Raw genomic sequence first — 144,179 nt, forward strand, 5'->3', positions numbered from 1 at the left:
GTAGCTTTGGTGCACCGCAGAAAGCCACGGGTAAGGCACGACCTGGTGCTGGAGGCTGCTCACACGGAGAAGACATCCCGGGTTCCTCCATGGGGCTCCGGGGGAGCCACTTGCAATGGAATCACGGAATCGTTAGGATTGGAAAAGACCTCCGAGATCATCTGGTCCAACCATCACCCTACCATCAATGTCACCCACTAAACCATGTCCCTAAGCACCACATCCAACCTTTCCTTGAACACCCCCAGGGACGGTGACTCCACCACCTCCCTGGGCAACCCATTCCAATGCCTGACTGCTCTTTCTGAGAAGAAATGTCTCCTCATTTCCAACTGAAACCTCCCCTAGTGCAACTTGAGGCTATTCCCTCTGGTCCTATCACTAGTCATCTGTGAGAAGAGGCTGACCCCCAGCTCCCCACACCTTCCTTTCAGGTAGTTACAGAGAGCCACCACCACCGCCACTGAGCTCTGATGCTGCAGGACAGCAGAAATCATCCATTTTTTCAACCTGCTTTTACAAGTGTAGCTGTTTAGACTACATCGAAACTGCCCCAAAACAACAACCCATAAAAGAAAAATGCTAAAGAGCAATTTCCGTAGCAGATTTTTTTAAAGGACACAAAGCCTCACTTGAAAATTTTCAGAGGTTCAAAATACTGAAGAGTTTGAAAATCGCACATCCAACCCATCTCTACAAAGCAAACCTCGTCCCCAGTTTGACACCTCTTTTACCCCCATCTTCTAACTTAAAAGGGTGAGCCTGTGTAACATCCTTTTCCACTGAATCCATTCTCAGGCAGTTTTGGTAATAATCCTTTTTGACCCTATGGATATTTTCCTGAATTACAGGTTGTCTAGTTCCAACCAAGAGGATAATGGAAATAATGTTTCTAGGAGAACATCTGCGTGGTCACTTGGCGATACCAGCTTGGAAACTCATCCAGCATCTGAAACTCACACCTGAAAATGCAATTACGATATATAAATACTTGCATATCTAAATGTGTATATTCATATGCACTCAGTATGTTTCAGTGTCCTGACTGTCAGCCCTGGGTTTTTCAATGTGTATCTTCATAGCGAGAACCAAAAATCACCTCACCCAGTCCTTACCATCTTTCAAAGCCAACATGTTCAACTTCCCTGCCCAGTTTAATTCCAGGAGCACAACTGTGCACAAAAACACCTTCTGAGCAGTCGTTGGAGCCTTCAGCTTTCCTTTCTTATTGCTGGAAAACTGTGCAAGATGCCCATCACATTCTATCATGTTAGCGCTGGGTTTGTGACAACACAAATTCAAGCTCACTTTAAGCGTTTTGCGGGATTTGGATGTAGAGACAACCCGGTATGTTGTTTCCTCATTCCACAATCTCTGTCTAGACCTAGAATCACTGAACAGCCATCCCTCTGACTTTCTCCTCCCAAGCAGCACGAATTGCCTTACAAATTTGTTTAGGACTTCAGGCCACTTCAAAATTACATGCAAATGTGCAACACCCTCAGAGCTCCAAGATGAATTGCAAATAAAGGTAGCTGACAGAGCCTTCAAAAGATTTATATTCTTTATCTGTTTTGTGGGCTATGTACGCTGCTGGCTAAATATTCTTCTCTCTGCCACTTTCCTTTATGCCTTATACATAAAGTAAATAAATCTGCTGATGCTGTGATTTTAGACTTACAGTGTCATTTCCTGGAGAACTTTCTGATCAGTCAAACAGAACTTTGTGCAGTGTAGCAACTCTCATTGGCTTCCCTTCAGATTTGTTCCCCCAAAATGCAAAGTCATTAAAAGATAGGAGTGGGCTCAGAAATCAGCTTTTTCTTCTAATCTATTCAAGCAGTGAATTCCACTACATCAAATTAGTATCACGACTAGACCTGAATGGGTTTACATTAATTTCCACATTTATTAACACTTCCCCTTCAAAAAACAAACAAATCAGAGAATGAGTACTTATAAAAACACATGCACATATATTTCTTTTGTAGAACAGGGCAGTATATTCTATGAAATATGTCATTTTGAGTTCACATACAGAATTGAGTAGGAGGAATAAATTGATGTCTTCCACTCTATCTAACCCCTCCCCATATTTTCCAGTTCAGAGACAATGAGCATCTTCACAGCCAATGGCCAAATTTCTTTGTAGTGTGGAAAAAGGTTTTGCACTTGCTTTAGTCTTAGAGGAATACTCTAACCACAAAGGCATTCCCAGGCTGTACTCATAACCAGGCTCCTGGGTCTGGCCTTGGTAAGTTACTAATACTCATTAGAGCAGGGAACAGATCTCAAGGGCTCCCTGCCCAGAAAATCAGCAGATTTCAAATCAGTTTTACTTCTCCTTTATGCCTGTATATGACACTGAATAGTAGATTATATTTCATTAACAGATGCAGCCTAAATAATTTGGTAATGGTGAAAAAACTTCATTCCCATATACATATATATCTGTATATAGACATATCCATTCTATATTTTGGCTAAAACAAATTGGTGAATGTGATTCAAATTTTCAGATATTTTTGACTTGCCTGAATATGTCCTCTTCAACAAGTCATGACTCACCAGCAAGTATGTAAATAAATGGTGCTAAAAAAGCTCCTCACGCTCACAGAGTTCTACTTACAAGACTTTAGCAACTGTGCTTTATTTCTGAGGCAAGATGAGAAGTCTGAGGCAATTATTTTCTTTTCTAAACCCAAAATAGAACCGGAAAGCTGTGTACAGTTTTTAAAGTATATTAGGAATAACAGAAAACCTAAAAACACCCTATGATGGAGATCAGATTTTTACATTATTAATACTGTTAATAATGATTTTGTGGAAACAATACTGTTATTAATGTTATTAAATAGCAATACTGTTAATAATGATTTTGTGGAAATACTCAGTAAATTCCTCTGGTTTATATTTGGACAGAACTAAGAGGGTGCGTGAAGAAGACTTTTCTAGCATACAACTAAGTGAGTAGGATGCTCATAACATGTAAGGGAGAAGCATGTTTGGAGTGAGATTGAATCACTAGCTGGTCTTTGATGAGTTCTTTCTTAGAAGAGTTATCTGCTAATACTCAGTTATATCACATTTTGGATTCTTGAAAAAATTCTGAAAGACTCATTACAGTATTAACACTGCACAGCTATTCAGTAAGAACAGCAATAGGACATGTATGTCCTAAAAGATCAAGACAAATAACGAAAAGCTGCCAAGAGTTTCAATGAATCAAGACATTAATGACAGGAATAGAACAGTCCCAATCAATTTTTAAAAGATTTCAGTCTTGATTACCAGGCAAATAGGTAGAGATAACTGAAGATGTAGGAAGCTTTTACAAAACCTCTTTGACAGCTGGCTGTATACACATATCATACCTGACAGCACTGGTCACTTGAAGGTAAGTCTGCCTTCAAGACAGGAGCTTCTAGTACCAAGCTCCAAATGCCTTGCACAACTCAGCTCGTCTGTCTCCTGGGTGTCTGAAAAACAGGGCTGAGAAATGGGACGTCATGGCTTCTGCAGTACTTTGAGAACGGTCTTAATACAAGGAAGGTCAACACAGATGTAAACACATATAGAAAGAATTTTTAAAAATCCAAACGTAGGAGTTACAGAGAGGGGAAAGGAAATAAAATCACCTTCAAGTTATGTATTCCAAGACTGACTCATTTACTGTGTCTCCACCTGTTAGATGACTCACCCATGCTACTGAAACTCAGCCCTGTCAGTTATTTAAGAGCTTACCATGCTTGCGGGGGCACGGAGTTGAACGTGCTATACGTGTAACAATTCCGGGCTGAGCCTTTTTATAGACCACAACTTGAATTTCATACAAAACGGATCTGACACATACATGGGGATACCTACACCAGTGGCAGTAGCTTATTACTGCCCCATTTCGGATCACAGCAACAGCCTTCTCCTGGGATGATGCTAGGTTTTGACCACTGAAGTCCTGAGCTGTCTCTGATAGATCACAGCTGTGCTGCCAAACACTCGTACAGAGAACCTGCCATGCAGCACTGTTTTGAGGGTACTCAGAACTGGCTGTCAGCTTTGTTAAAAAACAAACAACAAAAAAAAACAAAGTGGTGAGTCATCATCTAATGGAGTGTTCTTCCACAGGGAGCAGTATTTCAAGTCTGGGGTCTAATTTATTCAGTGGTTACATAAATATGAATCAAAAATGGTGAAATTTACAGATGGTGAAGGTCAGCAGAACAGGGAATAAGGATACAGTAGTGCTGGAAAGTGATTTAAATTACCTGGTAAGTCAAGCCTATTTAAATGAGCAATATTTCAGCACAGCAATTAGCGAATTACACTTCAGAACAAGAAATACAAAACACAGTTAGAGCAGTCTGGCAAATGGTATTGCTAGGAGCACACAGAGACCACAACAGGTGGGTAACTCACCTGCACTTTCCAGCACAGTGCTGTGGAACAGCTAATTTTATCTCTGAATGTTTCGACAGAAGCCCAGTGGTTGAGAAGAAGGATGCAGTTATACCATCGAGGTGATATTAGTGAGAGTGGTCCAGGACCACTGCCAGCAGAACTGACAGGCACATTGGAAACAAGGTGTTGAAAACCCGGAGACAAAGCCACAGAAGCGATGTGAGAAATAAAGGAAACATCTCGCTGAGAAGGACGTGATGTAACTTGGTTAGTTGATGAAAAATACAATCGAAAAGCAATTTGATAAGTGTGTTTATCACCCTCAAGGATAGAAAACCACAGCAAGAGCCAATGGCAAGAAGTTGCCTCTTTCCTGGGCCTGACAGTTACAGGCTTCAGTAGCTAAGGTTTACCAGTAGGCTAAAACTGACAGGGAGAGAGGCAGCAGCAATGGGACTGAGATTTGGAGACAATGGACTATAATAATAACTAATAACTATATAACATCTATCTAATAACTATAATATCTAATAACTATAATAATATCTAATAACTATAATAATAACTAATGCTATAGTTAGCAATAAATAGCTGTAGCCAACATGGAGATTTCACTGATACCATTTTTCAATATAAATGAATGTTAAAATTCTATAAATATATCACATTTTGCTTTTAAATCATCTTGAAACACTCAGCAGTTATTAATTACAAACCAGGTGAGGAAAATAAAATCTAACATTTACAAATATCGTACCTTACGGCAAGATGTGCTGTAGCATAATGTAAGCTACCTTACTCCTATCAGCAGCCAAAGGGAGTTTATTGTTGTGCAGTCCTAATCGTAACAGTTTCTTCTCTCTAAGTTTCCAAAAACCAAGCAGTTACTTCTCATCACTCTCACAGAAATCAATTATTTATCACAGCCCAGAGGACAGTACAAGCTGTTACTTCTCACAGCTGAACCTTACTTAAACCAAGCTGGACTTCCATGAAAAGATTAGGTTTTGAAAAATTTTGCTACCCTGCTTATTCCCCTTTGCTATCACTTTTAAGAGTTAAATCTGTCTCCTTGCTAAAGAGGATAAAGGAGACAACAGATTGTGTAAGGCTTTGTCAAGCCTTGTGAAGAGCCAAAAACTGTTCCCTGTATGTTGCTTCAATTTTTTTTCCTACTGCACAAACTGTTAGTTTTCAGAACTGCACATACTAATCTCCCACACTACATATGCGGGGGAAAAAAAAATCAGCGAATTCTTATTAAATAAAGGCCTACACCCTCAAAAATTTAATTACCTAACACCATTCTTGATAATGAACAAAAGATAAATGAGTTCATTTACTGGCGAGCGCCATGTTCGGTACTAAATACAAGAAAGGTTCTGCATATGAAAAGGTGTGGCGGTAGAGGGAGAATGCAAGCCTATTTGAGTCCTGCAGCAAAACACACCCGTGGTTTTTGAGTGCAAATTCCTGTGTTGAGAGAGGTCCAGTAAGCACATTTTTTCCAATGATTTTTTTTTAAAAAACACAAGTTGCATAGTTCTCTAGGAATTTGTTAAAGAAAGAGAATCCAAGTAATCATATGCTTAAAATAATCCAAAATATAACCTATCAATGGGTGTCAGAGAAAAATAGGGATCCCACTCATGAAAAACAAAACAAAACAAACAAAAACAAGACATACACTGGCCAAACCTAAAGAGATTGTATAAGTAATGTCACTGATGCTTTCTTTCATTACTCATAGAACTTTTTGAGGAATGGAATTTACATTACAACTTCAGTTGTCATCACAGATTTTTACTGCTGTGATTGAGCTCTCCAACAGTTGATGAGACAAGCTTTTACAAGTAACTTTACTGGAGTATTTAAGCAATTGGCTCATAGTCATACATAATGTGACAGCGTATGTACAGGCACAGACCAATGGGCTAAGAATCAATGAATAGAATCACGTATACAAGGAAAATCTGAAGCACTGAGAGCTCCTTGTATTTTTAGGCTAGGAGTTCAATACAGTAAGGCTAAGCATAGCTGCAGCTGCAGGATGAGAGTGGGAGTTGACAAAGGGGATAAAGGCAGTCTTTGAAACCGGATTAAAGAGGTTGCTTCCACCATGGAGATTTCAGGCTGGTAGTACATATGGATTCAGGAAGTCTTAGGTCTGTGCTAAAAACTGAACAATACTGGGTTTTCAACTTTCACTCACCTGCCACGGCTAAGTACTTTTGCTTTCTTTCAGAGGAAAGGGGAGAAAGGGAGAACACCATATTTCAGCAGGGATAGAGACAGAAGTAAAAGGTTACATGTTTTTTAGTAAAAGGTTCCACAGCACAACACCCAGAAGAGTAATCTGAAATACTCCTACACCTCAAGTATTATTTCAATCACTGTTTGAATATCATTAACATTTCTTTTTTTTTTTTGTTAGAAGCCTGATCTGATCTGCACTTCTATGGTTTTAACAACTTTACAGGATTACAGTGGACTGTATGTGAAGCAGCATCAAGATTCAGGTGGTCTCGAGCATGGAAAAAAACCTGCAAGCATCTCTAAAGAAGTTATAGAGTAAATGAAACGACATTTGAAATCTGAAAAGCATCAGACATTAAAATACAAGGTGCAAGATGTTTATAAGGCTTTAAGCCCTTTTTAAATGCTTCCACCGTTGTTTCCTGTGCAGCAGACATGTTTAGAGAGTAGATTCAACAATATTAGAAAACTGTTTCTACTACTAGTGCAACTCGAGTAGTAGATGTTAAGATACTGGTTTGTGAAAGCTATAGCTTAATTTGAAAATGCACTTGTCCCAGAAGTTGTGGCTACACTGAATAGGTCCAAGTATTCAAGTCCCTCAAAACACAAACCAGCAGAACTTACAAGATGCTCTGTTTCCATTTCTTATTGCTGTCTCTGTACAAGTTCTACCCGTAAACTATTTAGACGATAGAAGTAACGCTTCCTTTATAGAAGAGATCAACAAAGTAAAACACTATATCCTACGTGTTCTTCGCCAGTTTTGTATTCACATGAAAAGTATAATACACGTATCAAACCAAACCACATTTATTTCATCAGTCACAAGTGCAAATATAGCAACAAGTCAGTTCAGCAAATTACAACACAGAAAAGAATGTAATGTAAATGCTAAGTACACTGACAGAGTAACTTCAGAGAGCAGCAAAAACAGTTTGTTCAAATAAAAACTTCTATTCTTTTTATTTGTAATCTAAAAAAAAAAACAGTAAGTCTAGATCAGGAATGTCTGCTAACTCATGTCTTGATAGGTATTCTCATATATACAGTTCGCATTATCCAGTGTGCAAACGGCCTGTCCAAGCTTCTTATTAACAGATGTTTTGGTTTAAAGCAAATTGGACCCAATATTTAAATACAGTGATGATACCAGTTAACGTTCTATTTGATATTACAAATTTAAGTATCTATATTTTAAAAAATTAAGTTCAATTTTAGAGTATGTGTACAGTTCTACCTGGAACCAAAGTGGGAAACTTTAAAGATAAAACTGAATAATTTTTGCAAAAAAAACGGACAGACACGAGTCATCTCAGTTTTTTTGCATCTTCTTTAAATCTGTAGTTAAAATATATGCAGTACTTACATACAAAATAGAAAGCATTCCCATTAGGAAGATACTGCAATTTAATTAGCATTTTTTTCCCTACCACTTAGTAGCCAAGGAACATGATTTCTGCTTAATACCCGATCACTATTTTGCTTTAAAGAAAAGCAAAAGTTGACTACCAGTATTAGCATCAGAATTTTTACACTGGATTTTTAGTTAGCCTTCTTCGTCATGAGCTGCTGCTTCTTCTCTTTTTCTTTATAGGCAATGAATTGAGAGTCTGTGCCAAAGATTCTGTCCCACCACGTGAAGGTTGAAGCATAATTGCCGATAAAGTTCATGTGATGGAAATCATGAAAACGGGCCCCAGCATAGAAAGGCACCAAATGAAGAGGGTTCAGTGGAACATCATAGCCACTGTGGAGGGGAGAAAAAAAAAAAAAAAAAAAGGCAATTATAGTAAGGATTCTTCCCAGATATAAACCACATAATACAGACACTAACTTGTCCTTTGTAGGATATCAAAGAACTTTGCTTTAGGACTTCATAAAATAAATCACTTGAACACTAGCTCAACAGGAAAACAAAATCCCCTCCTATCTTAGGCAAATGCTTCTGTTAACTATCCCACAACAGCTTTGGCACTCAGTGACCTTTTTAGCTCAGCTTTCTAAGCAACACAAAAAATCTAAACCACGACACCTAGGATATCAGAGTGACTGACTTCCCACTGGCCTTAGTGGATTTAACTGGCTCAAGAGTGATGTTAGGAAAGCAGAACAAAAACCAAAATCTTAGTGACAGCAAGCTATAAACACCAATCTGCTCATCTGCTCATCAAACAGCAGCTCAAATCATCTACAGTTGTCATATTCCTGCTCTTAATCATTTTCTGCTTACTGCATGTTCTTCAAGTGTCTAAAACTCAAAATACAAAATTAAAATAATATTAAAACCAGAAGAGTTTGCTTTACAGGGATTTCAGGTCTTGCTTAGGAGCAATGGAAACACCTTACCACCACCTAGTGGGGAGAGCATGAGGCAATTTGTTATGAACACCCCATATGGACAACAAACCACCATTATAATTGTCAAAGACTGATACTCTGCACGAATTACTTTGGTATGTCACAACATACACTTCTCACTTTGCCCAACAGACTCCTAAATTGGCAATGATTTGTACAGTGAGCCAGTTATTAGCTCATGTTCCACAAAAACACTTGACACAGCTTACAATACGACACTATATGCTTCATAATGTATTTACAGGCACAAGGTCAAGTGTGATGCTAACATTTCAAAAGTGAACTCTTTCCCCTTGGACACAAAAAAGAAAAGGTCATTCATTTGCAGATTAACCCAACTAAGCCTTCTTGGATTTGCATTACCATTTTGGAGCCAAATTTGAAAGAAGTCAATTTTACTACACAGATGAGTAGTCTTGTCCTTCACATCTACCATAAAGAAATAAAAGGAGTTTTTTTTTACTTTTAAGATGGTCAGTTGTATAGCCTGAAGTTTCTCTTATCCAGCGACAAAGCACTAAAAAGCTCTTGGCTGGAGCATCATGTTCTGTAATTGATTTTTGACATTCTAATATGCCTAAGATCAACCGTACACCTAACATCTAGAGCCAGACAGCCTAATAAGACACCTAACTCCTGAAACCCTCCTCAGGATGATCTGACTAATGGTCTGTAGTACTCTTTTAATCAACAAGATTTGCAGACAATACTTACGTCAAAAATAGAAGACAGTATAACTGTTCAGACTGTTATTCTTTGTACGATGCATAAAGGCATTTCAGTACAAAACAAACAGTAAAGCTTAAAAGAGACACAGGGAAAAGTAAAACTATTAAAAAAGCAACGAGGATTTCACCTGTGTACATCAATGGTTTCCATCAAGCGGCATATTACCCATGCCCAGAGAAGAATCACATGGTTGCAGAAAACAACAATTCCAATGAAAAAGCCAGTTCCGAGGATAAGCGTTTCCAGAGGATGTGCATATTCTGCTTGCATTCCAAAAGGAGACTACAAAAAGATAACAGACAGGAAAACTGTCACCATTTTCAATGTTCTACACCCCCAAATCAGCATCACCATTCTGTGGTACTCTCCCCTTCCCCACAGGACTCCAGAAGGAAAAGCAGAATAATGCTGTGGGAAAAGGACGTGGTCTGATTGAGCACAGGCCTTAACCCAAGTGTTCAGCTCCCCCTTGGCAAACCAGGAGAGCAGTATTCCAAGTTCGTAATGACTTCGATTCCAACGGTAGCAATTCCAAGCACTTCACTATTAAAGTCAAAAGCTTTTGTTTAGGCTTATCACGACCCCAGGCCAAAGAGTTATTTCAGGAATATTGAAGTGTTTGGCAAGCTCCCATCAGCTTTGCTATACATCCAGTCTTGGAAGCAGAACAAAGCAGAAGGAAGCCAAAATACTCTCAGCATCTCAGCATCAGGATTCACTTGGAAGGTTATTTAAAATATAAATATTTAAAAAAAAAAAAAGATAATTTCTTTTAAATAAACTCTTATCATAGAAAATGTTATTATGAAATCTAAAAAACTTTTCTTGTATATACACCAGTCATTCCTATATTTGATTTACCAGGAAAGAAATTTCACTGAGTTTTCAACAGTGGAACTGTTATAGAAAGATAATTTAAAAAAAAAAAAAAAAGCGAAAGTTACACCTTCAACATTAGGCTATTGGAAGAAAAAAAATAAAGTCCACCAATTGGCTTAAGGATGGTTTAGAAGTAATCAGCTTTTATTGTCAGGGAAAGTTATTTAGTGAAACAGCCATTAGCCTACAGATCGCTTCTGTAGGAACTGTAGGATACACAAGAACACCAGCCAGAATCTGCTCCTGCTAGAAACCTGAGGGGCTGCCACGAGAAAGAGGAGAACAGTAGCTGCTGCAGCAGACGTACATACACGGATGCGTCTGCATGCGCAAATCCATACCAAATTTCTTTATTATGTGCAGCCTGTACAAAGCACCCCCGACACAGCAGCCTGCAGTTTACATCTAGCACGGTACAGCTTATGTGCTGCAACACAGCTCTAGGCAAACAGTAGCACTGAGCCCTGTGCTCCAGAAACAGTGCCACCGAACCAGACAGGTATTAACTAGGTATTACCTACACCGTGTAAGCTCAGCACAGTGCCACCTCCAGTCAAGCACGGCTCATTACCTTGTGCTCACTGTCAGCTTCAATGCCGATAAATGCAGAACCACCCAGACATCTCTGTACTGGGAGCACTGTGTTCCCAATGCAGTATCACACGATTACCTATACTGCTTCCAGAGCTACGATCCTCCCCCGAATCAAGTGCGCTGCCCAGGTGATGTGGGCACCCAGGCAGTGCAGGAGCAGCCTGTGTGGACAGCATTCTGAGGGTTGCTGCGCTCTGGATGATGCCCAAGGGGTGGAAAACTGACAAACAAAGCCAGAAACCTACCATTTCCTCTTCCCCTAACAAGCAGGCTTATAATAGGTTTTTAAAAGCTTGCTTTCCCCCAGCTCAACAGATAGGACTAAACTTCAGCAAGAACTGAGGGCACCCTATCGTTCTCATAAATGAAATAAAATTACAGGAGGTGATTTCAGAAACAAAATGGATGACTGTTTTGACAAATGGCTCAGGAAAAGACATCAATCTCCCTGTCAGAAGGATGTAAAACTCTTAAGTCTGCAACATAAACTCTTTAAACAAACTGTATGAGTCTGCATATACTAAAAACAATTAAAAAAAATCAAGGAATACATACTACAAACTCATGATGAACCTTATGGATGTACTTGTATATTCTCTTGTGATGCAGCAATCTATGCAGGAAGTAGTGCCAGGCATCCTCAATCACTGCACATCCGAAACACTGGGCAAGCAGAACGTACCTTTAAAAAAATAGAAAGAGGTATTAGCTGCAGAATACACTAGCAGATGCAGTCTTGAAACATGAAATAGTTTACACACTAATAGGGCTAAGAAATGTTTATGTATGTTTCTGACTGACTAACAGTGCATTGATGCTACCTTTTTACATAAAAATACACGTTAGTCCTCGTACCTATCAGCTCATCTGTTGGCATGCTGGAGCTAACACGCAGCATAGCAAGCTGCCATTTCAATATTACACATACGGTCAGTAACAAAAATCCACAGTGTGTGTAAGACCTAGATATAGAAACCATATCAGCTATCTAAACCAGATAGAAGATAACTCTAAGAAAGATGATCTTCTATTATAAAGAACTACTACTGGGGGGAAGGAGGGTATAACTTTTTTTTCTTTTCTTAAGTATCTCAACAGTTTAGGGCAAAAAAGGGGAATGTGGAACAGGTTCCTCTCCCTGGAAGGATACACTGCTGCTATGAAATAAAACAAGGTGGGGGGAAAGAAACACTTAGGAGGAACCACTGAGAATCAAAAAAAAAGTTAGATTATGAAAAAGTCGAACATTTACACCAAACCATTATAAACCTTCCTTTGCTTCCATAAACTCCCTCCTAATTTCCTTTCTTCTCCAAACACCAGAACAATTTGGGGCCACTTAAAAAAAAATCTACTAAGCTGTACAGCAGATAAGCCTGTGGAGTGATTAGCAAACACAGTCTGTTAGCCAAAAAAGTTATGTTAGCATCATCATCAACTTCATCACACAGTATTTGTTAAATATATAACTGTACTCCCCATTCAGCATGAACATAAGTGAAACATCTACCTACCATCTAGGCATTTGCTCCCATTCATATGGAATGTTAAAATACTCTGTGAAGTAATAGGTGCCACAAATTAGAGGAAGTTGAATGAAAAAGTGATTGAAGAGAAGCGTTTTGAAACACTTCCACTGTTTTTCCCACGTTTCTGGTTTATCCTAAGAAGAGAAAACAATCAGTTGTGTTAGGCACTTCTATTGCGCATAACTGACGTGCTGCAAAAATTATTTCAGAGGCAGTTTCATTTCACCTTAACAGGTGAGTAGCAGGTCCTTCATGACACACATTAACGCAGGTAATACAAATTACATGGGACTACATTCAGTTTCATTGAAGGCTCTCGTTTTTCTAAGCTAGCTTCTTGTAAAAAGTTTCTATTACCAGAAGCTGTCTTCGCCAGTCACCTCAAATTGTTTTTGTTAACCCACTATTTGTAATTAGGAAGAACATTTCAGATTCAACAATTTAACACAAATATACGTTAACTTTTCTTCTTCACGCCACACGAAGTATTTCCATAGCTTAAAGAATACAAAGATGAGTTGAAGATAAAAGCTTGTGAAGAAATACCCTGTCTTGAAAAAATAGTTTTTGCAGGGAGACATTTTACCAAGTATCACAGTAATTTCAGGAACGGGTACTATTTCCTTTCCAATTAATATTACAAAGAAGCTGGGGAAGACAATCACCTTTAGATGCCAGGTGCGCCTTTGCTTCTCATTAATAAGCAAAACCCAATTAAGAGCGTGCAGTCTGTTCTAGACTTTCTCCATCATTAAAATACTTCAAAATCATGAACATGTGCACTGACATATTTCAAAAGGAACACTTGCTAGCAAATAAGCACAACATACAATTCCTTCAAAATACTAAGGCTCATCTCTACCAACAGATATTGCAATCCCACTGTACCTTCCCCTGTTGAATTTACTTGGAGAAAATTTAACTTGGTAACCACACAGACTGACATACCTTGTTCTCTCTATACCACCACAATGGACCGATCACCCTCCCTAAAAAAAACTCCTTTGCTTCTCCAAATCTCCTTATGTTCATCTCCTCACAAACGGTGTAATTTTTCTCTCTCATTTCCAGGTTGCCCATAGTGATAGAGACAAATGCATTCATATAAACTGGAAGCTAACTGCAGCCCTATGTCCTACTTTACACGTTCCATGACAAATCAGGCAACATCAACATCACAACCCTATCTCACCTGTTGAATTTTATACTTTTGCATGTACGGTATAAACTGAAAGACAAATCCGGGTACGCATAGCAAGAAGTACGAAGCTTCATGAACTATAAGCGACCCCCAGGTCGCAATCTGGAACTTGGTGTAGTTGTCCAGCATGTAGTTCCAAGCATTTTTAAACGGCTGCTGCAGGGGGTTGTCAGGCAGGAAAGAGTCTATGTATTCCACCGCCAGATAGGCAGAGTTCAAGATGTTAACGCTGTCGTTCGTTGCCATTGCTCAGGCACAGACCATCACAGTCACCCTTCCTCCACAGCTCTCGGCGAGCAACCTGAAAATTTTGAGGAGAATGGAACAGATAGCAGTTAACCTTCGGAAAAATCGTTACCTCGGTTGTTGATCACCTTGAGGGTAAAAGCGGGGAGGGGAGGGGAAAGGCCGATGTTATTTCTAGAGAACGGTGTAAGTGAAGCAAGGTTGAGGTCGGTTTGGGAGGCGACTGTCCCTCAGACTTTGAGATTTGAGCAATGGATGAAGACACATTTTCGTTGTTGTCACCCATAATAAGACACAATTAATTAAATACTGTACTACAGCAGCAACGAGAGGTCCAGACGAGGCTCACAAATGACGTTATCCCGGGCAACCCCGGCATGGCGGCCGGCCCCAGGCTGCAGGCACGGGGCTCCCTGCCACCCACCCACCCCAGCGGGGTCCCCACATGCGGTGCCCGGCCCCCGGCCCCCTCCGCCGCCCACCCGAGGCCCCGGCTCAGACCCAGCCGCGGCCCCGCGCCGCGCTCCCCCGCAGCGGCCCCGCTCACCCGCAGCGGGACTCGAACGCGGGTCCCTCGCTCCCGCAGCCCCCTGGCCCCTCACCTCGGCGCCGCCGGCAGCAATAACAAGCGCCGCGCCCGCCGGCTCCTCAAGCGCGCCCGCCCATTGGCCGCGGGGTAACCCCCGGCGCGGCGCCCATTGGCTGGCCGGCGGCAGCGGCGGAGAGTCAGGCGTCAGGAGGGACGGGAGGCGGCCGCCGCGCGCGGGCAGCGATTGGCCGAAGGCGTGGAGTGAGGATAGTGAGACCGCGGCGCGCGGCCAATGAGACGGGCGGGACGGCGGGTGACGTCAACGACGTGATGGGGAGGGGACGGGGCCCGCTGCTGCGCAGAGGCGGGAGGGGCGGGGCGGGAGAAGCCACGCCCCTTTGTGTCAGGCCCCGCCCCCTCTGTAATGGCGCGTGGGGAGGCAGCGCCAGGGGAGGGCGAGGGGAGGCCGCCGGGCCCCTGCTGCCGCTGCGGGGAGGTCGCGGGGCACGGGCGGGGCTCGGAGCCTCCCCCACGCCCCGCAGAGCAATGGAGGGGTGGTGGCTACACCGCAAACCCCCGGGCGTAGGCGAGCAGCCGCTGAGCTCGTGGCCTCAACCATGGCTCAGCCATCAGGCTGCTGGCACTGCGCACGTAGTTCCTCCACAGGAACTTACACAGTCCCAAAAGTGGCACAAACACAGCTTTCAGCATCAAACAGCACCACACGTCCCAGCCCAAAGCCTTACCACTAATTCCCCTGAGGTGGTCTCTCCCCTGACCTCTCTTCGGTGATAGCAGAGTGGTTTTGAGGCTCGTGTCAACAAAGAAAGCTTTAAGCAAAGTGTTGGCATTAGGAAACAAAATACAAATTTTTATTTGAAGAAAATATCTCGGATATGACAATAACTTTGGTCATGTTAAAAGGAGGCCATCCAGGAACAAATCAAAGTCAGCTGCTCTAAAGAGCGTGGCCACATAACAGTATATGCACATATTAGGTAACAGAAGCTAAGGTTACACGCATAAATAGACCTTAGTACCATGCAAGTTTCAACTTAATTTCATACATTCATTATAAATTTTCAGTTATTTTCATGCCAAATTGCCTTTTGCATAAAAAGTTAAGAAAGAAGTTACATTTAAATGTGACCAAAATTGAACAGAAAAAAAATCGTAAGTACAGACGACATTTTTATTAAAAAGATCTTGAAATTACACCTGTTCAAGAATCGATATGCCATCTCTGATCTCCTTCAGTGGGAATTAGTAGTGTTAAGCATTGTTAAATATCAAAAAATACAACTCTGTTTTACAACATAGTACCGGCATATTCAAAGTACTCTGCCAAATTTTAAATAATAAAATCAGGTTTTGAAGAACTTCAATAGAAAGCAACTTATGCTCACACATACATAATGCACGTATTATAATTATGTAACAAAAGTTTTATAAAAGGAAACAAGTTTACCCCATGCCAGCTTGAATTACTGAGGTGGGATTCGATACCTACTATGAAGACTGACGGTTCATTTCTTTAAATACATTTATTAGTCTCTGGAAAAAATAAGACAAAAATTTACTTTCACCAGAATACACACCATTCTTCACTGACGATCTGTTTCTCAGTCATGACTGACACAAGTCAGTCCTTATGAAAGTGGCTTTTGTGTTTGAAGACCTTGCAATAAAAAAAAAAAAAAGAAATGGTCCACTAGACTTCGAAAAATTCAATCAGCTCCTGTTCAACCGCAGAATAATCCTACGCATTGCTTCTACCTAGAGTAATCTTCATCATCCGTCATCTGTAATTGTAGACAGTCACGTCTTCCACTGTGACTCAAGGTGCAGCTACAAGTAGAGAAGTGCTTAGATACTCAGTCACTTCAAATACACTTGTTGAAGACTGCTTCTAGTGCATAATCAAGTTGAAAATCCCTTTACTGATCATAATGGTTTGTCAATAACTGTAACACCTAGAGTGAGGAAAAAAAAGGCATAAATCTTTAGGTAGTATTTTCAAAAAAAAAAATTTAAGAATATCAAAGTCAATAATATACTGCAACTAGCATAGGATTGCAAAACAGCACATCAGCATCAAGTTTTCATATTTTCCATAATTTATCTGACAGAAAGTTGTCTGAATCAATGCAGTGTTTTTGAAAGTTTCTATGATTTGAAAAAAAAATCAGCCATTGCTCAACTCTACTTACCCTTACAGTTAATATATCTTTTACATAAACTTAACTCATTTGAGAGACTGCAGTTATTAAAGGAAAAGATGCCTGAAACAACTCTCATTTTCTAAATAGCAAATCCCCACAAAGAACTTCAGAATTGGACCCCCGCAGATTGAGACACAATTGCAAAGCTCTTGTTTTAAAAAAAAAAAAAAAAAAAAAAAAAAACTGGTCACACTACAATCTTCTTTCTGACTCATCACTTACATGCTAAATCCCTCTTGAATACAGCTTAATACCTTTTTCATTTTAGTGAATAGTTGTTTGAATTCATCATTCAAAGAACCAGCAGATTCTTCATACCCATTCTAGTATCTTAGGTTTTATTTTAGACAGTACTTGGTTTGAATATTTTGCCAAATATCGCAGCTACTCTTCAACATATTGTAAAAAGCCCGTTTAAAAAAAAATACATTACCTGCATAGCTTCTTCCTGTACTCATACAAGATGACACAACTGTCCATTTATCAGTTGTTGGATTATAATATTCCACTGTTGATAAATTACAGGAACCATCATCTCCTCCAACTACATACAAGAGACCATTTACAGCACAAACACCTAAAGAAGACAGGAAACCAATTGGGAAAATTAATATTTGGATTGTTCCCCTCATTAAATCATGATTTCTATGCTGTGACATCATCAAAGCAGCAGAAATCCATTTAAAGGAAAAGGAACATGCCATTTGCACCAAATGATACCACTGGTATTTTGAAGTAATTGCTGCGTATACCTGCATTCCTTCTGCACATGTTCATATCCGCAACCTGCTTCCATGTACTGGTGACAGGATCAAACACTTCCACGCTTTTTCTTACCAAAGGACCATCATGACCACCTACCGCATACAATAAATTGTTTAACACACCAACACCTGTGAATATATGAAAATACTCAAAATTAACTGGAGTATGGTTTGACTGATACAAAGAAACAACAAATACATCCACTAACATAAAACCTTCACCCAATGTTGGGAACTATTTCACAAGACATTTGAGTGAGGATACATTAAAGCAACTAAAGCAAGACACTGATAAAAATGTCCTGCATGCCCAATACAGTTGCAGCATACAATGACCAGAGCTGTTCTGCAACACAACATTAAGAAAACTTTGGACAAAAATAAATAAATTTGCAGGAAAACGAGGACTGTTGAAATTTAGGACTAATTAGAAATGACAGTAAATGACAAAGTATGCTCGGGCAGCATATGGCAATTTGACAATATGATAAAGCATAAGTGAATTTTTAGAAAATAAGAGCTATGCACTATGGAGGATAAAAACTGAATGCACAGACATTAAACAATAGGATTGTTTCCACTGAAGTGCTGGAATACCTTATAAACATATATGAAACATATGTGAACAATTATAGTGAGTACCTTCCTCCTCCAGATCTGGAAGACACCAAACTTCCTTGAACCAAGCTTCAATGATCAAAATACTCAAAAGTATATTTTATGTCTCCTTTACTTTACAATAAAAGGATTGGGGGTTTTTTGTTTAACCAATATACAAGCTTGGGATGAAGGAACAAATAAGGCTAGTCAAGATCTACTTGCCAGTTAGGCAGCACGTATGGACAAGATGGCAACGGGAAACAAAAAGGAAGGCCTGTTTATTTATTCCTCGCTTTATAATGCACTATTATAACCCAAGCATAACAGGCTGCAGAAGTGGAATATTTTGGCATTAAAACTGTGAGTGATGGACAACAAAGACAATTAAACATCACTACTATGAAAGTACGTTGGGAAATACTTGTCCATATTTAAGATTATGAAACTCAAAGCATGAGATACAGATTTGTGAATTATTTAATTAGTTCTTAAAGGGCTCTGTGGAAAGGGCACTGCTTAAAATCTCTATTGAAAAGTAAGGGAAACAGCAAATATGAATACAAAACATCAGTTTTGTACTTTCAGAGTACAAAGTTTTCAGACTTTCAGAGTAAAAAAAATGCTGGGTTAAAAAAAAAAAAAGCTCCCAGACCTTAAAAGCCAGCTGAAACATCTCTGAAAATGTATCACTTAGATTGTGTTTATGGGCCACTCCTATATGGGAAGAGAAATGACTCCTGATGAAATAATTAAATTATCTTACTAAAAGGACAGATTTCAATAACTAAAAGAAAAGGGGAAGTAAACATGGAAGAGTTAATTGGTACTACAAATCTGAAAAATAGCTTCTTAGTATGACACTGATTTATAAATCATGCTATCTAAAGCTTCATCAGTGACATTGAGTAGTGATATTTCCCTGTATCCATCCCAGTTAATTTAACTCCTCTGTGATTGCTATTATTTCTAGCTATCATGTCACAGAACAGTTTGACAGCTTTTCTTTCTCCCACTCTGATCTCACTTTATTCGACAGGATAATACAACATTCATCTTTTGTAGCATTAAACATTACAGAGATAGAAAGAGAGCTACGATTTTTAGTTTAAATGTGTGATGTGATATAAATCAAGTAGATAAGTAAAAGAATGTGCTTCATTGTTATTTTTCTTCCCCACCTGTTTTTTGTGGTTTTGTATGTGTTTTTTTTCCCCTGTATAATTACTGACCTTCCTATTTAGTGCATATAGTTTTCCTTCTGCTACATTGCCATTTTTTATTTGGCAGATCCTTATTTTTAGTAACATTCTTCATTTCTTGGTTTCTTCATTCTCCCTTAATCCGACACTCAGGTTCCAAGCCCTACCTTATTTCTTACTCCTTCCATCTGTATCTTCTTGTTGCTGTCTGAGTTCTCCTCTGTTCCTTTTCTTTCCTGCCCATTTTTTAGGGCCCTGCCTTATCTGTCTCATCCCTCCCAAATGGCCTATATCTGGATCTGAGGTTCCTCATCCCAACACGTTGCTAGAAACAGATCTGTCCCCGTACTGATCAACTGAGATGCAATTGGTACTAAAGAAGAGTAACTGAGGGTTAACCTCTGAAGTTGCTTTTGAAAGAAGATGGAGCAGTAGGAACAGAATAGATGGGTCTAAATTCCTGGAGATGACCAGAGATACATAGTTTTAACGCAGGAAACAAAATTATCTTTAGTTGGTACCTACTAGTCCAACACCAGGACTGCTGCCAGGTGAAACAGTCCTAGTGTTTTGAGGTATCTGGCGGCTACAGCCAAGCTCAGTCAACAGTCATGATTTTCACATTACCACCCCCTCCTCCCCCAAGTACAAATAAAATGTTCCATGTATTTAACAGAGTGGCACTCTGAATATTGATTCTTTTCCTCAATTATATGAACCTGAAATAACTGACTAGATTTACCTTTTTCCTCTCCATTTCTTTTTTAAACAGCAGCAGAGCTGAGTAAACAGCCACGGTCCTGAACTGTAGGGCAAGTGAATAGGGAAGAGCGGCAGAAAGATCCCTGTAGTTATTTTATCTAAGGCACTACATTTTAGGCTTGTAGAATTAACTCAACATCAAAAAAAAAAAAGTCAAATATCTAGTATAGGACCTTTTTTTCATTTTTTAAGAGAGAGAAAACAGGATTGCTGGCAGATTGCAAAATGAACCTTTGTCAGAACCAAACAACACTATTTGTCTTTACGATGATTCAAGTAATTTGCCCATTTTATGTAAACATTTTCCTCAAAACTTGCCAATATTAGACAACTGCCTTACTGCAGCTCTGGCTGTTTTTTAATCCAGCATTTATTAACAAGATACACAAACTGAACTAGAAGTTTCACAAGACAACCCTGTTTTATCAAGATGCACCATATCGTGCTTCCTTTATTAATGGGATGTTTTTCATTTAAAAACAATCAAAATGTTAATTTTTAGCAATAAGAGACCTATCAGCTTGCTGATTTTGTAAGGATGTTAACTGAAATATCACCAACTAAGTATTTTAATTTTAGTTACTGTCACGTAAAACCTACTGAAATAATTTGGACTGACTTTAAACATTATTGTGCATATTAAAAACTACTCAGAGTTGATAAATAAAGAATAATGAGAGGCATTATAATAATGTAAAGCTGGGATAGGTATCAGTCATGTACAGAGTGTCCTGGAAGTCCCTCCAGTTTTATTTGTAGCAACATCTCTTCCAATTTTGAAGCACGTTAACAATCCGGTGATATTTGACAGGTGTTGCTAAAAAGCACCACTGAGTACTTGGCAAAAAAGTAATCTAAACAACTGAAAAAAAATAAATGTAGAAAAATAATATCATGTAATCATGTAACATGACTTGAAAAAGTTCGTGTGAATGCATCTAGAGAAATAAATTCAGCAAGTTGAAAAAACCTGAAGTACCAAAAGACAAATAGAGGACAGCGAACAGTAAATAAGACTTGCATCCATAATAGATAATGAAAACGCTAACGTCGATTTGGAGCTCTGGAAATAACATTTCATTAAACAAGAGCAGAATACCACAGGCACTTTTGATGTCTCTGAAGAGAAATATGCATACTCAGAATCCCAAGAGGAAAAAAAATATATAAAAATACAGAAGGGATTTTTAAGATTATAAAAGAAGTAAATGGATATACCTTGGCTAAACGATAAGGAAGGATAACATGTAGTAGCCTATACATATCCAAAGGATGTAAACATCAGGTGATGAGAAGAATTACTGAAGATGAAACAAAGGGTACATAAGTGGAAGTAATAAGATGAAACCAGTAATACAAACTTAAGAATGAACAAGGACAAAATTTCCTGCAGTGAATCAGAATGCAAAACAAGTCGTTCAAGGAGCTGGAAATCTAGTCACAATTCACATGTAAAGTCCACCTGAAAACACTACTAGAAAAATCAGACCTATACTTGCAAAGAGACATCTTTGAAGACATAACATTTTCTCATCCTGAACATCTAGATTTTGATAATTCAGTATTTAGCAGATACTACATTGTTACAATCCATGCATATTCATTTATATGTTTACAACATCAGAAGGTATGGGAAGAAAAGGAATATTGAAAGTATGGGAAAGCAAGGAAAGATATCTACTATCAGCAAACTGAATCTTACTCTGTAGGAAGTTTTGTATTTATAACCTACAATATGTCAGCCATTTAAGGCTAGCACATTCCATTAAGCCTCAGACTTTAGCTTACCTTTTACATTTTCAGATAAATTTTAAAACCACAAATCTGTTTCACTTTTACTATGATCACTGAGTCTTGTTCACCCACCTGCTCCACTCCGTCTAGTGCTCATTTCTGCAACATAGCTCCACTCATTTGTATTGGCATCATAGCATTCGACTGAACTAAGGCACTGACGCGATGCCCCATCGTAGCCCCCAACAGCATACAGTTTACCTAGAAGGGTAACCAACAGAAATCTGCAAATTTCTGATGCACACAGACTGTACTGTCACACATGCAGAGGGGAAATCATTGTTTTCTGAATTTGCTACTACTCAGTACCTGTCATCAATCAGTTATAGTGAGATTGTATTTTTGTCAGTTGTTTAGGATAGTGCTCTATGGTTCTTGTCATTTTTAGAAGGCAAGAGGCAGACTGTACCTTGCAAAAGCAACGTGAGTCAAAAGATTTTGAATTGCCTAGCTGAAATACAAAGGTACTTCATTCTGTTTATAATTTAGGAATTGTCCAAAGGCAAACTAATTCAAGTACGTCCAACATTGGAAGTTCACCGATAGGCTTCCTAGAAACATCAAAAAATTTCCTATGAAAATTACCTGTACAGTTTGCATTTTCAGATGAGAAAGAGCAGTGGTTCCTATGCAGTTAAAAAAAAAAAAAAAAAACATGCCTAAAAACATTTCAGGAGCTATTAGCCAGCCCACGTCTGCATTGTGCAAGCAATATCCAAGCTATTCACCACCAAGTTGCCCTTGAAAGTCAGCAGTTTTCCTGGCACTGTCCTTGACATTGTTCTAGCATGTAACCAGCAAAGTCAGCCACAGATAACATAACTGACAACAGTGCAGTGCTACATCACTATCAGGCTCTCTAGCTTTGCTGACATGCATGCATGGTTAGCACACTTTTTGTCAGTTAGCCTCTGACACACCTGATGCACAGTTCAAGCTCTGGAAAAAGTTAAAGCACCTATGCTAAAAGCTTGACAAAACAAAGTAGAATGATTATGTATTTCTCCTACCATTTGAATGTCAAGGTTGAGTAGAAACCTAAATCTGAAGTACATTTTCTAAAACGGGGAAAGATAATAAGGTAAAGGATTGCATTTCTCTTCCTCCTTTTTAATATAATTTGTCAACTTACCTCCAACAACACCTACTCCAACACTACTTCTTCTTGTGTTCATTGGAGCTACATGAAACCACTCATTAGTCTTTAAGTTGTAAACTTCGACTGATGATAAACCTGTGAAAACAATATAACATTATTTGCTCCACAAATCTAGATGCAATGTACTGTCCACCTTCCAGAAAATTCATCATATCTGTAAATTCAAATTATTTTGATTTAAGAACTGTTAAAAACTATGCAAAAGGCATAACAGGTATCCTTTAGATAGTCAAATACAGTCATCATATTCCTGGTGTCTGAAAATGGGCAAGTTAGTAAAAGCTTTTGGGGTACTCTGAAAAAATTCTTTTTTTTTTTTTTTTTTAGATTTTTAACTAAGTCACAATGCTCTCTCATACATGCACATGCTCGTCAATAATAGTTATTAAGGAAAAGGGTCATCTCTGCACAAAAGGTTTTATGCATCTGTGAAGAGAATGGACTGTGTATGTACATCTTCCCACAGTTCAAAGAACACTGTTCATAATCCTATTTACACTACATGAAAATGCAGAATTATACTTCATATGCAAACAGGACAAAAAAGACCAGAAAATTTTTCTGCTCACATGTTCCTTGAGGTAGGAACTTGGACTACTGAAAGGGAACTTGTCAAAGATTCACCAGTCATGATGCCTAAAGTCTTAGATTGGAGAGAACAGCCCACTGTTCAGTACTGGGTGGAAGGATATGAGAACTAAAGCATGTTCTGCACCACAAGGTGCTAGGCTACCCTCATGCTTGGTTTTCTCACTGCTAAGAGTCATTCAAATTTGATACAATTATGTCAAGAGCAATGAAAAGTAATAGGCAGTGTATAAAGGCCAAAATACCTGTACTCCCATCAAATCCTCCCACAGCATAAAGAAGTCCATTTAATACGGCTGCTCCCAGGGTGCTTCTCCTGTCTTGCATATTAGCAACACTTGTCCACTGGTCCTTCACCGGATCATAGGAATCTACTGTGCGAACTCTCAAAGAACCATTGAAACCACCGACAGCATAAACCATGCCTCCCATGTACACCATTCCTAGAGAAGGAAAATGGTGAGGAAAGTTGAGCATCTTTTTTTCTCTTTGTCAATTATTTTATTCCGTACTATCTTAAACGTGCAGATACTTGACACAGTTTACAGTACTCACTACCCAGGCTTTTGACAGTGTCATAAAGCCACACTCCCTTCAGATTAAGTACTAGAAGTTCTGATGTGTTTTTTTTGTTACAAATGTCTCATACTCCTGAAAATCATGCTTGCAGAATTTCCTCTTGATTAGGTATCTCAGCTATTTTAAGATTTTCACATTTTTAGTATCAGGTGGTCACTTCTTCACATTCTTCATCTAATTTAATTTAATAATAAGGTATTTTAATAATAAAATTGCTCATTATTATAACACATTAATATTTTAGTACTTTTAGCCCCTGTATCTATGGCAGGTGAAGAAGTAGTTTATTCTACAGATTACAAAATGAAACACAAATTAAGATTAAGTAAACAAACCTGTATAGATCCGGACTAGCAAAACTGTCATTCGAATTTGAAAGACAACCACTGAAGTCAAGGCTTTGCCCTTCTCAGATGAGTATCTTAATTACTGTTCCAAGGAACATAGGATGCTTTATATTGACGCCTTAATTCTGAAGCATTACGTACCTGCTCTACATCTTCTGGAAGGCAACTCAGCCACCTGATGCCAGCGTTCTTCTTTAAAATCATAGCATTCGACACTGCGAATTGCCTTTGGTGCCTGTCCTCCAACTACCATCATCAACTGAAAGGGAGATAATATTTTTTAATTATTTCCATATGTATGAGAGCACCTGAAAGATCAAAAAAAGTTTTAAAAAATAAAGGATGGTTCTCCTAAATAAGCAAGTTGAGTCTTGTAAAGTAGGCAACTCATTTTTATTTTTTTTTTTTGAAAAATACAAGCAATTTGAAATTATTGTGTCTAGATGAAATATTTGAGGTAGAAAAGCAGGAAGCAATCTAGGCAGACCTCCCATGAATGAAGCAGATTCTGCTATATCTTCACATCCTAGTATGACTGCAGATATGAGAATTCACTATCTATGATATTCAAAGGAAATGTGAAAATCCATCACAAAACAGCCTTCTTTGGTTCCTTTGAGGTAAATGTGCTAAATCTGCTGAATGAAGTCTCCTAGTCCATTATTATAGTTGCCATAATACTACAACAAAACTTCTTGATCATTGGAAAGAAGACATTTGTTTTGTTTTCTTCTAAAATGAAGGAAAGATCATACTTAGCTAAAAAAATAAAATAAAATGCCACAACTCAGAAGCATCTGTGCATTTTTTTTTTTATTTTTATGTTTTTGTGACAAATAATTCCGATATGGAAATTTTTACTGGAATAAGTGATGGTAATGCTGTCATCAAATCTGTTAAAGTAGAGTTTAAAGAAATAAGTACATTGGAAAAAATAAGTGTCTTACTTTTGGAAGGCTAGCAGGCGTTCTCAATTTTGTTCGAGTGCTTTTCATCAATGCTCGTTGCTCAGTTGGCAGCAAGTGATACTTCATAGCTTCAATGAGGTAATCTTTACAAGCACTGCTGTTCTTAACCAATATTTCCTCTTCAACTCTCTGTTTGTTAATAGAAGTTTAACAAGGTCTGAGCATGTTAAGGAAGTAAAACACAAATCACAATCTGAAGTGTAATAAATCCTTTATCACAGGAACAAATGCATATCACTGAATTTTTAGAATGTAGTTTAACCACATTTAGACATAAATTTATGTGATGACAATATGCAGTCATTGATCAGGAGATGTAGACTCTCTTAATTAGTATGTGGAAGAAACAGTGTTAGACAACAGTGAGACTGCTCACAATCAGATGTTTCTTGACTTTTCAAATACAAGACTGTACAGAACACTTGCAGGTGGGGGTGGAGGGGAGATTTTAACAAACCACAACAACAACAAAAACAAAGTGGAAGAAATTCATATCACAAAGATAGATTTCTAAAACTAAACACCTACCAACCATTCAATGTTAATGGTGAGCTGATTTTTTTTTTAATCTTAAATATTTGATCTAACACCAAAATAGTCAAAATGACGTCACAGAACTTTAAAAATAAAAATAAATAACAATCTGAACCAGGTAAAGAAATGTGTACATTGTCATTTAAGTCCTAACCAACTTAATTAGATATAATTCTGAAATTTAAGTGTTGTATCAAACATCATGGTTGGACCAGATGATCCTGAAGGTCTTTTCCAACCTTAAAGATTCTATCCTATGATCATATTACAAATGAAATGTAACTTGACCTCAGCAAATTAGATCATTCAAATTACTAGTGTGCCATGACAAGGAGTCACCTGAACAAACAAATTACATGCATGTGGCTTCCCCTGTTTGGCAATCCCCCATTTGACTGTAAGAGTGCACGTGCACACACATGTAGTGGTGGTTTCTTGTTTATTTTTACCATCAGTAACACAATACATTACACTGTTTAAATTTAAAAATATTCACCTGGCATTAAAAAAAATATAAACAGAAATGTTCACATGCTCAAGAATCACTATTCCTTTTTGCTTACCTGAACTAAATATTCCCGGGAAAGCAAAGGCAGCCGAACATGCTCCATCAGGCGTGCCATTAGCTCCTGCCTTACATCTTTGTCATGGTTTACCCATGCTATCACCGCTTCAAATACCTTCCAGAAAACAAACAAATGCGAGTCCCTTGACTTACAGATTCATGACTATGAAAGTATCACTGTCTCCCCAAAAATAGCTTTTACTTTACTACAATTCCTAATGCAAGAAAAAAAAAACCCTAGCAGTTACAACTCTCATTATTTGCATATTTATCCAATAAAAAGTTCTTAAGATGCATTAGGCAGTCTCTTTCTACACCACATTTCTACTAGTGTTTCAAGGGTGGTTGACAAAATGCACACAATAATTAATACATTAGTACTGTAAATCCAATAAAAACTATGTAAACAAACAATAAAGCAGCAGAGATATTGTAACTCTCTTATTTTTCTTCCTGTCTTGGAGGATTGACATGCCACATCATCACTCAGATGACTGATCATCGAATCTTACTAGAAGAAGCAGTACCAAGCCTGGTTTCTCCTATATTGCACAACAACTTATCATATGCTTGAGCATTAAAACTTTAATTATACTCCACAGAAGTAGCATTGCTTGTATCAGTCCGGCCCTTCAGATTATTATGGGGACAGCAATGTGACTTCGCTAATTACAGGTTAGACAGATCATTCTTAGATTCAGAGTTTCTCCAATGTATAAAAAGAAGAGTTTAGCACAAAACACTATCTAGCCATCAAATCAGTATGCAAACATGCTTTTGAATACAGTTTAGGCTCATTTGAGCAGAGTTGGTACAGCTACATACTCCTTGGACAAAGGAAGACAATGTATTTTTAGCTGATAATATCTGGATTCAAAAGCTCAGAACAAATGCATCTACACAGAAAAATCATTAGAGATTCAAGGACATCTGCTGGCCTCACTGAAGATCAGTTTCACAAATGAAATGATGAGATCTAGCTAAAGGTGAGCCAAGCCATATTCAAACTTAAGTTTGGCTATACCAAGCTACTGAGCCATCTCCTTTGCAACACATATTGTTCAGTTAATCTAAACAGCCCCACATATACAAGTGCCCATTTTTAATTCCTTTGTGGGAGTGCTTACGTTGAAGTTAGTAGAGGGCATATACTTGTTCTTCAAACTACTATTTCTAAGTTATTTATCCCTTGGTATCCCAAGGGATAAGTTGGTTAAACCTGTGACTTATATCATGTGTTCTCTGTTCTGCTGAAGCTGAGAGAGAACTTCCATTCAACTGAGTTTCAGTTTTTTCAAGGAACAGAGGATTATGTGATTTAATACAGTTTTAGGATTGTTAAGAGTGGAAATTAATTTTCAGCATCAAACTGACAACACTTGGGGGAAATAAATCCTTTAAATAAACACAATACATGCTTAATTTCACCAAGGAAACAAAGAATGCATCCAAACGGTCTACAGAAACAGTAAGAACAAGCTCACTCTCTTATACAAAAGGATAAAAAGAATACTGTGGAACAGGTGGTCTTACCTTCTCTTCTGAGGCAATTGTAAGTTTGTCGCTAGATATCAAACTGCACACCTGCTCTACACCGAGATTGAGGTATTCTTCACTAAGTACAACATCAGAAAAGTGCTGTTCTGTTTGGAGGAAAAAGAATAGTACTCTTAACATACAGCACTATGTGTATACAAGAATGAACATTACAGCAGTAGAGGAAAAAGAGGGAAACAATTCAATACGCATGCTATTTTGTCACATTTAGATGCAATACCTTAATACATTTTATATAGGTTAAAGCTTGGTCTCGAACACAGCATTTATATTTAAATATAAACCCAGAAATCCCTGCCAAGCTCAGCCATTCTTGGATTCTGTGAAGGTACTTTAAGAATGCAGGATGCTTCCAGATCAAGAAGTCGAATTTTTCAGGGTACAACAGCTTTTTTGAACTTTAGTAAAGACTAGTGAGCATAAAAAGATAAATCTAATGCAGCATGGCAACTCCTGTCCTCTATCTAGTTCAGCATCCTGTTCCTTCAAACAAGCAACATAAATTGCTTCAGACAAAAGTCCAAGAACACATATGAGAAGTAAATATGCTAAGACCTCCTCTCATAATAATCTCAATATAATCATGAAAAAATAGAGACTGGTAGTCAGAATGATGATATTTTACCTTACCAGCACTTCACTAAACAATGAGTTTCAGTGAGATGCAATCCACCCCCATGAACCTTGTTAAATTCTTTACTTTAATACCTTTCTGCAGCAATAATCTGTTTCCTTGAACAAAACCCCACATCTAAACTTAACACACAGTTTGCCATTCATTAATCAGTCTTCAGTGAATATCACCATGTTCTACTGCTGAACACAATGACAGGAAAAGCCACAATCTGTCTACTCAAAATCATTCGTTATTCCTTTTATCCTTCATCTCTATTTTAATTAGATAGTCCTCGCCTTTTCTCTTATCCAATCAGCTTTTCCATTCATAAAGACATAATCTCCACAAGTCCCTCCAGTTCTGCAGCATTCTCTTATCATGATAGACAGGTAGTACTTTCTGCAGCATTTCAAGCTATGGGAGAGAAAGGATGAGAAGTACTATTGAGTTCCGTAACACTACCATTACTGTTCTACCCCTTACCAATCTTTATGTCCTTTATGTCCAACTCTGTTTTTCAGATAACAAATTTGCAGTTCATTGAGCTGAAGTAGAATTTTCTGAGATACACTTACTGAAATAAACATCTGCTGAATTTTACTGTTTGCACATTGCGAATAGAAATTGAAAACTGTAATTTGCATAAATTAAGCTTTATCATAAACTTCAAATTTTAAGTGACAGTCCCACAAAACAGCATATCTGACTGAACTCAGAAACTGAGTTAAGAGGGAAGCAAAAAGGGGAAGCAAAACACATCCAAATCTCAGAAGCTTTATTCATCTTCCCTTGAGAAAGCCAATCCAACACTGCATCATATCCAACAAGATATGGTTCATAAACTAGAAATGCGTGGATAACTTTATATATACAAAAGCCTTCTATTTCAAAAGGGGATTTAGATTTATGACATGCTCTAAAGAACAGGAAGAGATCCAGTCCCTAACAAAAAGAGGGAAAGTTGAGAATCTACATTTGTTGTATTACTTTGAAAAGCTGAATTCTGTCTTCATGCTAGGAAGAGAACTGTAGGAGAAGATAAATAAATCAAAAAAAAAAGTACTTGAACAAAAACTAAAGGATTGTTTTAATGGATGCCAGCCTCTGTGCTTCAAGCATGAAATAAGGCATATGGCCAACAGCTAAGAGGAGTGAAAAAAGGAGAAGCTAAAACAAACTACTCGGTCAATAGCTACATGCTCAGGTTTTCAAGCAATACCTCGAAACAAATTCTCAGCTGAATGAAATGAAAAAAAAAAAGGCGGGGGGGTTGGAATAGGAGAATAGGAGGGCAGACTGCTATATAAATTTTAGCCATCAAAAAAAAAGTGGGAGTGTAAGTTGAAATCATTTGCCTCTTAAGAACCAGATTTCTTGTTGCCAAGGAGACCATCTTAACTGACTGATAGATAACCTTTTGGCAGAAGCCAATTGAAATTACAGCTAAATGGATTATTCAAAAATAATAAGAAACAAAACAAGAATAAGGAAACTCAGAAACACCAATTAAATCTGCCAACAGCAATTTATCTAACACTTCAAGCACTGAAGACAAGAGGCAGTTTGTTTTTGTTTTTTTTTTTCATATATACATACATAAAAATAATTCTTATGAAATTCAAACCGTTCTACTTCCCTTTAACAAGACGGATATCAGCATCTTACTCTGAAATAATATGATTTGGTACTAGGAGTCAAAAAAACTTCATATTTTCTTTTCTAATCATTCTGAGAGAAAACCAGTATTGGGGATATGTTTTTGCCTTCTGGATTAGGATTTGTATTATCCCATCTTATTGCTAAAATTCTGAAAGATTAGATAATCTGAGATAATAACATCAAACTGAACATTTCATGCATCTAACCCCTGCAAAATCTCAAACTAGCTATGTTTTTTTATTTGTCGCAATGTACTACTTCATGAACATCCCCTAGATAAGCAGACAGAACTATCTGGCTGGAACTTTTCATAAGAGAAAGATACCTACTTCCCCCCGCCCCCAAACAAGAATTTTCCACACAGCGTGCAGCTTTGACAAATTCATGCTGGAATCCTGCCTGACTTCTTGCCACTTTAACCAGATATTGAAGCCAGCTGGCTTGAGAATCAGGCAGCCTGGTAACAAGCTGTCTTAGGAGCTGCAGGGTCTTGGCTTCCAAATTCCCACTTTCTGAGCAAGTACAATTCTAATTTTTTATCCTCAAAACTTAAATCTGCCTTAAAAAAAAAAAATCCCTTCCATTTTAGGAAGCTTCTAAAATATCTGTTCCAATAGCATATGAAAACCAGATTTTCACATTTTCACAACTGGTAGAGACAGTTTGTATCTGGATAGCTGACGATCTGTCCTTATCTGCCCTGTACCAGTAGGATGGGACTTCAGCTTCAGGGACACACTAAAAGGACAAAAAGGAAGTTCTTAAAAACATGAAAGGAGCTAGTAACAAAATGTTTGGAAATGCAATAAATGAAGATATTTTGCAGAGCAAAGGAAGATAAAAGGAGCTATAAAAGTACCACGTTTTGTTATTTTCCATCAGGAGTCTGGAGATGTGTATTCTACATAGACATAGCAGCAGTAAGTGCTTGACCTACCTCTTCTGTCCAAAACGTACGTGGTCTGGTCTTGGTAGTACTACAGATATTGTCACTGCCTCTGTATTTCTCAATTCCATAGGAAAAAATGCTATATCTGAAGTTTGCACTGGACATTTCATGCTACAAATGTTTGTGGATTAACTCACAAACACTACTTCTCTCATTTATATACCTACATAATATACCTGGCTTAACTGCCTTTACTAAAGGGAATAAATAAATAGAGATGCAAAAGTCTCTATTAAGTTCCTTCAGATGAAAAACCTTTCAGAGAATCTTGGTGGTAAAAAATAAAAGCCTGTAACCCATCTTCTACTTTGTTTTATGACAATGGCCTTTCTCAATGTTCGTCTCTGTGTTGAAAACTGCTCCATTTATTTTCCATCAGCAATGGGCTTCAGCCATTTACTAACATCTTTTTGATGTGTTCCAGCAGTTGATGACACTCCAGAAAACTTTTTAATATTTTGTTCACTTCCAGAAATCTTCTCCCAAAGATCTTCCCAAAGCTGCACTAACACACATGAAAAATGTGGCCAGAACTTATCAGTGTCATAGGCTGCAGCTAAAGGACAACAACCCTCACATTTCCTAGATCTCTGTATGACAGTGATCCGGTGTCTATTAGTTTGTGAAACAAAAGATCACAAACAAATATCTCAACTCTCATAAGCATCTTCTGTGTTTTAGGCCAACTGCTTCTACTCCACAAAATAGATTAATTTATTTATTAATAAACTAAAAAGAGTACTTGCATTTTTTTTCTGATGTGCTAGCACTACAAAAACAGTTGGAATGTTCCAGAAACATTGAGAAAAAATTATCAGTTCAGAAAGAAGCTTTTTTTTTTTAAAACAGAGATGCAAAGCGTGGAACTCGGAACTGAGCCTTATACTCACTTACAAGGACAATGATAATTTCTCAAGGAAATGAAACAAATAGTTTTTAAACTTTTTTTTTTTTTAGTTATTGCTTCAATTCCCAATGTCACATTGTTGGCTTGGGACAAAAGGTCTTTGCTAACAGCATAACATCAGGCAGTGGTCAAGAGTGCCTTATAACCAGCCTTATAGCAGAGGGATAGACACAAGCTCTGCCAACTTAACTGGCAGAAGCTAAATGCTGTAAAAAATTGGCTTCTGCAATCTGATTTACTTGTCAATTTTATGCTTAAATAACTGCCTTTTAGAACACCATGAAATTCATAGCAGCCAAGGTAACAGAAGCATAGCAACAGACGTTGCTACTCAGAATAGAATTGTAAGAAAGATTCTGCTAAATATGTCCTTTAAATCTCATGAGTACAAATGCACACCAGAATAGTCTGCAGAAGGCGCACGTACTTCCCAAATCCAGTCAGGGCTCAAAGTTTTAGCCAGAGCACCAGAACACAACATGCAGCATCCCACAGTTAAGTACAATACAGCAATCCATGCTTGTGCTAAGGTTCCCTAACAAAGGTTTCTGTGACCTCTCAGCGTGATGTTAAAAGCCAAGCAGCGTTGGTCACCAAGAGACATTTCTTCCACAGAGAATCCAACCTTTCCAAACCCAGTGCATTTATGCAATTAGTGAAATTACATTTATCATCTTTGCTTGCAACAAAGATGCATTTCAAGAGCTAAGCTCTGCATGAGAGCTCTAGTGCTGTGGTGCTACAGACCACATTTGTAGAACTTCACCAGATAAGTGGAATATATTCATAGGATTACTGGAAATCCACTTTATCTTTTCACAAGATTACAGAAGACCTCTTCTAGCTAAAAGCATAGTAATGAAACATTACAAAAAAGATAACAGAACAGAAATATTTTTAGCATCTAAGATGACAATAAGCATTTCTTCTGCTTCAGAATACCAGCTGGCTTGTGGGGCTGTCCCATTAGCCTTTTCAGTTTTATCCCTAAGTCTGGCATGACCTAGAGAGCCGTGGAGCTACATTTCCTCTCTCTTGTTAAAAATCGCTTGAAAAGACATTGAGATTGACCCCAGTCCAAGATGGCATAGCCCTTTTAACTCTATTCTCTTGTAGTTCTCTTTCTTTTTAACTGTGGATTAATCATGTTCTTCCCTTAAGATTTCCTATTTAGCACTCCTACTGCTTGTCTTACTTAAGAAATTCCTGGAATCAAACCACTTTCCTTGATTAAAAAGCCTTACCAATCTATCCTGAGGTTATAATTAACATTATGACAACTGTAAAACACACCACGGACAATTCTTAATTTGTGTGCATGCCCTAAGACTACCTAAGGTATATCACAGGCTAAAACTGCGAACAGATGCTTACTAACAGCATTCATGCCACATACTCTTAGTAGAAATCTTAGCAAAAGAAAGATCTCAGCTTGATCTATTGCCCACCTGTGGAAGAGGTGCAAGACCCAGAGTAGGACTGCACTAGGGAACATCACCAGAACAGTTGGCATCTCAGAAAGTTTAATTGTAAGAGAAGTCAACCCCAAGAAATTTGCCTCAAGTGCATACTATTTTCAGCTCTCTCAATAGGCATCAGATACATATAAATGGCTTCCCTAAATTATAGAAATCCAATAGTCTGCTACAGGAGGACCAGCCCCATCACAAGATTACGAAGCTCCAATTTTAATGGAAGTTGGGTTTTCACTCCCACTGGAAGGAAGTTCCAGAGTCTCAATAACTTCTTATCTATGTTTGCATCAATTTGTTTTTATGCCATCATTGTCTATTAGCAGTGTCTAACTGCCTCTTTTTCCTAAATATAAAATAGCAAGTAAAACAAAGAGTGGAAGAAGTCAAAGAGCCAGGTGCTTTTCATTTTCTCTATTTTCACTGTTCTTTCAATCAAATAGTCCTCTCTTCTGTACTCATTCTAGCTTCTGTAACCTGTAATCCTAAAATGTAGGCTCACAGGAGTTCAGCTGTCTGTGACACAAGGTCTGATACTGAAATGGCACAGCCACTTATCTTTGGCTCAAACTTCTGAGAAAACAAAAAAAAAATCTTTAAGTTGTGAGAAAGAGCCTTGACAAAGAGAGTTGCTCAAGAACAGAGGGAAAAAAAAAGACGGTATGATGGCTATGATGGCATTTAGATGCTTGAGAATTCAAGAGGGAAAACATTAACCTAAAAAGGGATAAAATTGTTCGTTGATAATTAAGGGTTACAAGTTGTACATAATTCCCGTACTCTCACACACATTCAACAAATATTGCACTCACGGTCTTGCCAATGTCTTTGTTTTTATATTTCTAGACAGTAATCTACATAAATATTAACTTCAACTATTAAATTGAACAAAGATAGTTTAAAAGTGAAGCAGTTTAGCATTTGTTAAGGCATAGTCAATGTAGAAGTTGGAAAAAAAATAAAATTAAAAATTAAGCCACTGTTACATGAAAATGCATTCCCTAAAACATTAACTACCTAAACTTTAGCTAATAAATGTAAGCCTGGATTGCTACTGCATAAAAGATCAAAAATATGACAGCCTTTTCGAGTTGATATGGTGTTACTCAAAGGCAGAAAAGATTTAATTAAAACCTTTTGCATAACAGTTTAAAATACAGTTACCACAGAAAGTACTGAGTTGCATCTACACTAGAACTTCTCCCCTAAGACATGCATCACAAAATTTAGTCCTTTTAAAAGCGACCTGAATAGCTCTTGAATTGAGTTTTGGGGTTTTTATTTTTAATTGATATATAAATAGTTTTAATACAATTTCACTTGGTTAAAATAATGAAATATTACTGAGCATGGCTGATTTGTATTCCTCAGTTTCACACTTCAGACAGCAACCAAGAATTCTCTCAATGGACACCTAATCATATGAGTTTACTGCATTTGTTTTTTCCTTAAATATCCATTCTTGACAGAGAAACTATAATCTTCTGAAAGTGAGGGAAAAAGATCTATATTGGAAAACAGATTTTCTTGAAATTACAGTAACTGAAAACATTCATCAAAATTTTTCTTTTTATGAGGTCTAAAATTACTCATGACAATAAAAAGGCTATTATTTGGACCTGGACATCTGAATTAAGCACTTAGTGCTCTATTCAAGGAAAATTGCCGTTTTTAACTCTGTACTAAGTTGTTAATTACGTTGATTTGTCATTGTATATTTTAGAAAAGCTATGAAAAGCAATATAGTTTTTTTTTCCCTCCCTGCAGCATTATCAGAATAATTTGTTTTTGTTTTTTATTTCTCTTTTCTGTACTGCTCTCATACTAAGTCTGACAGACTGCTAGGGATTAATGAAGGCAGGGCAGAAAGTGCCAGGCAATGAGGTATCTCACACCCTAAACATGCACAGTATATTATCTTAAGAGTAAGAACAGAATGCGCATTGCTTTAAAATTCACCACACAGATACTGCAAAAACACAGTAGGAGTGGAGCTGGCAGCTCATGGTATGGGCCAGCAGGACTCCAGGAATACGATGATAAAAAAGGAAACATATATGAGGAAAGTACTTTCTGGAGTAATCCGACAGAAATAGAAGGTGGTTTTATTATGGAGGAAAGAGAAAGAAAGGTTAGTTCCAAGCACAAAAGAAGTAGGAAAGAAATACAAGAGAGGTACAAGTGGGGGTAATTCTGCTGAATTGGAAAAGCCAAGGGTGAGAGGTTGGAATTTTATCCGGAGGGGTAGGGGGAAGGAATACTGCAAAAGTAATACAATTACCTTAGCAGACAGAGAGGAATTTGAGGCAGAGGTAGATTTACAATGTAACAAATGAGAAATTTGACATAGCACAGATTTGATGGGGAGGGAAGAAACAAAATAAAGGAATAAGTAACAGAGTAGTTGAGAGAAAATGGCAGGGGAGAGTTAAAGTTGTTAAGTTCACAAACCTGAATGACTAGGAGAACACTGAAGTCACCAGTGAGTGGAAGACAGGGGGAAGGGAAAGATATTTAGATGAAAAGCAATTCAATTTTGCTGAACCTGAAGTAGGAATGAAACATCCAAGAGACACTGAAAGACAGGAAAAGATCCGTGACTGGACAGATAGAGGCATACCTGAGACCAACTCTCAACCTCTGACAATCCATGATTTCTGAATTAGAAGCATATTCTAAAACAAATTTGTCCTATTCTTTGAATATTCACTTCTGCTGCTCTAATCAAAATATACTTCTTTGCTAGCTACCAAGTTTAATCCCTATAAAAGGGTGGGGTTTTTTTGTTCACCACAAAAAGTTTCCATTAAAAATTAATTCTTCAGTGTAATGTCTTCAGTCTTTACTTAAACATCAAAATCCCAAGGCATTCTACAATGCTACTTGAATAAATTGAAGCGTTAGTTTTAGTTACAGCGTTATGATAAAAATTCACTGCTTTGTGCAAAGCTTACACAATGGCTTTAAGGATTTGTTTATTTTTTTTAGTAATCTACATTATGCAACCTTTACCGGTGTCAAAAGCAGTTAAACAAGGGAATCCAGGTGTACTAGATTATGTTAACAATTACTGATTTGGTAATACTTTCCCTGTATTATCACTTTCCAACAGCAGAAAATGTATTTGGAAAGTAAAGAGGGGAAAAAAGGATTTTAGCCTTCACAGTCATACAAATGCAAGCTACAAAGCACTTCAGATCATCTAGATTTGCACACAGGTGTGATCTAGATCAACTTAAATCCGATGTTGGTCTAACCAGTTCTTTATAGCTGCCCAACAGCAGAGAGTTCATAACTTCCATAGACAGCTTGCCTGATCAGTGTTACTTTTACAGTAAGATTTTTCTTAATGCATGAAACTACTTTAAAAATACCTCACAAATGAAGCTTACTCATTCTCATCTCTTTACGTACAGGAAGATTTGTGTTCCTTCTCATACTCCTAGCCTTTTAGTTTCTTGACTGAATGGACCCTTTTCTCTCACAGTCTTTGTCATAGGTCAGTCTGTTTTCTTAATATGTTCTTGTTAGACTTCCTTGGATTCACTTCAGCTTGTTTGCATCTGTCTTAAAGGTTGGTTCAGCATTTTTCCACCTGAGGCCTCACGAGCATCAAGAAAAAGGGAATAATTATTCTCCCTTGTCCCTGCAACAACACTTCTGTTAGTTCACCAAAGAATCAGAATTGCTTTTTTATTAACAACGGCAAGCAAAATGAGAACTTAATTTTGAAAATGTGAAGACTTGACACGAACTAGTCCTCTTACAGATATGACAAACAGCCTTTAAGATGACAATGGCAATGTACTTTTAGTAATAAAATTAAGAATTCTATGAACATTTTTCAGCAAAGAATGAGAAACAATGACAAGTGTTCTTCAAAGGCAAGTAGAAATTAGACTAATAAAACATTTTGTTGGTTGAGCTATATTGGTACTTAGAAGACATACCTCTATCCACTTTGTGTCAAGACAGAAGAATAAGATTACAAGTACCCTTTATAGTAGGAAATTTAAAGTTTTGGGCTAGATATGTAGGATTCTCAGAAGACAAATTACTCAAGACACAATATTCAGATATGTTTCTTGTCAGTGTCTACTTTGCCAGTACAGTACAGGCGCTACAGATAGCCTCCCCCCATGCCCTCATCTTCTTTCTTCCCCCATGTTCTTCCAACAGTCCTGAAAATCATAGATGGAACTTTGGTTCTTGGCAATTGTTTCTCTAATGCCAGAATTTTAATTCTTTCCTGCTTTCTCCCCTAAACTCTCCCCTAAACTATGGCACAACATTTTAAACAAGATGGATTATTTCTGGTTTATAAATTGTATGGTCCTGATAGGCCACGAAAATCCTGCCCCTGTGTGCAGTTACTATAACCATGTTTCAGCCAGGAGACTTTCCTTCTCTGACAGACATTCATACTGGATACACTCTTCAGAAGATGTATACCTGGATAAAATTGAATTTCCTTTGGGTAAGTGTGGGTGGATTGGCATGGAACCCACATGTGTGTGTAACCCCCACACACAGACATCAAGCTAACTTCTATGACAACGATAACTTGCCTGCATATGTGTTGGCCTTGTTCAAGAGATCTGTGCATGCATGCATGTCAGCAAAAGCACGAATTCCCAAGCAGTTGACAGGATGAAGCTGGGATTCCAAAAATTCACAGCAAGTCCTTTTCACATCCTGCAGTTGCAAGAGACCAGCTGCTGGGAGCAGTACCTGAAAGAAGCAACAGGTGTTTAATATCCCAGTTCAGTTCTGACCTGATACAAGAGTACTGGTCAACATTAATAAAAATAAGTAAATAAATAAAACAAAGAGAGGAAAATTTCAGAACCACAAGACTCAAAAACTTAAAACCCAACATCAAAATTATTTATGTCTCTGCAAATGCCATTTAAGATTTAAAATCACAAACATCTTTGTCACCATGTTCACTGGGAAATCATTCCATAGATTACAATTCTCACACATCATGTAAACTCTCCCCAGTATTTATTCACAAGCTCCCTAGTTACTCTTCCCAACACTCCACACTTACACCTCACCTTCAACCCTTCAACATTGGAAGGGTTCACTTTCTTAAAATCAAAGTTTTCTAGACCATGATAATACACTTGTTTGCATGCAAGCACGGGACATTGTCCAAATTATTAATTTATTTAGCGTCAATAATAAGCATACTGATTCTAACAGGGACTCAATTCAGTTTCCAAAGAAGTCTGAAGAATGACCATTCAGGGATTTAAAAGCCTGAGAATATAAAACATTTCATAGGTCACTGAAAGTCCATACCAGTAAAGAACTAGTGTAAATGGTATATTTGTCCTTCCAACTTTCACACAGAAAGCGAAAAAGGCAGGAAGAATTTCCAGAACAGTATAACATGCATTTTATTTGACCAGTAAAATTTAAACATGAGGCTTAGGTGAAATATAAGTAAAATTCCCTACTGCTAACTACAATTTCTTCTTCATAATACTTTTATATTTGGTGCTTTTGACAGTTACTTTAATGTGATTTCTATTTTAGAACATTCAAATATGAAATTAATGTTAGTTTGCATCTTCAGTGGACGACAACAGGAGAGATTTGAACCCAAGTCTTGCAATTTTTTACTTACACACAGAGAAAACATATAGTCTAGGGCTGCATCAATAATAAGCCAGCAAAATATACACCAAAGAAAATGGCTGCACTACTCTTGTTAACTATTACTTTTTTTAAACAGTTCCCTGGGTAGAATTAAAAAGAGTCAGGCAAGAACAAAACTGGAAGATCAAGAAGAGAGCTGGAAGAGCTGGGTGAGGTGAAAAAAGACCTGTGTAACTCATACGAAATGCAAGCGGCAGAATATACATATAAATTATTGCTCTTGGCAACAAGTTTTAATTTTAGTAACTGTCTGCAGAATCAACTACTTGTCATCATCAAGGACTATGTGATACAATCTTGTAAAACTGAAATCTGTTTTAAACTTTTTTGCTGTTCCTCTCCCTTCAGCCTGCCACGCATGAAGCCTGCTTGAAAACCATCTTTCTGTTCCACAAGGTATTAATCCCTAACTCAGGGCAATAACCCACTATAGCCAAATGTGTAAAACAGGATATCAATGTAGACAGCAAAAAGGAAGGATATCTTTAATAAAGTTTGCTTCAGGTATCAACTGTTAATGAAAGAAATTAAGGCAAAAAAATGTGACTGCACTGATACACCACCAGAGGGTGGTGAGGCCTTGCAGAGAGATCCGGACAAATTAAGAGAGCTTGGGCAAAACCAACAGTATGAAGTTTAACATGATCAAGTGCTGGATTCTGCACCCGGGAAGGGACAGCCCTGGCTGTATGTACAGGCTGGGGGACAAGAGGATGGAAAGCAGCCCTGCAGAGAGGGATCTGGGGGTTTTGGTTGATAGCAAGCTGAATATGAGCCAGCAGCCTGCTCTGACAGCCAGGAGGGCCAACCGTATCCTGGGGTGCATCAAGCACAGCACTGCTAGTCAGTCAAGGGAAGGGACTGTCCCACTCTGCTCTGCGCTGGCGTTGCTTCAAGCACTGTGTGAGGTTTTGAGTGCCACAACATCAGATATAAAACTGTTAGAGAGTGTCAAAAGGAGGGCTACAGAGATAGTGAAGGGTCTGGAGGGGAAGACATATGAGGAGCTGCTGAAGTCCCTTGGTTTGTTCAGAGCAGAGCAGGCTGAGGGGAGGCCTCATGGCGGCCTGCAGCTCCCTCATGAGGGGAGCGGAGGGGCAGGCGCTGAGCTCTGCTCTCTGGGGACAGCGACAGGACCTGAGGGAATGGCATGGAGTTGGGACAGGGGAGGGTCAGGCTGGGTGTTAGGGAAAGGTTCTTCACGGAGAGGGTGGTTGGGCGTCCAAGAAGCATTTGGATAATGTTCTCAGACATATGGTCTGATTTTTGGCTGGTCCTATGTGGAGCCAGGAGCTGGACTCAGTGATTCTTGTTGGTCCCTTCCAACTCAGGATATTCTATGCTACTAAGCAAAACAACTGAAGACTAGTTTAAGTCTTAGATAGTACTTGAAAATATCAAAAAAGTCCAACAAAATAAATGGGGAAGATATGCATGAAGAATTAGGAACAAGTGTCAGAAAAAGTCACACAATTCAAAAACAAATTCAGTTAAGCTTGAAGTCTACAACTGACAAGGTTAAAACAGTCTAGCAAACTCATTTTATATTAGCATATATGTTTATGAAAAAGTGAGGATAATTCTGGCAATAGAAATTACATTACTGGAACTAGAGTATGATTAGTTAAAACAGTGTAGATAATTCATTGACAGAGAATTGTAGCATAAGATACAATCATTACATTATGTATCAAAAATCAGGCTAAAAATCTAACAGAAGTATTTATTTACACAAGCTGTCTCAATGAATCAAACATTTCACACCTGCTTACAAAAAATTCAGTAATCCAAACAGTCTCAGGTAATTTTAAGTGGGTTATCAGTATAGTTGAACAAATAACTCTGACATCAATTCCTGACTGTGTAAGTAGATTTAGTAGAAAAATATATAGAATAATCAAATCAGTTAAAGAAATGGAAAGATGAAATTTGAGAATGTTATGCAGAAAATAATTTAATATTTCTATGCATAAACAGTCACACTGAAAAGCTTGCTCACTAATAAAATCAGGAAACAAATGCTACAAGAACTAGAAAGTCTTTCTTAATTATATGAAACTCCGGTCAGCTCTTATATTATGGCAATTGAGTTTGTAAAGTTAGAGATTTGAATATATTTTAGCTATCAGATGATGACATATTTTAGTCTAAATACATGTATGTGCATTCCACTAGTAAAAAGGGAAAGACAGACAAGGTGCATCAAATTCAGCCCCATTGAAATTATACATTGAGCTTTAGTTACTAGGCAACAAGAGCTGTGATAACATCTAGCTATTTCCTTTGGTACTACAGAACCCCTCAGCCTGTACAACCACCTGCATTTAAAACAGCTGCACTGCAGGTACATTCACTCTGCTGAAGGCTACCAAGCTACCGGGGGGGGGGGGGGGGAACACTCCTCTAAAACCTACTAAAAATATATTAAAATTGCAGTATGGATTAAACTCAGCTGTTGCTCACTCTAAAGTAGTAGGTTATAGCTCAGCTTTATTTCCAAAAATAGCCAGTAGGGGGTACCCTAACTTTCCTCTAAAAGTCAAAAATACTTCAATATGCATACTGCTTCCTACTGCAAGAAATGCAGAGGGGAAAAAATCTTTTCCAGTGTTTTATTCTATGGAAAAAAAAAAATCTCATCACAGTAGTTGTTTTTATAATCAGAAAAACTGAACAGATTATTATTACAGATGGCAAATAAGAAATCATATATTCTCTTCTTTGTATCAAAGTAGTAGTGATGAATCTTGGAATGACTGCTAGATTTCCTACAGCATATCACTTAACCCTTACAGGCCTCTGACAACTATTTCCTGATTATCTTCTTCTGATTCTCCTTTCTGCAGAGACATTCCTGTTCCCAAAGCTATGTGTACCTGGCACAACAACCACCTTTCCAATTCCACTGAGATAACAAGAACTGTGACCAGGTACTGTGTGGTCACCTGTGTATTCAGGAGAGATCCACCTAAAGCCCTCAACTTTGGTCCCTATTTTCAGTGGAGTATTCATGTACTTCAAAGTAACTCATCTAGGTCATCAACCTGTTTTTGAGGCTGCTGCCCTCTCTCTTGGCCCTTCAGATACCTGCCAGGATTCTGATGAGGGCTGGAGTACACTGATGTTGCCTGCAGCAATTCTCCCTCCTCTTTTTCCAGTTCACCCTCATGTGGCTGGATGTACTTACCTCATGTGACCAAAATACACATCTATTGAGTTCTGAGATGAGGAGCAGCTCTTACAGGCAGGCACCCATCTAGTTATTTGTGACCTATCAATTCAGAAGGAACATATCTACAACGGTCTGGGAGATACAGCAGTGCCTGTGTGACTAGCCAACAAACCTCTACCATGGAAGAGGGCTCAGAGATGGATAAGGGCGATGAGTTCAGCAAAGAATGCAAGGAATGACCGCCCAGTGCTGTTAAGCAAACTGAACTTATCTCAGCACAAGGTGGGGGTAACCTTTGTTTTCAGAGTACAGCTGTACCAGTAGGTCATCAAGTCATGTAAACAGCCTTCCTTGAGACAATTAGTAGAGAGCAATGCCTTCCCCAGCTAGACAGCCCAGCAAAGCAGGAGAAGTATACATGTAACTCAGTCCAACTGGAATTATAAAAACTGAATAACCAAAAAAAAAAAAAAAAAGACCTCTGAAGAAAGCAATGGGCTCGAGCTGGCTTTAACCCACGTATTCCTTCCTAGTGACTGGGGCAACCCGTCATTCTGTGCATGAGCATTATATAGACCAGTAATGGGAATCACGTTTGTATAGTGATCCGACTGCATATTGCAGTTGCTATATTGTGCTTTTGTTCTGATTTCAGTATGCTGCTGTCTCTCTGCTAAATCAAGATGGAGCACGATGCAGCACCAAGTATCTTAAAGACCTTACATTAACCCTCCTCACGTGGACTACCTTAAAGAACCTGGTCAGAGCGTACTGAGCTGTGACAGCCTTCCACACAGCCTTGGCCTGCCTCCACACCAGGCAAGGGGGTTTGTCCTGCCTGAAAACTGCTGGATGACTTATTACAGGAATCTCTTCACAGCATTTCCACTTCATGACATTCAGGGCTATGCTCCACTTCATGCAGCCCCTAGCTCCCAAAGTAACAAGCGCAAGTAGGTACCGCTTTACACAACGGGTGCTTTTAGTATCTGTCCTGCTAGGTGACAATGGAGAAAAACTGGCTTACTGGAACAACTCCAGAAGAAGGGGCCGCCAAGACGAGCAGGGGACTGGAGCATGTGGTATTACAAAGAGAGGCTCTGAATTTGTTCAGCCATAAAAGAGAAGGTGAAGGGGGAGAGCTTTTTACAGTCCACAACTATTTAATGGGAGGGGAGAGAGAACAGAACCAGGCTGTTCTTGAAGCTGCACAGCAATTGCACAAAAAGCAATATACAAGTAAGAAGTTTGGAAAGTCTGATTAGAGAAAAGGAGTTAGGCTTTTTGTTTGTTAAGCCGTGAGGGTGATTAAGCTCTGGGACAGGTCACCCCAACAAGTTGCACAATTTCCATCCTTAGAGATACTCAAAATACAGTGGACAGGTCCCTCTGCAATCTGCTTCAACTGGACCTGCTTTAAAAATAACCAAGTTCAATGCAAGGTAAAATTTAAATTGATTAAAGTTTTTGGTTTTTTTTTCCCTCTGCTGGTTTAAATCAATTTGATACAATAATTGAGTAATTGGGCTTTTTTTTTTTTTTTTACCCAACCCATGCTCTTATCTTTGCATTCATCTTTCCACTACCAGATTCTCCTGATGTGTTGTGCTACCTGCAATACAAAGATGCTTAAGCCAATATTTTTATCTTACTATTTTGAGATTTCCTGGAATTTCTTTGAGATGTTATTTCATGAATCCTTGCCTAAATTCAAATCGATACCTGACAATGATGCATTGAAAGAACATATTGCAGGTTTTGGGAAGAAGATCATATTTTCTTCATAGAATAAACAAAAAAAAATTCCCCGAACATTGTTTTGCACACAAATAAGCCAATAAAAATCAAAGCAGCTTACAAGAGAAATGAACGGTGTTCTGTTTAAAATAGAAAAAAAAAAACATTTTTATAACACACAGAGGAAAAAAACACATCAGTAACATTAGGAAAGAGACTAACCTAGGAAAGCAAATGCCTGAGAATCCAGTCACAATACAAGCACTCAAGACAGCGAGTTACATCCTTGGTAATTATAGATATTCCATATTTCCACTTCTGACATTAAAATGAAATCAATTTCAAAGAGCAGCAGTTATGTTAATACAAGTCATAAAACAAATATTGAGGAGATATAGTAAAATGTAACATCTGTTTCTAGGGTTTAAATACCTATTTCAGATAGCTTAATTCCTGAACTTGCTGTTTGTGCCATGGTACAAGGAAGAATGAAATTAAGAGACTGGTCAGAGATCATCAAAATTAGCTGCTTTTTTATTATTATTATTCCTATCTAAATGCATCTGTAATATAATTAAAACTGTGGTTTGTAACAAATTAATTTAGTTAAATTTCTAGTGAAATAACTCTGTGCTGCACTGAAATTATGCTGCTCATGAGTATGTATATAAAACCACTAAAAGATACAAATATTTTAACACTTGCATCCGTGGGATAAAATGTAGAAGTTCCAATTTTAGGAAATTCAGCTCTGCTAGAATTTTTACAAGGACAAGATGTGCAAGTTAAATGTACTGTTCCAGTGTTAAAATACACACAAATCAGATGCTATACTGGATTTAAAAATGTCCATGAGCTGCAAGTTTAGAATATAATGCCATACATCTTATAAATATATATCTTTAGAGTCTTTGAGTTTATAGGCTATTGTGCAGTGAAGACTTGGATGTGCAAATTTATCCTTTATCTTAATGAGCCCAATCCAATTAAAAATACAGGTGTGGGTGGCAGTTTTATAGTATCAGAGGAAGGAATCAGACTCTTAATTGAGATACAGTCCTGTTCCTTCACATTCCCTTAGTACTAGCTACATTATTGGCAGAACACTTTCACTTGAAAACAAGCAAACAATCAAGATAATGGAGTATTTTGAATGACTGACATGATCTCTAAAAATACTAAGCAGCTCCTGACTTGGAAAGTAGTGTTAATTAAAATGGAATGTAAGGAAAAAGTAACTGTTTTACATACCTGCCATTTAACTAGCATCACTGTCTGTACTTAAGCATTCAAGACAATTACAACCACATGCAGTTTATAGGAAGTATCTGGTTTGCTGCAAAACTGTCTTTAGAAGAGAAACCACTTTAGAAGATTAGTCTGAATGAAATACTAATTATTATTTAAAACATTTGTGGGGGAGGTTTTTGTTTTGCTTTGTTTTTTGAGGGGTGTGGAAGTTTGGGGATGGATCTGGGAGGATGTTCTGGGTTGCAAAGCGCAGACACGATTCACAAAGCAAACAAAATGACAGAAGGGTCACTTTGATCAAGTAATGTACTATAATTAATGGTGCCCATCTGATCTACAAGGGAGAACCATGCTGTCATGTTTGCCTTGAGGATTTTCCTGCATCACTTTGATCAGAACCGTGCCCAAACCACCATGTAAAAGCATATTTTGGCTTAAGTCTCCACGCAAGAGATAGTTATGATGGTTATTTTTGTTAACAGTGATGAGCTTAGTCTTTCATATCATCTTCTGTTAAAGTTTCTCAAAATAGGATAGCAACTTTGTTCCACTTCAAGTGAAAAATTCTTGAACGTGAAATATTTTTAGTTAGTTTTAGATTTTTCTTTCAGTGAAAAAAAATCCTAGACATTTCAACTCAATAGAAATAGTTTTTGATTCTAAGTTTGGTCGCTGAATTTAAGTATATGTACAGTAAGTCGTCTAAAATGACAGCTCAGAATAATTCATCATGCTGTAATTCAGGACTTAAAATATGATAGAGTTGCATTAAAAATGTCTTCATATTTTCTTAGGGACGAGAAAATTTAACCAAGTCTAACTAGTGTCTGAACAAAGCCAGTTGCTGCTGATACTTCAGAAACTTCCATTCAGAAACTGCACAGTTTACTCTCTATGGGATCTGAAGTGCTAGCTAGTCAAATAATATACAAAGGATCTCTGTTGAAGGATTTAAAAAGTTGAAAATATTAAGCAGGCAGGACACCGTAACTCACCCTGTGTGGTCTTCCATCCTTCTGTAAAGGCTGACCCACATTAAGAATCGCTGTATCAGCTGATGCCTTTAGCTAGCATGCTTAACCTATAGGACTTGACCATAACATCTCACACCTTTAGTACTGGACCACCCTCAGTCTCAGACCCCACTGACAGATACACTGTGCTTGGTTATAAAGAAAAGATCATTATGACAAACATTAAAAAAAAAATCCCCTAATTACACACATTTTCTTTTTACATTACAGGCAGAGTGATTTGTAACACACAAGGCTTGTTCTCCTACCATAACTGAATATTTGCTGGCAACCTTGAAAGAGGAATCAAAACACCATTTCCAAACCCTAAAAAGCCTGCTCTGCAAATAAACAGCAATGTAACTGGGATAGTAGATTATGAGCCTCTGCTTTCTCTATCTTCTCGTTCTCTGGTACAGAAGATGTATCCATACCACTGATTTTTATATTAATAGAAAATTAGGGAACTAAGAGCAACAGAAATAGCACCAAGTAAAAATACTTTGTGTGCATGGTGGTTATCTTTAGTACAAAAATTGAGACAAGAATAACATCTAATGTGCAATAAATGGCCCTTTCAGTAGATTCAAAAGATATTTGATTGCACTGAACTTTTAGCATTAGTTATGTTTTTATATTTCGAGAACATCTTTTACTCATCACTTAGTTTCTTACAGCAGACTGTATTTATAATCTTCTAGAAATGTCACAGGGGAATACCTTCTCAAAAGGAGTGCTTCAGTGACAAAATTCATAATCACTTTAATCTGGATGTTGTGCTTCTAAGATTCATGTATTTAGGGGACAGAATTCTCCAAGCAAATGACATCTGTAGCCTCCCATGCAAACATTTTTTTTTTCATATGAAGGTTTTATGCATACGTTTCGTGATTTAAAGCATAATTAATTTCCAAAAACCCAAACATTTTCAAGGAAGTCTTTATTCCTGCCTCCACAGATTTCATCTTACATGTAGCAAGGCATTGTTGAACACACGTGCAAGTGAGAGAGGTCAAACATGCACTCTCTTCTTTAACTGGTTTCATTTACTCATAATAAGCACCTTGCATTTTGCAGGGAGGTAAATAGGCACACGTGCTTTCATTTGCATAGAACACTTTAAAGAATAAGCAAATGCCCTCTACTCTTCAAGTTGTCCACGGCTGTCTTTCAAGTTTTGCAGCAGGTAGCTTTATTGTCATCGTTGGAAATAGATACATAGGTGCCTATAGTAAAGGTCAGAGCTGAGATGAAAGAAGCTGCTTTTATTCAAGGTGGCAAAGAAGAACCTAACACAGCCTAGGAACATGATGATTTTGAAGATCATAGACGCAGAGAAGTTGCACAAGCTGTTCTGTCTAAGAAGACAGTTTACATACAGAAGTTCTTATTCATTAATACCTAGTTAAAGGGCAACCACATCAGAGAGGCAGAATGAAGGCACCAGGTTCCAGAATCAGAGAACTTGTGATCTCAGTACTGACTACTTCTGACCTACCTGGTTATCACATCTGTTTCCCTTCCACTCTGCAACACCCCCCACCTTTCTTCTTTTGGGCCACAGCAAACTTACAGCTTGTTGCTATAACACTTGTTATAACAGAATCCCAGTTCCAGCTGCCCACTGCTCATAAAACAGAGCTAAAATATTGTTCAGGCTGACCTAAAACTTCACAATTTTGCAGCTAAATGGATGTTCAAATGATGGATAAAATTCATGTCTTAAAAAGAAAAAGCAAGGCATCCCTTCCAAGTCAACTGCTTGAAAACATGATATATATATATATATATATATATATATATATATATAATATAACTCTCCAAGTTTCCTTCTGCATGCTCTTCCATTTGCATGTTCTTCCCACCCTACTTTTTAAGACATTTTTAGAACACTAACATCTTTCTGGTGCAGAAGCTGAGCACTTTCATTCAGTTCCAAGACCAACCTTACATTATGTTAACACAGAAAATACAGGGATAACTATATATTAGACCCAAACAATAGTCCATTCATCCCAGGTAATCTAGGAACATCCATCTTCATCCACCATCAAAGAAAGGTGCATGAAACCCCACAGTCTGAAGTAAATCAGCAACAACAAAGAATATTTCCTTGAAACGTAAGGAATAGCTTGTTCTTGAAACACCAGGATACATCTCATCTTTTAGAACATTTTAGAGCCAGTATTTCTAGTTAAAGCCAAACTTCACTTGAGAAAAAATGGTAGCATTAAGTGCTTCCAGGAAAATAAACATAAGGGCTTCAACGGGACAAGAGCCTGGCTTTCCAAATTTGTAAGAACACAGTTAAGAGATTGTGGGGGTGACTAAAGTTCTTGTGGCGTGTGTCAGGCACACAGGCTTGTTTTAAGATGAGGGGAGGAAGAGAAGATAAAGAGGAACAAATCGCAAAAATTTGTCCTTGTAACTATTTTTGTCTACCTCCGCCAGAAGCAGTCAGGGATCTCACCCAGTCTCAGCTGCACAGGAAGCGAGTTTGGCAGCTGCTTCAAGACAGAACCTGTTATGTCCTCCCTCCCTTCCCCGATACGTGGCTAAACCCAGTATTTACAGGGCTGCAGCTTCACAGCACCACGCTGCTTTCCGTCAGCACTCCCCGTCCCTTCCTCCCTCTCTCCTCTTTTTCCTTCTGCGGAAAAATGAAAGAGGAAACCTAGGAGGAAGGAGTGTACAGCAGGTGAATCCGACACAGAAGCAGACCTGCTATGCTCTCAACTAATTACGGAGGGAAACTTCACTGAGTGAAAACACCTGCTTTGAATCACAATCAAATGGTAACCCGAGGTCCACAGGTAAGGTACGTATTTCCAAGCCAGCCAGTATAGCCAGAAAAGCACACTGCTCACATTCTGCATCTTAAGCGGCTCCTCTCATATGCATTTTGCAGCAATAGGCTCCATCCATTAACCACCCGCTGTTTAAGCATGCCAAGTAATAACATGTTAAGCATGTTAAATAACAACGACACGTATACACACAAATGTTTTGTGCATTCCTCTCTAGGTACCCTAAAGAAAAACTTGTTGCCTTTCAGCATAAGTAAATAACTCATCCTTTTGCCATTAAAAAGGGTAAAGTGGAATCTTTGAAACAAACAGATTTTGGAGGAAAAATACTGAGTCGTCCTTTAGTCATCTCACAGTCACCCTAAAAAAGGCCTGAATTCTCTCCCTCTCGTAAACGATAGCTTTTCCATGCCTTCAACAGCTTTTTAAGCCTAATGTGCTATTCCTGTCCTATGTCAGACCATCCAGCAAAGCGTTACAGGTGAGAACACTGATTTATACGATGCACACAAGCTGCTACACCACTTTGTAAGCTCCGTTTTAAAGCCACCATTTCACAATGAGCAGAAGCTTTTCTGAAGTGGCTACAGTATGCTGGTCTATTCTGGGAAAAGTTGTCAATGTAGAACGCAGCAACATGTAGGAGTAATTCAAACTTCTCTTTTCATGCATTACCTTACACTTTCCAATATTTAATTTGGTCTGCCATCATGCTAGCCCAACATCTAGCTGAGCTAGAAAGCAGTGAAATCTTCTGGTTTTGTCTGGGCTTGGAAAATCTTTAAACCAGTTTATCATCTGCATCTTTTGCTTCTCTTAAAAATAATTTAAAAATCTGTCCTTCTGTGGAAGCTTGTGACACAATACAACCATTCTGATCCAGTGAAAACCTAGTATTTATTCCTATTTCCTCCTGTACTCCCTAGGGATTTTTGATCTATTTATTGCTCATCACATGACAATTTAGGAGGGACTACAACTAACTTGACTTTCAGAAGCCTTTGAAGCAGTTATTTCTGGACCACTCAAAGAACTCAAACCTCATAGGAGGTTTTTAGGAGCTATGCACAACTCAGAATTTGAAAACACATACAGTTTGAACTTCCTTCATGTTACCTTACACTAACTAAAAAAAAAAAAACTTGTAGTCTCTTTAATACTCGGGATCACTAGTAGCATTGTACTGATTTACTAAAACGTAAACTGAAACTGCAATGAATAGCCAGCTAGAAAATAAAACATTTCTATGCAATCTCAGCCACCTCACTTTAGAGGTTTCTTTTCCTTATGGGTACAGCAAGAATTTTTTAGGTGTCTATAAAATTCTTTTTGCCCTAGTGATCTGATGTTCTTATTCATTTGCTTCAGTCCTCATCTTCTGACCCATTCTCTCAACCTATCATTGATCGGTAAGAGCACGCACCTTGCACAGTCCACTGGCATAACTGGGACTTTCTACCTTAATTAGTTCTTGACACCTTGCTCATGCATGGCCCTGGCAGCCTACACACTTTCTAAATCCCTCATTAAAGAAACAATATGCAGGAAATGAACAGCTGTTCTATTTAGAGCTGCAGTGATGAGTAAAAGTGTTTTATTATTTTTATAATTTAAATAAAACATGCCTGTTTAAATCCCTCAGTGACTTCCCCTTCACCTCCCACAGGAATCAGAATCACATGCTTACCAAAAACAGGATTACAGATCAGTATCTGCTCTATAATGTACTTCTGTCTCAAACCCACTTCTGTCTCACCTCATCACCTCCTCCATGAGTTTCTGATTCATTCCTTGAATCCTACTTAGACCATTCTGACAAAGTCAAGCTACAAGCCTCCTCATCTTCTCTGCCCAAAAACCTCTTTTCCAGATAAGCAGAAACAAGTGTGTTTTTTTTTTCCCTGACCCTCAAAACATTTTCTGAAGGAACAAAGATTTCAAGATAGGGAAATTCTGTGATTCAGCCTGTAAAACTGAATTAAGATTAAGGTTTAAGATCCACCTTTATCTCTTGTGCTACATCTCAGTTCTGTTTGTCCCTTATGCATTTCTTTTTAGCAGCTACAAATTGTGAAAAGACAGCTCTGATTTCCATCCAGATTTCTCTTCATTCTTCCAAGGCTCATTCCCTTCTACCTACCCAATCTTCTTTATGAACAAAGTTCTGGGATCTCCCATTCAGCCAGACAACAGGAAAAAGAAAATGTTATAAAGAGATTCATCGGCTGGAGAATGCCAGCAAGATGTGAATAAAGCATCACTTAGAGAATAGAGAAATAGCAGAGGTATCTAGAGGAAATAAAGGTCAGGGATGTAAAAACATGAATATCTGAGGGAACAGCAGATGCCATATTAGTATAACACCTGCTTTTCCTGGTTCTCATGCTCCTGTCGTCATTTATTTCTGTCTTAACCAAAGCTAAATCTGTACAGAAACAGCAGTTGTCTTCTCTACAAATTCCTTTTGCTCCCTCCCTCCTGGAACTTCAGCCTGTCATCCATAACTAATGAAACAAGGAGAGGGAACAGTAAAGAATGTCATCAATAAATGAAGAAGCAGGAATTATGAACTGGGGGAGGAGGGGAGCACTTGTTGCACAAAATGGAACGTGGGAAGGTCTTCTCTAGGTCTAGCACAACAATGCAAGAAGCGTTTGTTGCACAGTCGTGTACAGGAAACTTTGAGGGAATACAGTCCAACTGAAGACAGAAGTGAGGAAAAGGAAGGGATTATGGTGGTTTTGGAAAGAACAAATGAGACCCCCACTTGTATGGGGCACGTAGGGAAAGCAAGAATCCTGGGCCAGGTACTAGACAGACCAAGTACCTTAGCACAATTACTGGAGGGATGCACACACGTGTAGTTGTGTCCAAGGTGAGGGCTGCAGGCCTTGAGGCTCATGTGCCCAGGTGCCAGCACTTCAAGAGAGCCAGGATCCACCAGGGACAGCTACACTGAGTGTGTAAGCCAGCTACCGAGGGGTAAGGGTGTGTTTGTGTACACGTATGTATGTGCCACTAACGGACCTTCACCCTTCATCAGCCAGAGTCCTCCGCGGGTGAAGCTTTTGGTGCTGCTCATGCTTGTGTGAGTGCAAAATATTTCTGCCTGCATTCATTTCTGCAGTTGGCCACACTGTATAGAAGTATGTCTGTATTGAAAAGACATGCTCAGCCTCCCTGCTGGCTGGACCCTGGGGACATGGAGGTGCAGAAGCCTTGCTACCAGATTCAGCAGGCCCCAATACCTTCCTATTGCGAAGTACACAGTGTGCTATCCATCCTTCCATCACGTCACCAAGGGGAAAAAAAAAAAGCAAACGTTTTAGCAGGGCATCAAACATTTATCAGCATGGTGTGTGGCTCTGGAGCGTACCGTCAGCCAAACCAAACACACCAGTTTTGCACTCTTAGGAAAATAAAAAACATAGAAAGGAGAGTGATAATATGTATACTGCAGAATAGATAAGGTTTATATAATAAATGAATACTGTGCACCTGTCCTGGTTTCAGGTAGGACAGAGTTAATTTTCCTCCTAGTAGCTGGCAGGGTGCTATGTTTTGGATTAGGATGAGAAGAGCGCTGATAACATGCTGATGTTTTAATTGTTGTAGAGCAGTGCTTACACCAAGCCAAGGACTTTTCAGCTTCTCGCTCTGTCCTGCTAGCGAGCAGGCTGGGGGTGCAGCAGGAGCTGGGAGGGGACAGACCCAGGACAGCTGACCCAAACTGGCCAAAGGGGTATTCCATACCATCTGATGTCATGCTGAACAATATATAGGGGTGGCTAGCCGGGGTGGGGGGGCGGCTGCTCGGGGATAGGCTGGGCATCGGTCAACGGGTGGTGAGCAATTGCATTGTGCATCACTTTGTACACATTATTACTATTATTATTATTGTTATTATTTTTCCTGTCTTAATAAACTGTCCTTATCTCAACTCACAGGCTTCACTTTCCCGTTTCTCTCCCCCATCCCGGAGAGGGAGGGGGGAGGGTGAGCGAACGGCTGTGTGGTGTTTGGCTGCCAGCCGGGCTAAACCACAACAGCACCAGAAACCAGGCAGTTTCTACTTCACACATACATAATAGCTAAAGCCACAAAAGATATGCTATGGGGAAAAAAATGTAGTCAAAACATACTATTCAGTACATATTTAAAAACTGACATACAACAAAATATTAAGGTTCCCCACAAAGCTGTTTGCTCTTTATTTTAGTCAGCACAAGACCACAGATCTTTTATGCAGAGCTTACTCACTTAAAGCACAAATTAATGAAGCTTTCATTGGTAATAAGATACACCTGTAGAAAGATCACCATTCTCCTTTCCCTTCCCTCCTACACGCACTTTCTTGAAACATAGCCACATACAAGCAAGTGAAGAACCCATGGTAGGATTTTTTCACTGCAAAAATTAGCTCTTTTACTGCTGCCTAACTTGTGTTACAATATGTACAAACTCCAGAAATGTGCCACTGTCTCTCCTCCAGCTAAGTCACATATTAGTTTTGCCCCCGTATTATTAAAATCCTCAAAGCTTTTGTCACAAATACAAACAAAATGGGTCAAAAGAGGTAACCAGACAGTTGCTTGAGGCATAACATCTAAAATATGTATAAAAGCAAAATACAGTGGTGCTCCACTGGTACACTTCCAAGATGACCAAGACATTTAAAGAGGCATACTGTCAAGTCCAACATTAAATTCTTGCCCACTAAAATGTAATGTTTCTATTAATAGATTTTGTAATGAAATTCATCATATGTGCTTGGATCTAAATGCCTCTGTGCAGTGTAAGCTACCCCCTAATGTTATTGGAACTCTGCAGGCGTAAAATAATAAGAATGAAAGTTTGGATTACTATATAAAGAGAGGTTTCAATCCACATCAGGATTAAGTGATTTTATAATTCAGTTTTAATCATGAAGTCATTAATTTTATAAAATATTTTAACTTGAACGACTTTGGTTACAACTTTGTAAATTGCAAGAATTTCCAGAATTTAGTAGCAATGCCATCACAGCCATGATAGTCAGAAAGACCAAAACCCTGTTTAAAGCTCTGTAAGATGATCCTATAAAGAATTTCATCTCCTCCTAAAGCTTCAATACTACCTGTGTCAAGGAAATAAGATCACCAACAAATGATATCTTTTGATACTCAATATCTCTATTACATAAAACTCAATTTAAAAGAAAAATACTTTCAAGAATCAGTGGAGTTGCCAGAAACCACATAATAATAAAAAAAAGAGCTTATTTATGGACAGAAAGCTCTAGGTCTCCATTGAGGAAGTGTAAAAATGATGGTAAACTGAAATAGGATGAGGAACAGCAAAAAAAAAAAAAAAAAAAAAGGTTTCAAGATCAAGTCAAGTCCAAGTCCAGCAAACACCCACTGGTGCAGGCTACAGAACCTGAGGGAGCTGAGGATCACAAGCAGCTTTGTAATTCCTTCAGAACCAAGCAGGATTGCAATCCATCACATCAAGGTTCAGTAGTTAGCACCTAGCCATTCATATAGCATTGGTGGGATAGAGGGGGAGGAGGGCCGGTTTCAAACATTTTACACAAATTATCACCTAAAAGATTGTTAAAGGAACACTAAAGATGTTTCATCAACCAAGAAGTTGAAAGAATCAGTCTAGATACCCTCTCCCTCTGTCCTTAAGATCTCTATATATACTGCTGTCCTTCAGCCTTCCCTTTTTCTTTCTTCCCCAAATGTTCTCCCAGGGGCAAAGCCCATGAAATTCAGGAAAGGAGCAAGCAGTAAGGCTGGGTGACTGCGCTCTAGGACACACCAGTCTTCAAATACCTTGGTGCTATTAAGAGAAATGTTTGGTATTGGCATCCCTGAAGTTTAGCCCTGATTCTAACTAAGTTGATGGTCCAGTAGCTGAAGCAGTAGTTACAGACAACAGTGTTAATCACACATATCTGACAGAGATATTTCATCTAAAAAGAAAAATAATGCAACTCACAATTTAGTCAGAGCATTAACTGCTTCTGCTTGATGAGACGTGGTGTGCCTGTACCTCATTTATAAAAGCTGTATCTTGAAAAAAATACCTTCTACCTACGGGAACTCACAGAAGAAGGGCTCAGGTATATGGTTTAACACTTGGGCCTTCATGTTAGCTAACATTTTCCAGACATGTACTTGCTGCAGGGGTGGGTTGCAGCATGGAGGATGATTATCACATCTTTAACAGGTCAAAATATTAAAACAAGATTTCATTTGTGCCAATTTGAGGCACCAGAGCACAGTACAAAAGACCACTTTTGTTTGGGTGGTGCTGACAAGTCACATAGTATGACAATTTCACATTTCATGTTATTTAACCTTACATGGAAATAAAAACCATTTTAGAGCAACTCCATCAATTGTCATCAGCCAAATCTGTCCAAAATGTTAAGTTTACAGCACATTCAATATCAGTTCAGAAAAATAAAACTATATGAACAGCTTGAAAAATGGCTGTATAGTCTTAATGAACATTTGGCCTAACAGTCTGTCTAAAAAACTGTGTACCGAGAGTTACTGTCAAGTTAAATCCCCATCACAGGAAATACCAATTCACAGATTTCAGCTCAAAAGATGTTGTCAATGATATTTATAAACTTTACATTACAGTCAGAGATATTTCTATAACAAAAATTCTAACGCAACTACTGACAAAGAAATCAGTGTGATACTGCTTCACCTTTTCTGTTGCTATTTCAGGAGGGCTTAAGAAACAGATTACAGTAAATGCATTCACTCCACAAAATGTGTTACTTACAAGGAAAAAAAAAGTATCACTGTTTTATTCAATAGCAATAGTATTTTCTGACCAATAACTTCATTCTCCTTTACAAGCATGCCAAACTTAGCAAGAAGCCTCTTAAGAAAAGCCCTGCTGGCTCAGAACGATGCTCGCGTGGCCCAGGATGTTGCTTCCAACAGCAGCAGCTAAACAGCAAGAATACACGGCCACAAGTTTGGCTGTGCTCTTTTCTCATCACAAAAACATTCAAGTGGCATTTCTAGTAAGGCTTTGGAAGCTAAACCAAGATCAAAAAGTTGATCTGGTACTGTGGAGAGAGACATAATGGCACTGTCTTAAAAGATACATCTGCTAACTCAAAACTTGTATTCAATTGATAAATAATATAGCCAAAACTTCAACAGGAAGTACAAGTATTGTCTGAAGAATAATTTCAAAATGCTGTCACCAAGTAATTGTGGTCAGTAAATAATGGCAAATTGAGGTAAACAGAAAGCCTTTACCAACAGCCAGCCTGCAAACTTAGGCGATATCGAATTCAACCTGTGGTACAGCAGTAACAGTTCTATTAAGTTACATGCATCTGCTAGAAGACTGACTGTTTCTAGCCAGGAAATTTGCTATCATTACCCACACTGTCATCACCAAACTGCACTATCTGGTGTATAACACTCTATTTGAAAACCATTCAGAGATTGCTGTTAATTCAGGATAAGCTTATCTTCTGGAGTACTGCATTTCAGTGGCAAGTCTGACTGGGGAGGTGTTGGACCTATATAAATTGTTGGTCTTGGTGACATTCAGAGTGTTAATCATGACCAGTAGGGATTTACTTATGATCATCACTTACAGCACGATCATCAAGATCAAAATCATTCCCTCCCTACCCTTCTTAGGTTCCTAAACCAACTGCAGTATTTTTTTCCAGGCAACTCTTTCATAGGCTCTCTAAAGGAGAACAGCCAAGTTCCTGTGGAAGCAGTTTCAGCATTCCCTTGGCTCAAAGCAGTTACACACACACACACACACATAAATACATATAGCGATATATTTAAAACAGAACCTACCTTATGATAAGATTCAATGAAAGCTTCACAGCATTCAGTTCTGTAGAATAAATATTTCTTTTATCTCTCCCACCCACTTACACAGCAGCAGGCACACTTCCAGGACACAGAATGCATGTCTCTGTTCAAGCACCTACATGAACTCCCTCCTCTTACGATGCCCAGTCATGAGTTTGTAAAGGACAGGCAGCTTTCAGTTCTAGAAAGGAAAAGTCTACCTCATCTAAACTGGAAAATCTGGTACGTTCAAAAGAAAACTGAATATAACCCTTTGGAAGGTAATGGGCATCCATTCATCCAATACGGGAAATGAGATGCTCTTCAGTGTTCAAAGGGTATAATTTAATGGCAGGCTTTAGAAACTCTTGAAAAACATTCAAAGTTGGGTAGCTAAAACAAATCTAGTTTCAAGAAACATGCAGCATGTGTTTTATGCTCTTTCTAACGCCACAATTCTGCTAACTTACAAAAAGACTGCTAGTTTAATCACCAGTTTGTATACACAATATCTCATTTGAGGATAAAGCTTGGTAAGCATCAAAATATACCCAGAAGTATTTTGACTCTGAGCTCAAATACAAAGACAGTACTGCTCTGAAGCTCACTGGAATTTCAACTACACTAATTTGATCAGTAAGCGCTCAAAGACTAGCAAATACAAAGTAGAGTAATGCGAGTCTTACAAACTGTCTTACACTAAATCATTTTATATTTTGTTGAAGGTAAAACCACAAACAGCTGCTGTTGTGTAAGTGATGTGCCATAATTTGTTGAACTGGTAATCCCATTGTGATTACATTGCCCAGAGAAGCTGTGGATGCCCCACTCCTGGAGGTGCTCAAGGCCAGGCTGGATGGGGCTTTGGGCAACCTGGTCCGGTGGGAGGTGTCCCTGCCCGTGGCAGGGAGTTGGAACTGGATGGGCTTTAAGGTCCCTTCCAACCCAAGTCATTCTATGATCCTGACTCCCCTTTTGAATTAAAATCCAATAAACTGGTGTATCTGTCCCTTAGTGGAAAGGGTACTGAAGGAGGGAATCTAAAACCACCACAAAAGACAGGCTTAAAGAAAAACACAATTTTGTGACCAATCTGGATATTCTGGTAATACAGCAGTTTCAGAAGAAACTGTTAGCCCTGAAACAGAGATCATTTTTACATGTCCAACCCACATAAAACTGTAGGTGATGCATCACAAACAGACCACTTCTAAACATAAAAATTTATTCTCAGTATTTTGACCCTGAGTTATCTTAATGTTCAGGAGAAGAACAAACAAGGAATGTAACATGCTGCACAAAATTTTATTTTTGCCTTTCAGTCAGTATCCAGTAAAGATTAGGCATGGTAAAAGTAGTACTGTCCTTAGAGCACCTCGAGTGAAGCATGCTGGAAACTCTCATCACCATGCCCTAGGACACAATACGAATGGAAGCATGCCTTATGCTTCACATGGCAATCTGTGCACAAACAGTTGAGAGTTATAAAGGAAACATACACCTATATTGTGTGTTCATGTATTTGCAATATATATTATTCAGGAATATATAATATGCAGGAACTTCTTCTCATGTTCCTGCCCTGATATATTTGTGCTCGGCTTACCCTAGGTGTAAGGCTGACTAAATACATGCTGAAATGCATACGCATCATGTGGGAGAATTACTCATGCATGAGCTTCTTATAGTAACTAACTCCCCCACGTCGTGCACTGCGTGTAGTTAGTACCTATATGGGAATTGAAAAAATTTCAGGTGCAAGAAAGTTGATTTGCCTTCTGAAAACATTACGTTTTATGATCCCTTCTTAAAACATGAGAATGTGATACAGCATCAGGTCTGACAGTTAATGCCATTTCTGGGAAAAAAAGGAGAACAGAGGTGAGTATGTAGGAAAATGTGACATAAGTAAAAATGACAGAAACACTGGTATAGCATTATGCTAAGTGAGTGCTATTACTGAGGAACGATAAAATAAGTACCTTTAAATGAAGGACAAATACTAGAAGAAAATGGAGAACATACATCTTTTTCATATACCAGCTAACTGTTGGGGGCGTGGGGAAAACTGATTGACACTGAACTAAGAACTGCGGAAAAGAACTGTTTTCTTCTACAGTTAACTTATGTAGGAAATAATAACCAGTGCTGAGGGCCTCCTCCAGTGTTGATAGTTTGATGCACTAAGTAAGTTTTTCTCCTCATTCACTGATTACACCTGACTCTTCTAAATCCTTCTTGCTCAAAAACATACAAGTGAGAACACAATAGTGGGGAACAAAAGAATGGTTCTTACTTGGAACTTCCAAAGAAGCTTTAAGGGACAACTCTCCTGTTCGTCTAAATCAAGTAAGGTATTAATGAAAGAAGCTTCTTGTTACTCACCTGTTGACAAAGACCAGTGAGATTGGCTACTCCATTAAATATTCATTTATAATCAGTTATTCATAAATACACAGTGTAGCTGTTTTAGTGCCAAAGGCTGCTTAGCAATTCTGCATCACTTGAATGTGAAGCGTTCACACCCTTTTCAAACGTCACATATTAGAAATGAATTCAACACTAATTCTTACTATGCATAACCTGAAAAGGCAGAGTAACACACTTGAAACCCCATGAAGGATATCAGAATGAGAATCATAAGATGCTACCTCCAAGCTGAAGCTCCAGTTCAGCACATTAGCACAAATACAAAGTTAGGGCGACATGGCATCTTAGGTTTTCATGGAACTATATTTCAACAAAATAAATTCTGAACCATTACGGTAGTTCACAACACCTTCTAGCAATACATATAGACACAAAATTGAGCGCTAAAGCATGCATCATATTTATGGAGAGAACACAGCTTTAACTGAAGCCTGAGAGTCTGTGCTAGGATTCTAAGTTTTCAGAAATTCACAGTTTTCCCACCTTGACTTTCAAACTTGAGGAAAAAGACTTGCTTCAGTGTATTGGTGTTTTGCCATTGTGTTTGTTCCTGCCATAATGCAAATAAACAGTACATGCTAGCACTAATAAAACAAAGATGATGAAGGTGACAAAGGAAGGAAAGTTTTACATTCATTACAATATTACAAGTATATTCAATATCGACATTAAAACACAACTATATTGCCATAAATCCAAATTCACTTAAAAGCTTGACTGTCTTCCCAGTACTTAAGTAACCACAAATTTCTAATATCCCTCACCGCACCATATTACTTATTTTACCAACCCCAAAATCATTATTTATCTTCAAGCAGCAGATAATCTGGAGCTATGAAAATAAAAGCCATATCAGACTTAGGAGTTTTAAACCGGGAGGTTTCTGGTCTTGAATGGGTCTTGTATGAGAAAGAAAGAGAATGCTGGCTTTTACTCCCCATGAACAAAGAAGAGCTATCATTGACAGTATCAGGTTAAACTGCCTCCTCCTAGGCAATACCTACAGCCAGAACACAGTAGGCTGCCTCTGAAATCCAGTCTGATGTTACACATCAGAAGTACCAGATTACGGCCATTAAGATGTGCCAGCAAGATGGAATATTCTGCTTGAAGGATGAAAAGCCAGCAAGATCAAGCCCAAAAGATCTACTCGCTAACCTCTGACACCTTTGGATTTCACCCAGGGTTTGTACAAACACTGGATGGACAAGACACAGCATAATTTCAGAAAGATTTTTCACTACATATACCCATCATCAGACCAGAAGTAAACAGTTCATTAAGAAGGTAACAAACTAACCTTATGGTATGATCTAAAACTTGGAAGGCTTAGTAGTAGGATATTTGAGTTAGTAGTATGAAATCCCATTTCTAGGCCTTCAGTCAAGCATAGGTAAAACTAGCAGTGACTCCATCTGATTCGACAGCCAATAAGAAGCTATTTATTTCAGCCTAATGCCCACTAAAAGCCAATAATTTCAGAATGCACAATCACAACAGAAGTTTTCAATACCAAATATAGCAACATTATTCGTGCCCTGCAAGAGCAACAAAATGACTGCTAGCATTGAACAAAAGCAGAAACAAGGGCATAGAAGCAAGAAGGAAAACAAGAAAATTAAGTGTATCACCTGTTATGTAACTACTTTTAAACTTACCAAAAAATCTAAGCTGAATCTCAGAAGATAGTGGAAGTAAAATCTACCTTGTCTTCAGGATCTGTGGTTAGAAAACATAAGCTCTGTTTTTCTAAGCTTATGTTTGTTCTATTCTAATTGAAGTTTTAGCTTTTGGCACAGCTGAATAGAAAAACTGATTAGCTCTACTTGTGTGGGATGGGCAAAAACCTTCATGCTAGATATTGGTTGATTTAAAAAAAATAATCAGAACAAGCTAAAAATTCCTGCATGACAGGCCATTGGCAAGGTACAGGATTGAGCAGGAAAAATAATTTATTCTGAAGGCTAGCAAAAAAAAATAATTCTGACCAACAGAACGCTAATTGGAAGACATGTTTTACATTTAAGAGCAAATCTACCTCTGTTTATGTAAATTACACTAAAGTATCAGAGAGGGGCTGGTACAGAGGTGGCTGACAGCATTAATTTTTAGGCTGAGTAGACCATCTATATTATTGTATTACATGAGGCTTGATTCTTAAGCCCATTAAAGTCAACAGACTTCATTTATTTCAACGGTCCTTCAACATAACCCAGAATTTAAACAGTACGACTTTGTAGGCACAGGGCCTGAAAAACTTCTGGTTTGCAGAAGAGATTTCCCTCAGAGTTGAACCACACTGGCAAACTAAGTGACTCTGTGGATTATATCTCTGTGGTTGCAGAAAATATTCTCACTCTTACCTGCACATTTTCTTCTGTAACTTGAATTTCAGCAGTGTAAATATAATCAATAAGCATCCTGAGGGTCCAACCATCGACTTCCTTTATTCGAACTCTCTTTGCTCGGCTTTCACTCATCTCACCTACAAATACAGTTTGGTAGTCAAGTAAATTAGGTAGAAATACAGGTCAAAATTAATAGTTTAATAGTAATTACTCCTGCCTACAATAGGAATGTTTGTGTATTATCAGTTGTAACAATAAGGCAACTTTAATAAGAAATCAATTTTCCCTCCCTTCATCTCTCCCAAGGAGAAAAGAAGACTGTTGTTACTATCACGTGAATGCTACCTGCGTTAGACTTTTACTACTGTTGACCTATTTTTGCCAGTATACAATATCAGTAAAATGTTGTTATCAAACCTAAATAAGACTCTTCAATTCAAACACATACAAAAACATTTTGCTGGCAAAACAATCAATTAAATGCACTTGCTTTATTAACTTCTTAATAGAAGGAGTGTATGAAATGCAGTCTGGGGTCATTTTACTTTAAAAAAGAAAAATTCTATCCCCACAGAAGAATTAACATACATACTTGGCTTGCCTACTTATTATTCCCTCTGCTACAGATCTGATTTAAGAATTAAAACTCAAACCAAGATAACATGGAAAGCAAGGGAAAACTTGTTAGATCTTGTTTTGTGGAGGCTGACACGTTGGCTGTATGCCATAACTGATCTTCATAGAAAGTCCTGCAAATAACTTCCACCTTCTAAAATATGATGTTTCTCAAAATGCAACGTTCTGTTTGCATCCAAAGTAATTGCCTAAGGATACATTTTGAAGAAAGGACTACACCTTCTCTGTGACTACCAACCACACATCTGGGCATCTCAGACCTTTATTGCACCATCCCTTTATTGCACCAAATTGCACTGAGAAGTGAAATATGAACTACGCTGGTGACGTTGATAGATATACATAAACTCGCACTTTGGAAAAGTAAATCCCTATCTCTGGATACATACATTTGTTCTTCTACATTGGATAAGTCTATTTTTTTCCCCGTAACATCTAGAGAAAAGGGAATTGAAGGTAACATTTAACCTACACAACCACAGAGCAGGCAGTGGGGAAGAGAACCATAAGATGCTTATCGTTGCTGATACTTCTTGAGGAAGTACACATGTTTTCATTGTTTCTTACCCTATGTCCTCTAGGATCGATGACAGACAGCGCACTTTACCCAGAGCATCACTAAGAAATTTGTTACTGTTATTCATGCTGTTTTTTGAGCTCAGGGCTAAGGAATTTATTTTAAATCAACTAAAGTTGGTAGGCAGTGCAGAAGACCACCTACAGCAATGTACTACTATTTAATGTCAGCACCAGTTGCTAGCATTCTGGAAAGCCCTGATGATGAACCACAAGAAAAAGAGTAAAATCCAGCCCCTACAGACTTCTTCCACCTTCTCTTCTGAAACATTTCCCTACACCTGTGAAAGATGATTGTAGCATGTTCTTTGCAGGGCCTACTGTGTTCCAAGTTCAAACTTCTTTGACACAGATTAAACCTATTGATCTTCAGAGCATGCATGCAGCAAGTTGTTTATTATGCAAGCTGCTGTGGAGGTGGTCCCTTGGGAAAATCGTGTGTGTGGGAAAGCAGAGTTGGATATTCTGCAAGCACATTGGTTTTGTTTTCAGATTTTGTGTAAAGGCTTCTGAAGCCATGGATAGGCATCTTCTCTGTTTAACAATACTGCCCGGTACCTACAGGAAAAAAAGGAGGCTTCTATTTTTTGTGCTAAAAGGAGATGCGGTCTTACTACGATGCTGAATGAGTCCTCTCATGATCCAGACTTTGACGGCCATATGCAGAAAACAATCAACTCACTTGCTAGGCATTCTCAGTCTAGAATTCAGCCTTCTGAAGCACTTGTGTCACGGACAGCTGTACCACAATATCCTCACAGAGTTGTTAGTGAGATGGAAAGGAAAGTGCTGGGCTGCTCCAACCTCCCAAGCGGGAGCTGCAGAGCAATTGGGGAGCTGAAGTTACTAAAGGCTATCTAAAAGCTAATATGGTTAGCTCGCAACAGTAATGTAAGGAAGGTGTGGGGGTTTGTTTATTTATTTGTTTATTTAAAACAAACAACAACAATTTTACAATTGGAGAATAGAAATTAAGAGAGCAGGTAAGCACCTAACAATAGGCAATTTTCTCCACACACAGGCTGTGGCAAAAGAGAATAATAAACTTGGGTCACCCACTGAAGTGCCCCTTCAATGATGTTTCATCATTCTTTCCTTTAATCATTTAGGCATATTTGATTCAGGATCATGATAAATATTTCTGAAGAATTTCACTGAAGAATTCACAAAAAACTGTTCCTGGTAACATACTCCTGGATGGTTAATTTTTCTTCCCCATTTGCCCTGGCTTACAAGATAATTGTTACTAACTTACTAAATTTTGTAACTTTAAAAGGCAGTAACTTTTTCTTCTGGGTATTTAATAGGGCTACTTCTACTATTAGAAGTGCAAACTGGGAAAAAAAAAGTCAGAGGTTTTGATCACAGTTAATGCTAAACCCTACGCTGCACAGCCACGAGTACCTAATGACTCGGAGAAAGATGGAATTAACCTGCAAAAATGTGCCTAAATATAAACTTCTAATTTCTAGTCAAGAACAAGTAACCCTGTAGCTGGTTAATGGATCAAATTTACTTATTTGAACTTGCAGATTGCTGGATCAGAATACAACTCCACCTGAGAAGCATGAATCGCAGGATTCACAAAGATAACGATTATGATGAACTTCGGGATTATTTCTGTGCAGAATAGCTGAAATCTACTGACAGGACACTTGGTCCTTGCTGAGAACAGCATGTAATAGTAGTATAAAATCTGTTGATACATTTTGAAGCCACACATGAATTCTATTTAAACTCCCACTGATGTGGTTCACCAACTACACAAACACTGCCCCAGAGGTGTGGGTTAGAAGGTCCCCACCCTTTCCTCAAGTGAGCATTCCCACCTCCCACTCCACAGGGGGTCAGTGAAGACCTATGTCTGAAAACATAAAACAAGCAAAACTTCAAGAGGGAGTGAAGTATGGGAAGAACCATGATTTCAGTGATTCCACTCGGAGAGTAGCCACAGACACTGCTGCATTGACACTCCTGAAGGGCAATAAACTTCCTCACAGAAAGGGCACTCAGACAAGCAGAAATGTTGTAACCAGGCTGCTGTATGCCACAGAAAGCAGAAAATGAACCTGTACGACGAGTAAAGAATATATTCAATGTGACAGTCGACAATAATTAATCTTTAATGCAGAACTAATTTAAGAGGCTTGTGTTTCTCCATTACTTAGGTGATGAACTGTATAAACATCTGTTTTCATTTTAAAATTAAAGAAATCAGTGAAGTTAAGAAGGAATGTATTAGTCACCTGGAATGTCTGTCTCAACTATACACACAAACTTGAAGAACTATTAGAAGAACAGCTATTTAAGTGGAAGCTTTGTGATGTTTTATACACAACTTGAAAGCGTTTGTTTCTGCTCCTAGTGACTCCTCTCCTAGCTTTGGTTGTGTCATAACATTTGTGTACAGAATCAAAACTATACTGAACTCTACACTTATTCAGTTTCAGTAAAGTGCTTGCTAATAATCAGCTGTTTCCCCAGGTCACAACAGTATTTCAAATTATATCAGTCTTCCAGTTACATACAACTAGAGTTATTAAAACTCCATTTTGCTTGCATACTGGCATGCCAAGAGTCACATTTTTTACTCCGTTTGACCTGGTGCTCTGAAGTAATACATTGCAGAGAACTCTTTTAATTTCAAACAGGCAACATTACGGACCAAACCAGCACAAGATTTGAGAAGGAATAGACAAAACTTTCAAAATTAATTTTAACAACCATTTAGTAGCATTCTCTCTTTGACTCCAAGTTCCGCATGATTTCAATGTGATTTATAACCGTCACGGAATTAAACCCACAGTAAAGGAATTCAGCTGTAGGGTACTATGAATCTAACTCTGTTTTAGCTTAGCAAGCCTTCTGGCATTCCTATGGTAGCAACAACTTGATCAGCGCGGAGCAAGCAGAGGCAGAATCAAGCCTGCACAGAGAAGTTGTGGCAATGACGCAGAGTACCTCTGTCACAGAGAATTATCCTAAGTGGACTGAAACACACACTCCAGCTACAGGCAGCCAAAGCCACAGAAAGCTTTCTTACCTACTAACAGCCTAGAATACTCGTGAACTGAAGAACGCAGCAATGGTAGTTGTTAAAGGACATAATTTACTTCAGAATTCACACGAAAGTTGTTTTAATCTTCTTTTGTACAAGTCAAATTACTACAGTCTTCAAGAGTACAACAACTCTACTATTTCCAGCTTACTGAAGTTATTAAACTTAAATGAGTTTAAATAAAGGAGGCTTTAAAAATTATTTGCCATGCTACCAGAGGTTTAATTGCCAGTATGTCCTCAGATAGCACATAAATTCATAAAAAGTTCCTATTGTCTTAACTAAAAATTAAATGAGACCCTAAAAAGCAAAAGTTATTTAATTTTGTGCATTATACAATTGGACTGGATTAGAACATAGTAAGTATTGAAACATTTGGTACCTGTAAACATGGCATGGAAGTAGGGACTGCAGGCGGCTAGCACAACTCTATGCGCTGCAATTTCCATGTCTTCAGCTACTATCGTCACATCACACAGCAAGTTTTGACTATTTAGAAATATCAGAGAAAGTAATTTCACATATGCGAACCATAGTAGGAAAGTACAAAATAACACAATTTCTCCCTTCATGCCCTCAGAAGAGGCAGGCAGACAGCATTGTTTTTAAATGTGCTACAAAACCTCATGGCGATTACTCAGTAGGATTACAGATGGTGCTTGGGTACACAGAACTTTACAAAAGCAAACAACTGAATTGTGATTTCTTCCACAGATAAGTTTTCTGCACTGAATAACAAAAATTCATATCAGCACAATTTATAAGCCTTCTCCCTGGAAGTCTGGGCTTCTTTGGATACCTGTTAACAATTTGACATACACAAAACTAAAAAATTGAGGTAAAAAATAAGACTTTACAGATAACACAGAATCCAAACTTTAGTTTTGATGCCTGTGTCACATTACTCTGGAAGCTCATGCCTACTTAATTGTCCAAAAATCAGTACCCAATCATCTCTATATTTACTGCTTTCCAAGCATTTTTCATACACAGTTCTTGTATACAATAGCAATTATTTTTTCACTCAACCTAGTTTAGAATGTATTGTGTTTAATTTCTTGTCTTGCCTGACTCCACCTTCCTTCATTACATCCATTTGCTTTCTTGTCCTTTATAATCACAATCTGCATTTCCTCCCTCTTCTGTTGCAATAAAGTAGTATTTCACTGAGAGCCATTGCTGGCACAGATGTTTCCAACACAGTTTACAAATATCGGATATACCTCTTCCAGTTAAATCCACCGCCAAGTGTACTCTTCATAATCCGATTTGCTTGATGGAAAGACAAAAAACACCAAAAGCCTGAAATTCCTCAGCATCTAAACAGTCCGAGTCAAAGACACCTTTTCTTCCCTTCCTATTCCAGCAGTCTCTCTGCACCAGTAGCATACAACTGACAAAACTCCGAGCTGGAGCAACAAGTAATCAAGGATGGGGAAGACAGTACACTTTAACAGCACATATTCCTTAGGGACAGGGTTAGACCTATGTGTCAATCCAGCAGTCCTTATTCTCAGTACTTTGGAAAACATAACTTTTTACCTTTCCTGAACAAATATTGCAACCAGAAGGCAGACCTTCTCATGGTCTGCAACTACCACACAGAGTAGCAGCACAGACTGGGTGAGCAGTTGCATTTTTGCTCTTATAGAGAATTGGAGCTGTCAGCCAAACTGCTCAGATATTCACCTTGGTGCCAAGAAAACACCATAGCTGCCCAGCCACTGCAATCATCCAATTTCTTTGAGCACAGCCTCAAGAAAGAAGGCCTAGTGCAGGTTACACACCAAAAATTCTGGCAGCCACAACTAACCTTTGGGGCCATACAGCAAACAAAGCACCAGATTTATTTATTTTTTTTACCTCTTTCAGCTCATAATGCCTACAGCAATCATCTAATTCTCCTAAGTTTAGTGTGCAGTATGGTTATTATCCAAAAAAAGCCATATAATGTAAGGTAATGGCCATATCCAGACGAACCAGAGGAGCTTGAGAAAAACCATTACATTTATTATACAAAAATTGACACTGAAAGCTACAAGTGAGAGGTCATCAGTTACCAAAGGCAAATTACCCAATTTTTTGAGATTCTTGCACTTCTCCTGACAACAGCAAGAAAAGGTTTTATCCTTAGCTGCACGGAAATACCAAAGCTACCTGTGAAGCCAGAAGCAACAGAACTACATCAATGCAAAACTGCATTCAGTTAACAACATTGTACAATATAGACAAAGCAACTTAGGGGTAGTCCAGATGCATCCCTAGCTTGGAATTGCATTAGGTGAACACGAACATGGGGTGAATGCTACCACAAGCTGACAAGCTATATAAACCACTAAACAAAGAAACAATTTATGAGCTAGTTCATGTGCTCCAGTGCAAGCATCCTGTGGCTCCCACGGCAACTCAGCACATCCATTTCACCAGGACACACTAACTTATTTTAGAAAAGCTTGCCTTTTGAAGCAATATTGTAACAAGTTTCTTGTATAGACTGACCGAACAAACATAGCCATGGTGCTACATCATCTTGGTAGATCAAAAGAGAAAATGAGAAATGGGAAAAAATAAGAATAGATTTTAAAATAATTACTGTTTACTAACTTTCAGGTTATTGTGGTTTATATGGAGGAAGGTCATTACCCATATCTTCAAAATATTCTGATAAAGTCTTGTTTGTAAGAATGAGAATTTAAATAAACATAGGCAAGGTCAGATTCCATTGTCATAAAAGCAAGTTATAATGAAGAGCGAAGATAGGCATTAGAGGTTAATTTCTTCATGTGTCAAGAACTAATTAGCTATCCTAATGATCCCTCTGACTCAGTGCTGAGGTGATGGTGAGTAATGAAATGATAAAAATTACCAAGGACAAAATTATTCAAGTTTGTCAAAATTTGAAGGCACAGAAAAATCCTCTTAGGGGCAAATAGAACTGGGTATCTTGGCAGCAGCCAAAAAAGTAACACGAACTCACAGACTTGAGCATTGCAAACACAACACGTTTCAGAGACTTAAGCAGACAATTTCTTCACTAGTTATCTACTTTCTGGAGAGTATACCTCTGGCAAATACCTTCTTGTGCTACACTAATGAAAAGAACTGAGATGGAATCCCCTTAAGTAGTCAACAAAATCAAAAATATCATTTACTTGATTAGTGCTATGTCTTCATTTAGAGCAACGAAGTCTGAAACATACCTAAAATATTTCAGCTGATTATTTCAATTTGAAATACATGCAAAAATTAATGTTTATAATCTCATCTAATTAGCACTTACCACTTTAAAAGCCATGCTAAGCTTAAACAGTAAACATCGCTGCATCAACTACCTTATTTAATAAGAACTACAGTTAGGGTTTGCATGGCATTGCTCCTGTTCAAACTTCAACTATTTATATTTGTAGGAAAATTGCTCAGATTGCTTCTACTGCAATCCCAATTGAAGTAACCATGGAAATGAAAGTATATTCTGAAAATAATCCATGCCCTTCAACGATGCACTCTGCTGGAAGACCATGCATATTTTACTTGCAAGGCGACAAAATGCAGGTAACGTTTCTCCCTGCTCAAATTGCTGTATGCTAAGATTCCTTCTCAGAAATTGGTCTTCATCTAAACTCTTACTCATCGTTAGGAAGTCAGGGGCCAGTGACTCTAGCTAGGCTCTATTGTGCTCCTCAGGACAGTGAATGTGGTTTCTGGGATCCTTGGAAAAGCCAAGAGTGCATAAGTAAGGTGAAGCAACAAACATCAGTCTTTCCAGCATAAGGTAATTAGGCTGTAACATACTAGAAAAACAGCTTCTGCTTTCATCCCATTATCCTCAACTATGGAAGTCTTCGAGGGGTCTTCAAATCATTTATAGCCAATGCATGATTTTCTCCAATCTTCCAGTACCGTACAAACTGTCACATCTAGATAAATATGTTGATCTGATCCCAGTATCTACCATAGTATTAAAGACTTACCCATACAGATCAAAGATCTGAAGATCAAAGGCAGTGGCACACTTTAATACGGTATCAGTTACTGTCGTTGTCTAAGGTGAAGCCTCTCCAACTGTTAATCTCGTATGGGAAATAACAATCGGCTACAGGATTTTAACACCCTCCGCTACTGTCTATGCTGCAGAAACATTTTATTTATTTAATTTCTCTATTGTTGCTGTTAGCTATAAAGCTGAACTACTGTCAGTGATAGTTGTGAGTCCTAATTACCAGAGCTCAGTTGTGAGCTCTAATTACCAGCTGTCACAGTTTTCAACACCATCTCACCTACTCATATGTAGAAAATATATCAATATGGGTGCTAAGAACAGCATTAGCACCAGTCCTCCAGTTTTGCTGAAATTGATGGGAGCATCACTCATGGTCTTACAAAACTTGTCAAGTGACTTTCAACACTTGACTTGGGAGTTCATAAATTGTTCCTAGGGGAGCAAGCAAAAAGAAAGATACTTAAGCAAAGAAAGCCTACTGTCAGTTAGTTTTACATTTGTTAGACTGTGACCTACGTCTCCGGATTCGAAAATTTTAACATTTTTCTAGCTCGCAGACCTTTACAAAAGTCAACAACAGACACGAAGAGCCTTGGCCTCAATTCATAGAGTCACTTTGAATCTACCTGGGATCAACTACTTAAAAGACAGGATCAGTAGGTGTAACTCCTTAAATACATCCTCTAAGCATTTTTCAAGCCTCAGAAACCTAGTTCAATTAACCTACGAAAAGCAGAAACATACTGTACCCATTACAGCTATTATCATGTGACTATCATTCATCTGTCACTTCATTGTATATCTAATCTTCCCCATCAGCTACTCTTCTGAAATTGCTCGTTCCATTTTTAGAACTTAATAAATGTAATTGAAACTAAAGCTGTATTACGGACTCCAGGCAGGTGTATACAGTGAAGTAATACCTTCGTAATTCATTCATAACTTTAAAAGCTTTCTTCATGTGCCATGGATTCACTGTAACAGGACAGTGAATTTCAGTGTTATCATCTTTCAGATCCAAGGGCTTCTGATGGCAAAGTTTGGTGCATCTGAAAGAAAAAAATAAAAAGTAAAAAGGCTAATGCTTCTTTCTACACCCCCATATCATCACTCTGGTTTTGCCACCTTTATTTTTGGAAGGGAGTGAATGGGACTTGCAGCTCAGCTTATTCTTTACTCCAGGTAATTTTAGTTTTCCTTCTACCAGCAGCATATGGTGGGAGGAGAAGTAGGTAGAATTCCCTCGGAGCAATGAGTTGGTGACCAACACTAGCGAGTTTGACAGAGGCAGTCAGAGCTAACAATAAGCTCCACTACAGAAGACACAAACTATGCCCTAGAATATTTCAAATATACTCTGAAACGAGGGGAGAAGCAGCAGCTCTGCAACTACTAGCCTAGTACCAGTACAGACGGATGGCAGAACACACCACCCATCACCTCGGTCTCTCAACACCTTCACCGCCTGCAATAACAGAGCAGAGCTCTGCCCTTCCACCAGGACCTCACTTACTGGTTCATGCAGCTTCCAGGTCATCTCTTCTGACAGGAAGGCCACTTGATGACTACTTTAATTCTTTGGGCTTTCCCTAGCAACAGCATAAAACATTAATGAAGGTGACAAAAAATTGGTTGGTTTTGCTTATCCACTCAACGTATTGGAAAGCAAAAGCGACCAATCTTAGATTTTCTCACTCTCAAAAACCCACCCAAAATAGCAGGAGAAAAACTGAGCAGTGTGAAGAATCGTTAGCTCCATCTACAATGAACTCTTTATATAAAAACACTTCAGTTCTACAGGCGGTTAATTCTGTAGCAAAATGATTACATATACCTCTCAGTCACTACAACTGTCTAAGTGGCAAGTGGATTTTTCAAGCCAAGCCAATGAGTTCTGCATTTACAATCACAATGCTACCTTTACAAGATAAATTTGATTATTGTTCTACTTTGAAAATCCTTAACATAAGTGATATGCTCACCTATACTAATACAACTTTACTCCTGAACCTCCGAACTAGAAATAAGCCAAATATATTGGGCACTATAGTCTCTTGGTGGGGCAACTGACCCTGGTACATCAGAGATCTGATGTGAAATAAAAACCCGACTTGCTCGCTTGCTTTAAGTAAGAATAGTCGAACTGAGCATACGGACGGGCTCCCAGAAACCCAACCTCCATTCTACCATACCCAAAACTTTTTACTTGGGCACATCTAGGAAAGCTTTAAAGAAAACTTCAAAGATAATTAATTTAAGATTTTCACTTGTACCACTATATTTGGTGCACTGCAACAACTTGTAAAGCAAAGTTGCGGGCTCTACTTCTCATCATCCCAAAACTAGCTACAAAATTTTGGAGCAAAAGAGCACAAAAGCGCATCACGCAGTAACGGATAGCTAACAAGTGAGGCCCATCTACTGGACTCAAACTAGCAGTCAATGGCTGCACTGCACCACGAAGCCGGTAAGAATTAAAAGTTTGAAGCTCACGGACGTGACAGGACTCGGGACTGCAAGGAGCCCAGCAGCAGGGAAGCAGTTTTACATCGGTCGGGAAAAAGAAATCAGGTGAGATGTTACAGCACGCACACACATGTTGCTGTGTAGAGGATCCATCCCATCTAATACACTTCTTCAGGCAGACTACTGACTGAATTCACCCCAAAACCGACAGGGAGGACGGGTGACATCAGGGGACACTAACACCCCGCCGGCTGCCCGCGACCTGCTTTAAAAAGGCACCCAGACACCAAGCCCCCCGCAGCGGCGCCGAGCGAGCCGGGAGGGCCGGGGCCGTCCCCACAGAGCCCTGCGACAACCCCCGGAGCCCTACGACCAGCCGGGGACGGGGTTTTAGGGGCGGCGGGGCCGGCGGCAGCGCCTCCCCACGGGCACCCGGGGCCGGCGGCTGGCCCGGGGCGCTGCGGCGGGGAGCGGGCAGGGGCGGGATGCGGTGCGCCGCTGCCTCCAAAGGGAAGAAAAAGGGAAAAAATGAAAAAGAAAAAGAAAAAAAAAAAGAGAGAGAGAGAGAAATAAAGAAAAGAAAAAAGAAAAAGGGGGGAAAGGGAAAAAAATAAAAAGAAAAAAGGGGGAAAAAAGGAAAAAAGAAAAAAAAATTAAAAAAGGGAAAAAAGGGGGGAGGGAATGGAGGAAGGGGGGAAAGGGGGGAAAGGGGGGAAAAAAGGGGGAAAAGGGAAAAAAAGAAAATCCCGCCGCTGCAAGCCGTGAGGCTCCCGGGGCGCCGCGATGCCCGCAGCCGGCAGCCCCCCTCCCCGCGCCCCCCGCCCCCGTCCCGCACTCACACGGGCGGCAGCAGCATCTCCATGGCGGCTCGTCCCGGGCTGGCTGCGGGTGCGGCGGGCGGCCGCCAGCACCATGCCAGCCGCTGCCCGGCCCGGCCCTGCCCCTGCCCCTGCCCCTGCCCCGGCGCCGGGTGCGGCCGCCGGAGCCCCGCTGCCTGCGGCCCGCCGGGAGCCGCCGGCGCTGCCGCTTCCGGGGCCGCCACACGGCGCCTGCGTGCTGCGGGGGGAGGAGAAGGAGGAGGAGGAGGAGGAGGAAGAAGAGCAGGAGGAGGAGCGGGTGGTGTCGGCCCTCTGCCCTCAGTCGTGTCGAGGAGCTCACTGCACTTCAGCCTCTGTAAGGTGCTGCTCAACCTTAAGGAGAAAGCTGCATACTACCCCAATACTCCATTTCTAGCAGCGAGAGGAGTCTGAGGGCAGTGCGTTTCAAGCAGGAGGCAAAGCAGAAAATGGCAGGTGCTTTTTGGGTGAAGGATGTTACATGTGAATACCTGAAGTCTTCACCAACGTGTCTAATGAAATCACGCTACTAAAGCTAAATGCATTTTAATTTTTTGCTTAATGTTTGCAAATCTCTAGTAATATTCCCCTCTAGGAAAAGGCAGTTTTAGTTTCTTCCTCAAGTTCTCTGAGTTGATGTTCGATTTGGGAACACTTCAAAAAATTTTAAATGGGGTTCCACTGGAGGCTTTTCTAAATGAAATCATCACAATTGCCAGTGCCTGCTTTTACAAAGTCTGTGCTTCACATCCGCTGAATTAGTCTGTTCTTAATAGACAACCAGGTTTGCCTCTGGGTTGTACTGGAGAAGACGAGCTACTGGTTAAAGATTTGAAAGAAACACCAAAACCTGCTTGCATGGCAGTCCGCCCCACAGGGACCAGCCTGCAATAACGCATTCTCAAATGAAGCTTTAAAAGTATTCCTTTCAGCCTGCTCCCCAGGGCATGGTATAGATGGATGAGGTCCGAATTCATCAGCAGGTCTGGCCGTGGTGGATTGGGTAGTGCTGATCACTGTCAAGTCATCTCTTCAGGTTTCCGCATCCCAGGGTAAACTTGTGCAGTTACTTCACGAGACAAGTGTCCTAGCTTTTACTGTCTGCAAAACCTGCGCGAATCTTACCAGTAATAGACTGCACTGTGGTGAAGGATCCCCATTAGACTATGAAGTCATTGTAAACTTCTCTAGAACCTAACGAGGAAACATTTCTGCACATTACTTGCATATAGATCCTACGAGCACGCAGGCAGTTGCAGATTCAGCCACTTGTTAACACAGCAGAACTATTCAGTAGTATTCATTCTTAAGCAAACATTAAGCATTTCCAAACTGATTTTTTTCATTTTCTTGCAGAGTTCTTTGGCTTTTGAGCCAAATGTTTTATGTTAGCTGAAGTTACCTTTGATGCAGAACATCAAAAAGAAACAAAAATAGGACAAGGATCTATTTTTTCCTAAATTTTGTCTTTGTACTTCAGTAATCTTGAAAGGACTCGTATACAGCTGTAACAGAAATGATTGTATCCAAAATACATTATGTGGTTATGGCAAAACAACTGAGATACCTAACCATGAGAAAAGATATTTGAATACAGTATTTAGATTTTTACGGGATTACACCTGATCCAATCTCTCTTAAACTTAGGAAAGACCTTTTAGAGAAAAAAATGGATTTAAATATATGTGGGGATGTACGTGTAGTTTTGAAAGGAAATAGTCTAAGTTTCTTGACTATGATAAAACAGCTGCCATTTTTGTTTATGCAGCAGCGATTCAAATCACTGCATTTACTGAGAAAATTCACTGCTGTGGTTACGTCTCCCCCTGTAACAACACTTGGGCCCTTCCCACTTGTTTTAGAGTACAATGCTAAGGAATGCTGCCAATGCTTATTAACAACTGCACGGTTCTTCAGATACATGGACACTGGAGGTGCTTTACTGAAAAAGAAATGCTACACATGTCAGCAAAGTACATCCACTGAAAATGAAGCTATGCCTGCAAAGCTCTGCTTTCTAGCAAGATAGTTCCACAAGTTACAGAGACCTACAAATAACAAGGAATCCTGGTAAAACTCTTAAGTATCTGCACACATATATGCCGTCCTAGCAGCATTTTTAAGGGATCACATGCCATGCTGCCGTGGTCGTGCTAGAAGAAATCTCTGTTAGGTTTAGTCACAGAGAACACTGAAATAAGCCCTTACTAGTATTTTTAATTAACAAACCCAGGTTAAGAAGACATTTCCAAAAAGGACAAAAATATGTCTGTAAGAACATTTACTCTTTTAAGATATTAGAAGTCATAGCTCCTAACAGTTTTGGCAGAATACTTGTGAGAAGATACATGATGTAAGATGCTACTAAGGCTGGGATTTATTTCGTGAAAAAGGGAGAGGAAAGGAAAGGGCTAGAACTGGAGGCTTAAATACCTGTCTGAATTGCTGCTGCTGCAAACAGAAAAAAAAACAGGCCCATCCTCACTTCCTGATCTGTTGGGTTGTTCACTACATTTGTATCTTACTGAATTTAGTTGTAGGTAATGTCTGTATAAAAATTATGTAAAAATAAATTGTTTTTATCCAAAAATCTTTCAGGGTACTTATACTTTTTTTTTTTTTTTTTGCCTGTGCACTTCACCCCCAGTAAGATTACCATCCTGCAGCAGAATTCTCTGCAAGCAAGAGCCCTGCGTCTGTATAGATCCACCAGGATTTATGTGCAATTCGTGACAGGACTTGAGGTCAACACAGACATCACCTATTACCGCATTCTTTTCTCTAAGATTCTAGCACTAATATCACCATTAAATAATCTTACTCTTACTCTAGTATAAGAGACGTTTTTCCAGAAGAATGCAATATTTAAAATTTCAGAGAACCACTGAAATAAAGACATGAATGCATTTGAGAAGATTTACGTTGGAAAGTAATGTGAAAATGAAAAGCAAGAAAGTGCATGCAGCAGACAGAGAAAGGGACCAGATTGCAGAAGAATATGTATCGGAGAGTAGGCAGAGAGAGAAAAAGTAAAATGTGTCAGCTGGAAATGTTAAATAAGCAATAGCAAAGCAGCTGCTATCAAAAATAACCTGTACTGTGACCAAAGTCAGTTAAATATGATTAAATGTGGATAAAAATATTTAGTCTTTTCTCACGTTATTCTTCCATGTAAGCAATTGCAGGAGCACCCAAAATGATGCATACTTAATGAAAACAGGTGAAGAGTAATATTTATTCTGTAAAGTTCATGGATCTTATAACTATGATGAAAATTTGTAACTACGAACTGGCTTTTCAGTTTTTAAAATCAGACATGGTGTAATTCCCCAAGAGACTTGATATAACACATGTTCTAGTAAATAGGCTTTAAGTACTCCAGCCCTAGTTTTGGAAAAGAGCAAACTGTAAGAAGCTTCTGAGTTCTGCACAACAGAGAAGTTAGGCACTTGTGGTCAGTGCTGAACAGTACAGTGTTCCTGGTAAATTACACGCCTATTTTAGTGCCATGGGAAAAAGGAAGTCCTAGTTCAAGCAAGCATTACAAGAGAAATTAAGTGTAGGTCATCGCTTTGGCTTGTATTAGTACTGCAGATTACTCAGGCCCAAATCTTGATGAGCAGGTCTGAGGCCCAGTGCTGCAAAGGTTTATGTTTTACTTATGATGTATCCCTGAGATGTCTATGAAAGAGGTGATCCAGCTCTTACTCTTGTAAACTTGAGTTGCTTCCTCTGCATTGGATAAGGCAATTGTATCTAAGTTCAGTGTGCTCAGTTTACTGAAACAGCAGAAAACACACCAAAAATTACTAGATTTCAACTTGTAGCCATGTGATCCCTTAGACATGATGCAAAGGTAGCAATGGAGAACTACGGCAGGGATTTCACAGGGAAAGCTGAACCATTCCCATCATCATCAGCCCATACACGAGTCAGGCAGAGCTGATGCTCCACCCTTCAACATAGAGTTATGCCTTACTGAAATAAATTCTATACAGTTTTTGTGTACAGACTACACACACATACACAGCACACGCACACAGAAGGGATTTACAAGATCCAGTTCTCAGCAACTTGTATATCACGTGGATAAGCAGAACAGTCACAGTAGCCTTTTTGTTCCGAGAATTCATCCCAGTCAGTTTTTTTTTTATGATCACTTTATTAAAAAAAAAAAAAGTGTAGAGTATTGTTATGTTCATTCCCACTTGTTTAACATGTCAAAACATTATTTTATTGCAGAATGAAGCAAAAGTAGTCTTCTACATAGATAATAGCTGTAAGGTATTGTACTTCGCTTACCAGATGCAAGTCCATCAAAGTCAGCATATTTCTTTTCCATCATAATTATTCCCCACTGTAACAGCAGTGTTATAAGGTAGTCCTAACCAATTCAACCAACTATTACACAGAGAGAATTTTTGGGAAGAAAACAGGAACAGCAAATGAAATAAATTAAAATTACATTAAATCAATTGTTATACTGCCATCTAGTGCATACTGAATGATCAACTATACAGAGAAATGCTATTAATTTCATAGAAGCACAGAATATCCCAAGTTGGAAGAGACCCACAAGGGTCATTGAGTCAAACTGGCTCCACACAGGACTACCTACATATTACACCTTATGTCTGAGAGAGCTCTCCTCCTGAGAGCTTCTTGAACTCCTGCAGGCTCGGCGCTGTGACCGCTGCCCTGGGGAGCCTGCTCCAGTGCCTGACCACCCTCTCAATTTCAGTAGTTCATGGTACCTACGATTGGCCTACAGCAAAAGAAGAGTTAAACTCACCAATTTGAATGTAGTCATGCATATAGTGAGCTTACCTAAGAACAGTAATTGGGAGCAATTTGAACTGTGAAAAGTGACAGAGTACAATGAAAGAATAAATTTGAATATATATTGTTTCATATGCATATGAATAAGACTGGAGGAACAGTACCTGTGGAGTCTACTGGAGGGGCATTCAGCAAATGAAAAATAGTGTAGATGGGGAAGGAGCAGGTGGGATATAGTTCACACATTGTACAAATTCTTTTGTTGTACAAAGAAACAATGAAATCAAAGACATTGAAATGTTAAAAGATGAGCTCAGGGATTTTGCACAGACAGGTTGTTCATAGAAAGTGAAAACCGTATCATGCTGCTGTGCAGGAAATTGAGTAAACCGTTGCTTGGAATAATCTTACTTTTGGAGTAAGAAAGACAAAGGGTGACTGAAAATTCATTGCAAAGATTTAAGGAAGGAAAGAGCTCAGGATCAGTACACTTAACTATGCAACATGTCTAGTAAAATTGGACTTCTATTATATTAAATAAAAAATGAAGGGGAAATTTAAGTCAAAGTATGGAAAGGTTTAGTTAAATAATTCTGGTACAAGCAGATGCTCAGCCAACGAGTAGTGTTCCTGGAGTACAATTTTCAGCGGCATCAGGAAAAGTCTCTTGCCAATTTTTGTATGCAAAAGAAGAACATTGTGATCTGGGCAAATGTACTGGGGGGAAAAATGGGTATCCTCAGAATCTAAAATATTCAAAAGACTAGCTTTATCAGAATGCTAATATTTAGCTATACAGCCTAAAACTTTAATTTATACAAGCCAGTTCCTGACAAGTTTATTTGATGATTTTCAGATAAAATATTTGGAAAGTTGGAAAAAAATGTGGAAAACAAAATCTATTTTTCCTTGAAAATTCATCCCCTATCTTTATTTTAATTTTATCAGTAGTTTTCTTGAGTCAAATTATCTCAGATGTTCCTCTTTTTTCAGGAAAATCATCCTAGACTCCATATAATCTAAACCCAAATATTTTCAGAAATAGGTCTGCATTTCTCTTTCCCTATATTTCCCAAGCATATTTCCCAAGCATATTTCTTATATTTCTTCTTTTCATATATTTCATATATTCTCTTTCATATATTTCATATATTCTCTTTCCCTATATTTCCCAAGCATTTCAGGTAAATGCTTGTTCTATTCTGATGGCTTTATAACGCAATGTAAACAAAGATGTGATTTTGAAAAATCAGAAGAAAGTGATGAAATCCATAATTAAAAAGTACTCTGCACAGGGAAAACTTTGCACCCTAGGTGTTTCCTTAAACCCTAAATCATTTAAAACTAACTCACCTTTAATTTAAATAAGATAGATTGTTATACTCAGTTTCAAAGTTTCATTTTTACTTCTTGCATATATTTCTAAAAATAAATGTGAAATCAAGAGTTGTATACCTTCATTAACCTCATGTTATTTGCTTTTGAATGCAGCTGGAAATTTTGTACAATTTAAAAAAAAAAAAAAAGGTAAGCAAGTATGCACATTCTGTTCTTCACAATTCTTTAATTTACTGCTATGTTATATCCTCTGTCTCATCTGCATCAAGCAGTCCAAATTCTCTTTCTACAGATTTAATAACTTTTATTTACCTATTTTCATCAGTCCTATTTTTGAACTCATTCATTGACACATAGGACAATTTGCCAAATAATTTGTACTAATAAAACAGCAGAATTATGCAATGGCCCCAGTAAGCCTCCAGCATTCAAATTTGTATACTGATTTATGAAAGATTGAAAGAGTTTTTTTTATTAAAACTAGTGTTCAATAGCTTGCATTGAAAGGTGTCAGAAATTTTAATAGGTTTTTTATTTATGAAGTCAAAGCTTTGTAGCAAGTGTCAATTTTTGATTAGATGATTATACCATGTATACAGTCCACAAAAAGCTTAGATGAAATGCAGTTTGCATTATATGAAAAACAGAAACTATACACTGGGGAGAAGGGTTCCTTTTACATGTATTCAGCGGTCCACTGTTTTTTTAATCTCCATGGGATTTTAAAAATTTACAGATGCTTGAAATAAAACAAGTACCTGTGAAGTGTCTGTAATTTGAGGTTAGAATATAGACTTCACTTACTAAGTCTGACTGTCAGGACTGTTACAACCAATTCAAGCAAATACAATTGTCTTTACTGTTATTTTTACCATTTCACTTCCCATTTCTATTTTTATTCACTGTAGGACGTTTCACAAGCCCGTATTCTCAGAGCAGAGACTTTTTTACACCAAGCTGAATACAGTTTAAGTACTAATTGCACCTGCAATATGAATAAGAAACAGTAATAATAATTACACCTTATAGCTTGATGTGAAAAGGTCGTGAGCTTACTCCTGTTTCCATTCATGCCAAATTTTAAATAAAACTGAGAAAGAAAAGTAGATATTAGACCTCTTTGTGAGGATACAATTGCAAAAGTTAATCCCCAAATATTGTAATTATTAGTGATATGAAAAAGGTTATGCCTAAGTATAGGATTTAATCCTATGTGTCTAGTCTATGCTAGCTTTCCTTAAAAGCTGTCTGCAAATAAGGTTATCGTAGCATGGCATTATTGGGCCATAACACATCTTTTTATCTTACCTGGAATATAAGAATGGGGCATATCTCAATCTGTTTAAACTCCCCAACAATGGATCTGCCCTCAGGAGGGGACTTTCAAGTCAGGTGCACGAAAATAACCATGTCTGCAACACAGATAAAAAATGTAGTTACTTGAGATGGTGTTTCCCGAGTGATTAATCAAATCCCTGATTCTAGGTTTCAAACAACTGTTCTAAATCACTTCATGTTTTTGATTAATATCTCTGTCCCCCATACTTTTTCACCTCATATGTCATCCTTGCCAAACTCAGAATCCAACCCCTCCCCAAACCCCAAAAAAAGAACAGAAACATATGTGCATGTAAGCAAGCAAGCAAAATGTGGGGAGATAAATGTGCAGTTGAACACTTTATTTGGTTGTAAATGAAAGCAATGGTAGCTAAGCAACCCAAGATGATGTGTCACTATTTTTCATTTTAAATGAAACTTTTTTTGATTTCTTCAAAAAATTTTAATGCTGTTTTGATTAAAAAAAAAAAAAACTCTGCTCTAAAGTATTTTTTTAAAATCAATATAGATGTATTTATAGTCAAAAAATATTCTAGCTGTTGTCATTAACCGGCACTCGCTACCTTCTTGGCTATGTGACTCAGTACAGTATACCCACCAGCATTTCTGTTTATTCCAGGACAGATACGTTAACCAGAGCACTGACAATGTTGTTCCTTGCACATCAGACATCAGGTAAACACTTCATGCTTTTCAAGCTGAGCACAAGCTCAGTGGCATTATCCAAGTACGTTATATAGTTATGCAAAGAGTAGGGAGGCTCTGGCAGTAAATTTTTACTCCTTGTAAAAATTGCACCATCAAGTTTCAGACTGATCTACTGAAATATCCTTAAAGTAGCTGGTCATTAGATCTGTTTAGATGTAGACCACACTGGCCAAGCTAACGTCTTTTCAAGGCAGAACACCTTCATAAAAGTAACACTACTTACTTGAACAGCAACCAGTGAATTGTGGCCTCACTTGTGTTTCACAGAAAAGGTTTATCCTGTGACTGCTGATCAGCAGGATTTGTGTTCTTGAGAGGAAGGAAAAAAGAGGAAGCACAATAAGGAACACAAATAAAGTACATTCGGGTAGAGCAGGTGGCACTGAGCAGACTCATATCATGGGAGCTGGACTTAATCTTACTGAAACCAGTAAGTTTAATCTGTTTTTAAGGCAATTGACCAGATAGTTGAATATCTGTACCCATACAAGCCAAGAACAAATGAATGCAAGCCTGGAATGTAAATACTCTGGGTAGAAAGTGTCAGCTGAGTATTTTTCTACAGAAAGATACTTGATAGAAGTCACAGAAAAAGAGATGAAAAAAATTAAGACAATCAGAAGAAGTTCATACCTCAAAAGCAGCTTTTTCCCTTTGGCACTTCTGCACTCTTTTAATGGAGGCAGAGCCAAGCACACTGTTCAGGGTGACAATCTTGGCTTCTCATAAGTAAAGAACAAAGAACAGCTCTGACTTGGAGATCATAATATCTTGTGTTCTTTCAAGCCCATTACAGCTTTCACAGAATCACAGAATGGTTTGGTTTGGAAGGGACCTTAAAACCCATCCAGTTCCAACCCCCCTGCCATGGGCAGGGACACCTCCCACCAGACCAGGTTGCTCAAAGCCCCATGCAGCCTAGGGCCTTGAACACCTCCAGGGGCATCCACAGCTTCTCTGGGCAACCTGTGCCAGTGCCTCACCACTCTCAGAGTAAAGAATTTCTTCCTTATATCTAACCTAAATTTACCCTCTGTTAGTTCAAAGCTATTCCCCCTTGTCCTATCACTACACCCCCTGACAAAAAGTCCCTCCCCAGCTTTCCTGTAGGCCCCCCTTATGCCCTAAAGGCTGCTGTAAGGTCTCCCCAGAGCCTTCCCTTCTCCAGGCTGAACAACCCCAACTCCCTCAGCCTGTCTTCATCCAATGGCCTCCCATAAGCTCAAGGCTCAGGGATGGTCAAATAAAGTAAACAGAAGGTTAAGAAACATGAGCAGATGAACAGAGCACAAGAGATAATACACACACCACTTTGTAAACTCCTTTTAGGCACACACTTGAATACTACAGCCAGTTCTGATCCTTCCTGTTTCAGAAAGGATATAGCTGAAAAAGGTCAGAGCAGCTAACAAAGGTTATCAAAGGCTGGGACAACATCTGTATGATTAATAACTAAACATTACAGGAGTATTCAGCATACAAAAGGGTGGCATGGAGTAGTAAGTCAGATTAGTACGGATACCATGAGTAGCCGTTGCCTTTCCTAGTAGAAGAACAAAGAATTATAAAATGAAATTAGCAGTGGGCAGGTTTTAAAGAAAGTATTTTTCTTCACAAGATTCACAACCATGATAGAAACATCGTTGACCAAGACCCTGTGTGCACTTAAGCACAGTCCAAAGGGGCAACTGGACAAATCCACTGCAGAGAAATCCACTAGAGATAACTAAGCGGATCCCTTCCTTGGGAAGTCCCTGTAACACAGAAGCATTCTGCACAGCAAGCCGTGCTGCATTCATTCCCATGCTTTCTTCTGGACACCTGCTGTTGTTCACTTTTAGGGACAAGAGGGTACAGGAACAAACTGCAGGGCTGGGCTCTGCCTCCGTAAGACCACTCTCACTAACCTCCCAAATTCTGTTCTCTGCAAGTTCCATTCTCATCAGCCACATCCACCCTTAAGGAAGAGGAACTGCTCCAACAGGGGGGAAGCACGTCCTGCACTCACAGTGCCAGCAGCCCTTCCCCTCCCATGGTGCCACCAGGGCATGAGGGACACCTCTGGGCCTGCTCTCATTAATCACAGAACCATTAAGGTTGGAAAAGACCTCCAGGATCATCTGGTCCAACCATCACCCTACCATCAACGTCACCCACTAAACCATGTCCCCAAGCACCACATCCAACCTTTCCTTGAACACCCCCAGGGACGGTGACTCCACCACCTCCCTGGGCAACCCGTTCCAATGCCTGACTGCTCTTTCTGAGAAGAAATGTCTCCTCATTTCCAACTGAAACCTCCCCTAGTGCAACTTGAGGCTATTCCCTCTGGTCCTATCACTAGTTATCTGTGAGAAGAGGCCGACCCCCAGCACCCCACACCTTCCTTTCAGGCAGTTGTGGAGAGCAATAAGGTCTCCCCTGAGCCTCCTCTTCCCCAGACTAAACAACCCCAGTTCCCTCAGCAGCTCCCTATAGCACTTGTATCCCACTCCCTTCACCGGCTTTTAGCCCGTGATGGGACGACGGGGGCCGGGCCCCAGGCACTGCGGCTCCTCCCCGGGGCGTGGCGGGGGGGACGGGGCCTGCACCCGGCCGCGGGGCGCCGCTTAAAGGCGGCGGGGCGAGGCGGGGCGGGGCACCGAGATGGCGGCCAGGCGGCAGCAGGAGCTGGATAACGTGAGTGCAGGGTGGCCGGGCGAGGCACCGCCAGTGCGCGGCGGCGGCGGCTGTCGCTGGGGGCGAGCGCTGCGCGGGTTCCCCTTCTTCTCCTTCCCCCTCGTTGTTTATTTTTGCCTTCAGCCAGCGCTTCGGGCCTCCTCTTCCTCCCCGCGTTGGTCGGGGGGAGGCAGGTGCCGGCAGGGAAGCAGGAGCCCCCCGCCGAGCGCTGGGGGTACGGAGCCACGGCGGGGTGCGGGCGGCTGTGTGGGGAGCGGGGCGGCTCCTCCTAGCCCCGGGCCGCCGCCTCCAGCCTGCCCATAGTGCATGGGCTTTACCGGGTGGGGCTTCGGCTCAGCCCGGTGAGGCTGGTGCTCGCTCTAATTAGGGTGCTTCCTGGGTTTTCTGAAGGGGAGGAAATGCTCGCACGCTGTTCCTGTCCTCCCTGCGCTGCCTGGAGGTCATGTCGCCTAGTGCTTCCTGATGGTGGCCCCGTTTCGGTGGGTGGTAGCCGGTCCCGCTGTAAGGGACCTGCACACACGTGCTCTGATGGAGCTTCACCACTGTATTTTGGAAGCGAGGAGCTCACCTGCTCCCAGCAGGCAGAGGATATTGTCCCGCCGAAGGAGGCTTGCTGCCTGGTGGAGGAGTGCACTGTTAGCTCCCCTGGGTGCTCAGGAGGAATGTGGCTGGATGGCCTGGCCACTGGTGCGCATGACCTGCGGCTTGCTTGCTTTCAGGCTTTAAAAGTTACACCTGGGAATGGGGCACAGAGCTTTTTTTGCACTCCTACTTATAGGTCTTATACTAGTAACACAAAAAGAGCAATAGCATTTCTAAATTTTTAGGTCTGCAGTAAAAGGTCATCTTACTAGGTGGGTGTTCCAGCACGGATTGCTCATGGTCAAAGGCTAGGTAATGAGAGGCTGAAATGGGTGAGGAAAAGCCTGGTTGCTCACCTTTGGTTGTGTGAGTGCGGCACTTGCTGTACTAAAATAAAACTGAATGCTGGCTGAGATAACGCTGGGTGACTATCTCTTTTGTTGCAGGCAGCTGTCTATAGGTGAAACAACACGAGGGAGCCAGTCTGGGCTGTTGTTGTTAATGTGAAGTGTGAACCTACATAATGCAGTGAGTCAGGAATTAACTGGTAGGTTGGGCTCAGAGTTAGAGTAAATGGGGTTACACTAAGCTTGTGGCCAGTCACTAGTGGGGTCCCCCAGGGCTCTACTTTAGGGCCAGTTCTTGTCAATGTTTTTGTAAGTGATCTGACACAGGAGTCAAAGGCATACTGAGTTCCCAGATGACACTAAACTGGGAGGAGCTCTTGATTCCCTCAATGGTAGAGAGGCATTGCAGAGAAATCTCTACAAACTAGAGTATTGAGAAATCGCTAGCACTGTGAAATTCAATAAGAGCAAGTGCCAGATTCCCTACCTGGTATGGGGTTATCCTGGCTAAGTGTACAGACTGGGGGACAGGAGGCTGGAGAGCAGCCTCACGGGAAGGGATTGTCCTGCTCAGCTGTGCTGCTGCAGCCTTACCTCAAGTACTGTGTGCAGGTTTGGGCACCACAGTATAAGAAGGACATAAAACTACTGGAGAATATTCAAAGGAGGGCTGTGAGGATAGTGAAAGGTCTGGAGGGGAAGATGTATGAGGAACAGCTGAGGTCCTTTGGTTTCTTCAGAGCAGGCTGAGGGGAGGCCTCATGGCGGCCTGCAGCTCCCTCAGGAGGGGAGCGGAGGGGCAGGCGCTGAGCTCTGCTCTCTGGGGACGGCGACAGGACCCGAGGGAGTGGCATGAAGCTGGGACAGGGGAGGGTCAGGCTGGGTGTTAGGGAAAGGTTCCTCACAGAGAGGGGTTCAGGTATGGGGACAGGCTCCTCAGGGATGTGGTCACAGTACTCAGCCTGCCCAGCCCAGTTGAGGAAGTGTTTGGGTAATGTTTTCAGACATATGGTCTGACTTTTTTTTGAGTGGTCCTTTGGGGAGTTTGAGTCCATCAAGTTGTACTCTGATCTTTGTGGGTGTCTTCCAACCTGAGTTATTCTGCTTTGTTTTATCTATTTTAATCTATTTTAACTCATCTCTCTTCTCATTCCTAGTATCTAGGAGAATATGCTTATTTGTCTTGATAGACTACTGTCTGTCATGGCAATGAGGACTCCTCAATTTAACAGATATCCCAGTGGACTCTGACATGTCTTTTGAATACTCGGATCTCTGGAGTGGGATGGGTGGAAGGGCTTGCAGCAGAAAGCAAGGTTCTGTAGCGTGTCATCAATGGATGGTTTCTGACTGTTGATCATCTCTGAATGTCTGTGCTGTAATGCCATCACAGGCTGGTGTTATTCTGTTCTGTGTACTTTATTCTGGGCTGTAGTTACTATCACTCCAGAGAAGAGCAGTCAAAACTTGATTGAAACTGAGTGGTTTTATTTATCAAATCAAACAAGATGTAGCATGGGATACAGCAATGCTAAGAGGGGAAACTTGAGCAGTTTGAGTTGCTGGCAAGCTTGTCATTTGTTCAGCATGCCTGTGCGCAATCAGCTTCAGATGTATTGAATGACTGCATTCTAGCCTGGAATGGGCAAAGATTACACTGGGGCAAGTTTCTTGTCCACAAGAAAAGACTTTCTCTCCACTCAAGCTTAGCTTTTAAAAAAAAACAAAGGCACTACAGGAAAATTACATAGTTGAAACATGCAAGCTGAATGTTGAGGAGGAGAAAGCCCTGAATACTCAGCACCAATGTGATGAGTAAGGGCTGCATGTGCTCTACTGAAAGCAGAGTCTTGACCAGCCCCTAATCGCATCTTCCCTCTAAATTGCTTTTTTATTCTTTCCTGGATTCAACTTGAACTATTGCTGAGATGTACACAGTGAGATGTACTGAATGTCAGTGGCTGGCTCAATTCAAATTGAGATTACATCTGTTACTGGTACACTGCATTTATTCTTGTCATTCCCCCAAACTTGTCTGGACAAAGGCAAGAATAACAACAGACTTCTGAAGTACCTGTATAAGATATATGAAATGGGCTTTAACTGTCATTTCTTGGACCTTCTCATGTGAATGTACTATACTTGTGGCCTCACTTGGGAATGATGTTCAAATATTTTTAATTTTTTAAAGATTAAAAGACTGAGGGCAATGCTGGGAGGTATACTGGTGTCAGATTCCTCAGGGATTGAATACCTACCACAGAAAGATGTGAAGAGTTTGCTTAGAACATAAGAAAGTATCTCCTGAAATACTCATCTTGTTCTTTTTTTCAAAGATGGAGTTGCTAACAAATTGCTGTAACTTTATGATTCTTCTAGAGCTTACTTGTTTTCACTTCTTCCCTCTCTGTTCCAGGGGTCCTTGGAAATAACACAGAGTTTAGATGATGATCCTCTGCTGGATGCACCTCTTATTTTGTCTCATACACTGCATTCACAACTGCGGCCAAGATTTCATGCTATCCCAGCAGTTTTTCTTGCCAATTTTCTGTTGCTAATACATGTAAGTTCAGTAACCATGACTTTCTTATGAAAATGTACTCTTTATTCTGAATTGTTACCCTTCATGTGGACAGAATTCTCCCAAGACTTGAACATGCTTTTTTTCCCAACCAAGCGAAACCTTCCAGTGACTTTTGATAATGTTTATGCTACATGATACTTGATGAATTTTAATTCCAATTTGTTTGTCAGAGCTAACATGCTGCAGCCTATCTTTTTAGAAAGAAAAGCCTTTTAAATAATTGTTCTATGCTGTTGGAAATGTACTTCTAAAACACTATTGATTCATAAGTGCCTAAGACTAGATGTAGGCAGCTAAGATCAGGTTTATGGCACTGCCTTTTGGAGGATGAACTTAATTTCACAGGGGAGACTTGAGGTATTTCTTTCCATGGTAACCAAGCAAGTCAAGTTGGAGTTGCTCCAGGGTTTTTACGTGGTAATGAATGGAGGGATAAAGGAATCCATGTTATTTCCTGCCCTGACTGACCTTTGGAGGTTAAGGTGGAAAAGCACAAAGGAAAATCTTATACCTAACAGCATGAAGGTCATGCCGAGGCTGGTAGACAAATAGACTCCTGCGTAGTGGTGAGTTTATCCTTCAAAAGCTGAAGATGTGTATTGCTGCTTGTGAGCACATGGAAATGAAATGTGAAGAAGAGCAGGTAGAAAGCTCAGGCCATAGTACCTAACTGAAATGGTACTTGCATAGCATAATGCCACTAATGTAGATATGAAGGTGGTGTGTACATAAAGCCAGGGTACTCGAGATAGCTAGTTTTTTCATAAATGAAAAAATGCTATGCTCACTGCTCTACAAAATGTTCTCTGCTAAAACTTCATCTCAGCTTCTGAGGTCTCCTTAGGCAGCTGTGTAAAGCTATTCAAACAATATGCCCTGGCCTCCTAACTTGAGAAGTAAAAATCTCCCTCTGTCTAAGCAGACTTAAGAAGGACCACTACTGCAGTTCTGCTGAATGAACTGTAAAAATTTCCAATGGAACCTGCGTATCCAGCCATATTCACTTTGCATACAAGAACATCACTCTGGTGTCCATCCCTCAGCACTTCTGCATTATGAAGGTAGACACTGCTACTGGTGGTAGAGCAGAACCTTGGGACTGCTAATGTATATTGACATAACTGATGTAGCCAAATGTCAGTCACTCTGACCCTAGAAAAATGCTGCTGCTTCTGTACCTATCACTACTTTATCTTCCTGCAAGCAGAGAGAAGTAAAGGCAGGGTGAAGAGTCCTGTCAACGTGCAATCTTCCAGATCAAGTCTTGCTGCTATTCCTGAACCTGACCAAGTAGCAAGTCAGTCCTTGGAGCAAAATGAAAAAAAGCCTTTTCTGTTGGTGCAGTACAGCAATATGAAATTGCACCCATGAAATGGTGCTGTCTCCTGCTGAAAAGAAGCATGTTGATGGATGGAGAAAACAAGCTTATGGGATTTGTTTTCCTTCCACTGTGCTTCTGTGAGTGTGTATAAACTGTGTGGAATATGAAGGATGTTAGGTTAGCTTCCAACAGATGTCTAACTAAAGTAGCAGGTATCCTGGAGAAGGCAACTGTAGGACATGAGTATGTATGAGGAAAAGTTGTGATGCATCTCTAAAATAATTCATGTGCAACTTGGAGTATTTTTTTCTTCTCCTTCCTGTGCCAAGAAATTGGCTTATGCAGCAAACTGCTTCTTCAGTGCAGTTGCTCAGTTACATTAAATTCTAGAGTATCCTTACACTGGTGTGTGGTTGGGCTGAGTGTTTGAGTGGCTTTTGCCAAGCCTTGCTTTTCTTCAAGGCTTTTGGTTCCTGTCAAAAGACTCGGCAGAACAGTGTAACACATACAGGCTATAAATAATTCCTTCCTATTAACCCTGTTTTTCTTCTGCATATGTACATACATAAAGCTGAGCTTCTTGAATACTACTTTGTAAGAATATTTTTCTGTATATAAAATTCCTCTGACCTGAGGTGAAAAACCTGTTGTTGGACTACCCTAGAATGTAAGCAAGTTGTCATCAATAAATGCCACTTGTAATGCAAGTTGTCAACTTCCTCATGTGTGTCTTGCCATAGTAGATTAATAAAGCTGCTAATTGTATCACAGAACTTAATATAGCCATTTGCTGTACTGACATACATTCCTGATGCCAGGAGGGAGTTGTACTAGATGTGTTGCTGTTGTAAAATGGCAAACCTAACAGTAATGGAATGATTTAAGTGAGTTAGCTGAGTTATTCTTAGCTTTGTAAGAAAAGGGGATGGTTAAATAATAGCTTAAATGTTATGTTGATAACCATTCTCCTATTTCATTTCCCAGTTGGGTTACTTATCTCCAAGAAAACGTTTTGAATTTAATGTGTTTGAAGTAATATCCGTATGGATAATAGATTCTTTGCTTCCCTTTTCTTTCATGTTTACCCTACCTATCCTCTATGACACGGTGTTGCTTTTCTGAACTGATGATTGTGTGCAGATAGTTCCCTCCCCTTTCTTGCCTCCTTAGACCCTCCATCACTTACTGCATTCACCACTCAAGCAAGCTAAGGGCAGTTCATATCAGATTACATTCTGAACTTTTAAAGTTGCTTGGGAAGTGACAAAATAGCAAAATGAGTTCAGGGGAGTAGGAAAGGAGGGTAGGTTCTTGGATATCCATGGAGTTAAATACAGGTAAACTCATGAGGCAAAGCAGTTTTGAAAATAAGATGTTCCTCCATCTTCAGTCCTGTTTTCTATGAGGTATAATATACAGAATCTTCAAAGCTCATTTTAAGCTAAGTATTAGGGGTATTAAAGCTTTGTAGGCTTAAGTAAAGTGGTTTTTGCTGTATATAGAAGCTTTCAATTTTCTTCTGTGTTGGTGATTTTATTCAGTCTGGAGAATGAAACAGTATTGGAAAGTACCATATTTTGTTGTTCAGTGAAAGAAAATGATGGATACCATTTTTTATGACTAAATATTCTGCAAGGGTCTGAAAAATAAATAAAAACTGTTCCTGTGTGCTTACATATACCTCCAGATAATCTACACTAGAAGACTGCCTTCTAGTTGGCCAAAGGATTGCATATTCTGCTCTTAACTACTGAAGCTGAAAGTTCAGTAAAAAGTCTAGAAGACAAGAGAAGTTATAATGCCACTAGCCTGGTCATTCTGATATAAATTCTGAGCAAAATGGAAAAATCTGGTAGTAATCATTCTTCAGTGTATTTACTAGCTCACAGAGGTATCTACCTGGTGTTGATTACTTGCTCTGTAAGGTAGAATGTTTGTTTCACTTACTTTAATGTTAACCTAGAGATTCTTGAATGGATTTAAGAAAGTTAATCTTTATTTATGAAATGTTAAACTTCCTATGTTTGGAGAAAGAAATGTAGACTGTTCCAACAAGATGAGACAGTCCTGGAGAGCAGTAACAAGTACAACTGAGTGAGTTGAAAAACTTTCATGTACATCTTTTTTCCATTAAAGTAAAAAAGACACATTAAGAAGTGTCCAGGACTCAAATTCATTTACTTTGAAAGGGGTACTCATTTAACAGGATAATCAATCTGGAGGAAATGCTGAGAAGAATGGTTCTCAAGTTTGTTCAACTCTGCTCAGTCATGCGTGTTACTGGAATGATATGTAGTCATTGTGGCAAGAGCATCTAATGTTTAAAACTTCAGTAAAATCAGTTCAGAAGGTAATGCACAATTACATAAGTCTTTTTATTGTTAGATGTTGACTTTTTTAAGAGTGTTTTCTCCTCCTTTCTCTTCTAGGTTGCTTTTGTTGTTCTAGCATTTTTAGCAGCTATGTTTTGTTCTTACCCTAATCCAAACCAGGATAAGTGCCCTGGAAACTATACTCACCCACTTAAAGTGCAGACTGTCATAATCATTGCAAAAGTAATTCTGTGGATTCTGCATGTGTTTTTTGAACGATACATCCACCACCACCACAGTAAAGTCAGAAGCAGAGGTTACTTCTCAATATATCGATCAACAAGACATCTAAAAAGTCTTCCACTTGTGATTCACTCTACAGGTAAAGTCAACTTGTTTTTCTGTTCTTTTGTAAAGCCTTAAATTTTGATAGGAGGAAAGACTGAAGAGTTATTTAACATCTATTATGAACTTATTACAAATACTCATAGCCAAATCTTTAAATGCTATTTTAGTCAGATGGGCTTTCTGTTTGAGTGTTCTGTCCTGCCAGATGCATGTTGTAAAGAACATAGTGAAAAAGTGCCCAGAAGTGAGGCTGAGTAAGACATCTAGTGATTTGTAGTCTTCAGCCATGAAACACTTAGCCAGCAAGGTCTTTGGCTGCTAGTGATGGCAATTTGTGTACTGATTTATCTAGTTGGGTAAGTGGCATGACTGCTAATCTGTTAATCCTTCTGAGGAGTGTAGTCTCTTTTGCTTTTCGAGCTGTGTTTTAAGTAGAAATGGGTGGATCACCTGTTGCTCAACAACTGTCTCAAACTAGTCAATTTTCTAATCTTCAACAGGACTCTATAACATTTGGCTCTACTTCCTATGGCTTTTTCTTTGAACAGTGTGATGTATGACAGTGTTTTATCTTTGTATATTCTATGCTATACCACTGGCCAGTGAAGCTGAAAGATGTTTCAGCAATTAGCTGTTTTTGCTTTTCTTTTAAAAAAAAACAAACACTGCAATAAATTGCAGTATCTGCCTAATTTGAGTTTTTTTTCACACTTCAGTGGTAGGGGAACAGGAAAGAATGGTCTTTCACAGTATTTTTCGTCTCTTATCTGTAAATCTGAATAACTGGAGTACAATTTTTTTTACAAGCCTTGATAACTTGTGGTACTGCTGCTCCTCTAGCTTTCCACCCAGTCACTAAAAGATCTAGTCACCTTCAGTGTAAAACTTCAGGCTATGGCCACTAGGTAGAGCTCTGAATATAAAAGATGTTTTTGGAGCACGTTTTTGGAGTGAAAAGATTAGGCCACAGCAGGCTTATGGATGTTTCAAAGTAGTAAAAGGACTATTCTACCTGTTGAAATGTGGATTATTAAACTCAAAAGCGCTGCTTCCTGTCCTAGGTTGAGTCTGTCTCCTCTTCTGTACCAGCTGTGGGCAAGTGTAAAAATTCAGGTGCAATCAGATCTATGCTATGAACTTTTTATGTAAATTGCTTCTAGATCAGAAGGTGGTGAGCATTATTACTGTGAACTTCCTGCTGTGCTAACTGCTTCTGCTATCACTTCCATCCTGACAGTTCAGTTGCCTAATGTAGTACAAAAGAACTTGAGTTCCCTAAACACTTCAATGGTCTTAATAAATTGAATGCTTTATCCAGACTGGTTATAGCATTTTGCGGGGCGGGGGGAACCTTTTTGTTTTCTGCGTCAGAAGTATGCTGCACTGTATGAGAAGAGGTGCTTTAAAGAACTCAGAACAATTCTTAGGTCTATAACTAAATGCTTATTATCATTGACTAATTGTACTCAGTTCAAATTTCTGTAATCTGCAAGTGTTAAAATAATAGTCAGGCAGCTGGAAGCCTGTGCAGATATATCCTCTGTGTAAGGAAGGGGTTAGCAGTTTTTTTTCAACCTCATATTTAAATACAGTGAAGGAAAGTAATTCTCATTTTGAATTATGACTGGTGTTACCTTCTAGGAATTGGGGGAAAAAAACTATAATCTTGAAGCAGTTTTGAGGATGGATAGTAGCTACGAGGTTAGAAACTGTTTAAGTGAACACGTTGTCTATTAGGTGTGCCTAGTCCACTTCACCCTTCTTTTAAGTTGGAAAAATCAGTAAGAACTCGTTCTGTACCATTACAGTGAAATGCTGAAAGAAAACGTCATTTCGCTGCCAGCAGTTGTGATCTCGCATCAAATATAACACTTTTTTTTTCTAGGTAATGCAGCCCTGCTTTTGATTCTGTCAACCCAGCATTCCTTCCCTGATCACAGTAAAGTGTACCTGTATCTTATCTTGGGAGTCCTTGGTGTGGAGCTGATTAGTTCACTGACCTGCTTGGTGATTTACACAGGTGAGATGAGTTTTGCCTTATTGAGTGGGGAGTGCTATAACGGCTACTGAGCTCTTTTGTTTGCCCTCAGAGTAGTGCAGCTGGGGTACCCCAGGATGTTTAACTGCAACTATAAATACAACATGATTTTGTGCCTGTAGAGGAACCAAGGCAAATTCAAAACAAATGGCTAGGTTGTCAGGCTTGGTTTGGTTTAATGGTGTTGTGAACAAAAGCTGTAAGCTTAAAGCTGTTGATCCAGTGAAGTGGCAATAAAAACAATTGTTGCAGAAGTAATCTCTGAACAGGATTGTTTGGGAGTGTGTCCTCAAATGCTTTTGTTGTGAGCTGTGAAGCAGTGAGATGGCTTTATCAGATGTTCTAGGATTTACAGTTGGAACTTGCGTAGCTGATAGTGCGGTGTGCCTTCGTCTACAGACTTCTAATTCTATATTCCCTTTACCTCTTTACGTGGTCTTACCATAAAAGCTGCAGTCTCTGTAAGTGAAAGTGAAGAATTCTCTCTGTTTTCTAAATATAATGGCTCTAATTTTAGTGTTAGCAAATATTCTAAAACACTGCATAAAATTAATGCACTGCTTTGTGCTGTCCCTGTCTTGTAAGGCTGACTTCTTTTAGGTTTGGTGTAACTTCGCAAGACTTCATAAACTTCCTTCTGTCAAACTACAGTAATAGTATCTAAAATGCTGGTTGATAAGTGTTTGAAACAAGTGATTTTCTAATCTCATCTTAAAAGCTACATGGGTTTATGGGTCATGCAGCTGCATTGAAAACACTGGAAAAGGTACATAACACACAAAACAAGCAATTATCCGTAGTTTTCTTTGGAAAACAAATGTTTACTGCAATGTGTCTGACATGACATTCTGGGTCTTGAGTTAGATGGTTTGTATTCCTGCTTCTGAGGCACTGCTTTTTATTTACAGCTACAAACAAGGAGATGACAGCTTAGTTTAAATAGCCTCAGTAACACTGGTTTCTCTAGTGGAAGGAAAAAAAGATGAACAAAACTTAAGTTTGCTCCTGACTATTAATCGAATAGTAGGAAGGTGGAAATACCTGAAAACACCTCCTTCAGGACTGTATCCTTCAGGACTGCGTGCGGCTTAAAGGAAAAGCTATTTCTACAGTCAGTGTTGTTGTCGTAATCTGACTTCTTTGTGGCTCTGTTATATATTGATTTAGAATAGTTTTTCTTGTAGAAAAGTTCTGGTGTGTTCTTACTGATGTGGTTGATGCAAATACTGCCAAAAGGCTCGATCATCTGGGACATAAAACTAGTCTTGACTCTTCCTGGCACAATATTGAGGTCAAAACTCAGCAAGAAGTAAGGTTGCAGCTCTAAACTACATCTCTTCCATAAGAGTGCGGAGGCCTGAAGGCATGTAGTCTTGTCAGGCTTTGCACATGTAGATGGGCAGAAGAAGAGAGCAATGAGGAAACATGAGCACAGCCATCCCAGAGAGCTATTCCAAGAATGCTGGAAATCATCCTGCCTTAGCATAAGCATACTTACTTTGCTGGGAAACTCCAGGTAGAGATAAGCTACAGAACTTCAGTGGAACTCCAGTGAAACAGTATTTCTTACTGAGGTCTCTTATAGTTCAGAGGTATATTATGTGTCTCTTACCTTATTAAAATAGAGTAAGTCAAGGTCAAATTCCTTGTAAATAAGTCTGAGACTTGAGTTTCTAAGAGCTCTCAAATGACCTGTCACCAGGCAGGTTATCTCCCCTAGCTTATACTACCAGTGCTTGTAAAATCCATTACCAATTTATACTAGGAAGATACAGGATGTGATGTTTTTCCAGATTGATGAGCTGAAGGAGGCTTGAGGAAGGGTCCAGTGAGTGGTGGAACCAAGGCAAAGGAGGGACAGCTGCAGCACAAGTAGGCAGTGAACTGTCCCTTCTGGCAACAGCTGCCTTCCTTCCTTAGCAGCCCCAGAAGAATAGTCTATGCTCCATTCTCTAAAGCTTGATTGCTGTACAAAACAAGCGTTATTTTATATAACTAGAGTTTAAGTTATATAAACAAATTTATGTAACTTGCCTCAAGATGGGGAAAACTTCTCTAATCAAACTAGATTGCCTTTTCTAGTGGGTGGTATAACTTTTTTTCCATCCCAAAACATGTTGAGGTAAGCTAACAGACTGCCTGTATATCTCTTGGGTGTAATGGTTGTTTCTGAGGGTTTTGCCTTTAACCTTTTAGGCATCAAACTAAAGCTCTCCTGATGTACACAAAAGTATTTGGTCAGTTTTTGGAAGACTGTTGTGACTGATACACTTTTTTGTCGCAGAGCCCTCTGACAGGAAACATGAAGCCTCCTTTGTAGGATACTTTAAGGACAGTCCCCTGCTGTGTTGGAGTGCCTCTCTAAGGCAAACATGTAGCAGATACCACTAACTGTTCAGATTGTATCACTAATGTAGCTCTAACTCAAGGAGCAACCCTGGGGAGATTAACTTGACTCCACTATGAACTCATGATGATCAACCCTTTTTTTGTTAGTATATTACCCAGAATGTTTTTCCTCTTCTGTGGAATCACTTCTTAACCACTACTGAGGTGTAAACAGTTACATGTAAAATGTTATAATGTACCTAACTACTTTGTTTAACTATTACTATATTTAATGCCTCACAAATGGAAGTTGCATGGAATATCTGATTGTGAATTTTCTAAATCACAAAATAGCTCCAACAAGCAAGAAGTCTCCAGAATTACAATGGCCTGTGAAATATAACTGCTGTTCTTAAAACATCCTCGGTTAGCAGTGTATGCCTACGTAGATGTAGGATCCAGAGGTGAGGGATCAAATCTACATGGAATTTCTAGGATTATCCTATAACAGACTTGACATACATAAATCCTTCAAGTGAGGTAAATGTGCCTGGAATGAAGTATGATATAGCTCTAAATGTCAGCGTAATATCTTAAGTTCCTAACTGGTAGGGCAGAGTTGAATGTTCAAAGGTTTACTAAATATATGTATCTGATGACTTCCTCGCATATTTCTAATATCACTTTAATAAAAGACTAACATTCCCACAAGTAAAGTATGTTGGAAACTTCTCATCTATTCCGTTGTGGTTTTATTTGTAGAGGAATACGGTCAAAGAAATAACTAACCTTTGAGCCCAACTTGTAGCTAACCTCTGGAGGGTCTTAGCATTGTTTTAGGAGAGTGGCCTATAGTAAACCCTGTGATATTATTGACTTGTAAGGACAGCCTTTCTCTGCTATAGTGTAGATTTCTCATGGAGCCAGACTTTTTTTTTAGTGGTATTAGATGTATTGCTTCACAAGTACCCTTAACTACATAGTTGAAAATATGTCATCTGGATCTCTGCAGTACATTCCTTTCGATATCAGCTCCTGATTAAGGAATAACTTCAAATATTTCCAGCTTCCTTCCACAAATAATGCAAAGGGTTTCTGCAGCTTCTCCCATCCCCATGGTACGTGTGTTAAATTTAGTCTTAAATTTTATTCACAGATGCTGAGGAGTGACTTGGTTTTGATAACCCAACATTGTGAGGCTCACAATATGAAGCTGATCAAAGAGCCACTGTTTCAAATACTTAATAGATTTCTGTACCAAGTCTGCCCTAGTTTTGAAGCATGCGGACAAGCTGCTGCTTCATTGCAGGTAGTCTAGTTAAAATAGTATTTATGAGAGCTCAAAATAGAAGTTCTGACCTAGATACCAGTATAAAAACTTTCTCCTATTTTTATTGCACATTGCTTGATTTGTGGCCTGAATTTGGAGATCAAATCTCAAGTTTCCTCTCAGAGGAAACTAGATCTCTTTTCCTTCCCTTAGGTGACAGACTGTGCTTTAGCTTTACAAGCTAAGCAGCATATTCAGGTCTTCACTCAGTCTTTTGAGTGGCAGGACTGAAAAAAAGGTGTGTGGAGGGGTGGAAGCAAAAAAAACTCACTAATTTGTAATCGCAGCTATACGAGAGAATGAGTAGAGATTAGGTTCTGCTTTTACTTTTTTACTTTTTTTACTTCTCCCTAATCCCATGACTTTTTTATTGCCTTTCCATCTCGTATTCTAAGGTGAGCATATATTCATCTGTTATGGATTTGTTTTTAACTTGGAGCCTGGTGATAAAATATCTTGGTAGTGGTAGTTTCATAATACTTTATGAAACTTTTTTTCAGTGAAAATAAGCAACTTCAATCGTGCAAAGCCAAGACCTGACATAATTGAAGAAGAAAAGATGTATGCTTACCCTAGTCACATTACTTCCGAAGTTGGATTCAGGTAAGACTTTTCTGTATTAATCTTGGCATATGTTCAACTATGGTATATAGTCAACACTGACTAGTGTAATTTTACTACTTCATGTAGAAATACTTGCGTAGTTTTCAATTTGTCAACCAAAACAGGTAAGTGAAGCTTCTTCAGAAAGTTCTTTGAGGCAAGAAAATGTGGGCAGTTGATAGATGAAGCAGGAAACTTTGTAGTTTTGTCCTGTATTAGCAGTTAGACATGAGATTCTAGGAAGGGGTTTGGAATATATTTCTAGTTTGCAGAGTAATTATTAATGTGGGTAAGCCACTTGAGAGAAAGATTGTCAATGATACAGAGAAGCTGTCCGGCATTAGCCTCACTCACAAGTACTGAGACTGTCCTTTGTGTACTTTCTCACTGCTTGAATGTCTTCCAGTTGCTGAAATGAGATTGGTAATGACAACACGAAGTCAAAGTTAGCTTGGATTTCCACACATTAATTTATTTTGAAACTTTCTAATAAAGCATGACTTACTTTTGTATTACTTAGTAAAAAAAATTGAAGTGCAGAAGTCTAGGGATGCTGATATTTCAACACTTCCCCACGTGTCACAAATGCAGGCTGTACATGCTCTTACGGAACTTGGAATTAGATATCCAGGATACAGGAAGGATTTAGAGTTGTCTTGATATTTTGATACAATGTCTGACTTCCATATTGATATCAACATCATGGTGAATGCATGGGGGACCTCATTCCTTTCTCATTCAGCTTTTCCCCTGAGAAATCCTCAAGTGCCCAGAAAACAAGTTTGCAACAATGACCAGCTGAGGAAAAGACTCTGATCTCTTGATTAAAGAGTGCAAACTTCCTGTGAGAACTGATTGCAAAATAGTTATTTTAATTTGGGTCTATACAACTCTGACTCTCTTTCCCTGGAGAGCTAAGGTCTATTGAAAAGTGAATCCTGTCAGCCCTTCAGCTGACCTTGAATGCTTTTTTAATACTGTGACCTCTACAACCTAAGCTACTGACAAGGAGCTGTTCTGGTGCTTTAAGTTGGTAGTGCAGATTACCAGTTAGGGTTGCAAATTTCATCAAAAAGACTTTTTTCCCAGCTTGACCACAGGAGGTTTTTAATTGGACTCAAGTCTTTTTCCACTTACTTTGTTATTCTGAGTACTTTATAAGAACTATGATTAAGGGCAATGTTACTCCATAAAGTGCTGCAAGGCTGGGGTGTAACTTCCTGAGTTTTGAGATGCTCACCTGTGTGCTGAGAGCAGACTTCCAAGTCAATCAGCAGTGAACGGCAAGTGAGGGAAGGCAGGAGTATTTGCCAAAACTTCAGCACTTGTTCTTGCTGTTTTAAGTTTCTAATGTCAGGTTTGACAATTCCATATTTCATAAGCAGAAAAGGTGGCATGGCTTTCTTAGTTGGTACAATTCTGGCATGTAGTCTAGCTCACTAACTTAAGTTGGTTAAAATGAGTAAGCAGCCCTATTATTTTTCTGTAACTGCCTTACAGGAAATACGTAAATATTGCTTATGCAAATATGTCATGAAGTTTAGCCAGATCTCTTGCTCTTTCATTATCCAAAAATGAGGCTAGACAGATTGCTTCATCCCTGAGAAGCAGTCAGAATCAACACAAGTAAAACTGAAAAGAGCAGCTTGTTGTGGTATTGGTTAATCAGCAGTGACCTTTCTTATATCAGAAAGCTATTATCTCTTACTAAAACATGTATTTATTCTTTTTCTTTCAAGGGAAAATTCAAGTTTAGAAGAGATAGTTGAGAAGCAAGGAGATGTAATAGAGTATCTTCAGCGACACAATGCACTGCTCAGCAAGAGACTATTGGCACTAACATCTCAGCAAATAAAAAGTTAAACTTTGGAAAACTATTGTTGGAGCACAAGAGGGAATATGAGGCAATGCAATATCCGCACTGTTTTGTACAGATGACTCTTCAATCATCTTTCACACTTCAAAATAGAAGTTAAACTGGAAGCATGAGCTCTGCATATGCTGTAAGCCTGTTACAATTGGACATTCTGGCTTCTTTCACATCAGTTCTGAAAAAGATCTGGAGCTTCAAGGATTTTTAAATCCTAATAGACTACAGTTGGACTTGATGTACTGGTTTAACTTCTTTCAGTTGTTGCTATTATTTTGTCCTGCTGTAGTCTTGAAGTACTTTATATTTTGAGAATACAAATTTGTTCTCAAGGAAAAGGTAGTTTTGCAGAGGATGTCTTCACGGTTTGCAGTGCTGAAGCTGGGGACAAGACATGTTCTATTGCAGAATTCCATTACTTCCAGTGTTAGAGATGGTATACTTCATGAATTCTATACAAAATATATATTTGCTTTCTAGATCTGCCCCCTTTTCTCCTCTGCCAAGAAAAGGAATGAATTGTTGCCCATGCCAGCAGTGAAACTTGGCATCCTGTTAAGAAAAACAAAGGCACTGAGTGCCCTAAAATGGTATATTTCACATCTGGTACAAAACAAGGTCATGATAAGCAATCTGAGCAGCTGTTCAGAATGCTGGCTCGAAATCCCCCAAGAGGTGTCTTCAGGGCTGCTGATGTTGTTTTCACTGAGATTCTGTGTCAGCGAAGACTAAACAGATCCTTGTTCTGCCTTCTCTGCCTACTGAACTAACACAAATACTTGAAGCAAGCTCTCAATGACCTGGTAAGCAATTTGTGTTGAGTGGCATTTTAAGTTAGATCCTGTACAAGATGCTATCACAACTGCACTTACACTTGCTCTACATTTTGATTCTTCAAAAATGACAGCATCTTAATGAAAATGCTGCAATGTGTATGTGGGTGGTTTAAAAAAATAAGTCTTCTGGAAGTCGGAGAAACAAGAGTCTGCAGATCTAATAGCATGGATTTATTGGGAAGGGTGGTAAAAGAACCATTCTCTTCCAGGTACTACTTTGTCTACCAATGTAGACTAAGCATTATTTTAGAAGCCAATATCTATGGGAAGACAGGGTAATCACTGGTCAAAACTCGGAAGAATGTTTTCATGGGAAGTGGTCTTGTGGTTGAATGGGGGTGGGAGGGAAGACAATCTTTCTATTTTGGTACTGGGGCACAACTTTAGAAATAATTGTTCAGTGTGTAACAGATATGGAGGTTGATAAACAAATATTGGGGATTTTGCTGCTATCCAACACTAAACTGTTCCCCTTAGTTGTTGTTGGGTTTTGTTTCTGAAAGTAAAACCAAGATTTTATAATAAACATGTGAGGGATATAAATGTTTTTGGTTTTAGAACTCAGGTTTTGATGTGACTGTATATTGATTTATATAACTTCTATTAAAAAACAGTGAAATGTGACTGTGAAGTTCATGCACAATAAATGCAACTAAGGAAAGTGTGAAATCTGTCATTATTAAAATCTTGTCTTCAAGACCCTGGAATATTACTCTGAACAACTAAGTTGCTGAGACAAAAGCGTTTTAATGTGGAGCTCTAAGTGAATCAAGGCTGAGATGTCTGAACCTGATTTGGATATTACTTCCCCTCTTTCTTGAGGGCAGGGAGGCTATCAATGGGATATAAAGAGTTCTAAGAAAAGCTGAGAAACCAGTAAGCCTGATGTCTGCATGCTAGTCGAGTGAATGAGAACCTGAGAAAGTAGAATTAGGGGACACAGGTCAGCATACCTTACAGTAAAGGGAAATCCTGCTTTACAAAAAGCCATTACCTTCTATAAAGTAAATTAAGTTCAGGGGGAGGCAGTGATAATTTGCTTGGATTTCTAAAAACAAACATTGGGGAGGAAAAAATCCGTAAAGGAAGCAGCTTTAGAGTAAAAGCAAAGACCCTTTCATATCTAAATAATGCCTTAGAGAAAGGAAAGTAGGGTTATGAGAATTACGGAGCTTGGTAAGGACAAGAACAATGAAGGAAAACAGTAAAATAAACTAGTGACTAATAAAATGATGGATGAAAATATAGACAGCTGTGTAAATTTTCTACAAATTTAGGGTGACAATTGTGCAATTGTTTTGAGATCCTGATAGTTTGGTTTTATTCTTTAAGATGTCATGGAGCAGATCATCTTGAGTGCCATCACACAGCACACACAGGACAATGAAGTGATCAGAAACCTCCATGGGTTCATGAAGGGCAGGTCCTGCCTGACTAGTTTTATCTGCTATGACAAGATGACCCACTTAGTGGATGAGGGAAAAGCTGTAGATGTTGTGTACTTGGATTTTGGTTAAGTGTTTGACACTATCTCCCACAGCATTCTCCTGGAGAAGCTGGCTGCTCAGAGCTTGGACCAGTGTATGGTTGGCTGGGCTCCGAGAGTCCTAGTGACTGGACTAGTGAGTCCAGTTAGTGGCTGGTCACCTGTAGCGCTGCTCAGTACAGGACCCAGTTTTGTTTAGCGTTTTTCCTTAGGGATCTGGATGAGGGGATGGAGTACACCCTCAGTATGTTTACAGAGGACACCAAGTTGGTGGGAGTGTTGGTCAGCCTGAGGGTAGGAAGGCTCTTGCGGAGGGACTGGGGTAGGCTGGACCCATGGGCCACATCTACTTGCCTGGCATTCAGTAAGATAAGTGCCAGGTCCTGCCTTTGGGGCACAACAACCCGCTGTGAGCTTGGGGACGAGTGGCTGGAAAGCTAACAGCAGATAGGAGCTGGTCAAAAGCCAGATGAATGTGAACCCACAGTGTGGCCAAGGCCCAGTGGCAACCTGGCCTGCATCAGGAGCATTATGGCCAGTAGGACGAGGGAAGTGATTGTTCCTCTGTACTTGGCTCCAGTACGGCAGCTGAGGGGATGGGGGCTGTTTAGTCCAGAGAAGAGGCTGCTGCAGTGAGGAGGATGTCAGTCACTTGTCAGCAGGACAGCAGGGATGTGGTGGAGTCACCACCTCAGGCGGGGTGTGGAGGTGGCACTGGTGGACACAGTTTAGGGCACTGGTGGACACAGTTTAGCGATGGGACCTGGTAGGTCAGGGTGGCGCTGGGTGAGCCTGAGGACCCTTCTCCACCCCATGGCAGCCAAGCCACTGTCTACAGCCAGAGACCGAGGGGCACCTCCTGCCCTGGTGACAGGGCTGGCACAGGGCACACTGGGTGTTGTAGACACTGCTAGGCTGCAGCACCTGTGGGTGGCCAGGGGTCTGCTGGATACTGAGGTGGCCAATGCCATCTCACTGCTGCGCTGGGGCACAGGTGGTTATCCCACTTTGCTTTGCAGATCTGCAGGAAAGTCACCCGTAGGTTTGGGAGGCTTGAGAAGTATTTCCTAGTGCCAGGCAAAAGGTTCAGGGCTGCCCCAAAATAGTCGCATCATGGGAGTTTTTAAAATCTTTGAATTGGCTGCTGGTATGGGCTAAATACCTTGTACACATCAAAGAGACGTGGTGAGGATCTCTTGTGAATGCACATCATATGGAAGGGAAAGGCTCTCAGCGTTTGTTTTGTTTCTCAGTAGCTCATCATGGAAATTACTCTGGCAAACACCTCCCTGTACCTCATCTCACAAAGGAAATCAGTGACTCTAAAAGACTTGAACAGAATTCTCATCTTTTAAGGCTCTGTTCAAGTATACAGCAAGCAGGCTTACCCCATGGAAGGTCATTCTTAATCGAAAAAAGGAAAGTGGTGTCAAGGCACAAAGGCATGTGGGTAGACAACGATCTGACCTTGAGGTGGCTTGGGAGACATAAAAAAGCATCATCAGCACTGGAATTTGTTAGGCTTTTAGGCATCATTGCTAACTAAAGACAGGCTGCAATCTTTGTGCTGCTGGAGTTGTTTCCCACTTTGCACAAATATTTTGCAAGCTGATGGCTAGCAAGAAAGATAAAGGCCATCTACAGCAGTAAGAGATCAGTATGCTAATTGCACTTGTCTGATGGTAGTCAGACACTTGGAACTTATTTACCATACTAATGCTTGTCCCGATTGACATTGATAAAATCTTACGTGACCCTTAACAAAATATGGCTTTGTGTGTCCAGATACAGAGGTATTTATAGCATATGTATGTGGTGTAAGGGAAATATTTCCAGTCTTTATTCTTCTATAATTTCCTTTTTTCCATTCTGGAAAGGGAAGAGGTGAATTGTTTATTATCCTTTGGGAACATACTAATCTGCTGTTTCTCACAACAGGCTTACATTTACCTCCATTTCCTGTTGACCTGCTGTTACATCATTTTACTTTTCATGGTAAAATAGCCAATATAATGTAAAGACTTAATGAAGTTGAGTTTCAAATAAAAATCTATTTTTTCCCATGTAACTGTAAGACAAGGAATTAGTTCCAAGTTTTAGAAACTCACATTTTGGCTTTGAGAGTTTGAGGGCAGAACATACCTTCAGATCAGGTCTTTTGATCATTAAATTACATCCATGTGAACCTCAGTTCTGACTTTCAACAGACAGCAATTTGTACTCAAATTTCCTTTAAACGTACACCCACACATGCATATGGAGAATCCAATCAGTTCAGGTGTTGTAGCACTGTGTCCACATACTGCATGTTTATATGTCTAATCACCCTGCGTCATGCAAAACTGATTTTACCAGATTAAGCTTATGTTGCACAAATCAAATACAAAAATTTCAACAAAGTCGAGGGCAAGTCCTACTCAGCTGAAAACAAGGTCCTTTGAAGCTCTGCTCCCACTGAGGTTAATGACAACACAATAATGTGCTGTGGCAGCACCACTAGCCACTTAATTCTACTGTGCAAGACACATAGCACTTGGAAATTTATTTATAGTATATGACCTGTAAAGGAAGAAATCGCTGCTACGCTTCAGACTAATTCTGGACTCTTTTTGTCCTGAAATACGGTCCTTTACTTTAATTTATAAGAACATTTAGATTTCAAGACCCAGCACTCTGAACTAATTAAAAATCTTGCTTGCTTTAGACATAGAGACAATGCAGTCTAGATTCTACTGTAATCTTACGGTACTCTGTCATGTCATTACATTAAACAGTAGTTATTTTAAAATAAGTTCTTTTTATACAGCTTGTATCAGAATTTAGTACTTCTAGAAAGATAGAAAATGTGAGAAAAATGCTTACAATAAATAAGTACTATTTATCAGAAATTGGGTAAGAAAAGGTTTTACACACTGATCCCATATGAATTTACGGTGAAACTAGACAAACTTTCAATTTTCTTTAGAAGCATCACCTTTGACGTCTGAAGAATGTTGTAGTTTATTTAAAATGAGACATCGTTATTTGAAGTGCATAATTTTTTTACAAAATATACAATCAATTATCTGGTTTATAAACATATCTATCAAATATCACCATCAATGTCTGTTTCAAAGAAAATGTTATCAGCATGTCTAAAAAGAACAGGTGTTTAAGATAATTTTGTAGAGACTGACGTCGGGCTTCTTAGGACACTTTGGTACTTTTATTTATTTTTACATTTGTAAAGGAACATGCATATATAGCCCTCTGATAGATACTTTTTTATGACTTCAAAGTTAATTGAATAATTATGCTTATATAAAAAATCCAGAGCCACACTATATCCATATACTCATTTTTAAGACATAACTGTTAAATAGTTACTCTCGAGATTTCTTGCTTTTCCATAGTCTTTGCCTTTATTTCTAAACAGAGATAGCCGTGGATACAAATGAATGGTAAGTTAAATAGCTAATTTTGATTTTCCAAAAATCCAGAAGAGGGTGATTATAAACTCTTTTTTTTTTTTTAATATAAAAATAGATTTGAAACTGTCATGTTTTGCAAGTTTGAATCTGATTATGGTTTCAAATTCTTAGAGATGAAGGGTTACATGTGGACACTGATTGGAAAGTCTCAGCTACCTGATTTTCAAGGTTGCTGAAACTTTCACTTATTAGAAATTGTTTTATGAGACAGAACTCTAATACTGAATTTAAATCATTACACTGCTAGTTTTCGCTCATCTTTATAACAATTCCCTCTATTTACAAAACTTTTGACATTTAGACTTAAAAAAAAATCTGGGTATGACTTCGTTTTGCTTTATATGTAGTTTGCAATTTCTGTTGATATAAAAAGTTGTCAACAGTTTATTTTTAAAAACAAAAAGAAAAATAAAAGCTAAGTGTATTCTTGACCTCTCTTGCTGAAAAGAACAGCCTGTTTTTCTGCTTTAAGTTCTCATTCATTGTAGTGTTATGTTCCAAGTGTTCCATTCATTTTAATTACAGGAATAACGTACTACAGAACACTGGGGTTGACCAGACAAAGGTTTCTTTTCAATGGTCTATTTTTATGCTCTATTTATAATACTGTCATGGGTATTTTAGGAAAACTACTATGAAGCAAATAGATCTGCATTAACTGAATTTTCAAATCTGTTTTAGCTCTCTGGTCTGATGGACCAGTTTAAGAAAACAAATGATAGGCTTTGCAGTAACAGCTCATTAGACAGAAGGATGGGCTTGACCTTAAGGCCTGACGTGGGAGATTTGAGTTATCAGTTTTGCAGTAGGTTTTGCATGACCCTTGGCTAATCTCTTATCTCAGTGTGCTTCAATTCTCTATCTACAGAATGACGGATAATACTCCCTTTACCTTCTTATATCTTCAACTCTTCACTGGGGTATTGCTTGCTATACATGAAGCTGGTAGGACCAGAAGCATGGTGCTGACTTTGATACTATTACAGTAGCACATACTACATTACTATTACGATAAATCCATAAAGATGAAATGTTAGGTGTTAAAACATATATATTTATCATTAATATATGAAATTATTAACTAAAAATGGACTTTCGCAGTTCTTTAAGTCTGACATCGCATTAAATATTGCCTTGCATACACAGCCTGAGTTGGACATGGTCAACAGCACGTCCAAATTCTCTCAGTCTTAACAGTACAGACCATGAAGAACCCCCCTTGGACAGAGCCTTCTTAACATCATGGGAAATCCATTTCAGGTATCAGATGTTTGATTTGGTCTTTAACTTCCACCGATCATTATGAGATTCAAAGAATTTGTATGAAATGTTTCAACCAGGTAAGTTTCATGTACATCTTCCCATCACCACCATTTCTCCCTCCCCCCACTTCTAGGATGTGAGTCATGGGCATTTGTTCCAGGTCTTGCAGAATGTGACATACAGGACTGTTGAAAATGTTCATTTCAGATGGACTGCCTCAAAACAGGGCTGTTGTGACTGTATCAGGTCAGCTGTTGTTGAGTTCTACTTACTTCTCTATCAGTTTAGTTGTTGCAGCTTCCACCTTCAAAACACTGAAAAGCCCATTATGAAATTGCTGGGAAAAAAAGAAAGTGAAAGAAATAGCTATTAATGAGAGATTTAGTAATCCAATATCTTATTCAAAATACAATATATTATTTATGAAATGCATGGCTGAAATCTGAGGAAATTCCTCTTAACTGGGAAACTTAAGCCAAAAGCTTTCATTTTTTTCCATCTTTTTGTCCCAATTTTTCTGTATGTAAATGATGAAAAATCAAGTTCAATCGCTTCATCACTTCAAATGTTGTGAAAAAGAGAGGCTGCTACGTTTCCAACTACCTGTTGAAATTCAGGATTAAGGGTCCACCCTGTTTGCATCTGCAAATAGCTTTATCCATATGTACAACTCCATCGAAATCAGTAAGATTACCTGAGTGAGTCAAGTTACCCAGGCATGTAAATATTTGCTGAATTAGCACTAAAACTGGAAGGGAATGTAAACGTAGATGGTAAATCCTGCTTAAGATAAAGGAGCTGAGCACCCACAATGCTGACTGGAGTTAACCGAGTTAGTTCAGGTGCCTGTCAGCCCCTACTCCCCAGTCAAGCTTTAGGGATTTCTAAACAACTTTATAAAACAGAATTCTGTTTTAACTAAATGCCTACAAAATATATTACGTATTAATAACTACACTGTTTTGCTTCATCATTGACTTTCGTTACAAGAAATCAGCTCCCTACATAAAAGGAGACAACTATGAAAATAGCTTTTAGATTGATATTCTCTTGGGAAAACAATTCCAGTGTAAGTGCATATGTATCATACAACTAACGCAGTCTCAAAGTGCATTATATAACATTTCAGAGGACATTAGAAAAAATGTAAGTGTTCTCCAGGCAGACAATCCCCAGACTACTGACAGTTGAACTGCAAGAAGGGAGGTTAAATTACTTTTTAGAAACTGAAACAAGCCATTCAGAAGTCATTCAAGAAATCCCTGAACCTAAATTCCACTGTCCCTGTCATTCAGCTCATTTAGTTTCTGCATGCCAAGTGAATTTATCTGATTATCCATCTTTTTCGATTTATATTTAAACTGATGAGGGAATCTCATTTAATCTGCCTCTTGTTGAAATGAGCACAATGAGACAGGGCATTCAGTAGTAAAGCATCCTCTTCACACATCCCTCTCTACTTGTAGTTCTGCCACTCAGTCTGCAGCAAGACTGAGATTAAACCTAAGATATGATAAACTTTCTTGAGTCTCTGAAATTTGTCAGTTTAACATCCCATATGCACTTTCCATGTGTTTATAGGACAGCACTATACGGTAGAATGGTACCTTTTTGAATGGTTGTTTCGGGAGGGCTACAGGCTCTTTAACCAAGGCAGTTTCTGCATTGACAAAGATTCTTGGTGTAGCATTTTGTTAAAAGTTTGACTTCGGTCTCCTTTTCACTGTTAACTGCTTAGTAAATCGAAACATCTTGGCTCCACAGAGCACAGGTTGTGCCATCATTTATTTATGATGCTCTCGAGCCTGGGGCTACATTATTTTGATATATAAGGAGTTTACAAGATGCAAAACTATTGACTGCATGTTTTATTCATCCTTAAATTGCAAGAGCGCCTCGGTTTCCTTTTGATGCCTAGCCTATTTGCATATGTTACCTGTGTGCTTCTACAGGCACTTACTATTTGAATGTATATGCCCTCATCAGCTATAAAGCATTAATGTTTTGCACTTGTATAGCCTTTCATCCGAGGATCTCAAAGTCTTTCACTGACGAGAATTACAGTCCCCTTTGAAGTGGGTAAGTGCCACTACCTTCATGTTACTGGCAGCAGTCAGTGGCTAGAAAGCCCAGCCGCCTCCTGCTCCAGTCAGGGCTCTGCGCCTCCCTGGGTGCCGTTATGCCTCAGTTTACCTCACAGGCTCCAGTGCTCGCTCTGTGCCTCCCTCAGGCTCGCTCTGTGCCTCCCTGAGGGCTGTTTTGCCTCAGTTTACCTCACAGACCCGTGCTTGGTGCTGGGCTCAGGGCTTGCGAGGCCACGTCCCTGGCGGGGCTGGGCTCCCGCCAGCAGGTTTGGGCTAAGCGCACGTACCCCGCGCCTCGCCAAAGTCCTATTTTCGGCACAAATCCCTCGAGCCCGGAGACCAGACGAAACCAAGCCTGTGGTTTGGTTAGTAAAAACGCGCCCTGAAGCGTCTGGAAACGTAGGTGCAATTAGCAAACGCGCTTACTCTGCTGAACGCCGGCCACAACCCACACGGTTTCTCCATAGAAGTGCTGCGGGGGGGCCGGTGCCTGCACCCCGCCGGCGCCTGGCTGTGCTAGCGACCACACACGCCTTACCTTGCCCGAGCTCGGCCGGGGGGCTCAGGGGAAGGGCACCCGGGAGTGGAGCGGCATGCACCGCCGGTGGGAGCAGCCGTGCCGGTGGAGCTTCCTGCGCAGGGCCAGGTTGGCTGCGGGAGAAGGAGGCAGAGAGTCAGGTCCCCGGCTGCAAAAGGGGCGCCCCGTCCCGTCCTGTCCCGTCCCGTCCCACCGGCTGGGACCCGCTCCCTCACAGCCTCCTTATCGCCTCGGCTGTTTTCGGGGTGCCGGGCTCCTGGAGCGGGTTAGCAGCACCTGCCTCCCCGGCCGGCAAAAAGACGTGGGGGGACCGAGGGGAAGAGGAGCGAGAGGACGCGCCGAGGGGCTGCTTACCTGGCCTCTGGCCGGTGGCGGGCAGGAGGCTGGCCAGCAGGAGGACGACGAGGCACAGCAGCCTCTGGAGCCTCATCCCCGCAGCCCCGTGTGCCGGGGGGGTGCCGGTGGGGCGCCGGGCAGCGGAGGGCAGGGAGAGCAGCGCCCTGCGTCCGGCCGTCTTACATAGCGCAGGGCAGCCCGCTCCCCAGCCGGCTTAATGGCCACACGGGACGGCCGGTGCCTCCCTCTGCCTTGCCTCCCTCCTCTTCTTTTTTTCCTTTTTTTTTTTTTTTTTTTTTTTTCCTGTCACTCCCCCTTATTTTCCATAAGCAAACAATGCGGGGATGAAAAGCCCGTGTAAACACCAGCTCCCGTCAATGCGTTCGGGGCAAGGAGCCTCCCGAACAATGCCTCCGCTCCCCTTTAAATTCAACCCGGGCATGGAAAAAAAAAAAATATGCAAAACGAGACCCGCTCTGCCCTCCCCCATTTGCAACTGTTTAAACTTCGCTTTGCCCATGCCGGCCCCACATGCAGAAAGCCCCGGCGGGGGCAGGAAGTGGCCCCCGGGGCCCCCCGACCCTTACGGGTGTCCCTGGCCTGGGCAGGGCCGGGCTGAGCCCCGCCGCCCTCAAGTAGCTGCGAAGCGGCGCCCATTCGAGGTGGAACTGCTGGCAGTTAAGGCTAATGGGAGCCTTTTGTGCTAGCAAGCGTTTCTAAAGGCTCAGAATACTCTGGAATTAATTTGTGAGCTGGGGGGGGTCGGTGGTTTTTTTGTTCTCCACAGAGTGGGGTAAAAGGGGGGAGGGGGGGGGGCGGGGGGCTGCCGTGTGACAGGCACAACAAAGCGACGTTGGGGGAAGCTTAGGTAGAACCTAAGGTGTACATAAACCCACCTGCACCTTGCGGTATGTTTTTATGAGATGACAGGAATAGCTAGCTTCAACTTTCACAACCTACGCTGACAAGAGGTGCTGTGAGAAGATGGCGGTGCAGGTACGCAGCCTGAGGAGAAGATGGACGTGAGGAGATGGACAAACCTCACAAAATGTTTTACAAAAGCGATGGGTTTGAAATCTGGTGACTTACTGGCATCAGTGACAAATTGACCCGTTCCTTTTTTTTTTTTTTTTTTTATTTTGTTTCTTTTTTTCAACCTTCAGGTTTCTTGGGAGGGTACACCTCCCAGGGATGTGGCAAATGAGAATTTGTGCCTTTGGGAAACAGGATTGTGGTTTGAAATAGACAGGATTGAGTACATTTCTGCACATATGAACTACTATTAGTAGAAAAGTATCATCTAAAGTGGTCTAAAGTTCTAAAGAATGAAGTATCTCCTTTTTAATTCAAGTACCCCAGTATTTTTTTCCTCATTGTAGGGTTTCCCATTTTCTTAAAAGCCTGTTTAACTCATTAGCAAATTCTAGTCCCTCCTCTTACAGAGTTTTACATCGTTGCTGGGTTACTCGATTTGTCTAGGTAAAGCATGTGTGTATGGACTAAAAGACAACTTGCAGCTTTAATACATAGAGCACATAGTTATTAGATTTTATTTTGAAATTTTGTAATCATTTAAAATTGTCTTTAAAAAGATTGCTGAGGAAGGTGTATCTGACAGAAGAGTAACAAGGGAAACCCTCTGCTTATTGATCCCATTGGTCTGTCATAAACAGCACATGCTTCCCAGTGTTCATCCATACAAGTTGGTATGTTGTCTCTGTCCAATCTCTGGCTTTTATACCAAATTTCTAATTAATATTTATGCCTTGATTTCTCTACTGAAGTCGGGGTCCCATGGTGCCAGTGACAGAATTGTCCTAAAGAATGTTTGTGTCTCAAATATACAGGTGGTGGAGAGGGAACTGAGACAGTGGAGAAGCGGTGTGTTTGGGTCACACAGTTTGTGACAGTCAGAGTTGCATCCTCAATATCCTAAACCTCACTCCACTGGGCTGCCTTTAGGGACACATCACCACAAAGTAGGACATGCTGACCACCTCTTTCATATGGCCCTGTAAATGATGATGACTTTCAATCACCATTGAGCTATATTAGATTCAGACTCATAACCTTAAAGTGAAAGGTAGTAAAGACTTCAAAGTGATAGGGACTCTCTAAATAGTTAAAAGGGTAAAAAGAATGCATAGACCATTGCCAGTCCCTCAGGCTGTCTAGGCCTCTTCTACACCTGTATTTGTTGAAGTTTACAGACATTCTGAGGAGACAGCATTTACAAGGATTTGAATAAGATACAATACTTAAGTGCAATATTTACTTTTTTTTTTTTTTTTTTTTTTAACCTTAGCATAGTATGAGGTATTCATTCTGCAGCTACTCTGCAAAAGCTTACAGAGATTTATTTGAATAATAAAGTCCAAGTCACTATAGCATGTGCATCACAGGTTCCTTGTAATTTTGATGTAAGCTAGAAGTGATTTTTGGATGCTTACCCGCTGAAGCAATTTCTAAAATGTATTATAGTCTCACTCTAGAATTAATTGTTCTTTTGATTTCCTTCAGGTACTTACATTCATATTGCATATCACTACTTGAAATTAGGCAAAGGACAACCAGACAAAATGTAGCAATGTATTATTTCAGCCTTTTCTGCCATGTGTTTTTGTTGTTGTTGTTGTTTTCTGTATCTGTGTTGTTGTTGATGGGTTTTGTTTGTTTTGTTTTGTTTAATTGTCTTAAGAGGAAAGGCAATGTAAAGTGCACAGGAAAGCTGGAGGTGCTTTATGAACTGGAAGAGGTAGTTCTTTGAGCCAAAAGCTGCCCTTCTCTTCTGTAATCTGGAAGAAACATATCAAAGGGATGATGATTTAATCATTTATTACCTATATTGCTGCTATTTTCCCAGCAGGCACTGCATTCTCTCCCTGCGCTTTGGTAGGATCAAAATAGTCAAATTATCAGATTACTTTCAGAAAGTGAAAAACACAGTCAGTACTTACCAGAAATTATTTCAAAAGTTACAACAAGGAAAATTTAGGACTGCCTTTCCTGGACATCAAATGTTAACCAGAAGCAAGACGTAGGGCTTTGTCTTTTAGTTAAGACTGCGTGACACATTTCAGTAATTCATATTCAGTACTTTATCAATTCACAGGGTATGTACATTGTTCTACATGATATTTTCCATACAGTTACAGCGTATTTATTAATTTTTTGGGGAAAAAAAATTGATATCATTGTGCCATTTCTAAGAATAAGATTGGAAGAAATAAGGGAAAAGTGAGTATCAAATTATTTTCTCAAATATAATTTTTTTTGCATTAATTTAAGTGAGAGAGCAAATGATGTTATGTTTTGAAGTCAAATTTTGTGGTGGAAATGGAAAGCAATGGAGTGTAGATACTTTTTTACAGAAAGATGCCTTCTGAGGACAGATGATATATACGACGAGTTATATTGAGAGATGAAATAGTGGGCAGGAGCTGGAAAATCGCTAGGCAAAGCTGGATGATAACAGAAGAAAATGATAATTGGGCACTCCCTCGTAAGGACTAATAAGGGATTAATAAGCATTCCCAATTGGACTGGTAGTTAGACTCCTTTTCTGAATCCTACCTTTCTTTTTAAGGCTGGCACATAACCACATACTCTAGCAAAGGACAATGCGTCTTGCTAATCTTTGAGAACAGCTTTTGAGTATTATCAGGATAAAACATTAAATAAAGCTTATCAAGTACAGGAATTAATCGTTATATATGGTAACGCTGCTTTCAGTCTCTCTCTCTCAGTTTCTCTGCTTGGAATAATATATCTTTCTATCCTAAAGATGCTATAAAAATACAACGATCATTGTAAATCTCTATTGTGCTTGCTGTGCTGCTCAAAGACATGCAGAGTGCTCAGCAGATTGATGATAAAAATGAAAATTCTTATTTATTTTGACTTAGAGCTTTCAGATAAGATTTAATGTCAGAGTTTCTAATCAAATTTTCTACCTTTGTATTCCCCAGATTCATCTATCCTGCTGATCCTGAGGAATTGTTCCACTAACCAGACAAGATCAGGATAGAACACTGACTTTAAAACTACATGGTAATCCAAATTATCAAGTCCAGTGACAGATGTCATTAGGGTAAATTCTGGATGGTTTATGAGCTATGCATCAAAAAGAAAAAAAAAAAAAAGGAGTTGCTGCTTGAGGGGATAAAAGTTGGCAAAGAAATGCTCAAAGGGATAAATTTTGAAATGTTGTTTAAGTAGTTGTAATGCTGTTTTTTTTGTTTGTTTGTTTGTTTTTTGTTTGTTTGTTTTCACCACAAATGTCATTGGGTTTATTATCTGATGGTTTTATTGGGTCTATGTGCCAGTCACTGATATACAGGATAGTTGGTATGGTTTTTTTTTTTTTCAGACCAGGGTGTAGAATCAGAAGCCACATATAGTGTTTGCCTCCTTCCTTGGCTGTAATTGTGAGGACTACTTTTTCTAGAAAAAATTCATCAGCTTGAGAATTATGATTTCACGAGAATATGATGCACTTTCTGTCGTGATTTTAACCTGTGCTTGGAAACTAAATCCTACTCAGAAATTAAAACCCATTCATTCTCTTTTGCATTTTATGCTTTTTCTTGGGGGGAAAAACCAACAACAACAAAAAACAGTTTCCCTGACTTTTTGTGCTCAGCTGCATTTCCTGCTTGGGGGATGCCAGTGCTCCGGAAGGAGATGGTGTGTGAGCTGGTCATCAAGCAGAAGGAATGCTTACCAGTTGGGGCCGTAACCCGACACTGGAGACAGATGTGCTCAAGCAAAGGAAAGGGGGGATGGCTCAGATTAGGTTAAACCAACTTCTCTTTTTTGAGAGAGAGAGGTTTTCCACATAAATTGCAGAGATGCATAATTTAGAAAGTACCTTTTTAGTTTTAAACTGTGAAGAAAGTTTGCTGTGTCTGTGATCTTCTGGGTTTTCCTGCAGTACAAGACATACTTGGAATTAATAAAATAGTAATAAAAAAGAACATTCTCTGGTAGACTCCAGTCTTTCTTACTTCTATTGTGTATATCTAGGCAATCAATTTAATTTAATCCAGTGAAAGTAATACTAGCCATGCACCTGAATACTCATGAAGGCCCTCCCAGACAAATGATGTTTTTATCAATTACGTATGGAGCTGCATTGGTGGATTTCTTTTTTTTTTTTTTTTTCTTTAAGAAAACATGTATGTACATGAGCTTGAAGTTACGTTTATTTTTCAGCTGCATTCCAGGCTTAACAAACAAATTTGATTCTAAGATTCATCTCAGAAATATATATATATATATTTAACAGGAAAACGAACAGGCGAACTCTCAAGAAACAGTGCTTTTGATCCAACCTAGAGTGACCACATGTTCTGTTTAAGCCCTGAGCAGCAACTGATCGGTCAGATTCTTTTCTGGCACTAGTCATAATTTCAGAACTTTTTTTTTAACTTAAGGAGACATTTATGTTGCCTTGAATTAATGGTATTCAAGAAAAAATGCAATGCTTGTACAGCACAAAGTTCTGTAATTAATATTTATTTGCCATTTTACATTCAAATATGTAACTGCCTTACTTATTTGGACCCTTCGTGCCCTAGGATTCAGCAGGGGAAGTCTTTAAAAAGCTATTTTTGATGTTATAATGAAAACTCTCATAAGTGATCATGTAAATAACAAGAACAAGGTTACCTTTCTGCTACAGCTTCTAACATATGCATTTAGGAAGGAGAGATGCTTACTACAGTATTCAATACGTGTTAGTGTTTATATTTGCTATGAAAATTTCAGAAAAGAAATGTAGATATATTCTTTTTCTGAACTCTTAAAAACTCTTTAAGTTTTAGAGGTTCACATGCGATTGGAAAATCATGATTTTTATCAAAATGTATCCATTTACTTGTACAAATTTCAGTAAGTTTTTCAGAGAGAAAGATTTAATTTCCTGGAGATAGTTTTCTACATAATTGATCTTCTGTTTTGAATCTGGGCAGCCAGTAGCCAGATGTTTTAATATGAATTTTTATGGTGATTAGATGAGTAATTACTTGAGGGAGAATTTCAAATGACTCTCCAGCTCTTTGCACGTTTATACTTCTGACTTTGGATACTAAATTTCCTTTGCAGTTTCAGTAGAAGTTTTCTGTGTTGCCTGCAATTTATCATTAGGGATATGGTGTCACATAAAGCAGCACTGCAGAAAGAAAAAGCTCATCTTCCCATAAGGGGGTCTGCTGTGGTGTTTTACTATTCTGTATAGTTGTCTTCGTTAATCTCCTATTAACCCTCTGCAACCCCGGTCACTGCCGTGGGGAAATGTGCACTTTATGCATGAGTTTTCCCATGAGGGTTTGGACCTTTCTAGTGTAATCCTTTGAACTTTGCCTCATGGAAAAAAGATTGCTGCTCTGTCTTGCCCTTCATCACCAGCTAGACTGTGGTCTTTTTATAATTTTCCTGTCTGATTTGTTTCTTTATCTGCTGTGGTCAGGAAGGTTAGCCTTTCTCTTGCTCACACCACTGGTAAGAAGTGCAAAGGCAGAGAAGGTATGCATGATTTTTTACTTTTCCAACCTTCGTGCAAGCTGAGAAGCAGGAATTCCAAGCTTATATCCAAATAAAAAACATCAACAAATGGAAAAGAACAAAGGCAAAAAAATCAAAAGCTTTTGTTTAGGAAAATATTTAATTCCTACGTTGTTTGTCCCTTTACTGCTCTGTAGGAAATGATAATATTTTCCAGTTGCATATTATATAGCTTTGTTTATTTCAATGTTTTGCCATACTTGGTTTTAATTAGGATACTAGCACTTATGTGGTAACTAGCCTCGGGTATTTTATTAGCTGTTATAGGTATTGTATACTTCTAATAACAGATTTTCCAAGGGACAAGTTTTATGCTATAGACTTGTGAGACTTGTCTATGCCAGCATATTTTTTTTTTTACTTACATACACTGTATAATTCACTTAGTGTACAGTGGTAACACAGTATGCCCAACTGAAAAGATTACTCTGACGAAGCTGTCACTACTTACTGTTGCACTAGCCAGATGACCTCTCTGATCAGTGCTTGCCAAGGATCTTGCACACTAATAACCCTAATATTTCTCCCCCTGCACTGATAGGAAAGTGGGAAATTTTAAGGAAAAAAGCCTACTACGAGACAGAGCATTGTAACCTGTCACCCCCTTGTAATCCCACAAAGTGATTACTGGCTGTACAGCACCTATAGCTGTACCAAATAAGGTCCAGTCAGTTTTTTAATGGATGAGTGTTATCTCTACCACTGGAAAGACCAAAGACTGAATTTGCAGGGATGATGTAGTAGAAAGTTTTGTAATGCCTGCCATTAGGTTCAGGGTACAATGTAAGAATATCCCGTAAAAGTTGAAGCAGCTATGTTTCAACAATGTCCGGCAATGTTTTTGGAGGTTATTTTGCTAGTTTTGAAAAGTGATGATGATTTGCACAGTTTTTACTTATGCAATATTTGTATGTATTAAATAATAATAATATTTTATGTGAATAAAAGGTGCAAAACAAAGCTTAAAGTAAATTGAGTTGATCTCAGTGTTCACTACAAGGATTCTTGCATTAAGGACTCAAAGGAGATCTTGAGATCCCAGGCTCATCAAAATTCTGTAATCAACACAGTATTCACTCAGAAATAGATGAATCCAGGAAACAAAACAGCAGGGAAAAAAAACACAAACACAACACAAACAAACCCAAACCTCAGACAAAACATGTACTTCGTGGAAGAGAGGTTACGTCAGGTTATATGCATAACTTAGGCTACTGTCAGGAAGTGCAGTTCATGAGGTGCATTGCATCATAGCTCTAGAAACTCTCAGTTGAATTTGGCAGTGTTTTTATTTGCTTTTGAGTCTAGTAAATACTTTCAGCCTGCAATTTTCTACAAAATAGCCATCAAAATCTCTGTTAAAAGAGACCATGAGAAACTCTTTCTTATGATGTCTGTTATTCTCTAAAGCCTATTTTACAATAGGAGATGGGGTCCTTTCCCTTTCAAATTTACTCCTTGCTGCTCCCTTTGAATCCTTTAAAAACACAAAGGTGATGTTATTGTGGATACAGAGGTAAAGATACTAACGTATCAGATCTGCAGAATTTGCTTCTTTTTTAATAATTCTTCATTTAGGAGGTAATTGCTTCTGTGTGCTTGTGTGTCTTGTTCTTCCTAATTTTGGGACCAGTGATGGTAATATGCATATTCAGTACTTGATTTATAGTTTAGCTAGTAGCATTAGTTTTACATTTCAGATTGGATACAATGAGATGTAAAAGTATGTAGCAGGATGAATATATCCTACCAAACATGTTAGTCAATCAATTTAGGCTTTTTTCCTTCAAGCGGATACAAATATATATATATACAAATATATACAGGGTCAAGGAATAACTAACAATTTCCTCAAATTTCATTACTATGTAAGCTTGTCTAAAGAATCTTTAATTTCTCTTAGTTTTGATTAGTGGACTGATTGATAATGTTGTGTTGCTCAATTGTGAGAGGTTGTGTAAGACGGTTGTATTTGTTTTTTGTTTTTATACACTTAGTTTCTCACAAAAAATAAACTTGATGGAAATGCTCATGAAAACAGTTGTGTATCGTATAAGTGCTTTGAAGAAGAGCTGTACACTGAAAAAGTTGAAATTGAAAGTAATTGTAGAAGTATGTCCTGCTGAGGTTTAACTTTTAGTGCACTTTCGAGAACAGGCCTTCACATTTGGGTGCTATTTTGCATCTATATGCATATTCAAGGTACTTTTTGCCTTTTTTTTTTTTTTTCCAAGGAGCCACTGAGGTAAGGAATGGATAGCTGGCAGTGGGCTTACAGGATATAATGTGATTTGCACCTTTGTAGTTAAGATAATAAATTGGCTTAACATTTTATCATGATACATGTAGAGAGGAAAAATACCAACGTGACTGTCATATCTCAAGTATATATTACTGCTGATAGGTAGTAAAGCACAGTTTTTACTTTCTACAGTGAGCAAATTAAATAGGGAAAGCAGTAAGACTCCTCTGGCTAGTTCAGAGCCCTTCCGTGTGCAGCGGGCGTGAAGGTTGCTGCACAATGTCCTGGCTGCCACAGCTCTCTGGGGCTGCTTTAGCCCCTGTCTTACTGAGTTTTAGGTTAAACTGTCTTCAGAAGTCTCCAGGGAGCTGCCGTTGCAACAGACAGGGATTAATGGGATGCAGGAATCCAGGCTTGTTTCTGTCAAGGAAGTTGAGTGGCAGTGGCAGCTATCAGTAGTTTGGCCATTTCTGTGCTGTGTGCCTCTCCAGCTGCCTTTCAGAGGCTTAGTAACTTTCCCTCTCCCCTGTTCCCCCTTGTGTTGTTGCACTGCTACAAGGCTGCCATGGCAAAGACCCACTGAATACGCTATTACACAACATCATCCTTGCAAAGCCATCTTTTGAAGAATTTTGACCCTGGATTCAATATGGCTGCAATCGCGGTGTTTTTGTTTCCCTTTTATTGCTTTTGTAATGAAAGAAAGAAACCCAAAGTGTTTGCACGTCTGTTTCATGTTCTAGATAGAGATCGCACTCACACACTTGTTCCTTATCTTCAGAAGATTTCGGTGATTTCCAGCACTGACAGCCTGGGGAGCTCTGCAGAGGTTGAGAGCTGCCAGTCTGTACTTCATAGATGGAGCCTTGGAGGTGCTGGGCCTTATTTGCTTGTGTTGCACTGCCTGTGACACTGGCAAGTGCCTCTTGGCGTCCCAGCTGTTTGAGAGGAGGTGGCCAGAGTTGTGGGCCACCACTGGCCAGGCCTTTCTGGCAGCCTTTTTCTAGTTGTTTTCACTCTCAGGAGCAGTCAAGATGGGAAATGCCAGCTGGATGAAATGTTTTTGTGTCAGCAGCATCTTGGTTCTGCAGTCTTTCTGAAGGAGCCCACTGACTTCCCATCGGCTGTACCATGGAGGTGTGCTTTACACACCACGTGGGAAGGATACTGTGAACTGAAGATTGGGAGCAGCCAAGAACGAGTTATAAGCTCCACAGGTTGTTCTGGCACACAGAAAACGGCCTGCAGACTTAACCTGGACAACCTGCAGGCTCTATTTCAACTGGAGACCACAGTTAAGAATGGATTTACAGAATGAGCTTCTGTGGTGCTCTTCACAAGACTGTGTGATCACTGCAGTGCTTTACCTATAGGTAAAGCAGGTGTGCGAGCTCAAGTAACCGCAGCTTTGTAGCTGCCACGATGAAATAGCCATACTCCTGTGTATTTGCTCAAGTCCTCTGATGCGTTTATGACCTGTGCTTAGGGCCGTGCTACCATGGTGACAGAGAAGCCCTTCCTGAGCTTTAAGACCATCATTGAATTGGTACTAACTTCAACCTGATTAAACAACACTAAATGCTGTGTACTTAGAGAGTTAAATAAATTATATGAGGGGTATATACACACGTATTAATATAAGTGCATTCTACTTGGAGATCACCAGCCACAGCCTTTATTCTTCTAAATTATCTATTGACCATCACGGGCATGTAGCAGAATAATTAGACCATGATCCATTCCTATATGATAATTAATAGAGTTTCTATATGAATTATCTGACTAACATCAGAGTTTCATGACTTTAAACACAACACCAGATGTATCAAATCTGTTTTACAATGCAAACAGAAGTCAACTGTAGTCATCTTTCAAAGGCACCAACCAAACATGCCATTCTTTGTCACATTTTTTAAAGGATAGTGTGCATTTACTAGGACTTCCCATTTTAATCTGAACAGACAGAAACTCATTTTATGGCTTTATTAACAAAGGTAATACTGTATAATTTCCTCAGTATGCATCAGGTATAACTGACTTGTTAAAGTCATGTTTATACTGCAGAAATACTTCTTTCACTTTGGCTTGTCATAAAAGATCTAAGAGGAACCCAAATAGAAGGTTGAGGCTTATTAGATTCTAAAATAAGCTTCAGTGACTTAGAGTGTCAAACTTGCGGAAATGTGACTACACTTTTATATAAAATTTTCATATAGGTCGTACAGATTTTGAGTAGAATTTAGCAGCTTACTGCTAGCTGTTTAAAATACATTATTTTCAGTGTTTGTTACAGTTGTTACACATTAACTAACAGTGTGCTAACAGCTAAGTAAATGTTTGGCAACTGATTAGGAACTCAAAATGAGGTCGTAACATACGGAGATTTTTTGGGGGCTTACAATTCCTGTGTGTCTCGGTGAATACTGTAGCTACTAAGCATTCTTTGCAGCTTGTAGGCTCTGATGCAGCAGTGCACTTGAATGTAAGCCTATCTTTAGCCAATAATCAGATCTATCAGCTCCACTAAGGCTTAAAATCATTTGCTTAAAATTATGTAAAGGAATGAACACTTTGCTGGGCCAAAGTGTCATGGAATAACTAAGTAGGTGTTCAGAAAGTTTTAGTGTGATCAGGTGGAAGACTGTTGAAAACATCTTTATCCAGCATGCTAAGCTGCTGCTCTTTAGTTTAAGGGATCAGCAACTGATTTCCTCTATGAAAAGTGTTATTTTCTATTTGATTGTCACTCGTGAGAAGTTCATAAATACATTTGATGTACTCTTGTTTTATCCTTGTCTAGATAAACGCATGCATCACATCAACCACATCCTTATGGTTGATGTAATGCATGCAGAACCAGGAAAGTAATGATGTTAGGCCAATAGGCATATTTTTTACCATGGCAAGCTTAATTAAAAGCCACTTATTCCCCCGCCCCAGCTTGATACTTCAGGGGGGATAGTTTATATTCACCTCACATTGTCTCTAGTAGTTTGGGTATAATTTGGATTGATGGATTGACTGCATTGCAGTGGCCACTAACTGAAGTGACACGGTAAGTAGAAATGTGTAGAAGAAAAGAATTACATTCTTCAGTGAGATAGGGAAAATATCTTCTGATGTATTTCATTGTAAGTAGGGGAGAAGATCTCAAAGTCTTTGGATTTTACTCTGAAAAATTGATGACCAATACTTAATGTTGAACAAACTGTAAAAAAAAAAAAAGTGAGTTATTTGGACATTCCTGTGAGGTCCCTCTCCTTGTGAGTGACAGAGGCCCCTAAGTAATACTGGTATAAAACCTGGAAAAGGAAAAGTATTTTCTTGAGTCTTAGTTGAAATACTGTTGGTTTATTCAGTTTCACTATCTCATCGGTTATCAAACAGGAAATCCTGACTTTGCTTTACCGCCCCTGAAAGGCAGTCTTATCAACCAGCCATTCTTTACATTTGGCTCACCTAAGTTTCTTCCATTTGTAGTATCTCACAAAGCGATTAGCTCTGAAAGAAGCAGGTGGAGCCAGCCTGTGTTTAGCACTCTTAAACACTGTTGGATATTTTATTTGTGTGAAGACAGAAAAGATTAATCTTAACTCACCGAGGCTGATAAAAAAGTGGCCTGGTTTTCAGTTTGCTCAGGATTCCACTTACAGGAAATATAATAAAATAAACCTTGCCTTCGGTTATGTCAGAACAATGTTTAGCAATGCTATCAGCTTCATCAGAACACTAGTGATACTACTAGGCATACAAAACTCAGTTCAAGAATTAAACATCTTGAACTGGAATGACTTTGGAAATGTAACGTTTGTTTTAAATTTTTTTGAGAGTTTTGTTTGTTTGCTTTTGTGAAGAAAAAAATAATTGTCTTCTGTGAAGGGTTCCTTTTTGTAGACTTTGTTAGAAATCATGTTTTAATGAAGACAAAAAAAAATTAAATCTCTGTTGACTTAAAAATACTGTTTATCAACAAAATAATTTAAAAGAAAACACCCAGCTACCATTTCTTATAACTAATGTCTCCCAGTAATGCCATACTGAAAACTATGATGTATTGCAGCTTTGAAGAACCAAGATGTAGCTAAATTCTTGTAATAATTTGGTTGGTGGGTTATTAGGTGTATTAGTTGATCGTAGCTATGATTCATATATAAAGGCCAGCAGAAACAGAAATTAATCACGTTAGGTAGATCATATAAACTTTTATTCACCAATTGCTGTATGACTGTCCCCATCTTTGAAGGAACATTTGGAAACATTTGGGGAATTGTGATTTTTAACAATGAATGCCTATTTTATTTGACACATATTAAAAAGAATCTTACTTCTTTAAGATGGCATAGCTGTTTACCATTAACTGGGCATCTGAGATCCAGTTCATGACAGATTTCAAATTCGCACAGCAAAGTTGCTCATTTGACTTTTATTTTTTTCTTGATTTTTGCCCTATCTAGCCTTAACCCCATGGATATATGTGGGTAACAGAATAAATTTGCTTCTGCTTTCAGTTTATCCTGTGGATGTTTCTAGGTGATGAAAAGAGATCTTTTGAAAATTTCTTGCTCCTTTCTTTTTCGTTAAGCAATCAAATGCACACCCCAATGCTGACAGACTGCTTTTGTGTCACAGGAATGGACGCAGAATTTATACAGCCTTATAAATCTTGGCTTTATGGGACTATGTGTCTTACAAACTAGATGAAGAGTGTTCCTTTTGCATTGGGTTTGTTAATGCTGAAGAACAATGATATTGTCTTCCTCTAACCTCTTGTCTACCCTTTAGTAAAATAGTTTAGATTTAATAGATTAATCACATGCATACCAAATATCTTCACTTTCAAAGTCAGTGCGAGCTGACACCTGTATTGTCCTGAATTAAAAATAAGGCAGTGTTTCAGAGAAAAGAAATAGGGAGGAAAAGCTTGGTAGCATAATTTGTAAAAAAAGTTGTATTGTGTTTAACAGTAAACTTTGAACGGCCTTGGCAGCGTTTATGTTTATATCTGTTAGAGGAGTTATGGACAGTTATCCTTAAGGTAAATATTAGACAACTACATTTCCTAAAAACATTTAAGAGCTTTCTAGAAACATTTTTAGAAACATTTCTGTTTGTTTATTTTTGATTTTGTATAAAGGGGAGCTTCAATTCCTAATACTCTGAATTTTTTCTTCCCAAACTAGATATAGTTTTCAAATTTTTATTTTTAATATTTTTATTTTTATTTTATTTAAGAAAAAGTCTGTCTGATACACTTTGGAGAAAAAGTCTATCCAGATCAAAATACACTTTTTCTCTCTTTTGGGAAAGAACTAGAACTGGGGTATCCACTTGTTTCAGCAGTAGATAAAAACTTTATTCATCTAGAATTAACTTTGTCTGGCAAACTGGGGGATCCCAGCATTGCATATTGAAGAGAGCAGCCCAGTTAATGAAAGACAACTCTTTTCTAAAAGAAGTGAGTATCTGCTATTACTGTGTAAATGGAAGGTTAGGAAGAAATAAAAACATTCATCAGAGATATTCTAACAAAACACGTAAAAGCAGCAAGTCTTTTATTAGACTCAGACAAGAATAAACAACGACAACAAAAAAAAACAAGGAAGTGTTGGAAGTGTTTAAATTCAATCTTTCAATAAATCTTTCATGATTAATTATTGAAAAAGATATTTCATTTTGTCAGTCACTTTTTAAAAATAAGTTTGCTACAGTACTGTTTCTGTTTTGATTGCTCTCACAACTGGAGGATGTGTTAATTTGGTGTGGTCCTCGTTTATACACAGGAGTTATGCTGACAATTCATTTACATCCTGCTGTAAATTGGCAGTACTCCTTTTTGTAGCAGTAACAGATGATTTAATGTTTTCTCATAGCAGCCTAAGGCTGATTGGCTACTACTTGATGTAATTTCATGTGTTTTGCTTTTGATTAGGCTTTGGTTTTGTCACAGTTGCTAGCCCTTGGCTATGCAAACTCAGAAATTGTCTCTTTAGGAGAGGTACCAATTGTCATAGGAACCAGGCTTACTATATGTTAGTAAGTAAGCAGTGGTTCATCTAGTCACGCAGTCATCAGAAGTTAATCCTAGCTCAGGAAGAAGCAGGAAAGAAGCAATCGATCAATATTAGCTATACGGGCACCACAATGCCCATGGGTCAGTGCCTCTTGCTGTAGGCACTGCACAAAACCAAAGCTGGAGCCACCCTAAAACCCACAGTGTAATTACAGCCTTATTGTGGCTGGGGATGGTCTTAAGGCAACATTTAGAGGGAGAGTTTCTCCCTTTATTTTTATATATATTATACATATATGTATATATTATATTTTTTTATTTTTTATATTAACCCAGTCTTTGAGAAAAACAGGTGAGTTTTCAGGCACATTGGCCCTACTCCAGGTCTGCGACAGAAACCAAGATGTTCAGTATTAGGAATGCAGTAGAAATATTGGTTTTATAGCACATTATTATTTCCCCATACATTTTATGATCATCTAATGATCTTCAACTCTCTCCTGTTACCAATAACCTTTTTTTATACCTATTCCAACTTTTTTATTCTCTGATTGTGTAATTTATTGACATGATTAATATAAGTTTAAAGGAAATTATTCTCAGTCTGGCTTCTGATTTAAACCTGTTAAAAGCTTGTCTGTTTTTCCTATATATATGTATCAGCCTAATGAAAGGTATCATCCTTGCCTAAATCCTAATCTTTTTATAATGGAAGCGTAAGAAACTGTAAAGGGAAGAGACAGATGATAAAACAGTATAAGGAGGTTTAAAAGACAGTGATCACCTGTCTGTTTTTTTATGACTGTTTTTAACCTCAACCTGTTTTGGGTGAAAAATGCAACAAAACTAGATTCTGTGTTTTGCCAGTGAAAGTTTGTTTTAAATAGCATGAGTTATAGCTCCCAAAGCACCAACAATTTGTTTGGCATTTTTCTAAAACAAATGGAAACAAAAATGTAGACAGTGATTTCTGTATCATTAGTCTTGTTACATAGCTACAATGCCTTAAAATGGTGAATTACAAAATAGAGAACCTGCATTCATGACTGTCAGGGCACATGTGCTGTGGTGTAGCAATTATGTAAGCCCTAGCAAAGACAGATGAGGAGATTTTTATTCTATGATAAAAAATAATTTGGATCAAGAACTCCTGACAAGGTCACAATTCCTGTTTCTGTTAAGCAGCCCCTTTATCTTTGCTTTTCCTGCTGAATCTTGCAGTACGGCTCCTAGGTTTACTCGTAAGATGCACTGCTCATCTGCAAGTAAATGAGATCACACAGAGGCAGCTGTAAGGACTAGGATGGGTGGCTGCAGCCATGGCGCACAGGACTGACTGCCCAGACGTCTGGTCCTTCACGCTGGTCCTTCATCACGAGCTACTTAAAGCACCTTGAGCTAGAAACGCCCTCAGGAAAAGAGGTAGGGGAATTCAAGCTTCCCTGGCTTCCAGACCACTGAATCCTCAGTTTAATAGATAAGCGTTGTTCCTAATCTACCTTCACTATTTCAATTTGATGTCTTCCATTTTACTTTATTTTTTATTTTATATTTTTCCACAATGCTTTCTACCCTGCCTCATTCATTTTCCTCAGGAGTTGTCTGTTTTGCTAGCTCTTTCTGAACAACTCCCTAACAGCTAATGCCAACTTAGCTTTTTCCCCTGCGTCATTCTGTGGTTCGTATCCTGAAAGCTGTATAGCTTGGGTTATAGTGGCTCTGCTTTCAAGTGAATAAACCTTACCACTCAGCCATGTGGATGTGACCTCACTGCTTTTAGTTCAAGAGCTTGCTTGATCATACTTGGGCTGGATACTTCTGCATGGTGCTCCACAGTGCAGGGCAAACTTACTTTTAGCTGCAGAGGTCATGTTCTATCCTTTAACCTTTTCTCAGCTGCTGTCACTTAGATTCATTCCCCCCAAATGTCATCTTAAAGAACACTGTTACCCTTCTAATGTGGCTGCAGCTTTATCAGCAGAGAAATATTTTCTACTAACTTTGCTGTTTCTCTATACTCTAAGGTAGCTATTTTGATAAAAAGAGACATTATCAATCAAAATGAAATGTAGCAGTAAAGTTTGGGCTAGATATTGGTAAATTTTAGCAGTATCTGCTGAACAACTTTCTAAGCAGCTCTTGCAAGGTGGTTTCTAAGTATCTGAGATAATCAGAATTATGGCAAAAACAACTGTATAAAGCAGCCTTGTAGTCATTGTCCATGCCAATAAAAAAAATGCTTTCTCCAAAACTATTTTTCAAATAGGATGTAAATTTGTGGCTGTTCCCTGAGCAGTTCTTTGTGTTTGGTTGTATATTTTAAGTTTTAGATTTTTTTGATACCCTTTAAGCCTAAGAATCTTACTTGATCATGGCTGTCTGATAGGACAAAAATTGTGAGAATATCTTTACCATTGTCTGGACTTCAGGTTACTTAGACCAGAATGCCTACAATTCCATCTCTTCTGTACTTTATGTGATTGGAGAGATGCCTAAAACGTTCTGGATGCTTTTGTTCCTACTCCACACAACTCACATCAGTCTGTCGGTCAGTACAAAAGAGGGGTGGAAGCTTGACATCATAGGGATAGATATAAAATCCATATTTCTCCTGTCAAGTAGTTTCATATCTTTTCATGTATGGTTGAGGAGTCCAAGGAATCCTTATCAGTGACCCACGAAAGAAGAACAGCCCTAATGTCAGTCTGAAATCCATTATACAAGACTAAAATGACTGAAATACTTTAAGGAGATGAAAAATGTTAAAAAATTGTCATTCACTTTGTTGCAAGATAAGTAAGGGAAAGTAAAATATCATCTAGTAATGGTGTATTAGAAGGCCTAGAATGCTGGTGACAGTTTTTTCTTGGTGTATTAATGAGCATGCAAAACAAAGCAAAGTATCAAGTGAATATAAATTTCATAATAATTTGTTGTTTCTTATTACATGTGAATATGAAAGCTGAAATTCACCAGAAGTGTTGACATAGGAGTAATTGCATTAAGTTAAAAGATACGTTGGTAGCCTCACATTATAATTTTCTCTAATTGTATTTAGTGAGGACTTCCATCTCATTGCCTTAAAGGTGGTCTGAAAAGTAGATTTTAGGAACAACTATTGAAAATTATGGTCTGCACCAGCAGTAAAACTGAGTTAAATGAAACAGTTCTTTTTTTTTTTTTTTTTTCTTCCTGCTAGTTGTATTTTAAATATACCATACATTATATATTTAAAAAGGAAGCTGTCAGATACAGGCTGCCAGAGATAGAAATGTTCATATAGAAAATACCTGAAAACAAATACAAACAATTATTTCATACATATTTCATCTCTATTATGCTATTCAGAATATAGTTAGGTGTAGCTTTTAGCTGCCACGTTAGAGTATCTGTAGCTAGCAGATTTTAAACATGTAGTGAGAGTGCCCTGTATGGTCCTGTGAGTAAAAAAGTTATCACAATAGTCATTACTGGTAAATAATTTGTTTTAATAAAGCAGCTGCACAGCTCAAATTACTTGTCAAATTCTTGTATTTGTAATGCTGGGGACCAAAGGGAGTTGGCTACATTTTTATGTGTTTCAAAATCCTTAGTATCAAACTGTCCAATACTATAATTCATTTTGATTTCTGTATTCTATTCTTATTAAACACTCCGATTTCTAACCATAACTTAGAACATGAAAAGAAGTCGCTGTTGTGTGAAATTGAAAATTTACACATATGATGAAGTTGGTACTCGGTGCAGAGAGGAGATACAACGGACAAGGTGTTTGATATCAAAAGCATCGTAAAAGCTTTCAGCATTGCCTGAAAGGCTGTGTAGATTCAGAGTGAGACTCTTAAGTGGTCATATTAGTATAACAGGTTCTTGTGACTGAGGCTTTAGATCCCAAGCATCCATGTGTCAAAAAAGGTGAGTGAACAATTTATTGCAAATAACATATCACTAATACTGGCATTTTTTCTGTGGTTGCTAATACTTTTATTATTTGACCGAGGGACTTTAAAGAGCATGCTTTATTTGCTTGAAAATTCTCAAGTATTTTATTTATGGATGGAAACAAGATTAAATTCAACCAATTATATTATGGTTACAGGTTGGAGCAACAAATTGTGCTGGCAAGTTATTGGACAAGCCTTATTACACTTGTGAAAAAACAATTATCTTTTTGACAGTTCATGAAGAATTTTCATCATGACTGGGAAGCAGTTGTTTTACTCATATGAAATGAGTAAGATGACAACAGAAAAATCTAAAGCTGATCCATATTATCCTACGGCAGTATTTGTATAAAAGATATAAAAGGGAAAGAAAGTATTTTTGTCTTAGAAAGGCTTAAGTTTCACCTTGGAAGCTGAAGAGTCTTCTGATAGATATCTCTTGAACTTTTCTCTTGTAAAAATAAAGCCTTTGTCAAGTCACCGTCACACCTGCCAGCTCCTAAAAGTTTATTTCATGAGAAGGTCATGAGTGGTCAGCTTGTCTGTTTAATTCATATTGATAAATTCCAATCTCCCCTGACCCTCCCTAAGCAAAGACCTTGATATGCAGAACCTTTCAGCCATGCAACGCAATAGCTGCTGCTGTCTGCATGATAAAAGAGGTTGTTTTCCAGACCTCACAGGTTTCATACTGGATGAGGATAACCGCATCACGGCATGTGATTAGATAAAACTTTTCCTTTGAGAATGCTTTTTAGTGAATAGTGCCTAACTCCATCTCCTACTGTGAAAACTGAATGATAAGGTTAGTAGAAATTGTCTGCAATGGCTAGGTGTGTATTAAACTCTATGTCCCATGGATAGTTTATCTGGCACGGAAACAACTTGGCACTCACACTGCCAAGTTCACCATCCAAACCAGAATGGCTGCACGCAGGCTGCATGCTGGGAGCAGTCTCAGACTCATGCCACTTTCCATAAAATGCCTGGATATTGTTTGGGGGAATAACAGCACAGGCCAGAAGTGTGACAGAGTCCACGCTAACACGGTAATGATATAGGGCAGTTCCTGTTCAATTTACTACTATACATGTTTGGACAATGCTTTCAGACATGACATATGGCCTGATTTTTGGGTGGTCCTGTGGAAAGCCAGGAGTCGGACTTTATAATCCTTGTGGGTCCTTCCAGCTGAGGATATTCTGTGATTCTATGATGTAGACCACTTGTTGTTGTTGTTAAATAGCTTTTATGTTCCCCTGTTAGGGAACTTTGTGACCATAGAGACTGCAGGGCCAATATTTTCAAAAAACCTCGTGTTCCTAGGTTTTAATGTTTTGAATGGAACAAATGAAGTGCAGCAACAACAACAACAAACAAAAAAAACCAAACCCATAGACAACAACACACCAGAAAATTCCTATCAATCAGGCACATTTAATGTTAAAAGTTAAAATTTTTAGGTCTGTTGTCACCAACATATGCTGGCTTGTGTTGTAGACCACTCAGTCTATGTGTCTGGCCTGCAAGTAATATAATATTCTCCAAGATGTTCGGGTTTTTTGTTTGTTTTGTTTTTGTTTTAAGACAATTTCTGGTAGCTCTGATGAGTGAGGAGTAATAGTCTCTGTGAACTGTAATGCAGCTTTTGACAAGCTCAGAAAAGAAAGATGGAATTTGGGCTACCTTAAAGCTTCAGTGAGCTGTGAATTGAGTGATGCTGCAATGTCTTCTTGAGTGTATTGGCATCTTGAAATGGTGGCTCAGATGCGTCTTAACATCTTCATGAAGTGTATGGTTTTACCCGAAGGGGAGAATGTAAGTAGAACTGGCATTTCAGTATAAGCCATGTTCATGTATTCTGGAATAAATGGACATAATAAGAAGTTGGAGTCTAGTAGTGGTCTTATATAACACAGGAAGCTCATTTATTCACCTTGCAGCATGCAAACAAATGAAAAGATGTTGGGAATGCTGAAAAACAAAGGACAGAAACATTAGATGAACATACACAATATGTAGTGCAGAGTTTATACCTACGTACGTCATATTAACAGGACAATTTGGCCCTATCCCCAGAATGAATTCCACACACTTGTGGTCACCATTCAGGGGCTGGAAGAGAAATAAATAAATCAATGTAATCTCAAAATTCATCATTATTATTATTATTACCATATTTTAATATTTATTAATAATCTATTTTGCAATGAAATATAAGTTTTTGTTTGTTTGTTTGTTTTTAATTTCAGCTTTTCATATGCCCCACACAGCTGTCCTGTAAAGTAGGAAATTTATTAGTGCATTTTATTAAGCAAGCTTAATTGGATTTCTAGTGTACAGAAAACAAGTATTCACAGGACACACAGATTGACAATGAAGTCCATTAGTCTGCTAATGCAAAGGACACAAACCTAAGAAATTGTTGGTGGACTTGAACAATCCCATTACGTAGGCTGGTGTTACTAAGCAGGAGCTTGTTAGGTGTTTCTTCAATTCAGTAATAAAAACAAATACAACGCATAAACAGAAAGTCGTGTTGCTGAGGAGTGCTAGGTATTGTACAACTCTTTTTATTTGTTAGTGAGGTTCAGAAAAGGCAAAAAAAGTTTTAACTATTTATATAACCATCAAAGCTTTTTGCCAAAACCTTAATCAAAAAACAGCTTTTAAATGGTGGCTTTCCACTAAATTATGTTAGTATTGTATGAAAGTTTTATTATATCAAGACCCTAAATTTACTACCAGTAGAAATAGGTGAATCTGGAGGGGGTGATAATAGAACAACAACAACGGATAGATGTGCAAATACAATGCAATTCTATTTCATCTTTTGTGATCAAATAATCTTCCGGAAGGTTGGCATATACCTAGAGTGAGTGTGTTTGTGTATGAACATTTGAATTTGCTTCTGTGCATTTGCTTTATTCCTCAATGAGGGTCTTCCTTTTTAGCATCTTATCCTACGCACATCCCAGGCTAGATGAAGTATGCAGGGAACTGGCAGTGTGGCACTGTTCCGTGCTAACAGGCAGATGTAGAGGAATAAGCTTTGTAGTCTCATACCCATACAACACCACTTTACATTCTAAAAGTTACGTCTAACCTTGCTTCCTGGGCCAGATGGAGAACTTGTCTACGGTAACCTGCAGGTCTCATCCTACCTGTTTGCACAGGGATGTTTCGTGAAAAAATGTGAAGAAAAGAAGGTCAGAGCTGGTGTGTGTCTATGTTCTATATTTTTTTGTTGAGTCAGCTCACTATATGGACACACAATGGCTTTTGAATATCCCTAAGGTGAAACACTCCACAACCCATGAGTCTGTTTGTACAGCCTGTACCCTCACCATCAAAAAGCCCCAGTGAGGATCCTGGCTTAGTGGAATATTCTAATCTATCTTTACGCCTCATATTCTTATAATGTCCCTTCTTTAGGAAATACCTTTCTTATCAACTTTCCCTCCCTCTCCTTTTCTTCCCTTCTTTTCCCTCCCCTCTACTACAACTGCTTCTTTCTGTTAAAAAAGCTCTTTTTCCGTTCAGATATGCACTGATACACATCTAGACTCTTGAGTGATTCTTCTCAACTTGCCTTTAGCTTTGAAATCTGTTTCTGTAGAAAAGCTTGTGTTACCAAAAGCTCGACTAATTCTTCCAGCTATACTGTTAGTCATATACAGATATATTCTCTACCTGTATACATTGTCTGAAACAGCTAGTGGCAACCAACGCCTGACACAGCTCCCAAAACAGAACTGGTCCAAGTATTGTTCAGTCAAATGCACCGTCAAAGATGGAAATCCACGTTAAACACTGTAGATATCAATAGTGTAATTTTGAATCTAAATCAGAAGATGTTTCAGTAAGCAGTGAAGACCAGAATATTTTCCTGGTTTTGGAGCTGTCAGAATTACTGAGTTAATTTTTGAGTGTGTCCTTAGCAAGGAGAAGGGCAGTCAGACGTGAACTTGCTTTAAACAAGTAAGTGAGAAAATTTGCTAATAAACTGATGTGTGAATATCAGTATTGGTACAAGTTATCTGTTTCTGATATATAAGCAGTGTGAGGTGTAAGTATGCCTGTATGATAGTATGATATTCAGGACTGCTTCAGACCTTTGCTCTCTTACGTGCCCTCTCTCTTCTCTTGTTCCTGTTAAACTTTTCCCAGCTCTGTGTAGTTTCTCTCTAAGCTTCAGTAAAACCTACTCAGTGTGTCCTGACCTGAGTAATGTTGTGAAATAATAAATAAGCCAAGCATTCCTCTTCAGTGTATTGTCATTCTTGCCCTTCCCCAGCTGTCCAATTTCTGCTGAAAATAACATTTTTTCTCCGCCTTCAACACTCTTATCTCCTTGTATTATGTATTAATCATCTTTATTATGGGCTTATTTAATGCTGTAAAGACTGTTCTCACTGAAGTTAAATGTGATTTGTTCCTTTTTTTTTTCTTTTTTCTTTTTTTTAGGTTGCGGAAAAATGCAGCTTTCTGCAAATTTAAATGAAGCTCAGTTTCCAGGTATGTCTTACCACCCACATTACACTGTTGAGTTCTTTTGCCATAGAGGACCACAGAACCCTGTCGTAATAATGCATATTAAGGAAGATCTTTGCAGATGCTCTGGATCTTCTGTGGTTTTTTTGCTCCCTCACTACTACTTGTTATAGTACTAACCAGAGTGTCAGGCAGCATATGTCGCTGATGCAGTGGCAGTGGGGCTGAACCCTTTGCTTCGTTCTCTGGTGCTGGCAGGCCACCAGCGTGCTCCCTCAGGAGCTGCAGGGGAGGGAAGTAAAACCTGAGCTGGATGAACGCTGGAATTCACTGAAGCGCCTCAGCTCCAGGAGCTAAAAGATAGAGCTGCTTTATTAAGAAAGGGTGACTTCAAGAAAACTCCGTCAAATAAATCTAAAGGGTTGAAGTTGGCTTGCTACTGGAATTCATTGGGTGCCTTGTCTTTGGGAGGTGGAATTCACTGCTGCCTAGCCAGAGCCTCTGAAATGAGGAAAATCTAAGGTGAAAAGCTCTGACAAGAATTAATTAACAAATATTTTTAGTCTCGTTATGAGCTGGGCCTGGTGGTTTTTGCTCAGTTTTGGTTTGTTAAGTCCTGTTTAGGATCCTTTGTGAAGGGGAAGGAATTTGGTAGGGCTTAGCTGTAGTGCCAGGTTGTCACAGCAGCTGGTTATGCTGGAGGCAACTGGTAACCACCGACCACCTCTGGGGAAGGGCAGGTGAGGGGAGTAGGAGCACAGCAGGCCACAGAAGGTGTTATAAAGATTGGCTTAGTAAGGGTGTTGTAAAGGTTGGCTTACCACAGGCAGTTGCTTCAAGGTCCCCAGCCACCTAAAAACAAACGTGAGCAGTGGAGGAGTGTTATTTATAAATAAACATAGTCACATTGATCTGTGAAACTGTTCAAGTTCAAGGCCATGCACATCAGGATAAGCTTACAGGATCAAGGGCGGCATTGTTCTTTGTCCCGTTTTTCAGTTACTGCTAGGTCGGGAGCTATTACATTCTCATCACTGAGGCCGACAATGACAGTTGAGGCAAAACATTACATACTATTTTTTTTTTCTTTTATTTTTTTATGGAGTATTGCAATTTTGAGACCTCTTAGATTCCTCCATATTATATTAATAATTCACAGAAGCTAGGAGTATATTTAGTGCTTTGTGAATATGTATGGAGACAATATCTTTGCCCTGAAATTCTCAGTCTGTCAAAATTAAGAGTTACAGTTCAACATACTCAGAATTTAGTTTGATGTCTTAAAAGCAACCCTTAAAATCTCATTAGGTCACAAATCAATGCCTGTTTGAGCTGAATGGCTTGAACTGGAGGTAGTTCAAAACAGCCTTTTGTCCTTAGCCAGGAGAAGGTCAGAACTTGCCTGCAAGTAAAATGAATACATTTTCAGAAATACCTCAGCATGCCAGGAGCGCTGAATTGCTCAGGCTCTGACCTTTTTTTCACTGTAGGCAATGCACATGATACCGGTTTCTGGAAACTGCTTTTATATTATGGCTTTTTAATGTAATTGCATTTTTTTTTTTCTGTTTCACAACCCACTGACGTTTGGGATTTTTTTAATGGCCACCAGTTCAGACAATAGGACAGTCACAGATGAAAGACAAGGACTCTTCGAAAAGAAGTGGGAAAACAGTTTCCCCAAAAGTTAACCACTCAAAATCGAAGACTGGTAGAAATCACCATGATTTCAATCATGAGGATGCAGCACTGTTATCGCAGCTTGGGAGCTGCCCAGCTCGAGTGGAGCTATCATTGCTCTCAGGCCTCAATGCAGTTGCTATCATGGGAGGGCTTGTTGCTGAAGAGAGATCAGTTCAAGCACATGCTTAACTGCTTTGCTATATGAGAACTTTTGGTTTGAGTCTGCAGAGAGCTAGTTGAGAAATGCCATTCATATTCGTACTGCCCTTCTTCTGTCATCCCCCACTTATTAAATGTGGGGGAGATATTTGGGAGGAAGAAGAAAAGTGTAGTAAGATGAGAGAGGTTATGAATTCAAGACATAAAAAATTAACGCTTTGATGAAAGGAGGTAAATAAAACCACTTATAGATACATTTGTGCCAAAAGCAGGAGGAAGCCTGGTCTTCTGAAAAAAAAAAAAAAAAAAAAAAGAGCAGAGAATTTGATGGGCGCTAAAGAACAAAGGGATGTCATACCTTCAAGCACCAAGCTTGCTGTGCTATGAATGAGTGCAGTGGGACTTTCCTAAGTGTGCAGAATATATTCATCGATAGCTTTTTAATCAAAAAAACTGTCATATCTTTCTCAGTTTCTCTTTTTTTCTTGTAGTATTTTTTTTTCTCACTAGAATGTCCATGTTTTTAGTGTTGCTGAACTTGTGTTCGTGGACTTGCTGAGCTTGGATTTTGTTCATATGACAAGGAGGGAAGCTATTTTGTTTGCTAGTTGTGCTTTCTTCAATGCTGATGGTGCCGGTAATAACAGCACCACTGTCAAGAAACTGTTATGCCTGGCTGAGACTAGTGAAAAGCAAACCAAAGAGGCATAACATTTTCCTGTTGCATGTGTTTATGAACAACTGTTTAGCTAAAAGTGACAGTACAAAAGCTCTCATTGAAGACTTACTTTAGAAAAAAATCTAAGAACCTGCGGAGACAGCATAAGAGCCAAATTGCAAAGAAAAAGAAGTCTTAAGCATGTAAGTGTCATTTAAGTGATGCAATGAAGAGGGGTACTTCTTGTCCTAACCAATTAAATAACTCCAGTGTAAGAGCTCCCTTAGTACAAGTTCGTGATTAACGACTGATAAAAAGGATAGACAAGTAAAAATCATTCTGGGTCCTTGCTGTATTTCCTTTCTCTTTATTATCTTCCAAACTTTGTATTCTTCTTCTTCCTTTCCTAATCCCTCTATCCATAATTCTTTTTATATTTCTATTTTATACTTTTTTTTCCCTCATGTTGTGTCTCCAGCTCTCATCCTCCTTCCAGAGTCTATTTCTCTAGTCACACACTTGTTTTCTTACTGTTTGCCATAACTCAGTTTGCAAAGGCCCCACTGGCTACACTGATGGTAGCTTACGCTATCTCCAGTAGCTCAACGTCTTGAAAAGAGAAGTAGAAACAAATCTTAAAGTTTGCTCTAGTTTTGGCATTTAGCTGTGCAGATATTTCTACTTAATTCAGTGTTCATTCTTCAAGGTCATGTGCTATCATCCAATGATGAGCAGTGTTATAAGTATTGTGAAGGAGGGAAGTTCGAAGAATGTTGAGGAGGAGCTAACTTTTGATGGTTTTGTTTTGAAGTTAGGTCAGTCCTTGACTTTTTGCCTTTAAATCTACACCAAAAAGTGCTCAAGCTCAAAAATGAGCTTAAATCAAACTGCTGGCTGAATGTTAGTTACATAAATATCAGCAAATTTTGTTGAAAACCATAAATAAAACAGATGTAATTTATAAGTTTGAGACATCTTAATAAACATAATATTGAAGGATATAACAACTGTATGGCTCATGACTTTTTCATGTACAAAAATAGATTATTTTACATTATCTTGCACTATCAATTTGGATTTTTAGAAAGAAGACGTAGTACTACCCTATGCTATCATTCAAGCTATACTTAATAATGCTAAACTGATAAAGCTTGCTTACAATAATTAAAAGAATAGCAAAAAAATCCATACTTTTTACTAAAGGGTTCTAATAAAATACAATCACAAAAATGGAGTAGTAATTAAAGGATGAGAAAATTATCCAAAAATTCATAAGGGTTATTCTAATGTAAGATAAATATTTTTACTAAATACATAAAACAGCAAAACCCACTCTATCAGCTCCAGAAATATTAAAAATATTACTAAACGTTAAATGAAATGCATCCTCATTGATTGCTTCCTCTATGCAGAGTAGGGAGTCAATATGTTTTCCTCCAAAATAATAGTATTTTTATTATCTACATTTAGACAATGGAAAACTAATGATGTAGGAGCTATGACTAATAGTATAAAATGCTTGCTGAAACCTCAGAAGTGCAATAAATTCATAGGATCGTTCACCAGGGAAGGGCAGTGATTGTGCTTTGCATAAGATGGACTTTCCATTCAGAACATTTATTAGCTCAGTTTTAGACATAAATCAGGCGTAGTTGAGAAGGTGTTTCTGCAGATTTTTGTGTATCATTGACATAACATGATCATTCAATATGAGATCTTTCTTCAGTAGTAGTCTTAATACCAAGCACAGAATGATGGGTTTGAAAATTGCCTTTTTACTTTGCTCCTAGCCTTCAATAATAAGGCAGAAAATACCACAAAAAAGGTTGCTTTGTCCTACTTCATAATATCTACTCTCCTGTTTTCTTCTCTTTCCAGCTACTGCAGAACTAGTTAATTGCTAAAGTCACCATTCTATCCCCTGTGGAACTATATTTTTGTGCTACATTTTAGGCTGTTTTCTAAAAGCTCAATTAAACTGTCAGTTGATGCTGAATATACCAGTGATGTTTCAAACTGAAGCCTGAGATTCTGTTGCCATCTGAGCATTACAAAGCTTTCTGTTTTTTTGCTATTCTGCTTTTTATATGTGGTATTTGAACTGCTAGTTCCATTCTTGTTGATTAATAGGGTGTTAAATAGTGTCTGAAAAAAAGGGAGTTCAAAACTTATGATAAAAGCTTTTATGCTGCTTGTAACACGTGCACGCAAACCTTAGGTATTTACTCTTCACACTGTAGCCTTCTCTACAAGTCCCAGGAACCCAATAAAAGGCCCAGCTGAATAAATGCAGAGGAGAAAAATCAAACTTATGTTTGTATAATATGTCATAAAAAGATAATACTAGATTAGACATACTGTTTTCAATAGACTCCATCACAAAATAGGTTTACTGTATGTCAAACCATTGACAGTCATTATCAAAACTTTAAAAAGTTTGCATCCATACTTTCTATGTACTATAGCTGTGGTGGTTAAACTTTGCCGGGTGGTAGCCTGGCTGTTTTGTGGTTTATTATAGTTTCTTATGTGGCTTATTAAATTGATAAAGTAAATTAATATTAAAAAAAAAGAGAATTATTTGATGCCCAAAAGCATCTATTGATATCACAGCCCTTTTGTAAATATAAAAATACTTTTGTAAATATGTTTTCCTTACCTTCACAGTCCTTGAAATCAGGCACCAAAATGCTGTGCTCTTAGCTCTGAACTTTTTTATTTTCGGACCTGAGGCAATAATGTCATAAAATTTGTATCTGTATTATTGCCATTCAGTTCTGCTAATCTTCCTTCATAGGCCTATAAATAGCATAATTCTATTTCTCTTTAAAATTAAAAAAAAAAAAAAAAAGAGAGAGAGAGAACAAAATGAGAAAGAGTGAGGGAAAGTCTGCAAATACCTCCTCCCTGGGCTGTGACCTCCTCCATCTATCAGACCAGAGCAGGTAGATAAGGGAGGTGCATATGAAAGCAACCATTCTAGATGACTACATGGTAAATCAGCTTGTAGATCAAGCCTTGACTGGTGTTGATATGAACAGCTGACAGAGATCACAGGTGAACTGTGTGCTGCAACTCCTTAATTTTCCCAGTTTCCCAGGATATCTAGAGACAGGTAAGATTAAAATCTTCCACAGCGTAGTCCTATCTGCATGAGCAGTTCTTTAGATCCCTATCACTAACCAGTATGCAGTTGAGTTATTCATCCGTGGTGTTCTCAAGTCATAATATTTCATTCCAAATAATCCTTTGCTTGAGAAAAAGCACAGAGGCATAGTCCCAATGGTTGAAGCACTAAATTTTTATCAATTATAATTTCAGCTATTATTTTATGCAAGTGTAAATTGTTAACAGTCTATGCTATTTCCATATTTTCCATTGTAATGGATAGTTAAAAGGTACATCTCATACAAGAAAGATAAATTATTAAAATGGTAAGGACCTTTCTTTGACACAATGTTCAAAACTTTCTCTATTTTTTTTTTGTGTGCAATATTATAACAATATGACCTTTACTAAAGTCATCATCCCACTATAAAAATGAGCAAACACAGATAGAAATAAAGACAATTTCTTACCAACAAACCTTGCTACCCAGAAAAAAATGTCAGGTTTTGCATGCTTTTTTAAAAAAAATCATCTGTTTCACCGAGTGGAAGTAAGTGATCACACCTTTTAATCTAATAAATGACTTTGTACTAGAGAACTCTTATGAAGAAGATAATGTATAGATGAAAAAATTAGAAAATTTGCATCAGAGAGTAAACTTAAAATCTAAATCCACAATAGTTGCCCAAACAGAATATGCAAGCAAAGTCTCAGTCTTTCAGTGTGACTTCTTCCAGGCCTGATCTGAGTTCAATTCTTTAGTGTCAAAGTATGCAAGACAGTAGAGCATCACATTTTTGGGCTGAGTACTTTGGCTTAATTTTAATAAAGCATACAAGCATATTAAACTTCAACCTTTTACATACCTACACTAACTATATACATTCATGAAATTACACTGTCCAGCTACTGAACTTGGTTGTTGAACTATGATGTTCTTTGGAAACTTCTTCTCTTAGTTAAGTATTTCATTTTAAAAAAGATATATTTTATCACCAATTTAAAACTTACTGATTTTCCATTGCAGATTTTGCATCTTAGATGATGTATTTATACAGAATATTTACTTTATAATTGGTCTGCTTTTACAACCTCAAAAACTGTGGTGTGTAAGGTTAGAGAAAATGACAGTGTCAATATAGGTGTGTGTGTGTACGTGGACTTGGTGTTGAATGGCTTCCATACCGCTGTACTGTATGAGGATTACTAGCAAATGAATGAGAAGCATCCTTAATTCTTTCATTTTAAATATACGTGAATTTTTGTGTCTTTAATATTACTTTTCTTCAGAATATATAAATACATATTTCCATGAACTTACATCTGTCAATTACATTTTAGTAAGTACAAGGTTTACATGTAAGCCATAAACCAAAGAACATTGTATAGCTAACCCTCCCACGCCCAGTGACACACTCGGACTAACATGCAGAGTTTGGCTCTTAGCTGAATTAGAAAAATACACTATTTATCTCTAACCTCTTTTGTGGCTTTTTCTTTCCTCTGTGTTGTATTGCAGTGTCATCCTTGAAGATGCTGTTGGTGGAATTAATCACTTCTCCATATACCAGAGCACTGACATCCTGAATTTGTTACATCAAAGGATATTTACTGAGAAGACAAATAATTAAATGACCCGTAACACAGGTAAATGATACTCTTGGGATCAAAGGAATCCCCTATGAATACTGTGTGCTGCTCTGTTCTGCCAGTCATAGAAAGTGTCATTTGGTTGCAGTGGTTGTAGCAAGGTAGCTTTTGTCAATCCTTCAAAGTGAAGCTTTTCTAAACAGGATCTTCCTGTTTGTTTTTCTTGTTTGCTAATTGATCATAAAATACAAAGATGAATCTTAAGACTTGGTCACATATCGATTCATATAACATGTCTGCTTGCAGGCTAGGCTTCTGAACCACTTTCAAACGAAAGAGAAGACAGTTACTAGTAGTCTGTTTTGGAAATGGATAGAGATGGCTGACTAAGAACTGGCGGGTGCAAGAAAATAGTCTGCAAAAGGTATTACCTTTAAATCTTAACCTGAACCAGGACCACTGGTTTTAGCCTTCTTTGAAAGTGAGTTAAGCTTAAGAAGTAAAAATCACTCCTCCTCTAATATGAGTGCCCACATTAGTGTAGGAGAGTTACAGTACAGTTATTGATGCTGTAGCTTAGATTGTAAGAGCTTGCTCGCATGGAAATACTCTGAAATGCCTTTAAATATGTTTTTCTAGGAAATGGATGTGTCTGTCAGCTGCTGTGTCCATTCGTCCTTTATTCATTGCACTCTTTTTTTTTTTTTAATACAGATCTTTTTTTACTGTCAATGTTAATATTTTACATTTTGTAAGCTTTGAATGAGGTTGGATATTTCATTGTTGTAAAGGTCTACAGGAGTATTAGAAAACAAATAATATCTGTACTGTGAGGCAGTCATGCTACAGCTTCTCTTATTATGATGGATAAGAGCTGCTCTCCTCCAGTAAAATAATTTGAAATATATGTATGTATGTGTGTGTGTGTGTGATATAATATTTAGAAGAACAATAAATTAAAGGTATTCAATTTGTCTAGAAGCTGATGGCTGTATCACCAGCTAGTATAAATTTGCATATTGCTATTGAGAATGAGAGATATTACTGAATAACTCACTACTAAGAATCAAAATTTGAATATGTTGCAAGATAAATATAAATATTTCCATTCCAGAGGAAGCAGAAGTCTATAGAAGTCTATTCATGTGTAAGAATAAACAATAATCTCACATGGATTTCAACCTCTAGTTTACTATATACATATCCTCTACGGCTGCAATGGTAATCCAGTATGCTTAGTTCTTTATGCAGTTTTATGTAAAATAATTGTTTACATTTTTTTTTCTTCTTGCTATTTTTTATTATTTCATTCAAGTTCATAGCACAGATTCAAAATTTTGGTAAGGTACTTTCCATCACTTTTTAAAATTAACTTTCTCAACTAGTGGTGCTCTGCTTACTCTTAATAACCTACTAAAGCTTTGTAAGGAGAATAACAGTCAGCAGGAACTATGAATACCAATCAGTGCAAAAATAGGATGCTCTTTGGTAGAACTAAGAAGCAATAGCTACTAAGTCTCAAAATAAGAAAATAATTACTTCACCTGTAGAGTAGTGTCTTTACTGGAAAGGATTACTTCCCCTTTGGTGTTACTCTTCTGGGAATTTTTAATAAAAAATGATTTAACTTCAGCCCTGAGGATATAGCCATTAGACAGACTCAGCAAGTCACCCCCAAAATTACAGTTCCTCTTCCCTAACTTGTGCTGCGAGCAGGAATGGGCTATTAAGTTTAAGTTGTCCTCTGACCAACAGTAAATTTTTTCCTTAGTTTGACAGAACCACATTTACATTCTAGGAAAGATTCATCTAATGCCAGGATCTTTACTTGTGTTCTCTACAGCTGAAAAACCTTACCATAGAAGCAATGGTACCAGGACTGGCAGGGAAGGAGAATACTCAAGAAGAACAGAAATTACATGCGGGAGATTTACAGCTATTCAGGGTGAAAGATGCCATGTTGTCCTCTTATGGAACATCCTAAAATGTGAGTAGAACAATAACTCTGAATTGTGGATAATACTAGAACAGTGCACAGAATTTTAATTTGGAATAACTACATGTCTTTAGTAAAAGGCCTTCCTTGTTACTGTGTGTGCATGGTTGCTTCCAGTCTCTTACTGGTTAGGTGAATAATTAGGTGATGATTGTATGATACCTTTAATGCTCCAGTGGTTTTTACAACTGCAGATCATTAAAATTCGTTTTGTTGTAATTGGGCAATAATGTAAGAAGTGATTTTACCTCTGTACCTTAGTATCTGCCAACATTTCTTTGACAGACTCAGTCTTTGCCCATATAGGACTCAGTCTTTGCCCATATAGGACTCAGTCTTTGCCCATATAGGAAGGTTAAACTGATTTGCTATGAAACATTTTCAAATTAATACAATTCCCATGCAGATATTCTTGCTTCATAGTAGTTTCTCCAGAGTTCAGTTTAAACATGTTTGCAGGCAAATTCTTAATTAAGAAAGATCTGAAGTATATGTTGATCAGTTCAGAGGATCTCTGTGTGTGGAAATTTCTTTGCTGTTATTTATAGTTGGTTTTTGTGTTAAAAGAGCCTACGAGGCAAAATTGAAATTAATCTTCATGTAATAGCAGCTTCTTCTTGCTATAGCCACTTCAGGAGTATGAAGAACAGAGTACTTTATCACACTTCTACCTCTTTTTAGGGGGGAGGAGAGATTTCAGGGCAACATTTTATTCTCTATACCACAGTTATCCAATCCTGGTGCACTGTCCCCTTTGAAAGTGAGATTATAAATCTTTATAAAGCTGTTCCTCACTTAGCATGTAAGGTACAACACAGGAATTGAAAATGAAAACAGGAATTTCTCACTTGCTGAGAATATGCATAAGGATTTTTTTTTTTAATTCCATAATTTAATTACTAAATATGAGATTTTTAATACACTTTCTGTGCTGGGACATTGGTCCCATATATCTTGTATTAGTCAAAGGACTGGAAAATTCACTGTAGTTTAGAATGTATGTAGAAACCTGGACTGTAATTCACAACAAGAACTGAAAGTGTGTGTTTGACTTGGATCTTCTAAGACACAATTCTGAGTTCTTAAGTGCTCTTTTATGTTTGTGTCAATGCTGAATATTTTTTCCCCAGATATATATCACTAAACACATGAGTTGTTTTGGATGAGAAAACTGGATGGGGAACAGCAGTTTCTTTTTAATCAAAATAAGTGCTTTGCAGGTTAAATAGCTTCAAACCAATGTTTTGAATAAACAATTAAATTAATTAAAGACCAAGGAAACTCCATTTGCTGTTACTTTCAAATAAAAAGCGCTGAAATCTGGATCCACATCAAGTTCATTCATTCCAGAATGACTTGTACACAACTCATGAAATCACAAATGTCTAATAGAATGTTTTCTCTTAAAAAGACAAACA

At 38.8% G+C, this 144,179-nt stretch overlaps 4 protein-coding genes across 6 annotated transcripts; 1 reads left to right on the top strand and 3 right to left on the bottom strand.

Annotated features, from left to right (window-relative positions):
- Window positions 1–7,451: 7,451 nt before the first annotated feature.
- MSMO1 (methylsterol monooxygenase 1) lies at window positions 7,452–14,932 on the bottom strand. 2 transcript variants are annotated; one of them, XM_035549886.2, is made up of 6 exons: window positions 14,796–14,932; window positions 13,939–14,248; window positions 12,732–12,880; window positions 11,773–11,899; window positions 9,872–10,026; window positions 7,452–8,404 (listed from the first exon to the last, which is right to left on the bottom strand). In XM_035549886.2, the coding sequence occupies exons 2-6, from the start codon at window positions 14,191–14,193 to the stop codon at window positions 8,200–8,202; spliced, it is 891 nt and encodes a 296-aa protein (XP_035405779.1). In that variant the 5' UTR covers window positions 14,194–14,248; window positions 14,796–14,932; the 3' UTR covers window positions 7,452–8,199. The 2 variants fall into 2 exon arrangements, with proteins under 2 accessions (XP_035405779.1, XP_035405771.1); XM_035549878.2 differs by having other exon boundaries at window positions 14,741–14,886.
- A 634-nt stretch (window positions 14,933–15,566) lies between these two features.
- Window positions 15,567–73,940, bottom strand: KLHL2 (kelch like family member 2). 2 transcript variants are annotated; one of them, XM_035553383.2, is made up of 15 exons: window positions 73,799–73,940; window positions 71,417–71,542; window positions 66,876–66,982; window positions 62,239–62,360; window positions 38,532–38,694; window positions 28,337–28,446; window positions 26,802–26,918; window positions 25,684–25,833; window positions 24,878–24,995; window positions 24,056–24,253; window positions 23,196–23,297; window positions 22,136–22,264; window positions 17,697–17,837; window positions 17,378–17,521; window positions 15,567–16,695 (listed from the first exon to the last, which is right to left on the bottom strand). In XM_035553383.2, exons 1-15 carry the CDS (start codon window positions 73,819–73,821, stop codon window positions 16,667–16,669), a joined length of 1,779 nt encoding a protein of 592 aa, XP_035409276.1. In that variant the 5' UTR covers window positions 73,822–73,940; the 3' UTR covers window positions 15,567–16,666. The 2 variants fall into 2 exon arrangements, with proteins under 2 accessions (XP_035409276.1, XP_035409295.1); XM_035553402.2 differs by lacking the exon at window positions 66,876–66,982.
- Window positions 73,941–84,521: 10,581 nt separating this feature from the next.
- TMEM192 (transmembrane protein 192) lies at window positions 84,522–101,802 on the top strand. The gene is made up of 6 exons (XM_035552855.2): window positions 84,522–84,637; window positions 87,983–88,129; window positions 91,901–92,165; window positions 94,017–94,151; window positions 98,328–98,430; window positions 100,170–101,802. Exons 1-6 carry the CDS (start codon window positions 84,605–84,607, stop codon window positions 100,291–100,293), a joined length of 807 nt encoding a protein of 268 aa, XP_035408748.1. The 5' UTR covers window positions 84,522–84,604; the 3' UTR covers window positions 100,294–101,802.
- A 3,803-nt stretch (window positions 101,803–105,605) lies between these two features.
- On the bottom strand, window positions 105,606–110,577 carry APELA (apelin receptor early endogenous ligand). Its single transcript, XM_035552866.2, has 3 exons — window positions 110,332–110,577; window positions 109,978–110,090; window positions 105,606–107,692 (listed from the first exon to the last, which is right to left on the bottom strand). Exons 1-2 carry the CDS (start codon window positions 110,405–110,407, stop codon window positions 110,002–110,004), a joined length of 165 nt encoding a protein of 54 aa, XP_035408759.1. The 5' UTR covers window positions 110,408–110,577; the 3' UTR covers window positions 105,606–107,692; window positions 109,978–110,001.
- Window positions 110,578–144,179: the final 33,602 nt, after the last annotated feature.

The sequence above is a fragment of the Cygnus atratus genome, chromosome 4 (assembly GCF_013377495.2).
Source record: "Cygnus atratus isolate AKBS03 ecotype Queensland, Australia chromosome 4, CAtr_DNAZoo_HiC_assembly, whole genome shotgun sequence".
NCBI lineage: Eukaryota > Metazoa > Chordata > Aves > Anseriformes > Anatidae > Cygnus > Cygnus atratus.

Coding starts and splice junctions, on each gene's coding strand:
- MSMO1 (XM_035549886.2), bottom strand. CDS start 14,193: ATGGCAACGAACGACAGCGTTAACATCTTGAACTCTGCCTATCTGGCG. Junction 11,900..12,731: donor TGGGAGCAAATGCCTAGATG/GTAGGTAGATGT, acceptor ATTTTTTTAAAG/GTACGTTCTGCTTGCCCAGT. Junction 10,027..11,772: donor AGGTTCATCATGAGTTTGTA/GTATGTATTCCT, acceptor ATCTTTTTGTAG/TCTCCTTTTGGAATGCAAGC.
- KLHL2 (XM_035553383.2), bottom strand. CDS start 73,821: ATGGAGATGCTGCTGCCGCCCGT. Junction 22,265..23,195: donor TGGAGTAGGTGTTGTTGGAG/GTAAGTTGACAA, acceptor TTACCCTTCTAG/GTAAACTGTATGCTGTTGGG. Junction 17,522..17,696: donor CATGTGCAGAAGGAATGCAG/GTATACGCAGCA, acceptor TGTCTTCTTTAG/GTGTTTGTGCTGTAAATGGT.
- TMEM192 (XM_035552855.2), top strand. CDS start 84,605: ATGGCGGCCAGGCGGCAGCAGGAGCTGGATAAC. Junction 88,130..91,900: donor ATTTTCTGTTGCTAATACAT/GTAAGTTCAGTA, acceptor TTTCTCTTCTAG/GTTGCTTTTGTTGTTCTAGC. Junction 92,166..94,016: donor ACTTGTGATTCACTCTACAG/GTAAAGTCAACT, acceptor TTTTTTTTCTAG/GTAATGCAGCCCTGCTTTTG.
- APELA (XM_035552866.2), bottom strand. CDS start 110,407: ATGAGGCTCCAGAGGCTGCTGTGCCTCGTCGTCCTCCTGCTGGCCAGC. Junction 110,091..110,331: donor CGCCACCGGCCAGAGGCCAG/GTAAGCAGCCCC, acceptor CTTCTCCCGCAG/CCAACCTGGCCCTGCGCAGG.